The 117054-nt window shown below is 43.3% G+C and overlaps 7 protein-coding genes and 1 pseudogene across 11 annotated transcripts; 5 read left to right on the plus strand and 3 right to left on the minus strand.

Annotated features, from left to right (window-relative positions):
* Nucleotides 1-16234: 16234 nt before the first annotated feature.
* LOC139378435 (lumican) lies at nt 16235-20411 on the plus strand. 2 transcript variants are annotated; one of them, XM_071120607.1, is made up of 3 exons: nt 16235-16718; nt 17649-18529; nt 18806-20411. In XM_071120607.1, the coding sequence occupies exons 2-3, from the start codon at nt 17656-17658 to the stop codon at nt 18958-18960; spliced, it is 1029 nt and encodes a 342-aa protein (XP_070976708.1). In that variant the 5' UTR covers nt 16235-16718; nt 17649-17655; the 3' UTR covers nt 18961-20411. The 2 variants fall into 2 exon arrangements, with proteins under 2 accessions (XP_070976708.1, XP_070976709.1); XM_071120608.1 differs by having other exon boundaries at nt 16237-16718; nt 17654-18529.
* A 3489-nt stretch (nt 20412-23900) lies between these two features.
* Nucleotides 23901-31126, plus strand: LOC139378437 (keratocan). Of its 2 annotated transcripts, none has more exons than XM_071120610.1 (3): nt 23901-24104; nt 28833-29713; nt 29881-31126. In XM_071120610.1, the coding sequence occupies exons 2-3, from the start codon at nt 28846-28848 to the stop codon at nt 30048-30050; spliced, it is 1038 nt and encodes a 345-aa protein (XP_070976711.1). In that variant the 5' UTR covers nt 23901-24104; nt 28833-28845; the 3' UTR covers nt 30051-31126. The 2 variants fall into 2 exon arrangements, with proteins under 2 accessions (XP_070976711.1, XP_070976710.1); XM_071120609.1 differs by lacking the exon at nt 23901-24104 and adding an exon at nt 27064-27144 and having other exon boundaries at nt 29881-30488.
* A 2468-nt stretch (nt 31127-33594) lies between these two features.
* On the plus strand, nt 33595-55491 carry LOC139378438 (uncharacterized). The gene is made up of 10 exons (XM_071120611.1): nt 33595-33676; nt 37453-37651; nt 48376-48538; nt 48977-49525; nt 50027-50179; nt 52550-52651; nt 53394-53552; nt 53667-53869; nt 54072-54167; nt 54499-55491. Exons 2-10 carry the CDS (start codon nt 37460-37462, stop codon nt 54667-54669), a joined length of 1788 nt encoding a protein of 595 aa, XP_070976712.1. The 5' UTR covers nt 33595-33676; nt 37453-37459; the 3' UTR covers nt 54670-55491.
* LOC139378440 (myb/SANT-like DNA-binding domain-containing protein 4) lies at nt 55001-58567 on the minus strand. The gene is made up of 4 exons (XM_071120613.1): nt 58389-58567; nt 58034-58127; nt 57803-57890; nt 55001-56385 (listed from the first exon to the last, which is right to left on the minus strand). Exons 1-4 carry the CDS (start codon nt 58489-58491, stop codon nt 55771-55773), a joined length of 900 nt encoding a protein of 299 aa, XP_070976714.1. The 5' UTR covers nt 58492-58567; the 3' UTR covers nt 55001-55770.
* Nucleotides 58568-70858: 12291 nt separating this feature from the next.
* LOC139378442 (uncharacterized) lies at nt 70859-78282 on the plus strand. 2 transcript variants are annotated; one of them, XM_071120617.1, is made up of 14 exons: nt 70867-70954; nt 71163-71194; nt 71470-71536; nt 71641-71773; nt 72052-72196; nt 72335-72455; nt 73085-73172; nt 76165-76276; nt 76423-76528; nt 76608-76686; nt 76900-76969; nt 77085-77199; nt 77591-77666; nt 77862-78282. In XM_071120617.1, exons 1-13 carry the CDS (start codon nt 70909-70911, stop codon nt 77647-77649), a joined length of 1173 nt encoding a protein of 390 aa, XP_070976718.1. In that variant the 5' UTR covers nt 70867-70908; the 3' UTR covers nt 77650-77666; nt 77862-78282. The 2 variants fall into 2 exon arrangements, with proteins under 2 accessions (XP_070976717.1, XP_070976718.1); XM_071120616.1 differs by having other exon boundaries at nt 70859-70954; nt 77591-78282.
* An 84-nt stretch (nt 78283-78366) lies between these two features.
* LOC139378441 (SCY1-like protein 2) lies at nt 78367-93684 on the minus strand. Of its 2 annotated transcripts, XM_071120614.1 has the most exons (19): nt 93533-93661; nt 91218-91419; nt 90847-91004; nt 89111-89255; nt 88055-88204; nt 87722-87943; nt 87298-87414; nt 86847-86972; nt 86418-86594; nt 86201-86212; nt 85896-86018; nt 85294-85407; nt 84982-85114; nt 84358-84476; nt 84181-84281; nt 83216-83288; nt 82939-83028; nt 82114-82233; nt 78367-81845 (listed from the first exon to the last, which is right to left on the minus strand). In XM_071120614.1, exons 2-19 carry the CDS (start codon nt 91392-91394, stop codon nt 81231-81233), a joined length of 2772 nt encoding a protein of 923 aa, XP_070976715.1. In that variant the 5' UTR covers nt 91395-91419; nt 93533-93661; the 3' UTR covers nt 78367-81230. The 2 variants fall into 2 exon arrangements, with proteins under 2 accessions (XP_070976715.1, XP_070976716.1); XM_071120615.1 differs by lacking the exon at nt 86201-86212 and having other exon boundaries at nt 93533-93684.
* A 1892-nt stretch (nt 93685-95576) lies between these two features.
* On the minus strand, nt 95577-99952 carry LOC139379576 (DEP domain-containing protein 4-like; annotated as a pseudogene).
* Nucleotides 99953-110052: 10100 nt separating this feature from the next.
* Nucleotides 110053-111097, plus strand: LOC139379291 (4-galactosyl-N-acetylglucosaminide 3-alpha-L-fucosyltransferase 9-like). Its single transcript, XM_071122093.1, has 2 exons — nt 110053-110168; nt 110242-111097. The coding sequence occupies exons 1-2, from the start codon at nt 110053-110055 to the stop codon at nt 111095-111097; spliced, it is 972 nt and encodes a 323-aa protein (XP_070978194.1).
* The last annotated feature ends 5957 nt before the right edge of the window (nt 111098-117054 follow it).

Here is a 117054-nt window from a genome sequence, read left to right on the forward strand (position 1 = left end):
AAACAGCATCCAAGGTAAACAGTAAGAGTGATGTAATGTAGATACACGAGAATAATATTATATCAACAACAAGCTGAAGGAAACAGTAGTGTTAAAACTCACATTGCTTCAGTGAATATGAGCTACATTTATGGATGTTATATTAAATATCTAAATGTGACAACTAATCAAGTCAAATGTAAATTGCCTATGGTTGTAGTTGAATAGTCTTGGGTATCAAGATACATTGTAAATACTGTATATTGTTTAATAGCTGACAGATTTGATACGAGGCCAGTGACACCCAGATAACTGTGGTAAAAAAAAAGATTTCTCCCCAAAAAACATGTCTGCTCTATAGGGGATATCTTCAGTCTTTTTCATGAATCATACTCCCGCAACAGGCAGCATGCCCTGGACTTATGAACTACTGGAAGGTTGTGTTAACAACAAAGATAGACACTTTAAAACAAGTTTGTTCCCTTGACTCGTTAAAAAAATATAGTATATTATATTTATATTATATATTATATTTTTAGATATAGTATATTTACTGTAATAGTAATGATATCATTCATGGCGTAAGATATGTCTGTAAAGCCTCCATGATTCCTTGCAGATTTGGGTCACTTACACACACTGAGATACCAGACAATACACATATTGCATATTGACAGGGAGATATTTATACAGCAGTGTTTCCCAAACCTCTCTGTGAGTTCTCCCAACTGGTCAACTTATTTTCAAACCTAGATTAAAATCAGGTGCGCTCAGCCTGGCCTCAGAGCCATACGAAACATACTGTAATGAAACAGCAGCGACCTTCGAGCCCGAGGTATCGACTGTGCCGCAAAAGCATGCTCGTGTGGCAGGGTCGATTTCCACGCTTACAAACCCAGGGTCGATACAATACTATACATATAGGCGAGTTGGTTGTTTAGCAACAAAACCAACGTGTGCGCAACTATGGGGCAAAAATAGATTGTTGACAACATGTCAATTATATTTAGTCTCCAAATGTTTATTGAAAACAAGTAAATTTGCACAATGAGCACTTGTTGTCTCTTAAATACGTTGTTACAGTTGTTGGTTAGCTAGCTAGTGAATTTTAACCATATTAGCATTGACATGAAATCAGTCAAAACACCTCAAAACAAGACGTGGTATTAAGAACAAGATTAAACTAGGTGAAACGAGCCACCTATGATTCCCCACATGGCAGCTTGTCATTTTTGCTAGCTTTCTGATCATTCAGAATCATAACAAAGCACGACTTCCGACAACTTCGATGTGCGTGCATCATTTTCGTGACATTGTCAGCCAACACGTCTATTTCTGAGCACCTCTAAGACATATGATATGTACTAATGGTCTAGTTACTTCAGACAGAAAGTATGGAGGTTGGTCGGGGAGGAAGGGTGTGCTTAAACCATCTAGCAAAAGGTTGAATGTTCAAGTCACGTCGGGGACAACTGTAGCATTTTAGCAGGATTGGGTATGTTACTTTCTAAATGTAATCCGTTAGTTACTAGTTACCAGTCCAAAATTGTGAATAGTAATGTAACTTTTGGATTACCCAAACTCAGTCAAATAATCTGACTATGTTACTTTTAGATTACAGTTTCTTTTGGATTACTTTCCCCTTAAGAAGCATTAGAAGAAGACAAAGGGGATCCATCAAATGCATTTGGTGTGTCATCATAGTCTCTGACTTTCAAAGTATCTGGAATCCTATTATTGATTAGAATATTTTTGCTGGTAACGTAACTGATTACAGTTTGTTTGTAATCAAATGGCATGTAACTGACTACATAATCAGTTACTCCCAAACGTTGCATTTTAGTTGAACCCTTCCCTTAACCCTTATTCTAACCTTACCCCAATTCACCTCACCTGGAATATATCAGATAGTATTCTGGTGATATGTACCTCTTGTCACAGTGGGGCCTGTTATTTCATGTGAAATACACAGTAAAACTAAATGCTCTACAGAATGCTTTTCTCTAACAGAAGAAAAGGTTGGTGCCAAATAAGCCTATTCTACCAGAACACAAATTGCACTGTCCATCCAAAAACTGTCATTTCTAGAGAGATTTATGATTTGAATGACTTGCTGTATGATCAAACAAGGTCTTCAATTAAATAACTGTCCATAACATAAGGATTACCAGAGAGCTATTTGACAGGGCTGGAGCCCCAACCAGTAAGGTGATTGGTGGACGTTATAAGGAAGGTGAAGCATGTAGATCCATGACAGGAATGCATCAGTGTTGGAGCCTCTGGCAGTGGCACACACACATCTGTTAGTCACACTGCAGCGTCATGGGTCTCCTGCCCCTCTCTGTCGCCCCCATGTGGTGGGTATTGTCTTCTCTCCATCGCTCTCTCTGTCGACCCCCTCTGCACACACACACACACACTCTCTCAGTGTGTGTGTGTGTGTGTGTGTGTGTGTGTGTGTGTGTGTGTGTGTGTGTGTGTGTGTGTGTGTGTGTGTGTGTGTGTGTGTGTGTGTGTGTGTGTGTGTGTGTGTGTGTGAGAGAGAGTGAGTGTGTGTGCATGTGGGTGTATACATAATGCACACACGGGTTGGCAGGTACATGCATGTGTGTGTTATGGCTTGCATCATGTGCATATGTGTGTGTGTGTGTGTGTGAGAGACAGGCAGGAGAAGGTGCATGCATGACAGTAGGAATGTCTCTATCCATGTGCCCACGTGTCAGAGTGAAACCATGTCAGAGTGAGACTACAGTATGTGTGAGTGAGACTACACTAGGTGTGAGTGAGACTACAGTATGTGTGAGGGAGACTACAGTATGTGTGAGTGAGACTACAGTAGGTGTGAGTGAGACTACAGTATGTGTGAGTGAGACTACAGTAGGTGTGAGTGAGACTACAGTATGTGTGAGTGAGACTACAGTAGGTGTGAGTGAGACTACAGTAGGTGTGAGTGAGACTACAGTATGTGTGAGTGAGACTACAGTAGGTGTGAGTGAGACTACAGTATGTGTGAGTGAGACTACAGTAGGTGTGAGTGAGACTACAGTAGGTGTGAGTGAGATATGCCTTTCTGCCCTTGAGCAAAGCAGTAACCAGCAACAACAACTCCTCCCCGGCAACAACGTAGATTAAGGCACCCCCCCTGCACCTCCCTGATTCAGAGGGGTTGGGTTAAATGCAGAAGACACATATTTGGTTGAATGCGTTCAGTTGAATCCAGCACTCAATATTCATTAGCCTGTACAAACATTATAGGTTTAAATTGATTTGTGAATGTACTGTAGCTCTTATTAGAGTAGGGTTCAATCCAACCCTATCTTTGACTATATGGTATAATATATATATATATATATATATACTGTATATATAGCATGGCTGTGTAAAATATATACAGTATATTCATGCTTATTACCCACCTGTGCTGGGCCAATCAAACAAAAAAACATCACTCTGCAAATGGAGGGTGACATTATTGTCAAGCAAAAGAGCCCAGCTCTGTGCAAAAAATACCATAAAACAATCTCTGCATCATGATTATTTAAAGTAAGTCAACTGCATGTGATGCATTTGCGAGTGGCAGTTTTTGGAACACACACTGAATAATGTGCCTTCCTGTCTATTTGAAATGTTAGCCATCAAACAGGCAGTGTCAATACAGGGCTAAAATCGAATCACACTACATCTGTCAAGCTCGGACGCTTGACAGATGTGGCAGGGTTTGCAAACTATCACGGATTACAAAAGGGAAACCCAGCCGTGAGATGCCCAGCGACGCGATCCTACCAGAAGAGCTAAATGTCTTCAATGCTCGCAAGCAACACTGAACCATGCATATGAGAGCACCAGTTGTTCCGGAAGACTGTGTGATCTTGCTCTTAATAGCCAATGTAAGTAAGACCTTTAAACAGGTTAACATTCACAAAGCCACAGGGCCAGATGGAATACCAGGATGCATACTCAGAGCATGCTCTGACCAGCTTGCAAGTGTCTTCACTGACATTTTACATTTTCAAGTTTTAATGTCATGTGCACAAGTACAGTGAAATGCTTTTCTTGCAAGCTCTAAACCCAACAATCCAGTAAAAAGAACAAAAAATAAGAAATCATCTATCCTTGACCCGGTCTGTAATACCAACTTGTTTCAAGCAGACTACCACAGACCACTATAGTCCCCGTGCCCAAGACCGCCAAAGTAACCTGCCTAAATTACTATCGCCCCGTAGTTCTCACATCTATAGCTTTGAAAGGCTGGTCATGGCTCACATCAACACCATCACCCCAGACACCCTGGACCCACTCCAATTTGCATACCGCCCCAACAGATCCACAGATGACGCAATCTTTATTGCACTCCATACTGCCCTTTCCCACCTGGACAAAAGGAATATCTTTTAAGAATTATGTTCATTGTTCAGCTCAGCGTTCAACACCATAGTCCCCTCCAAGCTCATCACCAAGCTCAGGACAATGGGGCTGAACACCTCCCTCTGCAACTGGATCCTGGACTTCAAATATGCCTACCGGTAGCCAGTGATATAATGTTCCAAAAAATAGGTGGGTTAACTCTGATTGCCGGTAATGGTGAAAAAAGTAACTCTCCCCATGCTTTCAGTGTCTTTTGTTGTTTTTGGTGGGTAAACAGCGTTTACCCTCCACTGGGCTTACACCCCTGCCGGTAGATTACCCTCTCAGCCAAGGCCATTTTAAACACAGGAACGCACGCAGAATAGCTAGTCTACATTGAATATAATACATGAGTTCAATTAAATCATGTTTTACACCCTAGTTCATGAGTTGTCCATATTTAATGAGTTAAATGCTTGGAGTCTTCACAGATCGTGTGACATAAAACACAACCTTTCTTTCTTTACATTAATGCCATTTATGACAGTGTTACTTGTCATTTCTATCAGGAATCAAGGTAAGACACAAAATCAAATCAAATCAAATCAAATCGAATTTGTCACATACACATGGTTAGCAGATGTTAATGCGAGTGTAGCGAAATGCTTGTGCTTCTAGTTCCGACAATGCAGTAATAACCAACAAGTAATCTAGCTAACAATTCCAAAACTACTACCTTATAGACACAAGTGTAAGGGGATAAAGAATATGTGCATAAAGATATATGAATGAGTGATGGTACAGAACGGCATAGGCAAGATACAGTAGATGGTATTGAGTGCAGTATATACATATGAGATGAGTATGTAAACAAAGTGGCATAGTTAAAGTGGCTAGTGATACATGTATTACATAAAGATGCAGTAGATGATATGGAGTACAGTATATACATATACATATGAGATTAATAATGTAGGGTATGTAAACATTATATTAGGTAGCATTGTTTAAAGTGGCTAGTGATATATTTTACATCATTTCCCATCAATTCCCATTATTAAAGTAGCTGGAGTTGAGTCAGTGTGTTGGCAGCAGCCACTCAATGTTAGTGGTGGCTGTTTAACAGTCTGATGGCCTTGAGATAGAAGCTGTTTTTCAGTCTCTCGGTCCCAGCTTTGATGCACCTGTACTGACCTCGCCTTCTGGATGATAGCGGGGTGAACAGGCAGTGGCTCGGGTGGTTGTGCAGACTGTGTGAAGTAACAATGTTTATTGTAAGCACCGGGGCAGGCAAACGACAGGTCAAGGCAGGCAGGTGTCGACAATCCAGAGTAGAGGCAAAGGTAAAGGATGGCAGGCAGGTACCGGGTCAGAACAGGCAAGGGTCAAAAACCAGGAGGACGAGAGAAAAAGAAGCTGGGAAAAGACAGGACATGACAGGACGACCGCTGGTAAGCTTGACAAACAAGACCAACTGGCAACAGACAAACACAAAACACAGGTATAAGTACACAGGGGATAATGGGGAAGATGGGCGACACCTGGAGGGGGGTGGAGACAACCACAAAGACAGGTGAAACAGATCAGGGCGTGACAATTACTAAGCGTTTACCAATTGAATTAGAAAATGTAACTTAAACCCTGTACGAATCATGGATCTTGGAGATCTCGTAAAATGCACTGTAAGTCTAACTATGCCTACGTAGCATTTAATGATTTTTCTCTGTGGAAACAGTTCTCATGGGCACACGAATCCACAATAATGTCGGACTATGCCATTGCAAAATGTAATGCTTCTAACCCAAAGAGTCAACCATAGGCCTACTGTCATTAACATATGCTTGTTGGATGGATTGGATGATCATTGGTGTCTAGCTGTAGGATAGTTTTCTAGCGGTATTGTCGATCATCATCAGCTGATCCAGAAAAGAAAACAAATATTGATAGAAAGTAATAAAGCTGTATAAATGGTCTGGTACTTCTGTCCAAGGACGGCACAGAGAAGAACAGTACCCACGCGCATCTGAAAAACAAAACAATGAGCGCTCTAAACAACTAACTGACAATAACAAACAATGATAAATCAACAGATTAAACTAATGCACTGGAATAAAGGATATTTTTAATCAGGGACGCATGGCAAATAAATGGCGAAAATGAGGAAGTACAAAGGAAAATCTATGCATAAAGAATACTGCCACATATAAATAAATGGTTTAAACCATGACAGAGAGGTAGAGGTGTTTGAGTTGAAGATTTTCATATTTACCACTAAATTATTTAGAGAACCCCCACCAAAGTTCAAATTTTGTTGCATTTAGGGGAGCTAACATCTCATTCAGGGGAGCTGAGCCCCCCCTGGCCGCCCATAATTCACACGTTACTGGTACTCTCTGTACATAGACATGTATTTTTACTAGTTGTTGTTGTTCATTATTCACTGTATTTATTCCCTGTTACTATTTCTATTTTATCACATTTATCTTTATCTTTAACTCTGCATTTCATGATAGTCGACAACTGAAGCTTGACAAATAAAATGTGATTTTGATTTGAAATCCTAGAAACCAAATGCTCTGTGCGCGTGTGTCTGTGTTTGTGCGGATACTCAAGTGTGTGTGTTGTATAAATGGGCTTAACCAGCTTAGTCTATCTTACATTAAGTGGATCTATTGGTTGCCCTTTTAATGCTTCGGTCAGCTCTGGTCAATAGTCCTGCTGCACATGTAATACCTCATGCAGTGTGTGAGTGCCAGGATTGGCTGATCTGGCCAGGGATGAGCCAGTCTGTTATAAGACAAATTAAACACAGTGCAAACAAAAAGTGTGTGTGTGTGTGTGTGTGTGTGTGTGTGTGTGTGTGTGTGTGTGTGTGTGTGTGTGTGTGTGTGTGTGTGTGTGTGTGTGTGCGTGCGCGTGGGCCTGCATGACATCCCATTTTCTCCCTGTAGACATAAGGGGTTTGGGTACAGTTTGGGATGGCTCAAGAGGCGTGTGTGTGTGTGTTTGTGTCATCCAATGATAGCTCAGAGTATGGTTTAGCATGAGATCGTTATTAAAATCAGGACCTGGTTAACAAGCTGTCGGTTTCCCAGGAACGTACCAGTGTATTTCCTATAGTGGACGTATCATTTTGTGTGTGTGTCTGTGTGTGTCTGTGCGCGTGTGCGAGAGTGTGTGTCTGTGTGCATGTGCGAGAGTGTCAGTGTGTGCGAGAGTGTGCGTGTGTGCGAGAGTGTGCGTGTGTGCGAGAGTGTGCGTGTGTGCGAGAGTGTGCGCGTGTGCGTGTGTGCTACATTCACATATGAAAGTGTTAAATCTGGAACGTCTGGAAAATTTGAACATTCCAATAGACAGAACAGAATGGAGTTTGTTATTTCTGGATTGGCTGTATAAAGTTGTGATGCATTGTTTAACTGAGCTGACATTATGTTCTGTATACATGTTAAAATGGTTAATGAAACCATATGCTGTACCTAATGGCTAGACATCAATAAACCTACAGAAATAGAGGGATTTAGCTCATTAGCTAAATAAGATGGCATAATACCAAATGGTATAAATACCTATTTCATTGTGTTGGAGCAGAGTTTTGCAGTCCATCTAAATGTATAGATGTAATTCAGAAGTTGCTGAGAAAGCAAAAAGATACTTCCAATTTTTCCATCAATGAAACAGCCATCGTTTGACTTGTTTACATATATTGTAATAGTTCATTGGGAAGAACTGTGGGTTACTGGTTTGGGAAGAAAATGGGACTGGAAACAGAGGTTGTATTCTGTACCGAAACAGCTTTTGATGACATAACGTTCCAGTGCCATCCGTTAGAGACGTAGAACGTGGCCAGTATTAACACCAGAAAAGGAAAAACAATGTTACTGGAATATAAATGGGGAAAATAGTCCTGAGAGCCAAGACCCATCATTTTCAAACCATTGGCTCAGTTCTGAGACGTGGAGAGGATGTGAGAGCATCAGGGTTGACGTCATCAAAGCGAACAGAGGAAGCAAGGTGACTGGGAAGAATATCTGTTTTCCAAACTTTTGAGTGTTTGAATAGGGGTGGGAATCTTTCCAAAGGAAAGTGCAGCAATAACAGGACTGAAACGTCAACACATCATCTTCAAGACATAAACACTCCGTACAGGGTGATGATGAGGTGGTAAACCAACCCACAAGGACAGGACTGGACAATGGAAAGCGCTAAGAAACCTTCCACTGGGCAAAAATATCAATATCAATGTTGGTTCAACGTCATTTCATTGAAATTACCTGGAAACAACGTTGATACAACCAGTGGGATTGCATTGTTTTCTGGGGGATTCAAAACAGTATATATTTCCACCTTTTGTCAATGTTTTGCCCTTCGAGAGAGGATTGAAACAATAAATTGGCTTGTACAACGCCAGACTGTTGTCAGCTAAGGGAACGTATTTGGATAAACGTAACACATTTAACCAGTCAGCCCCAAAGTAGATCAGTATATCTAATGACTGTGTATACTGATCGTTAACAGGTAATATATTCTTGACCCCTAATTAATCATGCTAATAGCTTAGTGAGAAGAAACAGCACCACCTCTTTAGGGGGTCTGTCTCCGGTGACTAAAATTGCAGTAGCAAGATGCAGAGAGGAGGTGGTAGAGGTGACCGTCTAATTGGGAGACCAGATCGACATGCAAAAGTCATGTGTAAAGGCCACCACTAGTGCAGGGTGGAGGACATGGATTCAGATGTCTGAACTGGTATTCATGTCTACTACAGGATGTGTCAGAGTTAGAATCAAAGCTGCCAAAATGGATGCTCATTCCAAAATAAACATTCTGCATTACGTAGACCTGCAACAGGCGTGCATTCAATGAGTAATTAGCTCTCCATTGGTTTAATAATAACTGTCCAGCTAACCGTGTAACTTTCCCTTCCTTCTAAGCTCAGCACACCCCAAGTCCACTACAGTATCATCAAATCAAATCAAATTGTATTGATCACATACACATGGTTAGCAGATGTTAATGCGAGTGTAGCGAAATGATGGTGCAGTAATATCTATCAAGTAATCTAACAAATTCACAATGACTACCTTACACAAACAAATGTAAAGAGATGGAATAAGAATATGTGCATATAAATATATGGATGAGCGATGGCCGTACGGCATAGGCAGGATGCAATAGATGGTATAAAATACACTATATACATATGAGATGAGTAACGTAGGATATGTAAAGATTATTAAAGTGGCATTACTTAAAGTGACTAGTATTAAATCCATGTATTAAAGTGGTCAGTGATTTGAGTCTGTATGTTGGCAGCAGCCTCTCTATGTTAGTGATGGCTGTTTAACAGTCTGATGGCCTTGAGATAGAAGCTGTTTTCAGTCTGGAGGGCAGGTAGTTTGCCCCTGGTGATGCATTGTGCAGACCACACTACCCTCTGGAGAGCCTTGCGGTTGAGGGCGGTGCAGTTGTCGTACCAGGCGGTGATACAGCCCAACAGGATGCTCTCGATTGTGTAACTGCAAAAGTTGGTGAGGAATTTAGATGACAGGCCAAATTTCTTCAGCCTCCTGAGGTTGAAGAGGCACTGTTGCACATTCTTCACCACGCTGTCTGTGTGGGTGGACCAATTCAGTTTGTCTTTGATGTGTACGGAACTTAAAACTTTCCACCTTCTCCACTACTGTCCAGTCGATGTGGATAGAGGGGTGCTCCCTCTGCTGTTTCCTGAAGTCCACGATCATCTCCTTTGTTTTGTTGACGTTGAGTGAGAGGTTATTTTCCTGACACCACCCTCTGAGGGCCCTCACCTCACTACCACTGTATTGTCGTCTGCAAACTTGATGATTGAGTTGGAGGCGTGCATGGCCATACAGTCATGGGTGAACAGGGAGTACAGGAGAGGACTGAGAACGCACCCTTGTAGGGCCCCAGTGTTGAGGATCAGCGGAGTGGAGATGTTGTTTCAGACCTTCACCACCTGGGGGCGGCCCGTCAGAAAGTCCAGGGTCCAGTTGCACAGGGCGGGGTCAAGACCCAGGGTCTCAAGCTACATAGGTACAGTGCCTTGCGAATGTATTCGCCCCCCTTGAACTTTGCGACCTTTTGCCACATTTCAGGCTTCAAACATAAAGATATAAAACTGTATTTTTTGTGAAGAATCAACAACAAGTGGGACACAATCATGAAGTGGAACGACATTTATTAGATATTTCAAACTTTTTTAACAAATCAAAAACTGAAAAATTGGGCGTGCAAAATTATTCAGCCCCCTTAAGTTAATACTTTGTAGCGCCACCTTTTGCTGCGATTACAGCTGTAAGTCGCTTGGGGTATGTCTCTATCAGTTTTGCACATCGATAAACTGACATTTTTCCCATTCCTCCTTGCAAAACAGCTCGAGCTCAGTGAGGTTGGATGGAGAGCATTTGTGAACAGCAGTTTTCAGTTCTTTCCACAGATTCTCGATTGAATTCAGGTCTGGACTTTGACTTGGCCATTCTAACACCTGGATATGTTTATTTTTGAACCATTCCATTGTAGATTTTGCTTTATGTTTTGGATCATTGTCTTGTTGGAAGACAAATCTCCGTCCCAGTCTCAGGTCTTTTGCAGACTCCATCAGGTTTTCTTCCAGAATGGTCCTGTATTTGGCTCCATCCATCTTCCCATCAATTTTAACCATCTTCCCTGTCCCTGCTGAAGAAAAGCAGGCCGAAACCATGATGCTGCCACCACCATGTTTGACAGTGGGGATGGTGTGTTCAGGGTGATGAGCTGTGTTGCTTTTACGCCAAACATAACGTTTTGCATTGTTGCCAAAAAGTTCAATTTTGGTTTCATCTGACCAGAGCACCTTCTTCCACATGTTTGGTGTGTCTCCCAGGTGGCTTGTGGCAAACTTTAAACAACACTTTTATGGATATCTTTAAGAAATGGCTTTCTTCTTGCCACTCTTCCATAAAGGCCAGATTTGTGCAATATACGACTGATTGTTGTCCTATGGACAGTCTCCCACCTCAGCTGTAGATCTCTGCAGTTCATCCAGAGTGATCATGGGCCTCTTGGCTGCATCTCTGATCAGTCTTCTCCTTGTATGAGCTGAAAGTTTAGAGGGGCGGCCAGGTCTTGGTAGATTTGCAGTGGTCTGATACTCCTTCCATTTCAATATTATCGCTTGCACAGTGCTCCTTGGGATGTTTAAAGCTTGGGAAATCTTTTTGTATCCAAATCCGGCTTTAAACTTCTTCACAACAGTATCTCGGACCTGCCTGGTGTGTTCCTTGTTCTTCATGATGCTCTCTGCACTTTTAACGGACCTCTGAGACTATCACAGTGCAGGTGCATTTATACGGTGACTTGATTACACACAGGTGGATTGTATTTATCATCATTAGTCATTTAGGTCAACATTGGATCATTCAGAGATCCTCACTGAACTTCTGGAGAGAGTTTACTGCACTGAAAGTAAAGGGGCTGAATAATTTTGCACGCCCAATTTTTCAGTTTTTGATTTGTTAAAAAAGTTTGAAATATCCAATAAATGTCGTTCCACTTCATGATTGTGTCCCACTTGTTGTTGATTCTTCACAAAAAAATACAGTTTTATATCTTTATGTTTGAAGCCTGAAATGTGGCAAAAGGTCGCAAAGTTCAAAGGGGGCCGAATACTTTCGCAAGGCACTGTATTCCTGTTGTTCTGATGGGTTAGGGCAGTGTGCAGTGTGATGGCAATTGTATCGTCTGGGGACCTACTGGGGCGGTAAGCAAATTGGAGGGGGTCTAGGGTAACAGGTAGGGTTGGTGGTAAGATCCTTGACTAGTCTCTCAAAGTACTTCATGATGACAGAAGTGAGTGCTATGGGGCGATAGTCATTTAGTTCAGTTACCTTAGCTTTCTTGGGAACAGGAACAATGGTGGCCATCTTGAAACATGTGGGGACACCAGACTGGGATAGGGAGAGATTGAATATGTCCGTAAATACACCAGCCAGCTGGTCTGCGCATTCTCTGAGGACACGGCTAGGGATGCAGTCTGGGCCGGCAGTCTTGTGAGTGTTAACACGTTTTAATGTTTTACTCACGTCGGCCATGGAGAAGGAGAGCCCAGAGTCTATGGTAGCAGGCCGTGTCGGTGGCACTGCATTGTCCTCAAAGCGCGGAAAAATAAGTTGTTTCATTTGTTTGGGAGCAAGACGTTGATGTCCGCGACAGGGCTGGTTATCTTTTTGTGATCCATTATTGTCTGTGTTATTGTCCTGCCACATACGTCTTGTGTTTGAGCCATTGAATTGTGACTCCAATTTGTCTCTATACTGACGCTTTGCTTGTTTGATTGCCTTGCAGAGGGAATAACTACACTGTTTGTATTCGGTCATGTTTCCACTTAAAACCATGACCTAGGTCTTCAACTAGATGGGATGGTGAGATGGAGGAGAAATCGAGGGACAGTTGCGTGAGTTTGGGACGACCATGTGGGACATGAAGATGAAAATGATGTAAAGACAAGAAGGATGGAGGTGAACACAGAAGCAAGAAAGGACATGGCTTTTTAAAACGGTTGGATAGCAATACTTATGGTCAAAGCTCTCGAGGATGCTAGTCTTATCAGAAGGGTCTGGAAGCTACTGCAATTTGCCAAGTCGAGAATCTTGAGCAATTCGGTTATGTGTGAGTAGGACGAATGTTCATTGTCAAATTAATAATATGTTTTTCTAGCCATAAACTTCCCAGTCGGCCACAGTGGTTTTGTTTCCAAGAAAACCATGTTGTGAGTAATAAGAATGTTCATTGTTAAATTAATAATAGGTTTTTCTAGCCATAAACTTCCCAGTCGGCCACAGTGGTTTTGTTTCCAAGAAAACCATGTTGTGAGTAATAAGAATGTTCATTGTTAAATTAATAATAGGTTTTTCTAGCCATAAACTTCCCAGTCGGCCACAGTGGTTTTGTTTCCAAGAAAACCATGTTGTGAGTAATAAGAATGTTCATTGTTAAATTAATAATAGGTTTTTCTAGCCATAAACTTCCCAGTCGGCCACAGTGGTTTTGTTTCCAAGAAAACCATGCTGTGAGTAATAAGAATGTTCATTGTTAAATTAATAATAGGTTTTTCTAGCCATAAACTTCCCAGTCGGCCACAGTGGTTTTGTTTCCAAGAAAACCATGTTGTGAGTAATAAGAATGTTCATTGTTAAATTAATAATAGGTTTTTCTAGCCATAAACTTCCCAGTCGGCCACAGTGGTTTTGTTTCCAAGAAAACCATGTTGTGAGTAATAAGAATGTTCATTGTTAAATTAATAATAGGTTTTTCTAGCCATAAACTTCCCAGTCGGCCACAGTGGTTTTGTTTCCAAGAAAACCATGCTGTGAGTAATAAGAATGTTCATTGTTAAATTAATAATAGGTTTTTCTAGCCATAAACTTCCCAGTCGGCCACAGTGGTTTTGTTTCCAAGAAAACCATGTTGTGAGTAATAAGAATGTTCATTGTTAAATTAATAATAGGTTTTTCTAGCCATAAACTTCCCAGTCGGCCACAGTGGTTTTGTTTCCAAGAAAACCATGCTGTGAGTAATAAGAATGTTCATTGTTAAATTAATAATAGGTTTTTCTAGCCATAAACTTCCCAGTCGGCCACAGTGGTTTTGTTTCCAAGAAAACCATGTTGTGAGTAATAAGAATGTTCATTGTTAAATTAATAATAGGTTTTTCTAGCCATAAACTTCCCAGTCGGCCACAGTGGTTTTGTTTCCAAGAAAACCATGCTGTGAGTAATAAGAATGTTCATTGTTAAATTAATAATAGGTTTTTCTAGCCATAAACTTCCCAGTCGGCCACAGTGGTTTTGTTTCCAAGAAAACCATGCTGTGAGTAATAAGAATGTTCATTGTTAAATGAATCATGGGTTTTTGCAGCGATAGGCTACACAGCTGGTTCCTTTGGAAACACTCGAAAAAGAAGTACACACATACAACGAGAGCAGATACAAATTCATTGCTTTATCTAATTATGACAAATGTTAAGAATAGTTTGAGCAATGTAATAAAGTAATGACTATTCAAATAAGTTACCTTACGTTAAGTTGACAGACAATTTGTTAGCTACGCTGTCCTTACGAACCACATAGCATATCATTACAGCAGTATGTACCGGTATGTCAAACTTGCCAGTATATTAACTATAGGCTATCTAACTTCCCAGCGTTTATTGACTTGATTATTCCAGTCATTCTTAGCTTTGCTAAATGGTATAGTCGTTGTGCGTTCTCAATGGATGTTCGTGTGCTTTCGTAAATTCGGTCTGGCTATCTACTCCAATTTCAGAGCACTCTCTTGAGTGTACCAGATTGCAGAGTAATGAATTTACGAGCACTCAACACCCATTGAAAATGGCCGGTGTCAACTAAACGTAAGCAAAAAAAGAATAATTAAATTGTTGCCAGAGAGCGAACCGCTCTGAATTTACAAACGGACAATCTGACAACGCTCTGAATTTACAAGCTCACTCTGGCACTCCACATTGAATTTAAGAATACACCCGAAGTTGCAAATGTCTAACTAGTCATGTGTTATGCTAACTAGCTAGCAAGAGGTTGCATAGCAACAGCATCAACTTCCGGTAGACAGGCGAAGAGCTAGTACGCTCAAATGAAAGCATACTGTTCATTTATAGTATACTAAAATGAACTAATAGTATATAGTGTGTAGTATATACTCATGAAGTTTGTAGTATACAGTATGTTAGTATGGGTATTCGAACACAGCAATGGTTTCCACTAGTAACCACAGCCACAAAGTCAAAATTGGCTATATCGTATAAATATTTGAAAATAAAAATGACTTATTTGGTCTTAATTTAAGGTTAGGGTTAGGCATAAGGTTATCAGTGTGGTTAAGGTTAGGTTTAAAATCACATTTTAATAAGATATTTCTTAGAAATGGGTGGGGTTTATGACCTTGTGTCTGTGGTAACTAGTGGCGACTGAAAGACGTGTGTGGAGACACATGGGACTGTGACCAATTGAATCCAGACGACAGACCTGCAGTGATGCAAGAGTTGAACATAAACAAAGAAAGGTGAAATTGGGAAACCATTACAATTTCAGTCTTCTTCAGCAATTTCAACAAAATCTTCTAGAAGAGCCATTGTCTTGAAACGTGTACTGTAGATACAGTGCAGTCTGCAGACGGATAGTTGGATATGGAAGGAGATGAAGAGCACTTTGAAGTGTGTGAAGATAAATGGAGGGAGGAGGAGAAGGAGGGGGTCTGACGGCACTTGAGTGATTTACAGTGGGGACCAGAGGAGGTTGGCGGGAGGAGCTATAGGAGGACTGGCTCATCGTAATGGCTGGAATGGAATGAATTGAACAGAGTCAAACATGTGGTTTCCATATATTTGATGTGTTTGATACGGGTTCAATGAGGCCGTCCTCCCATATCTTCTCCCACCAGCCTCCTCTGCTGGGGACATTTGGAATTCATTGGACTCACATCTGCCTCACCTTACTTTCCTCTATTATGGTACCATATGTTTACCATGAAGAAGCAGATGAGGTTAGGGTTTAGGGGCTAGGCACTCTCCACGGGCTCGGAAGAAAGCGGATGTTTACGGTTTTCAGGATTACGGTATTTTCAACCTAACTTCCGTTTCCCCTGAAAAACGGATGTGGGGACTCGGGAGTCTTCTTACACCTGCTACGTTAGGTTAGGGGCTAGGGGTCCATTTGGGATTCAGCATAGGCTGTTTTATAATCCATTTCTGGTCCACTAAGACCTTGTCACTTTTTCCGAGACCCTATTTAAGGTTTCATGCTGCAGCATAACAATTGGCAGCTGGCTCTGGCTGCAGACAGAGTTTTTCCACATTCCAGGAACCTTTTGTTTTAACTTGTATCCACTTCACTTTTTTGTTAGTAGGGGAAAGGAAGAAAGGGAGGTGGTTGTTTGGTGGAAAGGGAGGAAAAATGACAGATATATATGATGCCATGTGTCCTTTGTGATGCTTCGCATCCTCATTCACGCATGAGGCGGACCTCGCATCCCAGACTGCACTGGTGCACCTGTGACTGGTTAGGCAGAGCCCATAATGCTCAGATTCCATGCCTTAAAAACTCATGTCGATGTCATCGTCTTTATATACTACAGTGTGACTCCAGTTTGGGCAGCTGCCTTCTGTCAATCCGGGAGCACAGTCATCTAAAGAACCAGAAGCTTTCCCACCCCTTTCCCTCGCTCTCTCTTTCTCTCACTCTCTTTATCTCCCCCTCCCTCTCCCTTTCTCCCTCGTTCTCCTCCCTCTCTCCAGAGACATCTGGCTTTTGAGCAACCACAGTCTTCTTACCTGCTGACCTTCTATCCCACACGCAGAGGGAGAGAGAGAGAGAGAGGAGAGAAAGGTAAGAGGAATGGACTCTTGTCATTTCCTGAAGGATTCCTGCTCGGTTGTCCCTAGGTATTTGGTCTTTCCATGCTGGGATTGATAGCTATCCCAGTCCCAGCTAAACTCTGGGGGAGGATTGTGTGTGATACAGGGTTAACTAGTTGTCACTTGACAAGAGAAAGGAGTGGAGAGATTTTTGTATTTCGAAGTTATGTGATGCTTTTCATGTTGCGTTGGACAATGTGTTGTTCTTATATTGCACCATGGCATGAATGCATTTATAAAATGAATACACTGTATTGATGCACAGTATTGTTAGTCAAAGGCATTAATGTGTTTGCATTTGCAGTACGGTATTATCATGTGATGACATATCATACTTTAAATCAACACATTGAGTTAAATCATCTTAAAAGTGTCAATATGTTGTGATGATGTTTATTTTGCCTTTATTTGTTGACATTATAAAGTGTGTGTTCACTGAAAAACCTGCATTGTTGGTTCATAGATAGTTCTGAGTATTTACAGTAGGGATCTGCCTCTTTTTTTAAAGAGATTTGCAGTTCACTGGTATTACCAGATTGCTGCTTTTAGGGTGATTCATGAATAGTTTGTCAATTGAGCTTTTTCAATAGATGTTTTTTCTCTCTCAGGGAACCCTAGTGGCCTGAGATGAATGTTTCTAACTTGGAATCTGTAACAAGTCCATTCTTTACCAGTTTATGTCGTCTATCATGCAATTGAAATGTCATGTATTTAACTGTTCAAATAGAGGTTGTTCTCTGTAGATTTTAAAATCAAAGTGCCACTCAGGATAATAGTCGATAAGACTATGTATGAAATGTTTAAGATGTGGTAGACAAACTTTTGCTGACTTTCTCCCCATTTCACTTTACGTTTTGTTCTTTGTCTCCCTTTCTCCCTCTGTCTGTTTTCTTCTCCCCAGTACAGTTATGTTTCCCCTCCGTGTCCCCATCTTTGCCGTGCTGGTCAGCCTGACCGTGGGTCAGTACGATGACTACGACTACCAGCCGGCCTCCCAGTATGGCCCGTCCAGCGGCAACTGTGCCCAGGAATGCGAGTGCCCCATCAACTTCCCCACTGCCATGTACTGTGACTCCCGCAACCTTAAGTTTGTGCCCATTGTGCCCTCAGGCATCAAGTACCTGTACCTGCAGAACAACCTGATCGAGGAGATCAAGGCTGGGGTCTTCGACAACGTCACGGCTGAACTCCGTTGGCTGGTCCTGGACCATAACCAGATCACCAATGAGAAGGTGGCCAAGGGAACCATCGACAAGCTGACCGGACTTCATAAGATCTTGTTCAGCTTCAACAAACTGACGGAAGCTGTGATCCCTCCCTCCAAGTCCTTGGACGAGCTGAAGATGATGAACAACCAGCTGTCCAAGTTCCCTGCAGGGAGTCTGGCCGGCATGCAGAACCTGACCTCGGTCCACCTCCAGAACAACGAGCTGACCTCTAAAGCTCTTAACGGGGTCTTCAAGGGCCTCAACAAGCTGGTGGCCATAGACTTGACCCACAACAAGCTGAAGAAGCTGCCCTCAGGCATGCCCAGTTCGCTGGAGACCTTCTATGGCGATCACAATGACATCAGCAGCATTGCCGCCGGGGACCTCAAAGAGCTGCCCAAGCTGGCGTACCTGAGGTTGGCCTACAATCAGATGACGGATGCAGGGATTCCGGCGGGCGTGTTCAATGTGACGAGCCTGATCGAGCTGGATCTGTCCTACAACAAGCTGCAGTCCATCCCTGAGATCAACGAACAGCTGGAGCATCTCTATCTGCAGGCCAACGAAATCAACAGTGAGGGATTTGTGTTTCCTCTTTTTTTTCATTCTCTTTTCTCTTCTCTCTTTCTCTTCTCTCCCTTTTCTCTATTTTCTTTTCTCTTTCAACATTCTCTTTCCGTTCTCTTTCTCTATTTCGACATTGCAATTACAAATAAATCTAAATCAGTCATATCCATCCTCAAGTCTTTACTTCCTCCCAGCAAGTGTCAGGCAATCGGAGTAGGATGTGTACATACAGTAGGAAATGTTGAATCATGTCAGTTCACCAAAACCCTTCCCACCCTTCCAGAGTTCAACCTGGAGAATATTTGCAAGTTCTCTGGCCCTCTGAACTACTCCAGACTGAAGCACCTGCGTCTGGATGGGAACAACATCACACATGCCGACCTACCCCATGACTCCTCCAACTGCCTGCGCCAGGCCTCTGACATCATCTTCGACTAAGGACCCTCCCCTCATCCGCAAGACTCCCTCTGTGACCCTCCCCCGGCACCACGACCCACCCTAAACTAATCCTTCAAACCCCAATAGGCACAATGTGGTTATATTCCAATATCTACAATAGCATTCTACTCAGAGTATATGGCCAATATGTTTCTTTATTCTAAGTGGAATGCTAGTGTGGATAATGAACCCGAGCGACAGTGTTTGCAACAACCCTAAATATGTATCCTCCCCCTACCGGCGAAATCGAGGTCACCTCTGTCAACTCATCGGTAGTCCTTTCTGTAAACACAGACTATGAAATAACAAACCAACAAAGTTTAGAAACCCCGGAGAGACCTTTTATTTTGCAGTGCATCATGGTATTCTCATGACAACTATAGAGTATATTGTCCGTAGCAAATGGCTGGCTCTGTACCAATAGTTTTGTCCAAATTTGCTGCAAATCAAACAATCGGCTGCAATATAATGTAATGGTGCCTCGTAAAAAGCACTTGAACTGTACTTGTCTGTACTTGTTTCAAACAATAGGTGCCTTTTCTTGTGAAAAAGAGACAATATAGGAACATAGGGATTCCTGAATGAAGTGCTTTTAATGAAAATGCAGCTCACACACTTCAAACATTCCAAAAGTAGTGGCACATGTTGTTTTCAGACAAGTACATTGAGGAACATGGGAATAAATCTCACTTGCAAACAAATACATTGCCCATTCCTCTTTTGTATGTTTGTCATGATGTTTTTTAAAGGTTTCTTGTATTTAGTCAGTACACTCCCAGAATCACATTGCTGTGCAAAAGACCTGCAGGTAAGGAATAAAAGTATCTAAGAGAGCTGTGTTGTGTACTCTGGTGTAATGTCTACTGGGGAAATATTGAACAGTGGAACACTATTGGAACCAAATTCAAACTCGTATGTCATATGCCAAAAGCTGTGGCATATTCCCCACCTTTCTGTATGAATGTTGGGGGGAAAGTTATTAACCATCCTTATCGACAAGATTAAAAGGCTTGACACTGAATAGCTCTGCTGAAGTAATTTACTGTTTTTTTAATGAGTTATCATGCAGTTAAATAAGAGTCAATCGCCCGTTCATTGCAGATCACCGTTGTTATGCCGACATTTATACAACATTTGCATTGCTTGCATGCATCTCATGGTAACTCTGTATGATAATAAAAGCTAGCATTTTACGTTTTTTTGTCCTTTCATGGTTACCTTGTTTGCCATGTTTAATGTGTGCTTTTGCCCATATAGCTTTATCAGAATAACAACAATTTGTTGTGACGCTAACTTTATCTTGCTCTGTTGTGGCAACGTTGGTGGAATGTCATGTGCTATTTGGGCAGAGTATATCCAGATTTATTTTCATTATGGCTTTTGACTCAGTAATCGCTGGTGAATTTACTGTGAGGACATAACATACATTTGAATAAACTACATTTCCAATACTCACGTGTGGTAAATGTTTGTTTTAAACCTATAATACTCAGTCGTAAATTCAGCAGAAGATTTTTTTAAATGATTACATTTACCATATACTGTTTCCAGAGGAAACAGACAGTAAATGTGTCTGCAGTATGACAACATACACAAAACACGTGACACAAGAAGAATGAAATCTCTCTAGTCTCTTACCCCCCAGGCCCTACACTGATACATGTATGTTGCTTCTTACTTTAAGCTTTCCTGAGTGGTTTGTGTTTTAGGGGTTAATGTGTTGTGTTTGGGCCTGCACCAGGATGGTTGGCAACTCTCTTCCTGCAGGAAATGGGTCTTCTCCCAGTGTCATGCTGTGTCTCTGCACATGAATATCAAGTGGAAAATTCTGATCTGTTCTATATTCTCCTTGGATGTGTGGGTGGGTGGTTGGGAGGGTTTGGTGGGTTTGGTGGATGGGTGGGAGGGATGGTGGATGTAGTGCCAGTGCAGGCATGTAGGTATGTAGATCCTATGGTCCTGGAGGGCTGCAGGGGTTGCAGGGTTTGACTGGAAACCAGAGCTGAAATGCTCAGTTGAGGTAGCTGTAACTATCCACACGGTTAGCTTTGATGTAATGATGTGTGGTAAACAGGTTTTTGGTGTTCCTTACATGGTGATTTGACAGAAGGATGCCTGTTACTTAATCAACAGTAAGTAACGCCAAACAGGTCAAGCAGCCACTTGGGTGATGTTTGGTGGCCATTTTGTGCCAGAGCACTCAATGCTTTGGGAGTCATTTGTGCAGTGTGCACCACCTCCAACACAGGATCATAACTAAAGTATGGCCCAGTGGTGATTTTCCATCAGAATGACATAAACACGTAAGCCAGTGCCTACGTGTTCCAACAGGTCTACACGTAGGCACGGGTTGTTTTTGCAGATGGTTTTGCAGATGTTGACAACCGCTCTGAAGTGTCCAGGGTGGGTGGGACTGGGGGAGTCCATTTGGGATAAGGAGAGGGGATTTCAGGGAAGAGCTGATGGATGAGCAGAACCAGTGGACTAATGCGTTTCTCACATTGTACCAAGTTGTAATCCCATACACTCCTCATCTTTTACAAAGACCAGACATGGCAAATTCCTGGCGCAGACAGTCCACAGACAAATACACCGTCCAGAGTGAGGAACGTTGGACTAATTTGGTGAAGCAATTCTTCCAGTTTAAACGCCGAGGCTGAGAAATCACGAAAGTGCCGGTGTTTGAGGGAGGGATACTTTAAAACATTTACTCCCTCACGTGGAAATATGCATCTGTTGGTTTTCTTGTGTAGTTTTATGCTGAAGACATTTCTGTTTTAATGTGTAGTAGGAGTGAACTGTTAGCATGCTGCCTATGTAAAGTCGTATTTGGGATGGGATCTGTGCTGGGATCAGTGGTGTCGGCTAACTCGTGCATGCCCAATTAGAGCAGACACTTTCTACAGGCTCCAGGTCAACTAATTAGCTAAACGTCTTTAGCGAGTATCACTGAACGGGTTGCCAGACGTTCAATTTTTCCAGCCTGTTACTCGTAATAAGATCCCGCAGTTATAGTCAATCACACCTTGCAATTGCTCCTCTTGCACAAATAATATCGTTGAGAGGGCTATATTATATTTGACACAGCGGTTTTCTTTCACTCTAAGCTGAGTGCTATTCTGCCAGTGCTTCTATATGTCTAGTCACTCTAGAATATTCCTGGATATTCTTTGACCTAAACAAGACACCTACCTCAAATGAAATTTGAACCAATTGAAGCATGAGCGGCAGGATTTATAAAACCCCTAAATTACCTAGATGACATGTATCATATTAGTCTTTACAATATTGCTCACATCTTACTGTGTTTTTGCACAACCATTCTTACTGATTCCAAATCCAATATAATTTCCTCCTCTTCCTCCTCGCCATTCCTCTGTCGGAGAATAGCTTGGAGCTCTTGCTGCCATGTCTAGACAATAAAGCCCTTCATAAAGTCATGGCCCGCACTTCCTCTTCCCTGCATTTGGAAATGTTTCATGAAAGTTTAATCAGCTGTCTGGCCAGGACGTTCGGCTCAAAGGCCCATCCTAGGCACCTTCTCCAGCTGTTCTCACTCTGCGCTTTCTTTCCTCCTCTGTTAAATGTTTTTGTCTCCCCTCTCTCCCTCCCTCCTTTCTCTATTTTCTCTGTCTGAATAGTCAATTCCTGGGATCATCAACTAGATTCAACCATGGGACGATTTTTTTCTTGAAAGGATGGTCATGATTACTAATCATTTGCAGACTGCAAGAAGTCCAAACAGATATAATATTTGACTAAAACAAAATCATTTAAAATATTGCTTACATTTGTATACAATCCGTACCATGCATGAGAATACTTGGGAAGAGATTTCCTAAATTAAAATCACTGATTTCCTGGTGTTTTTATATTCTTATATCCAACAATGAAAATCATTTTTGCTCAGAAAACTTTGGGGCAAGTTTTCTCCCTACTCTCTTTCCCATATCCTTTATTCTCTTGCCCCTCTCTATTCTCCATCTCCCCATTTCGTTCTCCCTCCAGGATCCAGATGTCCCCGCTCTGCTCCTGTCCTCCCTGGGCCTGCCCTGTTTATCACACAGAGAGAGAGAGAGAGAGAAAGAAAGAGAGAGAGAGAGAGAGAGAGAGAGAGAGAGAGAGAGAGAATGGAATACATAAACAGAGGGTCTGAAGGGATGAAGGGAGAGTAGAGAGAGAGGTAGAGTGCTGCAGTGCTAACCCTGTCAATGTTCTTTGTGTGTGTGCATGTTGCTCTGTTTGTGTCACTAAGTGCCTGTGAGTGTTAGTACTCAGTAGCCTTACATTCCTGGTTATCAAGGTGCCTGAACGATTCCCTAAGCTCCACTCAGTCCTGGACTGACACTATGATAAACATAACCTATGAAGAGGTCATGTGCATTGCTATGGCGAAAATGATTGGGTACAGGTCGACGTTCCAGCTAGGGCCGGGACAATACCAGTATCACCATAATTTTTTCCATTATAAAAATTAAAACACAAAGCAGAACAAACTCTTTGGTCCTTTAAAAACCTGCTGTGCTGGTGGAAAGTAGCCAATGAACACTTCCGAAAGGACAATCCCCACAAACCCATACCCCCACCCTTACCCTTACCCTTACCCGCACACACACACACACACACACACACACACACACACACACACACACACACACACACACACACACACACACACACACACACACACACACACACACACACACACACACACCCTCACCCCCATCCTCACCCACACACACCCCCACCCTCACCCCTACCCCCCCTCACCCACACACACCCCCCCTCACCCACACACACACCCCCCACCCTCACCCATACCCCCCACCCACCCTCACACACACTCCCCCACCCTCACCCCTACCCCCACTCTTACCCCCCACCCTCACACACACACCCTCTCTCTGCTCCACCAGTGGATGTCAAAGGTACAGCCTTGAGGAAATAATATTAAAAACAATACAGAATCTAATAGGGCTTTCTCTCTCTCTCTCTCCTCCTTGGTCGCAGGGAGCAACTGAGACTGTTAGAGCACTGTGGACCAGCACCAGAGAAGAGTACTGGAGGACCAGACAACCACTACTACCCCTGAGCCAAGCATCACCTGGCCATACACTACCAACAAACACCGTTTGGAGAAGCAGGTATTGTTTTTCCTGAAGAGGGGTGAAAGGCTAAAAGGGGTGTGGATGGGTCATCCTTTTCGGTTCTTTTCTTTTGGGGGGCATTATTTACATCTGGAGAGACTGATATGAGAAGTATTCTGGTCTTTACCTTTGATCTTGTGCCGCGTGCCAGTTTCTGTTCCAAAAACGAACAATGCGTTCAAGAGATCAAGCTGTATTTTGTGCAGTTTGCTGCAGTCTTGCAGGGGGTGTGCCATTCAATGAGAATTAGAACACGATTTTGGCACAAGTGTACTCGCAGATTGTTTCTTAGTTAAATGTCTCCCTTGAAAAGTATGTTTTGAAGTTTGTTAGTGGAAAGAAATAATGCAGTAACAGATTGATAATGACAGCAGTGGAAGAGTTTATAGAAATGTTTGTGGTCATACACACATCCTTAAAAACGTAGGTGCTGGGCTAAAGAATTAAACTTGAAAAGAACGAAGGCCTGCATAATGAATATGCTCCCAATTTAGATACCATTGTAAAATCTGCAGAGATAAAAACTGCATCATGTTTGATATTCCAATGCCAGACCTAGTTCTGCTTTCCAGAGCCTTGTAGTCTTATGTTGACACGGGGCTTGTTTAACACAGCTGTAACTGAGCTGAATGTCCTCTGATCAATGCTGGAGAGAATTCCATTTCATTTCAGCGCAGTCATCAAGTAGAGCTGAACCCAACTGAAGCCCGTTCAAACTCAGTCCTTTAACTAATTAACATAGCTGGCTTTGACTGGAAACCTCTTCCAGGAAATTGACAATATCATACTCCTCCACATGTTTCCTTTCAGGTTGTCAAACAGGGAAGTGGCCAACATTTGTTTTCAACCCTGTTTTGTTCCATTCTGCAACATAATGAGAAGCCCTGAGTCACAAGTTAATAATACAGTGAGGTTATGAAAACTTGGTTGTCGCTTTGCCATTAAATCAATAGTAATGTAGTTATACTAATGAAAATCCTAATGGATGGATTCCCTTGTGGTGCATATCTGCACTCTAATTTTTCATTTGATTAGAGACATCTGATTTCCATCAAGACGAGGTAAAAACATGACTGAAGTATTGCCAAGTTACTGTGGTTGATTTGCAGTGCAGAACACTTCATTAATTGTTATTGTTTGTCCATTTCATGCACATTTCTCATGACCAGTTTTACTATATAGTTACTGCTGATGTGTAAGTGCCTCTAAAGAGAAACAGATGATTTTTAAAATTAAATTTAACCCTTATTTTATCATGTAAGTTGACTGAGAACACGTTCTCATGTACAGCAACGACCTGGGGAATAGTTACAGGGGAGAGGAGGGGGATGAATGAGACAATTGGAAGCTGGGGATGATGTGTAGGTGTGGCAACTCTGGCAATGACCACACCTTTCTCCATCTTTATTGATATACCAGCTCTGCTAGACTGATACCACTGTAGAGTGGTGGGCGTATGCTGAGGGTGCCTTTTCAACAGCAAAGTGTTTTGTGATGGAGATGGAGATGGAGGGCAAACAAACTGTAGACCGTTATCTGAGAGCATGTCAGATGAGATGCTGTATATGCCAAACCAGAAACGCACATATTTTCATTATGAGTGGACATGACGTAAACAATATGCATCACTGATTTGCAACTTCCAGGTTTTGAAAACAGCTGAGTCTTTTTAGGAGTTTTCTATTTTTGAGTGAAAGCAACATGGTGTCTGTTCCCATTGAGGTAAAATAACCTGTGAGGAGATATGCACCGTGATTGATGCACAGTCACTGTTCATTAAGGGGTTAGAGTGTTTCTACCTCTCGCATTGTGTTGAGGAGTGACTGTATTGTGTACTAGCAGCTTGCCAGACACGAGACGATCTCTATTGGTCTCTCCGGCACATGATGGATCAAGGCTAGCTCCAACCTGGACAAGCCAATCAGATGGGATTATCCCAAGGTATTAGGTGGGCCTATGGCAGCTTCAAAGGAAATGAGAATGAGCAAAACAAAATGACCTACCCATCCCAGCTAGCCCAACCCCAATGATAACTTGAGAACACTTTGCCAACCCAGTCTACACCTTTTAAATCCCCTTATTGTCACTCTAACCCCACCCCATTAAGTCTCATGTCTGGACAGACCGATGTGTACTTAATTGTACTGTGTTTGATGTCTTTTAAGGTCAGAGTCTGATTGTGTCCGATTGTGCTGGAAGATTGTTGGGTGGGTCCGCATCAGAAAGGATTTAAACAAATCTGAATCATTAGCAAAAGCCAATTTGTTCCCACAGTGTATCATTTGTTTGCAGTTCTCTGAATTCCAATTCAGAGAACTGTCAGAAAGAACACCAAGGACTGAAAGACATTGTCAAAGCCATACGTTGTGAGTGGGATTATCCTATGTCGTGAATTGGCCCAAAAGAGGGCCATCAGCACATCCCTTATCATGCCAACACAAGGAGACACTGTGACCATATTTCTCCTGGGTTTTTATGGCCAAGTCACTATTATGAGGAACACATGGATTGCTATTGCACCATTCCGCACAGAAAAATGAGGAGACGTAGATTTGTTTCTTTCAAACAGAGTTGAGTTGTTCCATTCAGACATCGCTGCCTGATTAGCGCTAAGTACATTAGAGATCTCAGCAGAACACTTACCTGAAGGACATAAACAGAGAGATGGTGCCAAATGCCAACTATGGGAGAACGGGAGTGGACAGAAGGGTTAGGGTGGTTTCATAGTGAGTTATAGGCCCGTATTAGCCTGATTTTGAAGTGGGCCAAGTCTCACAGCCTCAGCTACCACACCGTCGCAGGCTTAACAGGGAAAAAATTATGACCTCTGATTACAGGCCTCTGATTGGCCGAGAGGAACTACAGTGTGACTGTCAATGAAGGGTTCCCACCAACTGAATGAAGACACCGATGGTACAAATACAGGGGAGGTGAGCGGTGTTTCTCTGAGTTTGGGACTGCAGTTGCTACCACATTTCTTGAGCAAGGCAGAAACAGGGTGCAAAGACAGACTTTGGAAAATCACTTGAACTCAAAGGTACGTGTGGTTCTAGGGGACGATTAAATTGGGTTTCCAGTTTGAGGAAAAGTAGGTATAGATCTGACTTTGCTTGCAAACTAATGGTCACAAAGACAATGTGAGTTCAGTTCTGGGAGGTGAAAGTTGAGGCACATTGAGTGGCTGGACCTTTATTTGGTGATTTTCTGCGTTCATTTGACCTATACTGTAGGTAATTGCACTGAAAAACCAGAGCTTGTGAATGGCTTTGAGGCTTTGAACGAGTGAGGCTCTGGAGAGATTCCAGTTATGGTCTTTACGGCAGTTTGCTTAACAGGAATTTCCCATTTGACAAATGTGATAAGTAAAAGTAACTTTTCCTGACCTTGGCCAAACTAAATACTAGCAGCTATAATTATGGTCAGGTGGAAAGTTTAACCCAACAGTTGGGTCTCTACGGTTAGAGGCATGGACACATGGTGTTCCATAGATCAGTGAGATACGAGATGCCAGGGGCCCCAAGACCAGGTGAGCGGGCCACGTCTTTGAAGTGGGCCCAGCCATGGCATAACCAGGCCTGTTGAAAATGAGTTCCAGACCAACGTGGGGAGCACACACCAAGAATTTAAACCAGCACCAGATGACAGTTGAGAGGAATCAAGCATTCTGGGACAGGATGGGTGGATGTGCTATTGCAGAGTTTAGATGCCTCTGAGTTATTGTCTGCCTCTGTCAATCTCTTTGTCACTTTGGCTTCCTGTCTCGCTATCATCCCCAGTTCCTCTTTTCTCCATGTTTTTCCTCTTCTATGTAGGTTAATTCCACTTTCTCTGTCATGATTGCGTGGAGAATGTATCTGCTTTTATATGCATCTGTGTACTGTATGTATAAATGTTTATATGGCATTCCACGGCTTGGTGTGTTGGTGGGTACTTTAATTCATTACCAATGTCAGGTGTAACAGATTATGCTTCATCCACAACAGAGTCAGGTGGATTTGGTTTGCTCTGTGTTTTACTCCTAAAGGAGCACCCAACCTCAGGCCAACCTCTACTACCTCTTGCATGTGCCGATTTGACAGATTAGCATCCAATCAGAAGTATTCGTGTAAGGCCATTAGCTGACCTGGCAGTGCGTCCTGCCCTTAAGAAAGCTTATAATCTCCCATGGACCCAGTGGACAGCTGGCCTGACCACATGATGTGCCAACTCTCATTAACTTCATGTAAACTTGATTGCTAATGACCTTGCTTCAATGCAGGAGATTTTAAGCTAGCTACGGCTAGTTTGGGCTAGCCATTGATGGAAGGCCTGGCAGTTTTTTCAATAAGGGACTAAATTAACGAGACACCTGGAATAGTTGTTGTTTACATGTGAATGAACTTAAGGCAGCTTGATGAACACTTGCACACTTAATGCACCATGTCCAAATAAGCTCATCTGTACTTGAAAGCACTTAATCTAAAATAAGGTGAGAGGAAACGAGACTCGCCTAAAAAAAAAAACAGGATACGTCACAATGACGTGCTAACACCTAGTCCTCAATCCGGTCCATGCTGAGTTATCTTGGAACATGTAGAGATCATCATCTGTGTATTTGGGTCGGTGTGTTTGTTCAACCATGTTCTTGATCTTGTCTTCAGGGTTTGTGTCTGTGCCTGTATCTGTGTCTGTGTTTTGCATAAGAGTCAGTCTCATCTCATGTGTTTTCTCTCTCCTCTACCCCAGGCTGAGTGTTAAGATGGCGCTTCTCCTGGCCTTTTCCTCCGTCCTCCTTCTGGTCGGTCCCGCTCTGGCCCAGAGCCCTGACATGTCCTACGGCGACTATATGGCCCAGTTACAGGCCTGTCCCAAAGAGTGCCGCTGCCCGCCCAGCTTCCCCAACGCTGTCTACTGCGACAACAAGGCTCTGAAGCGCATCCCCACCATCCCCCCACACACATGGTATCTGTACCTGCAGAACAACCTCATCGACGTACTGTCAACAGATGCTCTCCGCAACGCCACGCAGCTGCGCTGGATCAACCTCAACCGCAACCGCATCACCAGCGAGGGCATGGAGGAGGGTGCCCTGGCCGCCATGCTCCGCCTGGTCCACCTCTACATGGACGACAACCTGCTGAGCTCCGTCCCAGCCAACCTGCCCTCCAGCCTGGAGCAGCTGCGCCTCTCCCGCAACCGCATCTCCAAGATCCCCGCCGGGGTGTTCTCAGGTCTGGATCGGCTGACACTGCTGGAACTGCAGGGGAACAAGCTCCAGGATGACGCAGTGACCGAGGTGAGCCTCAAGGGCCTGAGCAACCTGGTCCAGATCAACCTGGCCAAGAACCAGCTTACCACCATGCCCCTGGGCCTCCCCATCACCATCACCCAGCTCTTCCTGGACAACAACGCCATTGAGAAGATCCCCGCTGACTACTTCAAGGGTCTACCCAAGGTGGCCTTCCTCAGGCTCAACCGCAACAAGCTGGGAAACGGCGGGCTGCCCAAGAACGTGTTCAACATGTCCAGCATCCTGGACCTGCAGTTGTCCCATAACCAGCTAACTCAGGTTCCTATGATCCCATCAGGCCTGGAACACCTCCACCTGGACCACAACCAGATTAAGAGTATGTTTTTGACACTGTTCTAGTTTCATTGATACCTTGACTGATTGCCTGGATGGTTAACTGATGATTGGTTTAAAATCCAGATAATTATATTATTATAATCAGTGGAAAATGTTTTTGATGAGTTGTATGACTGTTTTGCTAAGATGGTGTATTTGCAATTGCAGGTGTGAATGGATCTGATATCTGCCCTGTGTCGGCTGATGCTCTGGAGGGCTATGTCACTGAGACCGCTCCTAAACTCCGCTACCTCCGTCTCGATGGCAATGAGGTCAAGCCACCAATACCCAGAGACCTCATGATGTGCTTCCGTCTCCTCAGGTCCATCGTCATATAAGAAACACACTTCCACCAGCCAATCGCATCTAGTTATAGTCTCCCGGATCCAAGGGCAGATGATTACTAACGAATGGAAGTGACTATTCTAATCTATATGGATTTTTGATCTGTGGACTACACATTTGCATACTTATGTTGAGAACTACATATTAGACGCCAGGGTTGGGGTCAAACCAAACACTGTCAATTTAAGAATTAATGCAATGAATTGGTCAATAGAAAATAATGGGCCATTTTCAGTTGTTGAATTTAGTCTCCTTAATTGGTAGAATGGGAATGGAATTGACCTCAACCTTGTTGGGTGAAGGTCACCTGACAATCTGTAGATAGTGTGATTGGACTGCACTACTGTCTTTTGACCACTAGTTGTGCCTTATGTTCGTCCTATAGTCACAAGTGCTTAATGCAACAGTGCAGTATGTCTGAGTTGCTGAATGTGCTGTTTCAATACAGCACACATTGATCTGAAAGTGTTAGAAAACCTTGAAATGGTGTTTTTCCAAAAAAGACAATAATTTACTATGGCAATGTGATTGGGACAAGATAAGAGGAATAGTGTTTATAACCGTATGTATTTAAGGCATGTTGAATCTTCTGATGACTCATTGTCCCCATTCTCTTTATTTGTATGGAAGATGATCTTTTGTGAATACCAAAATAATACTTTTTAAACATTTTATACAGCTCCTCTCTGACAGAATAACTTGAATTGATGATATCAGACTTGAAACCAAATGAAATGCTAATTATTTTATTTTCAAGTTCTCTGTGAATATGAATATGTTGAGCTAACTTTAGACACATGCTATTCCACACAAACATGCAATTGTTTGCTCTTTCACATTTAGCTCATTTATTTAATTGTCTGTTTTTCACTGAATTCACTGAGTTCTTGATCACTGTCTCAAATGTGAAGTTCCATTTTGTACTCAATGGGTCAACCTATTTGCAGTCATCTTACGTATTTCGGAAATGCCAAAGCCATTTTGGAATGCTTACATTTTGTTAAGTTGTGAATTCCTTATACAGTCAATAATATAAATAAAACATTTTTCTGGAAAAACATTAAACAAAGGAAGAAATATGTTACATTAATCACCTTCACTTCTATAGACACACTCACAAACACACAGACAGACACACACATACAGACACACACAGACAGAGAGAGACTCAAAAGCACTAACAAACACACACACAGACAGAGAGAGACTCAATCACACTAACAAACACACACACAGACAGAGAGAGACTCAATCACACTCACACAGAGACCTAGAAACCACACATTCTTTGAGTGCACATTTGCGGTAGTCTCTATGGCTTACTGCTTAATAGTTGGAGCGCTAAGATCTCCCAGAATGCACTCCCAAGCCGCTGGCTTGGTAATGATATGATGAAGGTGTTGCCACTTTATGATCTCTCTCAGGACACATTTCCACCATTCTGCTATAGCCAATGTTTGGTGACCGATGGAATCGACAGTACAGTCAGAGTACTATTCTTGCAGGAATACAACGTGCAAGAATTGACAGGGATTGTTATTGTTGGCCAGAAGCAAGCATTCCTCATGTCAGTTGTGATCAATCACTCTCGCTTCATATCGCCTTCTTAAGAACTTTCTCTCCCTCTCTAAATCTCTCTTTCCTTTTCATGGTTGGTGTTTTAGCTGGTAACAGTCTCAGATTACAATATGAATCAATTAACCTCCATCATAAACCAATCCCTTCTCAGAATCATTCTGGGGTTAGTAAAATCAGAACTCCACCTGACCATAACTATACACTGAGTGTACAAAACATTACGAACAACTGCACTTTCCATGACATAGACTGACCAGGTAAATCCAGGTGAAAGCTATGATCCCTTATTGATGTCACCTGTTATTAAATTCACTTCAATCAGTGTAGATGAAGGGGAGGAGACAGGTTAAAGAAGGATTTTCAAGCCTTGTATTGTATTGTGTATGTGTGCCATTCAGAGGGTGAATGGGCAAGACAAAATATTTAAGTGCCTTTAAACGGGGTATGGTAGTAGGTGCGAGGCGCACCAATTTGAGTGTGTCAAGAAGTGCAATGCTGCTGGTCATTTTTACGCTCAACCGTTTCCCGTGTGCATCAAGAATGGTCCACCACCAAAAGGACATCCAGCCAACTTGACACAACTGTGGAAAGCATTGGAGTCAACATGGACCAGCATCCCTGTGGAATATGTTCAACACCCTGACAAATTGAGGCTGTTTTGAAGGCAAAAGGGGGTGAAACTCAATATTAGGAAGGTGTTCCTAATGTTTTGTACACTTAGTGTATGTCACCATTCCTGGTAACAGGTGTAGCACGATTCCCAACGATTCCCAATGATTCTAAACGATTCCAAACGATTCCCAGCATTCCAGCATAGTTCAATTTCTCTCACTCAGCAAAAACTCCCGTTACTTGGGGAGAAAGAAAGAGATAGGTTTGGGGGGTCGAGTGAAAATTGAGGCCAGAAAACCAGAAACGTAGGATTAAACTGACACATGAAAACTAGTAAGGTACTTCCAGTCTGTGTCTACTGCTCCGGCCTGGGTGGAAGTAGGAATAGCAGGTCCTAAGTCAGTTTGTATTTCCCTCCTATCGGTTTAGCATTAGGAATTAGAATTAAGTGAGTTGACCCTGGATCTGCATTTATTCCCATCCTCTGCCTGCATTGGGCCTTGACTGTGCTGTACAAAGACCTAACCACAGATACAGGATTTGATTTCCCAGTCCAAGTCTTGAACAATAGATTTGAAGATAAAATTGACCTGTGGTTAGGAGGAAACGTAGATAAGTTATACCAGTGTATGGAGAGCTGAGGCCGTTCTCCTCCAGGCAGGGACTTCCTCTCGGCAGCGTGCTAACAGAGGCTCCTCACAGAGGCCCCATTGTGTTCTGGGGCCCTGTAGATTCCTCACCACACATGAAAGCCGCACATGCCAGAGTTTCACCTTGTGAAAAGGAAGACAAACATTTCTGAGTCACACTGCAGGTCTGATTAAGCCACGCACCCCTCTAGAAAAATAAGGGCTACTCTTGTTAGGGATTAAGATATTTTGTCCATTTGGGGGCTTCTCTCTCTCTCTCTGTCCCTCTCTGTCTCTCTCTCGCTCTGTGTCTATCTGGTGTCTGTTGATATAGCAGGTTCTCTATGTGTGTGTGTGTGTGTGTGTGTGTGTGTATGTGTGTGTGTGTGTGTGTGTGTGTGTGTGTGTGTGTGTGTGTGTGTGTGTGTGTGTGTGTGTGTGTGTGTGTGTGTGTGTGTGTGTGTGTGTGTGTGTGTGTGTGTGTGTGAAAAGTGTTCATGGTACGGGGTGGGTGCACAGCCCAAGTCCGAGTGACCAAAAGCAATCCGCTCCCCTCCGATCGTTCTCAGTGCCTACCTTCTCACACGCAAGGTAGGGCACACTGCTCTGGTCTGCCAGAGCACACACACCTACACATACACACCTATACACACCTACACACACACACACATACACACTTATACACACCCACCCTCTCTCTTCCCGGCACCCTGAGCAACCTCTTACCATTGGCCAGGTCCCCTAGCCCTCAGCATCTCCATCAAGGCTGAAGGGACCATTCAAGAAAACAGGAGACAGAGGTAAGCCTTCTGGGTGCTATCTTCACTATGGGCTATGGGTTTTAGTATGCAGGATTTGCAAGGCACTAGCTAAATGAACCCCTCTAAACAGTGCTGTTCACAGGGGTTTGTGCAGTGCATGGACACGTTGTCTAATTGCTGATAGAGGTTTTGATATTCCATTGTTTTATTGCTTTGGGATTTGAACATCTATTCTTGGTTTGGATGTCTAGTGTCTGATCATATCAAGTAAATATATTTATTTATTAAGTGTTTCCTATTTCTTGCTTAGTGCACAACTGGCTTGGTAATTGTGACCGCTCAGGTATGGGCGAGCAGGTGACTTCGAGGAGTAGAGACGGCACTTTGACACGTTCTCAATTGAGACCTTAACATTTGATCCAATGTCAAATTTCATACTGAACAGAGCAGTGGCTGACGTACTTTTTAGGGATGAAGTTATGCACGTTCTTGATTGGATCCTTTAATTGGATTGTTAGCGCGTTGTACCAAGTGTTTTGATCCCTTCCAGTAACCATTGTGGTGACGGGGAAATTGGCACCCTGGATTGGAATCAGCAGGTTGAAGAGATTGGAGATATTATATTTGACAATTGGTCTATTCATATTTTGATCTAGTAACACTGGGCCAATTTTGCCTGAATTTCAATTTACATTTATTGACTGTACTTTTGGCTCTTCAGTTTTGCACAAATTAGTCTCACTGCTAATTTTGTGCATGTAAGTCTGTCAAAAATAAATCAGCTTTGCTTCCAGCTATTGGGAAGAATAAGAAAAACTGTCAAATCACTGAATATCAGGAATTCCCAACGCAGAGCCAAGCAAAACACAGAGGCAGTCTGTAGGCTGCACACACTCACACACACTGTGTGCTGTGATGGTGTGTATAAAAGCAAGCCTCTGTCTTTAGTATCGTCCCTCTTTCACCCTCTTCCACCGTTGCCATGCGTTGTCATGGTTTCATGACATTCTGAAAACTGACAGATCCCAGACCTTCCTCTATGCACCAATAAAGAGTAGAACGTGTGCTGTTATAAATAGCAGAGGTATAAAACCACATTTAGATGACTAAAATAAGGTGTTTTTATTTTTTTTTATCAGCACTCATCCCAAAAATAGACTCAATGTTCTTTCTGAAAGATAGGTGTGTTAGGTGTGTGTGTCTCTGTGAGGGTGGTGTTTGTGTGAGTCAGTGTTTAAGTGTATGTGTGTGTCTGCAAGTGTGTGTGTGCGCATTGAATGAAGGTTTTCCTTGCAATCGTAACTCACTGCCATCCTGTCCACAAACCTCGGTGGAATTTCGAGTGTGAGTGTGAGTGCTGAGACAGGCCGGGACGTGGACTCATAAAGAACCTCTGTGAAGGCCGAGGAGGCGAGTCAGCTCTCTCTCTCTCTCTCTCTCTCTCTCTCTCTCTCTGTCTCTCTCTCTCTCTCTCTCGCTCTCTCTCTCTCTCTCTCTCTCTGTCTCTCTCTCTCTCTCTCTCTTTATCTCTCTCTCTCTCTCTCTCTCTCTCTTTCTCTCTCTCTCTCTCTCTCTCTCTCTGTGATATTTTCCCTCACTCTCTCCAGCTAACCCTGAGGGCCAGTGCCTCATCCACGTCTCTCGCACTCCTCTCTCTCTCTCTCCCCTCGCTCTCCGTTTCCCTGCCGGCCTAAAGGACTCTCTCTCTTCCCTCGCTCTCCGTTTCCCTGCCGGCCTAGAGGACTCTCTCTCTCTCCTCTCCTTTTCCAGGGCCTTTTTTGACCGGCCTGTTTCAGTTCAGTCCAAAGTCAGGCCCTGTGTTACTGTAGAGGCTGCACTCACAAGTTGCTGTCTGGTCCTTCTACACATTACAGGATGTAATTGTCAATGATCTACTGAACATCATTTAGACTGGCCTTTTCTTTTTCTGGGCTCAGTATCTTCACAGCCAACAGTCCGTCTGGAATTGGCATTTTGTCTTTTATAGTGTCCGGAGATAGTCCTTTATAACCTACAGATGGTTGTGTCAGACATTGTTACTGTTTGTGTGGAGTGCGTGATGAATTAAGTATGAAGGCTAGCATCAAAGCTCTCGTCCAAGGAGGAGAGAGAGAGAGAGAGAGAGAGAGAGAGAGAGAGAGAGAGAGAGAGAGAGAGAGAGAGGTCTGACTCAGAGTTTTCTGCACAACAAGCGGAAAAGCACACATGATAAATGTTCACCAATTCAAGAGAACCAAAACTTCTTATGATAACATAGTCAAAATGTTGTGACATTTTCTAGTAGGGAATAAAAAACAATGGTGATTCAGCAGTAAGACAAAATGCCCCAAAAAGGAACAGGGGGAAACAACCCATATTTCCCAGCACCTTGTAAACCAGCAAAAAAACGTGTTCCCACGACACCACTGCATATAATTGCAGGTACAGCAGCACTTACCAGATCAACTCTGACCCTTCACCTTTGACACACCACAGGCAGCCAATGATTAAAACCAAGATGGCCACCACCTCTTACAACTGTGAGATCTGGGCTTTAAGGAAGGAAGTTTCAGGGGAATTTAGGGGACTCATATTTAATCTATTTGGGCTGTCTGTACCTTGGTAATGAATATTGAATTCTCTGACCTCAAAAATTTGTTCTACCAACCAAACGTCCAAACCGGACCCACAGCACACCCAAGCAGTTGGTAACGGAGTGATGCTGAGACTCTTTCAAATCTGTCATACAAAAACCAATGACTGCAAAGTTAAACAAACCATATGCACAAGGACTACTTTTAATGATTTCCACACAACAACAGAAAACCTTTACCAGAATAACATTGCAGATGCAAAATGTGTTAACAACGACTGTTTGTGCTGTTGGTGCCGCCAGTCTGTTACCAAAGTTCCTCAAGTAAATGTGTTTTCGTACAAAATTCTGTGGAAATTGTTACAAGTCATCCAATGAGTTGAATGGTTTGTTTAACTTTACAATTGCTGGTTTTTGTTTGACATACATTTTAGTCTCAGGATCACTCTGTTACCATGAAATTGCCCTGCAGGTACTGTAACATGGGCAAACAAATCCTTTTCCTTTGGATATGATTGGTTTCCATGGCTATTAGAGCTGTATCTAATGCAGTGACTTTCCAATGTGTGTGTTGGCGCTCTGAAATTCAAAGTCTTGCATATACAGTATATGCATTGTAGGAATACCATGACATTTAGTGAAGACATAGCAACGACATTTGTGACTTCCTTTTTTTGCTTCTGAAGATTGGGGATGGATGATACAGCCTTTGCCATACACACTACCGGTCAAAGGTTTAGAACACCTACTCATTCAAAGGTTTTTCTTTATTTTAAATATTTTCTACATTGTAGAATAATACTGAAGACACCAAAACTATGAAATAACACGTATGGAATCATGTAGTAACCAAAAAAAGTGTTAACAAATCAAAATATATTTTATTTTATCTTCAATTAGCCACCCTTTGCCTTGATGACAGCTTTGTACACTCTTGGCATTCTCTCAACCAGCTTCACCTGGATAGCTTTTCCAGCAGTCTTGAATGAGATCCCACATATGCTGAGCACTTGTTGGTTCATAAGATTATGCTAATGTTTGAATCTAAGTCTCAGTAAAAAAATATATAAAAATCCCTTTTCCTCAGTAAAATAAAATATACTGAAAGTTTAATCAATATGTCTTCTTTGTGTACTATGAACGCTTCATCAAAATGTTTCTTTATCAGTGTTCAGGTTGGGTTCAGGGTTCATGATCTCGCTCTCTGTGTTCAGTGCTTGGTTGACATGTCCTGTGTTTCCAGGTGGACTATGAGGATGTTGGAGGGGCTCATATTGGGACTCTTCGTCCTCAACGCAGTGGTGGCCAACCCCAGATTTGCCCGGCAGGTGGATTTCGACACGTACGACAGCGCCAACTATGATGTGGATCTAGAAAACTTGAATTTGGAGAATTCGAATGTCTTTGATTATGAAGATGGACTGACTATTGACGAACCTCAGGTAAGATACTGGGGGGAAATTGGAGGGATGGGTGACAGAGATATTGAGATTTGACCTCAGACCCCGTTTGAACATTTTAAGAATGTATCCCTCTATCCACATGTCCTTGAAGCATTCACTAATCAGTACAATAGATGAAAGAAACTAGCAGATTACATACTTTAGCTTACACTGACTCAGTTATGACAGGTCGGTGACAGAGGAAGGAACCTCACATCACAGACATCCTATGTTTTGAAGGTGAATGTATTATTTAGAATTTTGGACATTGTACGTATCACATTACTGTTTTGCCTTGGTTGATATTGCCTGTACTTTGCTAGCTCCATTTCCTGACTCAGACGTCAATGTCAAAGTGCCATGTAAGTTGGTGGATACAGCATTGATCTTGTGGAAGATGGCGTGTTAATTCGTTGATGGGGACTTATCATGGCTTTACACCCCACAGTATCCTGAGCCTCGATGATGGAATCTGTATTACTGAAACATTGAAAGAGTTCGAGACCCAAGGACTTGGGACTATATGTTTTTATCTGCAAAATGTATAGTTTTGAGATCATTTATATTTTCAAGTCCCAGATCTCAGAACTGTTTTGTGATGTCTTCCTCTTTCACGACTCAATAAATATACAGTCACATACAATTATTTTTGATTGACAGCCCAGCATTGTGTGATTGGATTGCATATAGAACTTTATAGCACCAAATGAACAGCTGTTTGCGCAGATAGAACCTTCAGATTTTTGTATCATATTGTAAATTTACTTGTAAAAGACCACTTAAAGAGCAACTCTATGTGAATATTATTTTTTGGGACCAAAATATCAAATATAACCTCAAAAGCTTTCCTGCTTATTAGTTTGAATGCTCATAGCTGACTGTAGTTTTCAACACTTGTCACTTTGGCCCAATTCCATGTATCCCTTTCCTCCCCCTTCTCTCCAAACTGCACTCGTTCACTCCCCCTCAAGGGTTGATTGGCACCGATGGATTGTACTGTATGCATGGACTCAAACTAGGGAGTCTTGAACGTTTTTGAGAGACATCTAATAAACTCTTCTATGAAGAGCAATGGTTGAAGGGAGAAGTTGAGTTTTGAGTTGCTTGGGATTAGAGGTTCCATGCTTCTCAACTCTGATTATTAGATTACATCTAGGGCTATTACAGCCGTGTAGCATTCGGAGTCAAATACTGCCGTTGCTGTGTCTGTAGACATGACTTGATGGGCTCAGTGAACATTTTTCCTCAGCTACAATGCCTTCAGACAGAGAATAATGCATACAGTGACATTTTATTCATCTATGTCGAAAATCTTCATCGTTAGTCAGTCAGGTATTCAATTTCCCTCTGAAAGCAGGTGTATCCCCCCCCCCCCCCCCCCCCTTGGGATTAGATTGTAGACTACAAACAATACCGTAGTCTTGCATTAGTGTGTTGGTTTATCAATGTGAATATGATATCATAACTCTTTTTTCTCTAATGAGAGTGTGTGTGTGTGTGTGTGTGTGTGTGTGTGTGTGTGTGTGTGTGTGTGTGTGTGTGTGTGTGTGTGTGTGTGTGTGTGTGTGTGTGTGTGTGCGTGTGGGCGTGTGTGCATGTGCATGTGTGCATGTGTGTTGCTCCTGATAATCACTTGTTAAATTACCACATTTTTATTTCAAGCAATTACATCTAATTAAATCTCATTTACATTGGCCCAATGAAAACTCTTCTTCTCAAAATGAACAGGACAGATGGAGTATAGACCATAGGATCCAAAAGCCTTGCATACAATGCAATTGTCAGACTCAAGTACTCAATCTGACTCTGAAAGCAGGTGTATCTTTCCCCCCTTTGGGTTTACTACTTGGTTGGTTCTGGGTTTATTATCCAGTTCATCGTGATGCCATTTTGCATGGTCAAACCCTTCATCCACAATAGGGGTCAGGCCCTATAGCCTGCCGTTACCACCTGGATATTTATGTCTATGTGTCAGTTAGATCAGTTGTTTATCAATGTTACAAAACGAGACATCTGATTTACTGTCACTGCTGGTTTAAACTGCCCATTTTTCAGAATATTTCAAATTGGCTGTGGGGAGAAGAACAACATGCATGGAAATATTGTGCTTGTGTGTTGGGGCTGGGGGGTTAGATTGAAATGTATGCATTGAGCAATACAGCTGTATCATACGTGATTGGGAGTCCCATAGGGCGGCGCACAATTGGCCCAGCGTCGTCCGTGTTTGGCCGGTGTAGGCCGTCATTGTAAATGAGAATTTGTTCTTAACTGACTTGCCAAGTTAAATAAATGTTAAATAAAAAATTAAATAAATAAATACAGCTGCAGGGTTGGAGCCTCTCAACTCACTTGCATACAATGTATTCATAAAGGGCTGGGGAAGGGATTCAATTAGGACAGGAATGTAGCTACATTAGACATGGAACTAGTATGGCAAGTATGGATCAAAGTCAATGAGTGGCGTTTCTGTGAGAGGTGTTAGTACCTTCTACAGTAGCCTGTAGATACCGATGGCCTATGTGGCAAAGGAGATTATAGCCCTTGTTGTTAAGTTCAATTCTAACCCACATTTGGCCCAGGTCTGACATCGGCATGCTAAAATGGGCCAAACTGCTCTGTGCTTGCCAGAACCCAAAGGGTTGTAAGTGGGCCAGAGGGTTCTGTCGGACATTAAACAATCTGAACAATAAAAAGCACCCAAATGAGTCCAAAATGGCGGAAAGAGGAGAGTGAGCAGAGAGAGCGCTGCCCATGCTAGAAGTAGCCTTCAACGGCCCAAGTTGGATGTGATGCAACTAGTCTGCAATGCAGGTTTGGCCAGAGAACACTAAAACAGCCCATTTCAGCCAATGTTCCCATTTATTTTCTTTTGTAACAAAGACACAATGCCAAAACTATGTCAGGCTGGCATGAGGCTCAACAGCGGGATCAGATTTTCGACTCGTTCCCCTTGAGCCAAACCATTTAAACTGAACCCGATGTGGTATGCCACCATCCAAGTCAGTCCCACAATCCAATGCACATTTGGCTATTATGACATGAGGGATCTGTGTACAAAACAATGTTGTAGTCTTTCATTAGTCTGCTGGGTTATCAATGTGCAATCTCATGTTCTAATGGCTCAGTTTGATGGAGGAAGGTGATGTTAATGCAGAGTGTGTGTGTGTGTGTGTGTGTGTGTGTGTGTGTGTGTGTGTGTGTGTGTGTGTGTGTGTGTGTGTGTGTGTGTGTGTGTGTGTGTGTGTGTGTGTGTGTGTGTGTGTGTGTGTGTGTGTGTGTTGTTTTGGATAATCGCATCTGTTAAATTACCACATTTTATTTCAAGCAATTACAGCTAATTACATCTAATTTACATTGTCCCAATTCAAACTCTTCTCCTCAGTATAAACAGGACAGATGGAGTATAGTGCATGTAATCCAAAAGCCTTGGAATGATTCAGGGGAAAGAGAAACTGATACAGGAGAAAACAAAGCCTTGACAATAGTGTAGATAGAAGACAGGAAAAACTCCAGCAGTTCCCTTCAGACCTTCTCTTCAGTGGTGTGTGTGTGCTGGGGAAAATATACTCTAGATCGCTCTCACATGATTAACATTTTCAGTGCGATTATAGAATATTTGTTAGTGTGTGGCAGCGCTTTCCCTTGATACAGTTGGCTACTGAAGGGTGAGAGGGCAAATTTAGGAATAAGGATGTAGAGTGGGAAAGGGGATCATGCAGACTGGAAGGAGTCCTCCCTCACCAAGTCAGAGGAGACTCAACTATGATCTCTGCTTTCTCTTTCCAGCTCTCTATTGCCTTTCTTTATTCTGCAGCTCGTCTGACCCCAACCCTAAGAAGCGTCACACTTTTCTCCTGTAAACTGTAATCCAAGGCCAGAGTTACTGATCTGGTGCATTTAAAGCTCTTTGCAGACACTCCTAGAACAGGAGCTGACTTGGTTTAGAGCACTGTAGAGTATGTGTCTGTTGTGGATAGGTCACAGGTCACATTGCATCAGCAACATGCAAATGGAAGCTTGTAATGCTATCTTTGGTCTATTTAAATGGTACCTCTAAGCAGCTTCAGAATAGCAGCTTTAGAGACGGTGCTAGGGGCCACTCGTGGAAAACAAGTGAAGTTATGTAATAAAAATGCGTAGCTTTATTCTGTTTATACCTGATTGTTATTAGCCTCTAGTGGTGTCCTTAAAGATGTTAATACCAGACCTGGGTCAAATACAGCCAGGTATGGAAAATACTTTCAAATACTTGAACTGCACTTCATTTAGTTTTTCCGTTACAATAGAACCAATAGAATAGTCCTAAAAGTTCAAATTTCAAGTTCAATCAAGCTCATCTAAAATGTTGTACCTCTGATTGCTCAGGTGACCTATGACTTTGTGATTGGCAGTTGCTGCACATGGACAGGGATTAGTGTTTCCATCAACTTATAGGTCACGCATGCTGAACCCGTGTCATCTGGGCACCACAAGTCCCTATTAGCCCACTTAGCTAAACCCTAAACGTGAGCCCAGGGAGCTAAGCAAGTGTTTAAGTCCTTCATCACGTGTAACTAGGTCACCAAGCTTTATAGCAGAAAGCCTTTCAATGGACAACATATTGTAAACAAGCGCTCTGCAAAATGTTTTGATCTTACCTAGATATTGTATTTCTTACCATTAGAATGCATTAACTTGATGTCTTACCAAGGTCAATTATTTTAGTCCACTGGCAGGATTGAAACAAGTCTGAATTATCTTGTATTTCCTGGGGAAGCAAAATCAACCAAAAAAAGTAAATGCATTTTCTGGGTGAGTGAGAGAAACAAGTCATTTTTACTTCCTTATCTCAAACAGAAAAATCTAGGTAAGATTGACATTTCTTGCAGTGTTGCTGCAATGTATCTTGTGTTATCATGAAGCCATCATTGAGCGAAGTTGGCCTTTGTAGAGAGCGGCAGTGGGCCCTGAGAAAGACACACAGAACATTACACAAAGGCAGATGGAACGTATGTATACAGATGTACATGTGTGTACAGTCCCATATGCCGGCCATTGAACCCATACAGTGCGTTCGGAAAGTAATCAGACCCCTTGACTTTTTCCACATTTTGTTACTTTATGGCCTTATTCTAAAATTGATTCAATTGTTTTTCCCTCGTGAATCTACACACAATACCCCATAATGACAAAGCAAAAACAGGTTTATATATTTTTTTGCTAACTTATCAAAAAAAAATATATATATATATATCACATTTACATAAGTATTCAGACCCTTTACGCAATACTTTGTTGAAGAACCTTTGTCAGTGATTACAGCCTCGGGTCTTGGGAATGATGCGACAAGCTAGGCATACCTGTATTTGGGAAGTTTCTCCCAATCTTCTCTGAAGATCCTCTCAAGCTCTGTCAGGTTGGGTGGGGAGCGTCGCTGCACAGCTATTTTCAGGTCTCTCCAGAGATGTTCGATCGGGTTCAGGTCCGGGCTTTGGCTAGGCCACTCAAGGACATTCAGAGACTTGTTCCAAAGCCACTCCTGTGTTGTCTTGGCAGTGTGCTTAGGGTTGTTGTCCTGTTGGAAGGTGAAACCTTGCGTCTGTCTGAGGTCCTGAGCGCTCTGGAGCAGGTTGTCATCAAGGATCTCTCTGTACTTTTCTCCATTCATCTTTCCCTCAATCCTGACTAGTCTCCCAGTCCCTGCCGCTGAAAAACAGCCCCACAGCATGACGCTGCCACCACCATGCTTCAATGTAGGGATGGTGCTAGGTTTCCTCCAGATGTGACCCTTGGCATTCAGGCCAAATAGTTCATTCTTGGTTTCATCAGACCAAAGAATGTTGTTTCTCATGGTCTGAGAGTCTTTAGGTGCCTTTTGACAAACTCCAAGAGGTCTGTCATGTGCCTTTTACTGAGAAGTGGCTTCCGTCTGGCCACTACCATAAAGGCCTGATTGGTGTTCTCCCATCTCCACAGAGGAACTCTGGAGTTCCGTCAGAGTGACCATCGGATTCTTGGTCACCTCCCTGACCAAGGCCCTTCTCCCCTGATTGCTCAGTTTGGCCAGCTCTAGGAAGAGCCTTGGTGGTTCCAAACTTCTCCCATTTAAGAATGATGGAGGCCACTGTATTCTTGGGGACCTTCAATGCTGCAGACATTTTTTGGTACCCTTCCGAGATCTGTGCCGCGACACAATCCTTTCTCAGAGTTCTATGGACAATTCCTTCGACATCATGGCTTGGTTTTTGCTATGACATGCACTGTCAACTGTGGGACCTTATATAGACAGGTGTGTGCCTTTCCAAATCATGTCCAATCAATTGAATTTACCACAGGTGGACTCCAATCAAATTGTAGAAACATCTCAAAGGATAATCAATGGAAACAGGATGCACCTGTGCTCAATCTCGAGTCTCATAGCAAAGGGTCTGAATACTTATGTAAATAAGGTATTTTCTGTGTTTATTTTATTATTCATTTGCAAAAAATTCCACACCAAAAAATGCTTTTTCATTATGGGGTATTGTGTATAGATTGATGAGAAAAAAATATTGAAATCATTTTAGTATAAGGCTGTAATGTAACAAAATGTGAAACAACGGAAGGGGTACAAATACTTCCCGAATGCACTGTATTTGTTTAAAATTATTGTTTATATGTAAAGAAGCACTTTCCAACATACCACTTCACCCCTATGTGCATGGAGTACCAATACACATATTCTAAAGTTATTCATTCCATTTGCCGGTTTTGGGTTCCATTGTATATCTTCTTAGACCTAAACAAGCCTGATATTGTCTGACAACTAGAAGATTCCTAGACAAACCCATTTAGCCGCTTCCTGCACATTGTTTTAACTTACTGGTTTTATCTGTTCAAATAAACTACATCCAAATGGGTGATCATGTGTGGTATACACTCTGACAATGACCTAACATATAAACCATTCTGTGAGGCTTTGTGGTAAATGGGATTCCTTGGTTGGTTTCGTGACGTGTTTAATGGTGTCACAGCTTGGTTTGGAAGAGTGGTGGTATTATGCATAGATCTCTCTAGAGTTGTGAAGTTTCTAAAGAGATGCATTGGCGAGACCAGAAAATAATGTTTGTGAGAGAGCAAGAAGGCAGTGCTGCACAGAAAGATCTGTATGCTTCAAATCAGCTCCTCTATTTCACATTATGGAACTTCAAAACTCTCTCTCTGCACATTTTGTATTCCCACGTTGTTTCCCAGAGTTTTTTTTTTTTTTTGGTAGCCAAGCTTTCGCCTCTCGTTTCCCCCGAGTTTGTATGTTTGCTTTTTGGGGGGAGGAGGAGGGGCATCAGCAGCAAGCAAACTAACTCTGTGCAAGACTACTCAAAGGCCTACCTTGTTGTCTCATAAACTCTGACACTCCCAAACTCTCAAGACGTGCATTTTCAATTTCATACCCGTTCTACGTGGCTAAGTTTACAAACGTCCCCAATTTACTTTACATGCCTTTCCATGCATCTAAATGTGTATCTACTTTTAGGAATGTCATTATACAGCAACATACACTTTGTGGTGAGGTAGGTAAGTCTCAGGCTACCTCAGGTTAGGAATCTGTGGTGAGTTGCCTTTAGGTAAGTCTCAGGCTCCCTCAGGTTAGGAATCTGCCTGACACGGAGTGAAAGTCGATGGACAGCTTCTCTCAACATTGGTTGAGAGAAGTGGAGTGAAATATGCATTTTTGCAGCTACCATGTGTCTCTTGGTTCCACAAGGACCATTCCCTCTTTTGGAAGATAGGATCAGCCCATGGGTGTAAGAGAGTCAGATATTACCTTTTGCACATTGTGGGGTTTCAGCGCCCCTGTGTGGCTAATAATAGAACTGCATGGAATTACTCGTGGTTTGCTGAATAGCAAGGACAATGAAGGCAGGTACCCCTTGAAGTATCTATCACATTCTTAACATTAGTTCAGGGTAGATATTTCTTTATTGCCTGATTTTCAGATATTTGCTTTACATGCAAGAAAATGCACTGTGGTCAGGTGGCATAGGCCAGACATAACATCTAACAAACAAAACAAGAATGACAGTTCTTACCCCTCTCTTCCACATTACATAAACTAAGGAACATGTAGCTGTGTTGGAAGTGTTGCATTGTGTTCATCTGTTTAGGAGGTGAGATGTATAGCTTAAAGCACAGTAGAAAGATGCAGTTGCAGTTGATATCATAACTGGTATTAAAACAATGAGTGTGTCGTGCTTTGCTGTGAGGCACTATCAGAACATACTATGGGGGCCTTCTTACAGCCAAAGACCACTTCTGGAAAGTGTGTCGTTAGGATTTCAAAATGTCCTCTTGACATTGAATATTTCGGCTGTCTGTTTGGTAAATTTCAGCCGAAATGCTTTGACATTCTGGCACACACACACACACACACACCTCATTGGGTTCTGAGGAGTGTGAGAACATGGAGAGGTGAAAGGTCAACAGGATAAGATGTGACTGAGTTTAGGAGATTTTCTTTAGATGTAGACCTACCTTGTAGTGTGACTGTTTATTTGCTTTCTAAACAAACCAAACACCTGCTGTGGTCATCATTCCACATGAAACAGGTTATAAACAGGTTATGAAACAGGTTATAAACAGGTTATGAAACAGGTTATAAACAGGTTATGAAACAGGTTATAAACAGGTTATGCACTCCCCAAGTTGAAGACCCACAACAGTCAGTTAAATGGGAAGTTCAGTATTTTACAAGTTGTCGAATGGTTCGTCACCTTGAAAACGTCTTTACAAATTGAATTGATTACGGTTTCCCCTGATCCATAGACTACTTTTAGGGTGAGGAAGTTTCTTACATAAAATTGTAAAATACTGAACTTCCCCTTTAATGAAAATGATGTTTCATTTTTAGAGGACGTTCCTATTGTATAGCGGCGAAAAGTTGGTTTGTGCCACACCTGTGATGTTTGAACTGACGCTCACTATCCTAGGCGGCAGGGTAGCCTAGTGGTTAGAGCGTTGGACTAGTAACCGGAAGGTTGCAAGTTCAAATCCCCTAGCTGACAAGGTACAAATCTGTCGTTCTGCCCCTGAACAGGCAGTTAACCCACTGTTCCTAGGCCGTCATTGAAAATAAGAATTTGTTCTTAACTGACTTGCCTAGGTAAATAATCCTGTTAATTTTGACCAAACATTTTACAGTTATGTTTACAAACCAACAGACCGTGGAGAATGTGGTAACAGTGAGAAATCTGTAATAAAATATCTGTAAAACAGGGTGAGAATAGTCTTGTTTCCTTGGTTGGAAGGTGGAGTTTCCCCACTAAAAACCGTTTATGTTGTGCCTTTACCCAGATTGCACTTGTATTCTTCTCTCATCTCAGTTTGTGGTCCAAAATTGCACCCAGACATTTGTATCCACATTTTCAAATTCCTGCTGGGATATTTGGGGGGGGGGGCAACCCTTGAGGGTCTTCCTCAAATCAATATTCATGTCGTCAATTTTTTTTCAACATTCACCTGTAGATATTAAGCAATACACCAAGTCCTCCACTACTTGGCCATTACCAGTGTCATGATAATTTAGGAGGTTTATTATGTCTGAGTAATCTGCATGCACAATGATGTCTCTCCGTTCCTGGTTGCTTCTTCAGTCATCTGTATATAAATGTTAGAGGTGAAACAGCATAGCCCTGAGGTGCCCCTGTTAAGCTATACCTGTGAATGACTGATACTATAACTGTCTCTGGATCTTCTATTCTCTCTGAACAGTAGAAGTCAGGATGTCTAGAAGTCCTCATGTCCCTGGTCCTTTTCCTGGGCACTCTTTAGCTACTCGTGTTGTATCCAAACATTTCATTCCTGTTTGGTCGCTGTTAAGATTTATTGCCTATTGAGCATGGTCATACATAACGTTGTCCTGTGACATAAATTGGGTACTGATGAGATGATTACTGATATTGAACTCAAAATCAGTGCTTCACACTCTGCACGGCTGGACCAAAAGACGTAGAGCTTCCGGTCTATGAGCGACAGTTGGCTTTTGAAGCCTCCGGTTACTCAGTAAGTGAGGCTACTGCTCTCTGGTGATCTCTGGTGCTCACTGGCGTTCTCTGGTGGTGTCTGGCGCTCTCTGGTGGTCTCTGGTGGTCTCTGGTGCTCTCTGGCGCTCTCTGGTGGTCTCTGGCGCTTTCTGGTGGTCTCTGGCTCTCTCTGGCGCTCTTTGGTGGTCTCTGGCTCTCTCTGGTGGTCTCTGGCGCTCTCTGGTGCTCTCGGGCGCTCTCGGGTGGTCTCTGGCGCTCTCTGGCGGTCTCTGACGCTCTCTGATGGTCTCTGGCGCTCTCTGGGGCTCTCTGGTGGTCTCTGGTTGTCTCTGGCGGTCTCTGATTGTCTCTGACGGTCTCTGGTTGTCTCTGGCGGTCTCTGGTTGTCTCTGGCGGTCTCTGGTGGTCTCTGGTGGTCTCTGGTTGTCTCTGGCGGTCTCTGCTGGTCTCTGGCGCTCTCTGGTTGTCTCTGGCGCTCTTTGGTGCTCTCTGGCGCTCTCTGGCGGTCTCTGGTTGTCTCTGGCGGTCTCTGGTTGTCTCTGGTGGTCTCTGGTGGTCTCTGGCGGTCTCTGGCGATCTCTGGTTGTCTCTGGTGGTCTCTGGCGCTCTCTGGTTGTCTCTGGTGGTCTCTGGCAGTCTCTGGTTGTCTCTGGCGGTCTCTGGCGCTCTCTGGTGGCGCACCTCCTGCATTAGCAATGACTCCCTCTGTCGCTGTCTTTCCCACAGATAGAGATTGGCACACTGGCCCCACCGGATTATAACTACCCTGGCCCTGGGGGCCCTGCATCACTGGAGGAGGAAGAGGAGGAGGAGTTGCCCCTAACACCACAGCTCATCCCCCAAGGCTCAGGGGGGTCTGGGGTACTCATGGGCCCCGACGCACAGGGAGGTCTGTATACACACATACACACACCCACAGCACATACACCGTGTCACCTCACACTATGAGCCCATACACAGGGAGGTCTGTATACACACACCCACAGCACATCCTCTCTGTCACCTCACACTATGAGTCCATACACACAGGGAGAGGAAGGTATGTGTCCAGTACTGACAGTGATACATAACACACAACCTTCCCTCTTAACGCCTACCCATGCAAATCGACCCCTTTTTACAATCATCCTTCGTCATTTCCAAATGCATGAGTTCCATTTAACTGTCTGACATTAGTTAAATGTGTGGTACTCAACCATAAATCTCATTAACTTTTTGTAATGTCACCTAATCATCATTGTAAACATGACTCACTAGCCCTAAACTGAATCATGGTCCACTGTGCTCTAACCTGTCTCTTCTAACACCTAATCTTGTCTCTAACAAGAGGAGGAGCTGCGCCTGAGTCCCATTGACATTCTTCATATCTCCGGGGACTTTGGGGGTTCCACGGGTTCTGGAGGTTCAGGTGGCTCTGGGGTTTCCAGAGGTTCTGGGGGTTCCGGAGACCTTTTGGCTTCCGGTTCTGGGGACCTTTTGGCTTCTGGAGGCACAGGGGGTTCCAGGGAAATTGGTTCAGCAGGTTCTGGGGATCTTGGTTCTGGGGGTTCCAGGGTCCTTGGTTCCGGAGACTCTGTGGGTTCCGGAGACTCTGTGGGTTCCGGGGACCTTGGATCCGGAGGCTCTGTGGGTTCCGGGTACCTTGGATCCGGAGGCTCTGTGGGTTCCGGGGACCTTGGTTCTGGACGCTCTGGGGGTTCTGGGGACCTTGGTTCTGGAGGCTCTGGGGGTTCCGGAGATCTTGGTTCCCGTGGCTCTGGAGGATCCAGCACCCTCCTAGGCTCAGGGGGTTCCGGGGTCATATTGGGTTCCAGTACTGGGGGTTCTGGAGGTCCTGGAGGTTCCGGGGACTCAGGAATAATAATTATATCTGGAGGTCAGTACCTATACGTATACAGACTACACTGTAGAAGTATACAGATAGTTGGTTGGGCCTATAGTGGCCTTGTGAACCTAGTACAGTTCCAAGCACTGATTGATACGCTAAGACTATATGGGATTTCATTGCATTTATAAATTTGCCTTTTCATTTAACTGCTTTGTGCTGGTTAAATGTGGATTGATAATGCTTTCTTGTGACTTGCTACTTGTCGTCATTGTAAACCCTGTGTAATTGCTTTGTCACTTACAGTATCATTATCATTGTAAACATCACTCATTGTCCAACCATTGTCATTGTAAACGTCACTCATTGTCCTACCATTGTCATTGCATTACATACCATAAGTTCCTAATCATTGTCAACCTAACCCACTGTCAAACCATGTTTGAGAATGATTGATTGATTGGCTGATTGAATGATTGTTGATTGACAGTCCATCCCATCCCACAAGAAGCACTAACCTGTCTCCTAACCCCTCCCCTTGGCTCTAATAAGAGGAGGAGCTGCCCCTCATTCCTGACACTACCCCCCAGGAGGCATCGGGTGCTTCTGGGGAGTCTGGGGCCTCTGGCACCTCAGGGGCCTCAGGGCCTGGGGACTCCGACTCTGGTGGGTCAGAGGTCACATTAATCTCTGACCCTGAAGAAGGTCAGTACCACCAAATAAAGAAACAATAAGAAAACAGATCTCTATGGTATTAACCCATTGTATCATATGTGTAAGGATAACAGGGGTAAAGGTCCCGAAAACTTTGAGCAGAAAGCATGCTCTGCTGCCATGTCCGTATTTGGACAAGAGGAGGTGACCAAATAATCTGGTTAAGAGATGCTTTTCAAAGGATTTGTGGTTGACAAGTAGGAATCTCCAATTCCAGCTAAGAACACTGTTCCAATATACCTAGAGTTAAAGTAGAAGGTTTACATACATACATACATTTAAACTCAGTTTTTCACAATTCCTGACATTTAATCCTAGTAAAAATTATTAGGTAAATTAAGATCACCACTTTATTTTAAGAATGTGAAATGTCAGACTAATAGTAGAAATTTATTTATTTCAGCTTTTATTTCTTTCATCACATTCCCATTGGGTCAGAAGTTTACATACACTCAATTAGTATTTGGTAGCATTGCCTTTCAATTGTTTAACTTGGGTCAAATGTTTTGCATAGCTTTCCACAAGCTTCCCACAATAAGTTGGGTGAATTTTGGCCCATTCCTCCTGACAGAGCTGGTGTAACTGAGTCAGGTTTGTAGGCCTCCTTGCTCGCACAAGCTTTTTCAGTTCTGCCCACACATTTTCTATGGGATTGAGGTCAGGGATTTGTGATGGCCACTCCAATACCTTGACTTTGTTGTCCTTAAGCCATTTGCCACAATTTTGGAACTTTGGGTCATTGTTCATTTGGAAGATCCATTTGCAACCAAGCTTTAACTTCCTGACTGATGTCTTGAGATGTTGCTTCAATATATCCACATAATTTTCCTTCTCATGATGCCATCTATTTTGTGAAGTGCACCAGTCCCTCCTGCAGCAAAGCATCCCTACAACATGATGCTGCCACCCCCGTGCTTCACTGTTGGGATGGTGTTCCTTGGCTTGCAAGCCTCCCTCTTTTTCCTCCAAACATAACGATGGTCATTATGGCCAAACAGTTCTATTTTTGTTTCATCAGACCAGAGGACATTTCTCCAAAAAGTATAATCTTTGTCCCCATGTGCAGTTGCAATCCGTAGTCTGGCTTTTTTATGGCGGTTTTGGAGCAGTGGCTTCTTCCTTACTGAGCGGCCTTTCAGGTTATGTCGACATAGGACTCGTTTTAATGTGGATATAGATACTTTTGTACCTATTTCCTCCAGCATCTTCACAAGGTCCTTTGCTGTTGTTCTGGGATTGATTTGCACTTTTCGCACCAAAGTACGTTCATCTCTAGGAGACAGAAAGCATCTCCTTCCTGAGCGGTAAGACAGCTGCGTGGTCCCATGGTGTTTATACTTGCGTACTTTTGTTTGTAGAGATGAACGTGGTACCTTCAGGCATTTGGAAATTGCTCCCAAGGATGAACCAGACGTGTGGAGGTCTACAGTTTTTTTTTCTGATGTCTTGGCTGATTTATTTAGATTTTCCCATGATGCCAAGCAAAGAGGCACTGAGTTTGAAGGTAGGCCTTTAAATACATCCACAGTACACCTCCAATTGACTCAAATGATGTCAACTAGCCTATCAGAAGCTTCTAAAGCCTTGACAAAATGTTCTGGAATTTTCTTATCTGTTTAAAGGCACAGTCAACTTAGTGCATGTGTTAAGGTTTTCTTCCGGTACAAAACACTAAACGTAATATGGTTCCCAATCAGAGACAACGATAAACACCTGCCTCTGATTGAGAACCACTCCAGGCAACCATAGACTTTTCTAGACAACTATACTACACCACAATCCCATAACCTACAAAAAAAACCTAGACAAAACACACCACATAAATAACCCATGTCACACCCTGGCCTGACCAAAATAATAAAGAAAACACAAAATACTAAGACCAGGGCGTGACAGCATGTAAACTTCTGACCCACTGGAATTGAGATACAGTGAAATAATCTGTCTGTAAACAATTGTTGAAAAAATGAATTGTGTCATGCACAAAGTAGATGTGCTTAACCAACTTGCCAAAACTATAGTTTGTTAACAAGAAATTTGTGTAGTGGTTGAAAAACAGGTTTTAATGACTCCAACCTGAGTGTATGTAAACTTCCAACTTCAACTGTATTTCAACTGTATTTATATTAAACATATATCAAACATATATCAACATAACATAACATAACATAACATAATTCCATTCCCAAGATTCCATTTAACTATTACCTAATTGAATCAGTTAAATGTGTCATAAACAACGACAACAACACAACTCCCTTGCTATTTGTGACTTCTCACCGTGGCAAACAGCACTTGTTGTCGTGTCACTGTCCATGCTGTTTCCAACCTGTCTCCTACCTCATCTCTATCTCTAACAAGAGGAGGAAGTGCTCCTGACTACTCCGAAAACCCCTCAGGAGTCTGGAGGTACAGTAGGCTCAGGGGGCTCTGGGTTGCCAGAGGTTGACTTGGACATTAAAGGTCAGTATCCAGCACAAACACTAACTGTTCAATCAAAACCTGTAACCAGGCTTCTGGGGTTATAGGGTCTATTCTACTTCACTATACAGTATATGGGGTCTATCACATTCCCATATCGAAACCTATTTTCTCATATCTTTATATGAGTTGTCTCTTCCATTTCACCCCAGAAACCCTGGTTTTGATTGAATAGGGTTATTGAATCTTATGTGCCTCCTGTTAAAACTGACCACAAACTGTGTTGAAGCCATATGTGTCTGTAATGTCCGTTACACGATGTCTTGTCCTTCCTTACCTGTCACAAACACTGTCATGTGTCTGTCTGTATCATGTGTTTACTATCAAGTTGCTCTACGATATGAGTCTGTAACGTCTGTTATCGTCATCTTCACCAAACGTCTGTGTTATAACCTGTCCCGAACACCATTAACACAATATGTCTAACATTGGGAATGCACTACACATCAACCATAGCACCGCAGCAACAACTCTCATAATGTGCACACCTTGGTCACATCAAAAGCTGCATCCAATCCAGACTTGACAACATTTATTGATGCAAGAGGTAAAACAAACAAATCATATCAACACTGAGTGCACGTCTCCACCATTCTACAAACCCATTGTTACTGCATCGAAGGCTGGTGGCCTAAACTTCATCACACAACATTTCAGACCTATCAACTGTTCTCTCAAGTGTATCACCTACCTCCTTCTTACTTCCTTGTCCTGTCTGTCCCAGGTATGCCTACCTGCCTGCTGTGCACCTGTCTGGGTGGTTCTGTCTACTGTGATGATGTGAAGCTGACGAGCGTGCCGCCTCTCCCCAAAGAGACCACTCACTTCTACGCCCGCTACAACCACATCACCAAGATCAACAAGGGCGACTTTGCTCAGATGAGTAGGTGTCACATGTTAAAGGCACAGCCTGTGAGATTTCCTGCTGTTCAATGGCTGTTTCAATTAATGAAACCACGTAGAACAGTCTGAGTACTTTACCTTCTCTCTCTTGCAGACAAGCTGAAGAGGATCGACTTGACCGCCAACGAGATTGCATCCATCGCTGATGATGCGTTCTCCGGCCTGCCCGTGCTGGAGGAGCTGGTGCTCCGTGAGAACGGCGTGTCACAGCTTCCTGCCCTTCCGCCCGTGATGACCCTCATCGACGCCAGCCACAACAACATTGGCGCCACAGGCATCCACAAAGAGGCTTTCAAGGTATGTAAGGTCTGACAAGGATCACAAACAATGTATTTGCTTTTTCCCAGCATTATCACATTTGATTCCCCTAATGGACTAATCACCAAGCCCTTGATGAGTTGAATCATGTGTGAGTGCTGGGATGAAACAAAAACAGCTATGTATTGAGACTGTCTGGCATAAATGACTCCTCTAAATGTAAACACTGTGTTTTGTTTAGGACATGACGGGTCTGCTGTACCTGTACCTAACAGACAACCACATCGACCACATCCCTGTGCCCCTACCGGACAGCCTGCGCTCTCTGCACCTACAGGTACCTGCACTCCTGCCTCATTACTGCCCTCTTGTGGGTGATGTGAGAACTATAGGATTACCTCCATACTGTACACTGGTGGTGGTTAGAGGGATTTTTGCTCAACTGACCACCATATCCCCTCTATCTGCAAGCTGTTTCAAAACATTCAGTTTCAGTTATTAGGGGAAAGTGTTGTATATTTAAACTGTACTTTTCTCCAGCACTGTGTCAGACCTGTGCAGAATCTCAAACAAGCATTAGTTGGTCTTGCATTGTTTTTTAAGGCCCCAGATTAATGAATGTGTTGTTTCAGAGTGTTTTCGTAGACTTCCAATGCCTTGTTTTCCAGCGCAACAACATTCAGATGATACACGAGGACACGTTCTGCAACCTGAAAGACTTCAACTACATCAGGAACGCACTGGAGGACATTCGCCTGGACGGCAACCCCATCAACCTCAGCAGGACCCCACAGGCCTATGTGTGTCTGCCCCGCGTCCCCATCGGAGCCCACATCTAACCACACACTGATCAATATACACGCATCTTTACACAGCTCAACTCATTGTCTACGAGACATATGTACATACCATACACACACTTACCTACTGGACAGATCCTAAAAGTTGTCCAGTCTATCAGTTCATTTGCAATCTGCACATACAGTAAACACCGGAACACACTACCTACCTTCCCTAATTTAAGTCTGATCAGTTGTTGATCGCATACATAACACACAGTGAGAGAGATGGTGCGTATCCCTCATTCCTACACACACACACACACAAATACACACCAGATATCTTTTTGTCAAAAGCCAAACTGTTCAGCAACTTGAAGCAAACAAAAATACAATGAAAATGTGACATTTTATTGATCCAACAATCGAACATTGTTTCATGTCTGTTCCTGACTGGCAACGGCAACCAGTAATATTGTTTAAATATGTTTTTGTAAAGGAAAAAAAATTATATTACAGAAATCTAACACTATTTAAAAAAACAATTATACTAGCATAAACTAATTGAAGCTTACTGGAACGCTAAATTGAATACCAATGCAATAAAAGGAGCAATTAAACAAGCATTTGTAAAGTCTGTACTGTAATATAAAAATATATTCAGAACTTTTTTTTTTACATGAACTGCAATATTTGGCATATTACATTTCAAAGTTCTTGTTATGACCACAATAGTCTATATCAATAAAGATCAAGACTATTGTATGACCAAGGGGGAGGGGGGGGGGGGGTTGTTGGGTGTGGATGGGGTTAATAAGAAGAAACAGCCTGCTATTGTGTGCTTTGTATGGAAATACCACAATTGAATAAAGTTGTTTTGATGACCTGGCTTAACATTTTAATTGAGAATTGACCGGTAAGGTGTGTAGCTGCAAAGTGACTTTGAATGAACTGATTGAGTACAACTGTTTAGGCAGTTCATGTTCAAATACTTCTAGCCCAGATAACAATAGGCATACAGGCATCTCTGAACAGCAATACAAAAAGGATTTGTCATTGAAAACTTTGTACATTCATAGAAAATAAAACCAATACAAATTATATCCAATTACTTTCCAATTGAATAGTCTAGTCTAGTGTAAACAAACATGTAATTGTTCTTCACATACGTTCAACCAACTTTTCAAACATCTTGAGGAATCTCTCGGTTCTTTCCAACGACCCAACGACCCTCTGTCCTCCTGTTTTACAGCTTTGTCCTTCCGCACCGTTCTCCTCCGCTGCTCTACCCTCCGCCAGTAGAACTCTGTCTCTGTCCACAGCCAGCCGATCCCTGGCCACCTGCGCTTTCTCCTTCTCTATCAGCCCCCTCTCCCTCTCCACCGCTGCCTTCTCCCTCTCCAGTTGGGCACGCTCCCGGTCCAGGTTGGCCATCTCTCGTTCCAGCCCTGCTTGCTCTCTCTCCAGCGCCATCCGCTCTCTCCCCATCACCTCTCGCTCGCCCTCCAATGCCGCCCGTTCGGTCTCCAGCGTCGCCCTCTCGGTGTCCATCTCGTCCAGGTCGCAGTGCATCCCCATCACCCCTATTCCGCCAATCATGGATCTCTTCCTGGGCCGGGCATCAGGGAGAAAATCACTGTCGCTAGTGCCCGGGGGGAGTGGGCCGATGATGGGGGCTGAGCCTGCCAGACGCCCCTCCATTGCGTCACTCATCAGATCGTACCAACGCCAACTGTGGGGGAACACCTGCACCCCTGGGGGAGGGTACTTCAGCTCCTGTCCCCAAATGAAGGATAAACAGTATTAGTAGCTAGTCGGATAATGAAGGATTTGATGAATAGTTGAGTAGACGTTAGGCTTGGACAAAGTAGTAGGCACAGGATGTCTCTAGGACAGGGTTATTTAGAACTTTACAAGGATGCCTATTAAAGGGTCAATTTCAGGTGTTTCCATCCTGAGGTACACCGTGTGGCCACGCCTTCAAATTAGCAGATTCTGCCATTTCAGCCACACCTGTTGCTGACGTGTATAAAATCAAGCACACAGCCATGCAATCTCCATAGACAAACATTGGTAGTAGAATGGCCTTACAGAAGAGCTCAGTGACTTTCAACGTGGCACTGTCATAGGATGCCACCTTTCCAACAAGTCAGTTCGTCAAATTTTTTGCCCTGGTCAACTGTAAGTGCTGCTACTGTGAAATGGAAACATCTAGGAGCAACAACGGCTAAGCCGCGAAGTGGCAGGCCACACAAGCTCACAGAACAGGACCGTTGAGTGCTGAAACACGTATCATGTAAAAATCGCCTATCCTCGGTTGTGACACTCACTACAGCGTTCCAAAATGCCTCTGGAAGCAATGTCAGCACAAGAACTGTTTGTAGGGAGTTTCATGAAATGGGTTTTCATGGCCAAGCAGCCACACACTAGCCTAAGATCACCATGCGCAATGTCAAGCATCAACTGAAGTTGTGTAAAGCTTGCAGTCATTGGACTCTGGAGCAGTGGAAATGCGTTCTCTGGAGAGATTAATCCCGCTTCACCATCTGGCAGGCAGACAGGTTTGGTGGATGCCAGGAGAACGCATCCTGCCCAAATACATAGTTCCAACTATAAAGTTTGGTGGAGCAGGAATAATGGTCTGGCGCTGTTTTTTATGGTTCGGGCTTAGCTGCTTAGTTCCAGTGAAGGGTAATAACACTACAGCATACAATGACATTCTAGACGATTCTGTGCTTCCAGGTTTGTGGCAACAGTTTAGGGAAGGCCCTTTCCTGTTTCAGCATGACATTGCCCCCATGCACAAAGCAAGGTCCATGCAGAAATGGTTTGTTGAGATCTGTGTGGAAGAACTTGACAGGCCTGTACAGAGTCCTGACCTCAACCGACTGGCCTGCAGAGCCCTGAGCCCCATCAAACACCTTTGGGATGAATTGGAATGCAGACTGCGAACCAGGCCTAATCAGCCAACATAAGTGCCTGCCCTCACAAATGCTCATGGCTGAATGGAAGCAAGTCCCCACAGCAATGTTCCAACATCTAGTGAAGAGCCTTCCCAGAAGAGTGGAGGCTGTTATAGCAGCAAAGGGAAGACCAACTCCATATTAATACCCATGATTTTGGAATGAGATGTTCGACAAGCAGATGTCCATTTACTTTTGGATATGTAGTGTATGTAGGATGCAATTGCTACCTTGTATCTCTTCTTCAGGTTTTCCCATTTTTTCATTGCCTGACTGGCTGTCATCTTCCCCTGCAAGCCCATGTGTTTGAGGATGGCCCTGCAACAACAACAAAAAAGGTACACAATGACCATTTCGATTTCAAAACATACACATTGACTCGTCTCCATGACAGGTAAAATGAAAAAACGTATCTAACAAAACGTGCACTGGGAGGATCTCGGGTAAGTATCTGAACTCACCTCCAGGCCAGTCGAGAGGCATTTCTCCTCCCCGTAAACATGTAGCGATTTGATACGCGCAATTTCACAAAGTCCATTGTTTCATATTCAGACACTGAAATAAATACATATGTTTTAAATCACTACATGCACAATGTAATTGAAATTAAATAATTCACATTTTGACTAATAGGACAAATGTGGATCGCACCGTCTGATGTCTACGCACGCATCTGCTCGAACAAGTATTCGAGACAAGGCGCCATGATGTCCCCTTTGTAGGTAACGTTAGCTAGCTTTCTTGCTAACTAGCTCGGAGTTCCTTACTTCATTTGCAGTCCTAAATAAACATATAAAGGATAAATTGACTACTTACATTTGTATGTGTATTCTGAATTCACTTTCTTTTTACTTTTCTTTTTTGCATTATTAGAGTATAGCGGTAGCGTGTGTTCGATGTTTTCCATTGTAGCATCCATGTTAGCTAGCACTACGAAGGGACCACAACGGAGTGCACTTCGTCTCTTCCGCCCTTCGTCTCTTCTTCTTCGTGTTGGTTTCCGGACGCAGACTAGTCGCATTTAGGCATATTGCTTCCACCCACAGTTCAGACTGTGCACACGCACCACATACTACCATTCCTCACCTCACATTCGCAAGTGCCACTGCCTACATCAGAACGTTTTATTACTAAAGCTGTAAGATATGCAGCGGGTCACAGTCTATCTAGTGGCTCAGGTACATATTCAGGACGAATTCTGTGTTCTACACATATCAAATCAAACCTTATTTGTCACATGCGCCGAAAACAACAAGTGTAGACGCGAAATGCTTGCTTACAAGCCCTTAACCAGCAGTCCAGTTCAAGATGAGTTAAGAAAATATTTACCAAATAAGCTAAAGTAAAAATAATTTTAAAAAAGTAACACAACAACATAACAATAACGAGACTATATACAGGGGGTACCGAGTCAGTGTGCAGGGGTACAGGTTAGAGGTCATTTGTACATGTAGGTAAGGGTGAAGTGACAATACATAGATAATAAACAGCTAGTATCAGCATTGTACAAAACAAATGGGGGGGGGTCAATGTAATAGTCTGGTGGCCATTTGATTAATTGTTCAGCAGTATTATGGCTTGGGAGTAGCAGCTGTTAAGGAGCCTTTTGGTGCTAGACTTGGAGCTCCGGTACCGCTTGCTGTGCAGTTACAGAGAAAACCGTCTATGACTTGGGTGACTGGAGTCTCTGACAAACAGAAAATATATCAATAAGGGATCATAGCTTCAACCTGGTCAGTCTGTCATTGAAAGAGCAGGTGTTACTAATGTTTTGTATACACACAGAGATATAGGCAAACAAATGCTCGACCTGCAGATGAGTATGAGGGGGGAGTTTCTGTAGAAAAGCCAACGATAAAGGCTTGCACTCCTTTTTTTATTTGTGTTGTGCTGTTGCTTCACTTTGTGCATGGGGGCGTTGTCATGCTGTAACAGGAAAGGGACTTCCCCGTTGCCACAAAGTTGGATGCACAGAATTGTCTAGAATGTCATGGTAAGCTGTAGTGTTAAGATTTTCCTTCACTGGAACTAAAGGGTCTAACCCAAACCATGAAAAACAGCCCGAGACCATTATTCCTCCTCCACCAAACTTTAGAGTTGGCGCTATGCATTGGGGTAGCATTCTCCTGGCATCTGCCATACCCAGTCGGACTGCCAGATGGTGAATCACTCCAGAGAACACATTTCCACTGCTCCAGAGTCCAATGGCGGTGAGCTTTACACCACTCCAGCCGATGCTTGGCATTGCACTTGGTGATCTTAGGCTTGTGTGTGGCTGCTCGGCCATGGAAACCCATTTAATGAAGCTCCCGGTGAACAGTTCTTGTGTTGATGTTGCTGAGTTCCTAGGTGAAGAGTATCATTATAAATGAACCATTACATACAGTATACCTTATCATAAGTCCTTAAACAGTGGCCTGAAACTCATAGTTTTACAGGCCTGCAAGTAGGGTTGCAAAATTCCAGACTTTCACAAACATTCTTCCAGTAATCTTCCAACCAGGACTTCTGGAAAATGTGAGAAATGTACCAGAATGTTGCAAGCCTAACTGTAAATCACAATACACTGGCTTGCAAAGTGATACGTAATACCTGTTGGAATCTAGCCAGTGTTAGGCTATCCAACAGTTGAAATTTGAATTCACCCACAACCTGTATTCATAATGACTGCCAGAGTTAAGAACATTTAAATGAAACTATCTAAGGCATTTAAACTGGAACAACCATTTCAGTAACGGGTGCAAAAATGTAATTATTTGATTAGTTTAGAAAAAACATGTTTATCTTTGTGTAACATAACATTTAATCAATTACTCAATGTACATGCAAAAACACAGATATTAAAATCAATTCCCCCCTGAAAATATTTACCTGCAGTAGAGCATGCTGGGAAAAAAGTTAATTTGTTATCGTATCTTTCAAAAAAATATAAAAAAATATAAATATATATATTTCCCACCTTTATTTAACCAGGTAAGCTAGTTGAGAACAAGTTCTCATTTACAACTGCGACCTGGCCAAGATAAAGCATAGCAGTGCGACACAAACAACACAGTTACACATGTAATAAACAAGCGTACAGTCAATAACACAATAGAAAAAAAGAAAGTCTATATACAGGGTGTGCAAGTGGCAAGAGGAGGTAGGCAATAAATGGGCCATAGTAGCGAAGTAATTACAATTTAGCAGATTAACACTGGAGTGATAAATGAGCAGTTGATGATGTGCAAGTAGAGATACTGGTGTGCAAAAGAGCAGATTTTTTTTTTTAAACAATATGGGGAGGAGGTAGGTAGATTGGGTGGGCTATTTACAGATGGACTATGTACAGGTGCAGCGATTGGTTAGCTTCTCAGATAGCTGATGTTTAAAGTTAGTGATGGAAATATAAGTCTCCAGCTTCAGCGATCTTTGCAATTTGTTCCAGTCACTGGCAGCAGAGAACTGGAAGGAAAGGCAGCCAAATGAGGTGTTGGCTTTGGGGATGACCAGTGAGATATACCTGCTGGAGCGTGTGCTACGGGTGGATGTTGTTATCGTGACCAGTGAGCTGAGATAAGGCAGAGCTTTACCTAGCATAGACTTATAGATGACCTGGAACCAGTGGGTCTGGCGACGAATATGTAGCGAGGGCCAGCCAACTAGAGCATACAGGTCACAGTGGTGGGTGGTATAAGGGGCTTTGGTAACAAAACAAATGGCACTGTGATAGACTGCATCCAGTTTTCTGAGTAGAGTATTGGAAGCTATTTTGTAGATGACATCGCCGAAGTCGAGGATCGGTAGGATAGTCAGTTTTACTAGGGTAAGTTTGGTGGCGTGAGTGAAGGAGGCTTTGTTGCGAAATAGAAAGCCGATTCTAAATTTGATTTTGGATTGGAGATGTTTAATATGAGTCTGGAAGGAGGGTTTACAGTCTAGCCAGACACCTAGATATTTGTAGTTGTCCACATATTCTAGGTCAGAACCGTCCAGGGTAGTGATGCTAGTCGGGTGGGCGGGTGCGGGCAGCGAACGGTTGAAAAGCATGCATTTGGTTTTACTAGCGTTTATGAGCAGTTGGAGGCCACGGAAGGAGTGTTGTATAGCATTGAAGCTCGTTTGGAGGTTAGTTAACACAGTGTCCAAGGAAGGGCCAGATGTATACAGCATGGTGTCATCTGCGTAGAGGTGGATCAGGGAATCACCCGCAGCAAGAGCGACATCATTGATATATACAGAGAAAAGAGTTGGCCCAAGAATTGAACCCTGTGGTACTCCCATAGAGACTGCCAGAGGTCTGGACAACAGGCCCTCTGATTTGACACACTGAACTCTGTCTGCGAAGTAGTTGGTGAACCAGGTGAGGCAGTCATTTGAGAAGCCAAGGCTATTGAGTCTGCCGATAAGAAAATGGTGATTGACAGAGTCGAAAGCCTAGGCCAGGTCGATGAAGACGGCTGCACAGTACTGTCTTTTATCGATGGCGGTGATGATATCGTTTAGTACCTTGAGCGTAGCTCAGGTGCACCCGTGACCAGCTCGGAAACCGGATTGCACAGCGGAGAAGGTACGGTGGGATTCGAAATGGTCAGTGATCTGTTTATTAACTTGGCTTTCGAAGACTTTAGAGAGGCAGGGCAGGATGGATATAGGTCTATAACAGTTTGGGTCTAGAGTGTCACCCCCTTTGAAGAGGGGGATGACCGCGGCAGCTTTCCAATCTTTAGGGATCTCGGACGATACGAAAGAGAGGTTGAACAGACTGGTAATAGGGGTTGCAACAATGGCGGCGGATAGTTTTAGAAAGAGAGAGTCCAGATTGTCTAGCCCAGCTGACTTGTACGGGCCCAGCTTTTGCAGCTCTTTCAGAACATCTGGATTTGGGTGAAGGAAAAGCTGGAGAGGCTCGGGCAAGTAGCTGCGGGGGGCGGAGCTGGGGTAGCCAGGAGGAAAATAAGGTGTAGCTAAAGGGGTGGTTGGCCATAGAATAAACATAAAATTGGGTACTGGTGTGCTTCTGCACCCATTTTAAGTTGTGTCACAAATATATGTCTCTCCAATGTCCAGTCATATTATTATTTTTTTATTAACAACAATTTTAACAATATACAAACACATCTTTAAAAACCTATTTCACCAAATAACACAGAAACTTTATGCACAGGGGAATACACATTTAAACAAAAATACACATGGCTTCACAGGCATTTAGGGTTCCGTTTGCTTTACAGTATTTCAGATTGCACGGCATTTAAAATCAAAAATCAAGTTCAATTAAAAAATTAAGAGTTTTCTTTTGCCCACTTGCATTTATGTAAATAATGTTTTACCATATATAATGAAGATATGCATTATTTATACTTTGTTTTGATTTAAATCATGAAACAAAAGTAAAACATCTTTACCATCAACATGAACCCTAGCACCGGTTGATCTAAAAAATAAATGTTGTACATCCATCCAAAAGATCAAATACATTAAAATAATAAATGACTTATAGTTTGACAAAACACACACTTTTTATCAAAATACATTTTAAATTTTGTATTTAAATATTAAGCTTGATGCCCTCAATCTCACACAAATTATCAATGAACCTACCAGGTACAACCCCAAATCCGTAAACACGGGCACCCTCATAGATGTCATCCTAACTAACTCACCCTCCAAATACACCTCTGCTGTTTTCAATCAAGATCTCAGCGATCACTGCCTCATTGCCTGCATCCGTAATGGGTCTGCGACCAAACGACCACCCCTCATCACTGTCAAACGCTCCCTGAAACACTTCTGCGAGCAGGCCTTTCTAATCGACCTGGCTGGGGTATCCTGGAATGGCATTGACCTCATCCCGTCAGTAGATGATGCCTGGCTATTCTTTAAAAGTGCCTTCCTCACCATCTTAAATAAGCATGCCCCTCTCAAAAAATGTAGAACTAGAAATATATATAGTCCTTGGTTCACTCCGGACCTGTCTGCCCTTGACCAGCACAAAAACATAATGTGGCGTTCTGCATTAGCATCGAATAGCCCCTGTGATATGCAACTTTTCAGGGAAGTTAGGAACAAATATACACAGGCAATTAGAAAAGCTAAGGCAAGCTTTTTCAAACAGAAATGTGCATCCTGTAGTACTAACTCAAAAAGGTTCTGGGACACTGTAAAGTCCATGGAGAATAAGAGCACCTCCTCCCAGCTGCCCACTGCTCTGAGGCTAGGAAACACTGTCACCACCGATAAATCCACTATAATTGAGAATTTCAATAAACATTCTCTACGGCTGGCCATGCTTTCCACGTGGCTACCCCTACCCCGGTCAACTCCCCGGCATCCTCCACAGCAACCCGCCAAAGCCCTCACCATTTCTCCTTTACGCAAATCCAGATAGCTGATGTTCTGAAAGAGCTGCAAAATCTGGACCCCTACAAATCAGCCGGGCTAGACAATCTGGACCCTCTCTTTCTAAAATGATCTGCCGAAATTGTTGCAACCCCTATTACTAGCCTGTTCAACCTCTCTTTCGTATCATCTGAGATTCCCAAAGATTGGAAAGCTGCCGCGGTCATCCCCCTCTTTAAAGGGGGTGACACTCTAGACCCAAACTGCTACAGACCTACAGTGGGGCAAAAAAGTTTATCTCAATACTTTGTTATATACCCTTTGTTGGCAATGACAGAGGTCAAACGTTTTCTGTAAGTCTTCACAAGGTTTTCACACACTGTTGCTGGTATTTTGGTCCATTCCTCCATGCAGATCTCCTCTAGAGCAGTGATGTTTTGGGGCTGTTGCTGGGCAACACGGACTTTCAACTCCCTCCAAAGATTTTCTATGGGGTTGAGATCTGGAGACTGGCTAGGCCACTCCAGGACCTTGAAATGCTTCTTACGAAGCCACTCCTTCATTGCCCGGGCGGTGTGTTTGAGATCATTGTCATGCTGAAAGACCCAGCCACGTTTCATCTTCAATGCCCTTGCTGATGGAAGGATTTTTTCACTCAAAATCTCACGATACATGGCCCCATTCATTCTTTCCTTTACACGGATCAGTCGTCCTGGTCCCTTTGCAGAAAAACAGCCCCAAAGCATGATGTTTCCACCCCCCCATGCTTCACAGTAGGTATGGTGTTCTTTGGATGCAACTCAGCATTCTTTGTCCTCCAAACACGACAAGTTGAGTTTTTACCAAGAAGTTCTATTTTGGTTTCATCTGACCATATGACATTCTCCCAATCTTCTTCTGGATCATCCAAATGCTCTCTAGCAAACTTCAGACGGGCCTGGACATGTACTGGCTTAAGCAGGGGGACACATCTGGCACTGCAGGATTTGAGTCCCTGGCGGCGTAGTGTGTTACTGATGGTAGGCTTTGTTACTTTGGTCCCAGCTCTCTGCAGGTCATTCACTAGGTCCCCCCGTGTGGTTCTGGGATTTTTGCTCACCGTTCTTGTGATCATTTTGATCCCACGTGGTGAGATCTTGCGTGGAGCCCCAGATCGATGGAGATTATCAGTGGTCTTGTATGTTTTCCATTTCCTAATAATTGCTCCCACAGTTGATTTCTTCAAACCAAGCTGCTTACCTATTGCAGATTCAGTCTTCCCAGCCTAGTGCACGTCTACAATTTTGTTTCTGGTGTCCTTTGACAGCTCTTTGGTCTTGGCCATAGTGGAGTTTGGAGTGTGACTGTTTGAGGTTGTGGACAGGTGTCTTTTATACTGATAACAAGTTCAAACAGGTGCCATTAATACAGGTAACGAGTGGAGGACAGAGGAGCCTCTTAAAGAAGAAGGTCAGAAAGAGCCAGAAATCGTGCTTGTTTGTAGGTGACCAAATACTTATTTTCCACCATAATTTGCAAATAAATTCATTAAAAATCCTACAATGTGATTTTCTGGATTTTTTTTTTCATTTTGTCTGTCATAGTTGAAGTGTACCTATGATGAAAATTACAGGCCTCTCTCATCTTTTTAAGTGGGAGAACTTGCACAATTGGTGGCTGACTAAATACTTTTTTGCCCCACTGTATGCTACCGTTCAAAAGTTTGGAGACACTTAGAAATGTCCATGTTTTTGAAAGAAAAGCACATTTTATGTCCATTAAAATAACATCAAATTGATCAGAAATACAGTGTAGACATTGATAATGTTGTAAATGACTATTGTATCTGGAAACGGCTGATTTTTTAAATTGAATATCTACATAGGAAAACAGGTCCATTATCAGCAACCATCACTACTGTGTTCCAATGACACGTTGTGTTAGCTAATCCAAGTTTATAATTTTAAAAGGCTAATTGATCATTAGAAAACTATTTTGCAATTATGTTAGCACAGCTGAAAACTGTTGTTCTGATTACTTAATATGGTTTGGTTGACTGATCAAAATTATTTCAAGGACTTTGAACAAATACTTTTGGTAACTTTTCTCTCTCTCTCTCTCTCTCTCTGTAGAGCAGTGAGTATTGATTTCAAGGCGATGAGAGTCCGCGGTAAGAAGAATCGAGGGTGAGGCGCTTGGATGGTCAGCAGACAGAGTGGATCTGGTTCTACTCAACTAGCAAAGGCTGGACCAAATATGGAGAAAAAGTACAGCAGAACACCAGGCAACAACCCCAAGTGTACCGTTATCTTTAGAAGCTGAATTTAGGAACATGCCAGGGTTAAGGTCTATTCTATTTCAATTCAGTCATCGGTTCCAATATCTTCGAGATCCGTTTCAGACGTGAGTCAGATTGAAAGAAACCTTAGACAAAGACTTATATTGACATTAAAACTTTAATGTCAGAATAATAGTTGCGAGAATGATTTATTTCAGCTTTTATTTCTTTCACCACATTCCCATTGGGTCAGAAGTTTACATGCACTCAATTAGTATTTGGTAGCATTGCCTTTCAATTGTTTAACTTTGGTTAAACGTTTCGGTTAGCCTTCCACAAGCTTCCCACAATAAGTTGGGTGAATTTTGGCCCATTCCTCCTGACAGAGCTGGTGTGACTGAGTCAGGTTTTTAGGCCTCCTTGCTCGCACAAGCTTTTTCAGTTCTGCCCACAAACTTTCTATAGGATTGAGGTCAGGGCTTTGTTATGGCCACTCCAATACCTTGACATTGTTGTCCTTAAGCCATTTCGCCACAACTTTGGAAGTATTCTTGGGGTCATTGTCCATTTGGAAGACCCATTTGCAACCAAGCTTTAACATGATGTCTTGAGATTTCAATATATCCACATAATTTCCCTGTCTCGTGATGCCATCTATTTTGTGAAGTACACCAGTCCCTCCTGCAGCAAAGCATCCCTACAACATGATGCTGCCACCCCCGTGCTTCACTGTTGGTATGGTGTTCTTTGGCTTGCAAGCTTCCCCCTTTTTCCTCCAAACATAACGATGGTCATTATGGCCAAACAGTTCTATTTTTGTTTCATCAGACCAGAGGACATTTCTCCAAAAAGTATAATCTTTGTCTCCATGTGCAGTAGCAATCCATAGTCTGGCTTTTTTTATGCCGGTTTTGGAGCAGTGGCTTCTTCCTTACTGAGCGGCCTTTCAGGTTATGTCGACATAGGACTCGTTTTAATGTGGATATAAATACTTTAGTACCTGTTTCCTCCAGCATCTTCACAAGGTCCTTTGCTGTTGTTCTGGGATTGATTTGCACTTTTCACACAAAAGTAAGTTCATCTCTAGGAGACAGAGCGCGTCTCCTTCCTGAGCGGTATGACGGCTGCGTGGTCCCATGGTGTTTATACTTGCGTACTTTTGTTTGTACAGATGAACGTGATACCTTCAGGCATTTGGAAATTGCTCCCAAGGATGAACCAGACTTGTGGAGGTCTACAATTTGTTTTCTGAGGTCTTGGCTGATTTCTTTTGATTTTCCCATGATGTCAAGCAAAGAGGCACTGAGTTTGAAGGTAGGCTTTGAAATACATTCACAGGTAAACCTCCAATTGACAGAAAATATGTTAATTAGCCTATCAGAAGCTTCTAAAGCCATGACATGATTTTCTGTAATTTTTCAAGCTGTTTAAAGGCACAGTCAACTAAATGTATGTAAACTTCTGACCCACTGGAATTGTGATACAGTGAATTTTAAGTGAAATAATCTGTCTGTAAACAATTGTTGGAAAAATTAATTGTGTCATGCACAAAGTAGAAGTTCGAACCGACTTGCCAAAACTATAGTTTGTTAACAAGAAGTTTGTGGAGTGGTTAAAAAAAGAGTTTTAATGACTCCAACCTAAGTGTAATGTAAACTTCCAACTTCAACTGTATATATAAATACACATATATACACCGCCTTTTATAGAGCTCCTGGATGTACTGGGCCGTACGTGCTAATGGATCCATGTCCTTCACTGGTCGTTGCCAAGCAGTTGCCAGTCTGTGACTCACTCATGTCTGTGACTCACTCAAAACAGAAAGACTCAACGTAACTGGGAAAGTGAAAGTATGTGAATAAACATTTTCTGCGTTGCTTATTCATTTCTCTGTTCATTATGTGTTTGTCAGAAAGGAGACAGGTGAGCGGCAAGAGGAAGAGGAAAGTTGTCCGTCGTCCAAAGTACAAACCCCCTCAAAGCGGAAATCTGTAAGTTCAAACACAGTCGAACGGATTGCCCCTTTAGGAGAAGACATCGACTGTGCCATAGATAAAACCCTCATTATTTGAATGTGCTGATTTGAATGTATTGATATTTTACTTGAGATAAACGAAACGGTCTCTCTGATTGAACAGAATTGGTCGAGTGACATCTGCTTTCCAGAGAGTGAAGATGTCTCCAGCGGGCCAGAGTGAATCTCCAGAGTGGTTAGTTTGGGGGGAAAAGTGGGCGATGGCACACCTTCAAAGACAGTGCTGACATTGAAGACCAGTACCAGCAGGACTTCAATGGATCCATGTCCTTCACTGTCAACGGACAGGCCTACAAGCTGGACTTCTCAGGTAGGAGGCCTCAAGATGATGATAGCCTTGCAGATGATGTGTAACTCATGTTAGAGGAGAGATAACTTCAGTGGGATCTCTTTTGAAGGTCATTATTCTTATAATTCGATTTTCTAGAAAAGGAATGACAATATGTATTTAGGCCTTATCTGAAGCATTCTCTAAAAGTCTCTGTCTTTTGCAGCCATGAAGCAAACCAACCAGTCTACAAGGGCGACGCGCAACATCAGGCGTGTCTAAAGAGCATGAAGAACAGCGCAACACTCCGACATCATCATTGCTGTTTATTTTAGGGGACGTAGAATTGTTGGGTTGCTATGATTTACATGCAAGAACCTGCCATTAGATCACTAACGAAATACATGCCTATTGCAGAAAAGGACTACAGATATTGGATGTACACACTGTGTATGAAACAACATGCACAATAACAAACTGTTTACCTTTTTCTGTGTGTGTTTTGTTGTTGTTGCCCCGCAAAAGCAACGTGCATTATCTGCAAATTTGGTAAGAAATATTTGATCTGTTGTAATGGCCTGGTGTAATATGTGATAATAGGGCATTTCGTTTCCTGACGAGAACAACCCAGCCAATCAGAATATAGATAATAAGGCATTTCGTTTCCTGACGAGAACAACCCAGCCAATCAGAATATAGATAATAAGGCATTTCGTTTCCTGACGAGACCTCCCAGCCAATCAGAATATAGATAATAAGGCATTTCGTTTCCTGACGAGAACAACCCAGTCAATCAGAATATAGATAATAAGGCATTTCGTTTCCTGACGAGACCTCCCAGCCAATCAGAATATAGATAATAAGGCATTTTGTTTCCTGACGAGAACAACCCAGTCAATCAGAATATAGATAATAAGGCATTTTGTTTCCTGACGAGAACAACCCAGTCAATCAGAATATAGATAATAAGGCATTTCGTTTCCTGACGAGAACAACCCAGTCAATCAGAATATAGATAATAAGGCATTTCGTTTCCTGACGAGAACAACCCAGTCAATCAGAATATAGATAATAAGGCATTTCGTTTCCTGACGAGACCTCCCAGCCAATCAGAATATAGATAATAAGGCATTTTGTTTCCTGACGAGAACAACCCAGTCAATCAGAATATAGATAATAAGGCATTTCGTTTCCTGACGAGAACAACCCAGTCAATCAGAATATAGATAATAAGGCATTTCGTTTCCTGACGAGAACAACCCAGTCAATCAGAATATAGATAATAAGGCATTTCGTTTCCTGACGAGAACAACCCAGTCAATCAGAATATAGATAATAAGGCATTTCGTTTCCTGACGAGACCTCCCAGCCAATCAGAATATATCATGAAGTACCAGAAATTTCTGTATGTCTCGACAGAAAAAGACTTTGAAGTCAGATTTGGCTGTTAAATATTTTAAGCAGATATTGCACTTTGCCTTTGTAGGGTATACATGTATGAGGAATGCTGTAGCAGACTGTAGGGTATACATGTATGAGGAATGCTGTAGCAGACTGTAGGGTATACATGTATGAGGAATGCTGTAGCAGACTGTAGGGTATACATGTATGAGGAATGCTGTAGCAGACTGTAGGGTATACATGTATGAGGAATGCTGTAGCAGACGGCCATGATCAAGTAACTGGGACATTTTGTTAGATAACATTTGTGTGCATGATGTTGAAATGTAGGTCATACCTTTTATCTCAGGTGTTGTTCGAAACCTCGTTAAATAAGCCTTAATATTTTAATTGAATCATTTATTTGAATCAAGGGTCATAGCCAATTATGTATATACACATCATTGGTCATGTAGCTGGTGTTCATTTCTAACATGGCTGTTCAGAATAAACAGCCCACTGACTGCCTTGTACTTTACACCTAGATGAGTTACATTTTTATTGCTGCATTAAATTCTCAGAAGAACTGCGAGTAAACTAATTCTGTTAAGAACAGTTTGACTTTTAGCAATGATGAATTGATTATGTTTTATGAAAATCAATGCAATACAATCTACAGTAATGTGGTAGTAACAATGTTGGAATAACACTGCGTTAAAATGTTCCTAAAAAAGGGTCTGACGCTTGTCCTAGGTACCTTAATATGATTGAAAGCTTAAACTGCCGTATTGTTACTGTACACAATGAATAAAGACAAAAAACAGTGTATGTTTCCATGAAATAAGGTTTTGATTAAAAGCTGGAATAAAATCGGAAATGTTTGAATGTTTTTATTTTGTGTTCTGGTAGTTTCCATGATTGTTCTTGGTTCTACTAACTCTGCGTTTCACCAACCCTTTGTTCATCTTTATTTATCTTTCTCCAATCTGAAAGGTTATGTTTTATGCGAAACAAAGCCGCGCCCGTCATGCCCAAGAAATGAAAGTGAAAGCAATACAAAATAAAGTCTTGACTGATGTGTAAAGACGAATGGAATTTTCACTCTATATTATCAACTAAAAGTAAGACGTTTTTTTTAATATACAACCATTTGACTATTATATTTATATTTAAATAACTTGCCTTTCAAATAACTTTTCTATACATGATTTAATACGCATTTAATATTTTGGGAGGTTTTTTGTACTAAAGCAAGCAAGTCGGCTCGTCATTGCCTAGATTATTTGTAACTTTGTTATAATGATTACGTTTTATATCTGTTATTTACAGTGTCATTACGTGGGTTTGGCAATAGTTATCTGGTAAGTTTACGAGCATTACAGGTCAACATTTCTCAGTTGCATTATTGTTTGCATAGACTATTGTCAATAACACACCAACAAAACATTTTATTGTCAAATGCCTAATGCTGATGTCACAGCTGACTACTTGAGCAATACATCTGCAATAGCAGAAAATCAAGTATTTAACAACGAATAAGAGCCCATGGACCTGCCGGTATATCATTCTGTAGATGTACATTATTTATAGGAAATAGTTTCAGACTTGTTTATTACCGATCTAATCCTTGTTGAAGGAAAATGAGGAAGAGGAGGAGGAGGAAGAGAACTATGAGCAAAGCACTTCTAGTCAGTCTGCCTCGGGTAAGTTAAAGGGAAAGAACTACATAAACTGACCTTAGATCAGTGCAAAGGGGTTAACTTCAACAGATGATGCACAATTGCTATAGCTATTTCTATTTCGACAGCCAGGGGGAGCCACTTTGAGTGGCAGCTGTATGAAGGACAGAAATGGCTTAGTATTGGCAATGACCATGTGATCGAGACCCACTACTGCCAGCCTGGGGCCAAAGGAATGAACATCTACCCATCACACATGGGGTCAGTGTACAGTAGACGTTTAGTAGCAATTTCTATTATACAAGTTGCATCCCAATAGTCTTGAATAGTGTTCATTCCCTGTCCCCTTTCCTTGATAGATAATATTGGTTCTAGGAGGTGAACAGGAGAGGAAGCATTTTTAGAGAATTAAGACTCAAACCTCGGATCTGATTATGTATTTGTTATATGTTATACAATAGTTCAGTAACCTAAGTTCTGACTGTTTTTGAACAAATAGGTGGATTGTGTGTGTAGCCTTTCTGCTCTGTGTATTCTAGGCAGGTCTATATAGATTTTGATCAGATTGAGGCTCAAAATGCTGCCATGGGTGTACGGCGACTCACGTTCCTACCTCAGGGTCAAAATGAAGACATCGGGTGGTATTTCAAAGACGATCTGATATGGCGTGAATACGGTTCTTTGGTGAGTGAATCTGAAAGTTCCCAAATGGTCCTATAATACAACGTTTTAAATTGGAATTAAATAAAAACTGAAAATCTCCCTGCATATTTCATTTCTCTCTCTCTCTTTCTGCTCCCCACCCCCCTCTCCCGACCCCAGGGTCCAGGTCAGGGCTCGTCCTCAGTCAGTAGTGGTGATGTGGAACGACAGTACATCCTCAGACCTCAGGGGACCTTCCACTTCACTGTGGGGAGGAACAGCTACACGTTAGACTTCACAGGTAGACTCCACACAGGGCCGTATTCATTAGGTCATGCTGTAGCAAAACGTTTCAAAACGTGCAGCGGAAAAACAACAAAACAAGTGTTTCTTATCGTAAATTCATATAATCCCTCCCAATTATAGACTGTTTTACCCCTCATCCCACCACATACAGTGTGATGTGACACAGAAAGTAGCCAGTAGCATAAAGAGGGAACACCGGGGTTGAGATCTGGCACTTGGGGTTTGATTCAATCCATAGGGTGGAAGATCTGTGCTTAGCACAATTGACATTTAAAGGCAATGTGACCACGTTTGCGGAGACTGCATTCACGTAGACGCTGCATATTTTGGCTCAATTGTAAATGACCTTTAAATGTCAACTGCGCTACAAGGCAGGTCTTCTGCACTATGGATTGAATTGATCAGTTGCTACATCACTTTTTGAACTTAATGATATGTACCTATTGACTCTTGAAGAATATAACTTATGCCTAAGCAAGCCTTATGAGCTTAGTTCAACTGATTGCCGCTTTAAGCTTATTTTTTGTTGTTGTAGAACAATTGACAACACTTTGCATATCCTGCTAGACAGCATTTTCCCGAACAATACAAAGCTTTCTCTTAGCATATGTATGTCTACTTCAGCTATGACACAGACCAATTCAGCCACCCGGGTACAGAGAAACGTCCGGCGGCGTCCAAAGTTCAACTCCGTCGTCTCAGGGAATGGCAGGTATGAGGTTTCATCCACAGCCTTATTCCATTTAGACCCCTGGTCTCTTCCCCTAGGAAAGGGCCTACGGTGAACAGCAGGTATGAGGTTTCATCCACAGCCTTATTCCATGTAGACCCCTGGTCTCTTCCCCTAGGAAAGGGCCTACGGTGAACAGCAGGTAATTTGGCCCCTAGCCTCTTCAAATCAAATCAAAGTTTATTTGTCACGTGCACTGAATACAACAGGTACAACAACACCTTACAGTGAACTGCTTACTTACAGGCTCTAACCAATAGTGAGGAAAAAAAGGTGTGTGTGTGTGTGTGTAGGTAAGTAAAGAAATAAAACAACAGTAAAAATACATTTGAAAATAAGAGTAGCAAGACTATATACAGACGCCGGTTAGTCAGGCATATTGAGGTAGTATGTACATGTAGGTATGGTTAAAGTGACTATGCATATATGAGAAACAGAGAGTAGCAGTAGCGTAAAAGGAGGGGTTGGTGGGAGGTGGGACACAATGCAGATAGCCCGGTTAGCCAATGTGCGAGACCACTGTTTGGTCGGGCCAATTGAGGTAGTATGTATATGGATGTATATTTAATGTGACTATGCATGTAAGATAAACAGAGAGTAGCAGCAGCGTAAAAGAGGGGTTCGGGGGGGCACACAATGCAAATAGTCTGGGTAACCATTGGTTACATGTTCAGAAGTCTTATGGCTTGGGGGTAAAAACTGTTGAGAAGCCTTTTTGTCCTAGACCTGGCACTCCGGTACCGCTTTCCATGCGGTAGTAGAGAGAACAGTCTATGACTGGGGTGGCTGGGGTCTTTGACAATTTTTGGGCCTTCCTCTGACACCACCTGGTGTAGAGGTCCTGGATGGCAGGCAGCTTAGCCCCAGTGATTTACTGGGCTGTACGCACTACCCTCTGAAGTGCCGAGCAATTGCCGTACCAGGCAGTGATGCAACCGGTTAGGATGCTCTCAATGTTGCAGCTGTAGAACCTTTTGAGGATCTCAGGACCCATGCCAAATCTTTTTAGTTTCCTGATAGGGAATAAGCTTTGTCGTGCCCTCTTCACGACTGTCTTGGTGTGTTTGGACCATTCTAGTTTGTTGTTGATGTGGACACCAAGGAATTTGAAGTTCTCAGCCTGCTCCACTACAGCCCTGTCGATGAGAATGGGGACGTGCTCGGTGCTCCTTTTGCTGTAGTCCACAATCATCTCCTTAGTCTTGGTTACATTGAGGGATAGGTTGTTATTCTGGCACCACCCGGCCAGGTCTCTGACCTCCTCCCTATAGGCTGTCTCGTCGTTGTCGGTGATCAGGCCAACCATTGTTGTGTCATCTGCAAACTTAATGATGGTCTTGGACTCGTGCCTGGCCATGCAGTCGTGGGTGAATAGGGAGTACAGGAGGGGACTGAGCACGCACCCCTGGAGAGCTCCAGTGTTGAGGATCAGTGTGGCAGATGTGTTGCTACCTACCCTCACCACCCGGGGGCGACCCGTCAGGAAGTCCAGGATCCAGTTGCAGAGGGAGGTGTTTAGTCCCAGGTTCCTTAGCTTAGTGATGAGCTTTGAGGGTACTATGATGTTGAACGCTGGGCTGTGGTCAATGAATAGCATTCTCACATATGTGTTCCTTTTGTCCAGGTGGGAAAGGGCAGTGTGAAGTGCAATAGAGATTGCATCATCTGTGGATCTGTTTGGGCGGTATGCAAATTGGAGTGGGTCTAGGATTTCTGGGATAAGGTTGTTGATGTGAGCCATTACCAGCCTTTCAAAGCATTTCAAGGCTACAGACGTGAGTGCTACGGGTCTGTAGTCATTGAGGCAGGTTGCCTTTGCGTTCTTGGGCACAGGGACTATGGTGGTCTGCTTGAAGCATGTTGGTATTACAGACTCAATCAGGGACATGTTGAAAATGTCAGTGAAGACATCTGCCAGTTGGTCAGCACATGCCCGGAGCACACGTCCTGGTATTCCGTCTGGCCCCGCAGCCTTGTGTATGTTGACCCGTTTAAAGGTCTTACTCACGTCGGCTACGGAGAGCATGATCACACAGTCGTCGGGAACAGCTGATGCTCTCATGCATGCCTCAGTGTTGCTTGCCTTCGAAGCGTGATTTAGCTCGTCTGGTAGGCTCATGTCACTGGGTAGCTCGCGGCTGTGCTTCCCTTTGTAGTCTGTAATAGTTTGCAAGCCCTGCCACATCCGACGAGCATTGGAGCCGGTGTAGTATGATTCAGTCTTAGCCCAGCATTGACGCTTTGCCTGTTTGATGGTTTGTCGCAGGGTATAGCGGGATTTCTTATAAGCTTCCGGATGTTGCCTGTAACTGCAGGTATTTTGGCCCCTAGCCTCTTCCCCTAGGACCTACAGTGAACATTAGGTATTTTGGCCCCTAGCCTCTTCCCCTAGGACCTACGGTGAAGAGTATTTATTATGCTGCCTCATCTATATACACCGTTAGGCGCCTGCCTCATTAATTTAACCTGTGTGATGGTTGTGTTGCCAAAGTTATTTGAATGGGTAAGTTCCAGGTCAACTTCACTGCATTCGTTGTATTGCATCATCGACTGAGCACTCAGGCAGCTGTATTATATGGTGTGTCTAGCTGATTATTTAAACCTATCCAGGAGTTGTGAGATCTAGCCGCCGTCTGCAATGTAGTCAGCCTGGAGCGCAGTCTTTCTGTATACAAACTGGCCTACAGGAATCTTGTAGGTGTTATTCAATAGAAATATTCATCAAATCTATACAGACAAAGTTAGAAACACCAAAACAAAACAGCCACAACATAATAATAGCATTAAATATACATTATTTATAACAAAATATTGCAGCTTCTCTCTAGTGTGATTGGTTTCCCCTTTGACCTCAACTCAGTGTCAAGATAACTTTACATACTTTCCTGACATATGCAAGTGTGATCATCTGTAGTTTCACACCTAGTTTCTTGTCACAGCAACACTGAAGTGTAAATTCACTATTTCTTTGCAGCGTATCCATTGCCCAATCAGCCCCCATCGTAATTGCCTCACCACCTCCCTCTGCTAGCTACACCTGGGAATTCATGGGCGAGGAGGGAGTGTGGATAGAATACCAGACTCCAGTGAGTGGGACATTATTTTATTCCTTGAACCCTTGCAAATAGCACACTACATGACAGATTGTATATTGTATATGCCCTCATTAAGGTGAGAAAGGGGGAGGGAGACAGTCATGGTATAGCAGCACATAATATGTGGCTATTTCCAGAGTTGCTCACTGGGGAGTGCTGGGATTGAGAGACGCTACCAGAAGAACCCTAAGGGACATATACGCTTCAAAGCTGGGAGATATTCCTACACCCTCGACTTCTCAGGTCCGACTGACTTAAATACTGGTGTACCATAACGTGACCTGTCTAGGAACAGTCCTGAAGTTTTCTGTGTCTCTTCCAGGCATGTGTCAGACCAACGTTCGCATCGGGACCAAAAGAATTGTGAGGAGAACTCAATGTGAAGCTCAACAAACAAGCAGGTATGGACAATACAGGCTGGGAACCTAGAGCAAGGAGTTTTACTGACCAAAGTCTAGGTTAGTGCCAAGAGTTTTTCCTGGTCTGCTCATGTAGTCAGGAAGATGTCCTGGCCATAAGTCAAGGCCTTTCTGACCTGATAGAGAAAACCCATGTGTAACAACTGTACAATGTGACAAATAATGAAAAACTATGTCTAATTCCTGTCCTCTCAGTGGAGGATTGGGTTTACGGTCCCGTTGGCAGTTTCAAGACGTGGACGGAAGCTGGAAAGACTTTGCCAAAGTAAGATGAACCGTTTTACTGCTCTCTCTCATCAGACTCCATAAGAGTAGTCTTCATATTACTACATTAAAAACACATGACCAAGCAGCGTGTGTGTGTTGACTTAATCCTGTAGAGGAGCGACACCTGCAGTGTATCCAGCCAGGACATTGAAGCCCAGTACCAGCAGAACCCAAATGGAACTATGAACTTCACTACCAGGAGATTCAGCTATCAACTGGACTTCTCAAGTAAATATGTCATCTTCTCAGAACAAGTGCCTATAGCAGGGGGAATTCATGGAACTTGTCAAACTTCAGTTAGGCACTTGTCAAACTCATTCCCTAGAGGGCCTAGTGTCAGCTGTTTTTTCCTTGTAATTAAGACCTAAACCACCAGGTGAGGGGAGTTCCTTTCTAATCAATGACCTTCATTTATCAGTCAAGTATAAGGGAGGATCGAAAACCCGCCGAAACTCGGCCCTCCGTGGAATGAGTTTGACAAGTGCCTAACGGGTGAAGGATAGCGGTTGGTTGAAGGTTGAGGAATTGATTTGATGAATCCAAACTCCAAGCCAAGCGTGTCCTGTGTTGGAGAACATTATTGTCATGACCTAACAGTTGTTTGATTTGTCTTTCGCAGCCCTGACCCAAAGAAACCTGTCCACTCAGACCACCCGATCTGTTCGACGCCTGAACTAATCACTGCCCACGACACTGTCCTCTGTCAAGGGCGAAGTGCAATACCCTGGCAGTGGAGGCTGGTGGGAGGAGCTATCGGAGGACAGGCTCATTATAATGGCTGGAATGGAAGAAATGGAACGGTATCAAACACATGGAAATGTTTTACTCCGTTTCTTTTATTCCATTCCAGCCCTTACAATGACCCGTCCTGCTATAGCTCCTCCCACCAGCCATTACAATGAGCACTTCCTCCTATAGCTCCTCCCACCAGCCTCCACTGTACCCTGGGTGCATCTCAATTGCCTTAAGTGGCTTCCTCATCTCCATTTCTTCATGTGCACAGTGAAGACAAAGTCACTGTCCGGTATTGAGATGGAACCCCTTCCATTCTACTTCTTCCTAAAAATGAAACTTGTTTACATATGTATTCATGTATTTCCTGTTATTTTTTCGACATTGTGCATATACTTAAAAACCAATACTGTTATTAGAAAAGTAGCTTCTGACAATCTGCACAATACTTTTTTAAATGTGATCTGTAGAAGGAACCCTCTCACTGCCAATGGTACAAAAGGAACAAGCCTTTTGAGCATGTTCTAGCATGTACATTTTCTCATTGTCTTTAGTTTGAATAAAGGTGATTTTCAAGTATCTACTGTTGAGGCCATCTTATTCCAGAACTCAAAGTTACTCTTCAAATCTCTGGCTCAGACTCAAATACACAGACATCATAGAGAATATTAGATTGTGTATTTTCATATATATGTACAGATTTTCATTGAACCACCTCCGACAACACCACACAATACATAGTTCATAGAGGACACACGACACATATGACAGCAGTAGTATACAAAGGATCAGAACTCTTGTAGAAGAATAGGTTATTTTTTGTCCTCGCGTCCAAACGCACGAGTCACGATGACAGAAAATGCAATCCAGTTCTCGCCCTCAAACAGGCTTCCTTCGTCATAGTTACAATCACATGAACATTGCGGCTACCTTTCGTGAAAGATGGACATCAGAGAGGTCTTTGCCCAATCAGGACAGACCTCCACTGTCCAATAAAAAGAGGTTCACAACCCAGAAGGACCATCTTTTTGTTATACATGAGCCCATGACATTATCATTGTGCCAGCTCACCTAGTCACGGTTTACAGTGACAGTAGGCATACATTTATTTTTTTAAATCCAACAAAGACCTGTGAATATAAGTTAGCATGTGTTCAGTTACCTAACAAAACCCACATCCCCCAGTCTGCAAACAGCATTCAGTGAGGATTCACACAAGGGGGTTGGTCTCAAAAGTCTACAATAGCGTCCTTTTCTCATCTCCTTCCTTCACCTGCACTAGTCTGCAACAGGTGGATAGGTGAGATGACACTCCTGTCCCATTTTGCCCATAGGGCAACATTTCAGATCAGTGCAGATGAAGGAGAAACGCAAAGGGGACGAGGAAAGGAGACTACTTTTGACTATTAAAATGCAGCCACCGACTTAGTTCCACCACCAAGGATTATTACTGCAAACAGCGCTCCTCTAAGGCCTCTCAATCATCATCACAACAACCCAAGGATTATTACTGCAAACAGCGCTCCTCTAAGGCCTCTCAATCATCATCACAACAACCCAAGGATTATTACTGCAAACAGCGCTCCTCTAAGGCCTCTCAATCATCATCACAACAACCCAAGGATTATTACTGCAAACAGCGCTCCTCTAAGGCCTCTCAATCATCATCACAACAACCCAAGGATTATTACTGCAAACAGCGCTCCTCTAAGGCCTCTCAATCATCATCACAACAACCCAAGGATTATTACTGCAAACAGCGCTCCTCTAAGGCCTCTCAATCATCATCACAACAACCCAAGGATTATTACTGCAAACAGCGCTCCTCTAAGGCCTCTCAATCATCATCACAACAACCCAAGGATTATTACTGCACACAGCGCTCCTCTAAGGCCTCTCAATCATCATCACAACAACCTAAGGATTATTACTGCACACAGCGCTCCTCTAAGGCCTCTCAATCATCATCACAACAACCCAAGGGCCCCTTTAAGAGCTCTCCCATTTTAAATAGATTTATTTATCTACAATTTAGGACAGGTCCCCTTTAACGAAAAAGTGCTCAACTCATAATATACGTGTATATATATAAAAACTGCATTTGATATGTCCAACGATTAACTTAAAATGCATGGACTGCTTGCTTTGTTGAAAGCAGCCTGGTTTGATGCATGGAATAAAATTATTCATTACTAAATTCCCCACATTTCAACAGGATCACAATCGTTGGTGGTGTCCCAGCTTGTTCAGGTCAGTAACATGATGGAAGGGAACCCATTGATGAAGTCAGAGGGGGGTATTACAAAACAGGAACACACAGGGCTAAAGTCACCAGACACCGGGCAAACTAACTCAATGAATTAGGATTGTGCTGACATTTCAATATGCACACATTTGTGTATACTACTTCACATTCATTCACAATTCCCAGTATATATCGACCAATCACTCCCTTACAGCAAACCATTCAGTACATATGCAGGTGAGTTACTTCAATGAGGAAGGTAGCCGTGTGTAACGGTCACCCTCACAGCACGCACAGGATTCTGTGTGGATAACAATCCCTAACCAGACTAATTGCCTAAACACAATCAACCCCTCCCTTTTCAAACTGGTCGTTGAATTGGATTTCTGCTCAGAAAATACCCTTTTTTTTTTTAGGTCAGATGTAGAAACTGCAGAATTGCCAGTAACATTTCACCGCACCCACTATAACATCTGCTAAGCTGTGTACGCAACCAATAAGCTTCGATTAGATTTTCACTTCCATCCAGTTTCATTTGGATTCATCTATACTGTAAGAATCTTGACATCACTGTTGAATCCTTATCCATCATCTCATTCTAGGCAGAGAACAGAAAGCATGGGTACTAAAAATCCCAAAATAGAGTGGGGTGTTACTGCGGAGACCGTTTCCATGGAGACTTGGCCTTTCCGCCCGTGCGGTTTAGCCGGCGATTCTACAGCTCTTCTGGATTGTCGTCCTCAAAGCAACAGGACCCCACTAAAAAGAACCACGTTGATATGATATAGCAGGCTGCTGAGGTGGCAGCATGAATAACATGTGTTAGCGCTGGGCTAAAAAGGAATGGACTGAGAAAGACTGGTCTCCATGCCACTGCTCATCCTAGCACACAGGGATTATGGAGAAGAGATGCATTCTAGAATAAACCTTTCACCCCAAAGTGTCTCAGGTAAGAAACGATATGAAACCCCCACAAACATTACTGAGAGCAGAACACAACGTAAGTGTCTTTTCCCCTCACTCTCTCTCTAGTCAAGACGGTTTGGAATCCGCGTGCAGATTGAAAAGCTGAGTCTTCAGTCCGATGGGAGCTTAGAAGAACCACACTGCAACCCAAACCACAGAAGATTAAAATACAAATAGCAACAAATATCAAGTGAATTTCATCATCATTTTCACAGTCAGTCCAAAAAGTGGATTTGTCTTTCTTCTTGTTTGCAGTTCAAAAGTCCACCTCCCTTTTTCATCAGTCTGTCGTCATTAAAAGAGGGGAAAGTTGTTTTCAGCCAAATAGGTCTTTCAGGTCGTTGTTGACGGACGAACTGTGTCTGAGCCCACCACCTGCGTTCATTATGGGAGCGGCCGTGGGCTGAGAGAAGTTCTGCGGGCTGAAGAAAGGGTTGGCCTGCATCCCGAACCCGCTGGTCACCCCTCCCATGGCTAATGGCGCGCCCTGCATCGGGGCAGTCTGACTGGGCTGGGCTGAACCAAACTGATTAAGCCAGGGGGTGGCGGTGGTCCCAGGGGTGAGCTTGGGAGGAGCCATTTGGTTGAGGCTGACTTTGGGCTTGTTGGAAGTGAATAAGGAGTCCAGGGCAGACATGTCAGGGGTGTTGGTACTCCCTTGGTTGTGGGTCAGGGCGCCAAAGTTAGGGGTGCTGGTGGTGGTGGCCATCCCTCCGTAGAGGCCGGGGCCGGGGGGCCGCATGCCCTGCCCCCCTGTCTGGAAGCCCATGGTTGGGTTGTAGCCGTTGCTGGCCATAGAGCCCATGGGTGTGGTGGAGGGGTAGGCTGAGATGGTGCTGCCCTGGATGAGGCCTGGTCTGGGGGGAGAGGTGAGGGACAGGCTGCCCAGGGATGTCATATTGTTCAGCAGGCAGCTGGTCAGGTCCTTGGCCTGCCAAACACATCAGGTCAAATCAGCTTATCATCTCAATGACAAATAGGTGGCAGGTTTGAAGTGGAAACTAAAGCAGATTACATCACTCTAAACATCAAACTAATAAATTATACAGATATATTGTAATTGTTCTATATGAGGAGTTCAAAACGTGTAAACATGGATGGCTACCAAGTAAGGAACTATACATTTTCATGCGAGTGTGTGTGTGTGTGTGTGTGTGTGTGTGTGTGTGTGTGTGTGTGTGTGTGTGTATGTCTACTACCTGGGTAGAAGGAGTAGCTGGTTTGATACTCTGGGGGGCTAGTGCTGGCTGGTTTCTTAGTTTGGCTGCCTGTTCCTGCTCCTTGGCTAACCGCTGCTTCTCCTCCAGAGTCAGAGACATCTATAGAGAGAGGGAGAGAGGGACAGAGCGGGAGAGATGGGACAGAGCGGGAGAGAGAGACAGAGCGAGAGAGAGAGACAGAGCGAGAGAGAGGGACAGAGCGAGAGAGAGGGACAGAGCGAGAGAGAGGGACAGAGCGAGAGAGAGGGACAGAGCGAGAGAGAGGGACAGAGCGAGAGAGAGGGACAGAGCGAGAGAGAGGGACAGAGCGAGAGAGAGGGACAGAGCGGGAGAGAGGGACAGAGCGGGAGAGAGGGACAGAGCGGGAGAGAGGGACAGAGCGGGAGAGAGGGACAGAGCGGGAGAGAGGGACAGAGCGGGAGAGAGGGACAGAGCGGGAGAGAGGGACAGAGCGGGAGAGAGGGACAGAGAAGAGAGAGGGACAGAGGGAGAGAAGAGACAGGGACAGAGGGAGAGAAGAGAGAGGGACAGAGGGAGAGAAGAGAGAGGGACAGAGGGAGAGAGGGGCGGGGGGGAAGGGAGAAAGAACAGAAAACCTTAATAATAACCCCTTATCCCTGAAATATACACTAGCAGCTATACAAGGTTAGGATAGATAAGATGGGTTTGGTAACGTTCAATCACAAAAAGAGAGTCCAACAGAACATGCACCACCCAAGCTAATTTAACAGGAACGTTAACAGACTTCCACTGCAATACGTTTGCTCCAGTCTGTGCCTACTGAATAAGATACAGAGTACGTACTCTGTTGAGTTGGGGAGCTGATGCCGAGTTTCCGTTCGCTTTCCCATTAACCCCTGCACTCCCAGAACTCCCTCCAAAGACATCATCAATCTGGAAAAAGACAACGGTTTCAATAAGCCCTAACACTAACCCATGCCAACATGCATCCTTATGATACATTTGGCCTTTTAAGTGGAAGAAATCACAGACATCAAGTCTTCATTAAATCAATCCTTCATGCATTTGCCTCATCTGGGCAATCGCCTCTCCCCTCGTTGTCAAGGAAATGACCTCTCACCTGGTTGCCAGGGCTGGGGCTGCGCTTCGTCTCTTCCGATTGGTTGGTCTGACTAGTATTAATATTCATACTCCTGAGGACAGACAGAATAGCTCAAACTACTTCATTCAGCTGAATTTGTCTCGCACAAACATAAAACATTACGCAACCCTCGTCTTTCTAATCAGATTGTGAACATTAACTTGCGTCACATCTTTCCTGAGTCATTGCTGACTAATAAAAGGACAAGTAGGAAGATAGTAAATACAGAAAGAACAGAAGTCTAAAACATTATATAGTGTACAAATATAATACAAATGTCTGACCATCTATATGCACACTCACAGGGCCCTACACACTAGGCACACAGACACTCCAACACACAAACCTATACATATCTACCTCCATCACTCCAGTATCCCTAATGGAACTGACCCTGTATATAGTAACCTTACCCCTATACATATCTACCTCCATCACTCCAGTATCCCTACTGGAACTGACTCTGTATATAGTAACCTTACCCTATACATATCTACCTCTATTGATCCAGTATCCCTACTGGAACTGACCCTGTATATAGTAACCTTACCCTATACATATCTACCTCCATCACTCCAGTATCCCTACTGGAACTGACCCTGTATATAGTAACCTTACCCCTATACATATCTACCTCCATCACTCCAGTATCCCTACTGGAACTGACCCTGTATATAGTAACCTTACCCTATACATATCTACCTCCATCACTCCAGTATCCCTACTGGAACTGACCCTGTATATAGTATGCATACTTACTTTATCGTGGTGTTCTTATTTTTTAAATCTCAGGCATTTTTGTTCTACCTTGTTATTTTTAGTAAAACATTGTTATTGATTACTGCATTGTTGGGGTTAGAGCTGCAAGAAAGACATCTCACTGTACTGGTGCACCTGACATTACAACGTCAGAGGAAGACAGGAGGGAGTGATTTGACTGATACCTCTGTTGTTCCTGCATGCTGTGTAGCTGCTCCAGTTTGGTCTTGTGCTCTGCCTCCATACGAGTCAGCATGTCTTTGATCACAGCCATGAAGGAGTTAAACTGAAACACACAGAGAGAGGGTGGGAATACAACCTCTGTGTCTGTCTGTGTGCGTGTGTGTGTGTGTGTGTCCTACCTGATTGAGGTTGAGGTTGTTGTCTATACTGAGCGAGACTAGATGAGGCAGACTCTTGGCGGCTAGGTGCTCTTTGGGGATGCCCAGTTTCTTATGGGAGAAGGTACACTTGTAGATCCCTATGGGAGGAAACAACCATACAACCATTCCACAACAGATCAGAACCACAACAATCAACAGAAAAAGCAGCAATACTGTTAAAGCGATAGATCATGTTTTTAAGTGTTACCCTATTTCAATTTGTCATTTTATCCTAGGTGAGTTGTTGACTCATTTTATCCTAGGTGAGTTGTTGACTCATTTTATCCTAGGTGAGTTGTTGACTCATTTTATCCTAGGTGAGTTGTTGACTCATTTTATCCTAGGTGAGTTGTTGACTCATTTTATCCTAGGTGAGTTGTTGACTCATTTTATCCTAGGTGAGTTGTTGACTCATTTTATCCTAGGTGAGTTGTTGACTCATTTTATCCTAGGTGAGTTGTTGACTCATTTTATCCTAGGAGATTCTAAAATGAGATAGTACTGTTGAAGAGTTCTAATAACTTTTCTGTTGAGATTTTCTTAGTTTGCTTTTTTTCAAACAATCCCTAGGACTATCATCTAGATTCTTAGACGTTCCGTTACCTAAAACCCCCATGAGTACGGCTGGTTCTCTGGAGGGGATCTGTTGCAGGAAGGGAAGGATCTCGTCAATGACATACCATTTGTCCAGGTACTCCAGAATCTTCCCCAGGCACACCAGGGAGTTCACCCTCACCTACACACACAGGTCAAACATACGCACACACAATCAGAATATTTCTGTCACCTGTCAATCAATGGTCAGTCAAAAACAACCATGTGCATTTGATCAACACACACACAGAGAGACAGAGACAGACAGAAATAGAGAGAGAGAAAGAGAGAGACAGAGTCAAATGAAAACGAGAGACTGACTGCAAGTGAAGAGGTCTGTAGACAGGCAGACTTGATGCGGGGGATGAGTGCGTTCTTCATGGAGGGATACTCAATCAAGTTGGCGAAGGTAGGGATTATGTTCAAACACAGCTCCTGGGGGGGGGGGGGGGGGGGGGGGGGACGACACAAATATATGGCACAGCATTGCTGATGACTTAACGGCAGGGGTTTTCATAGAATCACATAGAGCCTAGAACTCTCAAATGGACATTGGGATCATAGCAAAGCCAAAATATAGTCTGTCTTGGTCAGGGGTATTATAGAATCTCTATGGAGGTTCCCATGTGAACTTTACAGAGTTGGTTGAATGTGCTGCTAACTCATTTGGATAGGTAAATAGAGATGTCTGTCTTTTACAGTGTACAGTACCTAGACAACAAATGACGCATTAAATCAAGGCAGTGTATTTTTAACGGGCAGAAAATGTATGGCAACGGACGACAGTATGCTAATTTACACTTACCTTAAATCACACTCTAACTTTAACCTCAATCCTAAACCTTATTTCATTAGTATTGCAGTTCTCTTTCTGCCGGTGGAATAAACCCTTTGTAAACTCATGATGTGCCTGTCCGTGGTACCTGTATCTGGATGGAGGGGGCCTCCAGGGCTCTGTAGACCATGGGCAGAACGCTGTTCTTAATGTCCTCCGGTGGGGTCTTGGTCAGCAGCAGGTCCATCTTTTGCAGGAAGATCAGCAGGATCTGAGAGACACAGAGGGTTAAACGCAGTTCATCCAGGCTTAATGACGGGAGAGTGACAGATAAAAAGAGAGAGATGGGTAACTACCAGTGAAATGAAACTAGGAATAAAGTGAGCTCTTTTTTTAAGCATTAGAGTGTTACACACACAGTCTTAGCAACTACGCTTAGCAAAGACCACTCACCATATTGCTTGCCTGAAGGCGTGGAAAGGAGAAGAGAGAAACAGTATGATATATACAGCCCTGTCACCAGATAAAGCATAAAGCATCCTCTAGTCTTATCTAACCATGCCATCCCTGTAACACACATCAAGAAAACATAGAAGGTAGGCCTGAAAACTGGGTATGGGGATACACTGTTTGTGTGTGTCCTTTGCATCCTGTGTGTGTGTGTGTGTACCTGGACAGGCTCCTGCTGCTTGAACACAGGGCTGAGGTCCGGCAGGATGAGTCTGACGTACTCGTCCTTGGTACACTCCTCTGCGATTAGCAGCACGTTGGGCAGGACGAACGGCACCATGTCTGGGTTCACGAACTCCGAGGTGAGGGCTGGGAGGATACGATACACGACCACTCTCTGGGGTGGAGAGGAAGAGACAAGACACAAAGGGGTTAGGAATAGTGGCTTTAATCAGAATCATTTTTATTAAATCACCTTTGAGCACATATTTGCAAAATGGCCAATCCCAATTTGACTGGATTATTGAAGACCACGTTCCAAACTACCTGTCCACTGAGCATGAAGCATTCTACTGTAGGAATGTACAACTAGGACACTAAAATGACCTGTAAGAGCAACACACTCAACACACACACAGTGAACACTAACCTTGGGTAGCTTGGGCAAGACCTTGGGCAGGTTTTTGTAGAACTGGGACTTCTGCAGGTTGTCCCTCTGGAAGAGGGAGTCAAAGTAGGCCAGCGTCACCGCCCCCACGTCATCAAAGAAGGGGATCTGAAGCACCCAGACACAGAGAAGGGATTATTCAACTCAACTGGGTGGTAATGGCATAAAGCAGGATCAATGACTTCATCTTGCTTCAATTCTCTGAAATCACTTTTTAGGAAGACGACCTTGAAAACAGGCATTCAACCAATATTCAACCGATGACACATATTCAAGTTTAGCTTTATTGATGAATCAGAAAATCTAAAAGAAAATCTAAATCTATTTATCAGTTAGCTGACTTGGTGAGCGGGTTTTAATATGTAAAGGTATTGTGTATCCTGTTGTATTAGTGACATAAGTTCATAGTTGGTGACAAGGGGGGTGATCTGACCTTGGTCATCTGGTCAGCGTCAGGCCGGACATTAGGCGTGACACTCAGCAGCATCTTGACGTGCTCTCTCACCTCCTCAGGAATCTTATTCAACATGGTGGGGCTCAGTCTGCTAAGCTATGGACAGACGGGGGGGGACGAAAGAAATCTACTAATTCAAAAAGTATGGAATCAATGAAGCATTAGAAATATTGCAGTGCACTTGGGCATTAATATCTCCGTCCTTTTCTCTCCAGAATGCTAAATAAGACGTGATGCATTCTGACTAAGGTCTGCTGTCTGAATGAGGTCCTTGGGTGCTGTCGCTCCAGAGTACTCTAACTTTATGAAGAGGGCCAGCACTCACAACTTCAATGTATTTTTTGACTAGCAATCAGGTGGACTTCTGGCCATCAAGCCTTCATCTCACTCCCCGCCCCCTCACCTGGTCCAGCTGTCGGCTGAAGCTCTTGAAGATGTCGTGCTTGTTGACCTGGAACACGGGCTTGCCCTCGTTGAAGACGGCGTGCATCACCACGCCCAGCGAGTACATGTCTGAGGCGGCGTCGCAGCTCACCGACAGGATGTACTCGGGGGCCAGATACTCTGGGTTGGGCAGGCAGAGCGGCGGCAGGTTGGGCTCCCACTCCTTACAGGAATACTTGGGCTGGGGGAAGGAGGGAGGGAGGTGGAGACAGGTATGTAAGGATATATACAGATACACACAGAGGAAGAGATACATACAGGTGCACACAGGCAGATGCGCTGAGCGTCTCACCTCGGCATCGGAGGGGTTGGTGGAGGAGATGCTGAAGTCAAAGCCCATGATCTTCCAGGCTCCGCTCTTGTTGAGGATGACGTTCTCCAGACACAGGTTCCCATGGACCATCTTCACCCCGCTGTGTAGGAATGACAAGCCCTCCGAGATCTGAGGGAGATGTGAAGGAGGGGGAGAAAGAGGGAGGGAGGGAGAAGAGAGAGAGATGAGAGTAGTCAGAGGGAGAGGAAAAATATAAGGAAAAGAGGCATGAAGCAGATAAAGATAGGAGAGGTAAGACAATGAGCAGAAAGACAGTGAGCAGAAAGACAATCTGTGATATTAACTAAAGACTTGGGGATCAGTAAAGTACAGTCTGGTTACTTCATCTCACGTGTCCCAGGCATTTTAACACACAAATTCAAGCTGTACTTGACAGAGGTTTTTTCCCAACCCAGAACCATTATGTAGCGTTGACATTTCACAGCATTCCTCCTTAAAGGGTCAATCTGCAGCTCAAACAATAAAGCGCAACTACGTCAATGTTTTGGTAAAAAGCCGAAGGGTGGGGCTGGGAAATGTTTACCACTCCCAAATTCCTAGACAGAGCATTGGATGCAAGAACTGACCATCCATTATATCCACATTATAATTGTAACCATGTGTTAAGACTAGTGTTTGTTTACAATAACAAACGGATTAGTAAAACAAGCTTTGGGTTCTGATGAGGTACGACAGTTGAACTAAGCTCATAAGGCATTTATAAGTTATATTCTTCAAGAATCAATGGGCACATATAATTGATTTATACGTTGTTTTTTTAAATGTATGTAGCAATCACAGATTGCCCCTTTAAATAGCTGTGTGACTTGGCAGGGGAGTACAATCTAATCAATTATCCCCAAAAATATGCCTGGGACACAATTTAATAAACAGAAAGAGAGGTGTGGTTAGTTCAAATGGGTTTGAAACATACATCTGCCAAGCAATATACATAGCAACAAGACGTGTGTGTGTTCATTTCAGACTGTGTGTGTGTGTATGTGCACGATTGCATGTGTGTGTATTGGGTCTCACCTGCAACAGGCCATACTTGGTCTCCACGTCGTACAGCTTGTAGTCCTTGATGTCTGTGGGCACGGGGCTGGGCAGGTTGTCCCACTGACCCAGCACATTGGACAGACTGGCAAACACTGGCTCTGTACAGAACGCCAGGCAGTCCCTGAAGGAGGGAGGGAGAGAGGAAACAACAGTGTAAATGATTACAAACAAACTCTGATGAAGAAAGAAGGAGTGTGTTAAAAATGACAGAAAAGAGGAACAGTAAGATAAAAGAACAAAAGAAACGGGAGATGATGGTGAACTAGAGGAAGGATTGAGAGAGAGAGAAAGAAAGAAAGAGAGAGAGAGAGATACCAATTAGGATCTGGCTAAAAATACATGAATCAGTTATAGAACCCATTGCCCTTTATGGTTGTGAGATCTGGGGTCCGCTCACAAACCAAGAATTCACAAAATGGGACAAACACTAAATTTAGACTCTGCATGCAGAATTCTGAAAAAATATCCTCTGTGTACAATGTAAAACACCAAATAATGCATGCAGAGCAGAATTAGGCCGATTCCATCTACTTATCAAAATCCATAAAAGAGCCGTTCAATTCTACAACCATCTGAAAGGAAGCGATTCCTAAACCTTCCATAAAAAAAGCCATCATCTTCAGAGAGATGAACCTGGAGAAGAGTCCCCTAAGCAAGCTGGTCCTGGGGATCTGTTCACAAACACAAACAGACCCCACAGAGCCCCAGGACAGCAACACAATTAGACCCAAACAAATCATGAGAAAACAAAAAGAGAATTTCTTGAACAGAGCAAAGAAGAATGCTATTTGTCCCTAAACAGAGAGTACACAGTGGCAGAATACCACAAACGTAAGGAAAGATTTGACTATGTACAGACTCAGTGAGCATTCCAATAAAGCCCCTTGAATTGAAATAGAGTGAGAGCGAGAGCGAGACTGAGTGGGTACCTCTTGTTCCACTTCCTCTGGCAGGTGTATGTATTATTCAGTACCAAGTCTGTAGAGCTAGGCCCAAAACTTTTCATCACATCTTGCTGCATGTGTGTATGTGTCATCTGTCGTGTGTATTTATCCATTTTTTGCATGCGTGTGTATGCATGACTTCCTTGTGTGTATGCATGACGTGTGTGTGTGTGTGTGTGTTACACGTGTGTGTGTGTGTGTGTGTGTGTGTGTGTGTGTGTGTGTGTGTGTGTAAAGGCTCCTAGCAGAACTCGGCTAGGCGAATTGAACATCTGTGCTCACATACTCCCTTAAAATACCCTCACTTGAAAAACTAGAAAAAAAAATGGCAATATTACTGTTTGTCCCTCTTGAGACACTGTAGCAGCTAGTACACATCCTTAAAATAGTCTGAATTAATCTAAAGAGGTCTGTAATTATAATTTTGACATTTTTCCTGAGGAGGTCTTAGTCTCACAATTTTACATCTAACCAAGATGTTTGGTGGAGTATTTCTCAAGTGGATAGAATTTGCATGAAAATGATTAGTCTGTCGTTGAATGACTACAAACACTTCATTGAAGAATCCCTACTGTTGACCAATCACAGACGAAGGGGCGTAAACTTCCGCTACCAAACTTGGAGAAGCCTCAAGAAAGAAATGGTGTGCTCGAACAGCCACAAAAAAAATCCTGCAGAACACCAAAACAAACAAAAATGTCACAAAATGTAGTCAGAATATACACGCAAACTGTTTGGACTGGGAAGCAGCCGGTAAGTTAAACCCACCTCGACTCCTCCAGTGGGTGCTGGACAGTGAGCAGTCGAGGATGACGCAGTCTGGTGAGCTGCTGCACACCTCTCTTCAGAGACTCAATGATCTGGTCCTTGTCAAACTTCTGATACTTCTCCACCATCTTTTTATCAAACACAAACACAGCCACCTCCTGGAAGAACAAACAATAAGACAGGAATTACCATCTGCATCAGGACAACTACTGACAGTTTGTCAGTTGGAGATGGTAAAATGAGTCCCATCTATCCTTTGAACAAATTGTGGAAAACAAATGTGTAAGTTCTCAGGCTGCCCAAGGACTGGGTTGGGAGACATTGTTCTAGTTAAGTATAGAACAGTCCATGAAGCCCCCAGCCAGTCTCACCTGTTTGGTTGACTTCTTAGTTCCGTTGTAGATCCTCCAGCACATGCCGGGCCCGCCACTGGCGATGTGGCGGCCCACCTCAAATTCACGCGTCACCGGGTTGCCCATGACGGCGCTGGTCATGTCGGCCGTCACCTTGGTGACAGTGCTTTTGAGCTTGTTCAGCATGGACTCCATGGTGACTCAGCCTGACCTTTGACCCCTGGGGTGGAAGAGAGACAGAGGTCACAGAGGGTACAACTATATGGTATTCTGAAAAAAAGGCTTAACACACACACACACACACCCTTTCGTATGGAGATAAAACCTAGACTATTAGCAACACACATTAGCAGCTCGCCACCGAGAGCAAAATCACAAAATGTTGCACATTAAAGTGTCCTGTGATGGCTGAAGACAGAGCGTGTACCACACACACAGTACTACAGAGTACACACAGTGGGCAAGTGTGATTACACAAACACAAATCCCAACAAATCTCCTAAATCAGTGACTTAGAAGTGAGAGAGACAGATCCGAACAGGAGTCAATATCTCTATTATTAGTATGCATTGTCTGCATACAAATCCCGGCAAGCGCTGTCCAAACCCCGGCACGACTACAATAGAATCAGAGTGAATGAACACATTCAGACATAATATCCTATTAGCATATCAAGCAGTGGGCCTGCGTCTCAAATGGCACCCTATTCCGCATTTAGTGCACTAGGCCCTGGACAAAAGTAGTGTACTATATAGGGCATAGGGTGCCATTTGGGACGCATACCGGAGATGTGGGTTCGCACGCCAAACAGACTAGTGAGGAAGCCATTGACCCCATGTTTAATTATAAACCTTATTGAGTCACTGTCTGAAGCCTCTATCTGTCCTGTCGGTCTCCTGCAGGCAGGGTATAACATCATTGCTCTCCTCAACACCTGGTCTTGGTGCTGATGTTGTTGCCAACAGCCATAATTGAGTCAGTGGACACTGCTGGACGTGGACTGAGCCAAGGGCTTTAATCTTGAGCAGGGAGAAAACCAACCGGCCCGTAAAACCCATTACTTAATCAGCCTCTTCCCCACTGTGTGTGACTAACTTTCTGTCTCTCATTACTGCCTAATCCATCATGTCCCAAACACTGTGGATCACACACTAGAAAAAAGCAATGATTCACACATCGGTCACCATAACAATGAACAGAAAATTCTGTCCCAAACTAAATGTGTGGACTAGGGCTGCGCCACTGCTTATAACTAACTAGAAGTTAAATATAACTACAAGAAATGTAAGACGTATCAAATAAATTATATCCAGCTCAGGGCTCCAGCTATGCATTTTGTTTTCTAACTTGCTATCTAAGTGGCTAGATGTCAAGATCAAGCTGCTTGGTTACAGAAAAGACATCATGAATCAAGATTGATGTTGCCTAAAAAGTATCAAAGTCTACATCTGTCTGCTGTGAAAAGATTTACACAATATCATTCCTGAATGCAATCGTGTCATTTCAATTTCCAGAATCTCGCCTTACTGTGCTATTGAGATCTTCACATTCCCCTATTCCCCACATTCCCCTATTGAGATCTTCTCGGTCCCAGACTGAAAAACAGCTTCTATCTCAAGGCCATCAGACTGTTAAACAGCCACCACTAACACTGAGTGGCTGCTGCTGTATATCCTAAGCAGAATGCTATGCAATGTTGGAATATGATATATCCAAAGTATCTGTCTCTCTGGATATTGTATAAATTAGGCTACATTTAACACTCCACTTCAATATGGACCTTGTGATCATAAAATTTAGCTACTCGTTACAATTGGTTGCATTTATTTCCCACTGGAAATGTGAATGTGCCAACCACATCGACTTTACCCGTCACCTCATTGTCTGTGTAACTGACTAAGTAGCCAGATCACGTGAAACGTGTAGGGTGGCTGAAGCTGAACAAACACAAGCAGCTAGTTAACGTTAGCTGGCTTCTATGATAGGCTATCCATACCAGTGAGTTTGCCGATGGCCAGCTCAGCAATTGCGGAAGGAACGTGGTTGTGTGACAGGGTTAGTTAGAGCATGCAACACCACTTACACCACTACGATTATCTTCCAGCTAGCTAACGTATTGGCGAAGCCAATACCTGTCCTGTTTATTTAACCGGTTTTTGTTAATGTGGCTACCCAGTTAGCTAGCCGCATAACCTGACATGGATAGATAGCTAGTTATATATCGCATAGCAGTAGGCTAGGTAGGAAGCTAGTTAAAGAGAGACGTCACTTTTGACGTTTGTTGAAATGCCGTGTTGCGTCTCTGGGTCTGAATCTGACTCTATCATGCTTACCTGTGTCACGAAGGGAATGTCAGTGGTTTTATGATTCCAAGTACTATTTAAATTGAACAACAGCTGTCAGTGATGGCTGTGGTACACAGCCTCCATCTCTTCCAGTCCAAATTTCTGGATGACTTCTTTGCTAAGCTAGCTTGCCACTTACTGTAAACGTCACTTCCGGCTACTCAGATAAGTGCCCTTTCTGTTAATTTAGGAGCACTTTTCTCATGATTATACACTTCTATATTGTGTTTAAATATTTCATGCATATCTATATGTCCAATGGTTGCTCAAATGAGAACTGGAACTTCCAACGATGTTTAATGAAAGTCTTATTGTACTGTATTTAATACAGTTTTTCAACAAAGTGCATTTCAAAACAATTCAAGCATTAAATATAAAACCTGAAATGGGCAACGTTACAGATCATGTGTACTATTCTGTTGACTAAGATATGTAAAGCTCAAAACTAGGCAGCAACATGCAGTACAGAAAATGCTCTAGAATTTAAAACATAGTACCAATGATGCAACAACTTAATTAACAATGTAACTCACAAAAAGTAACCCAGGTGTATTCACTAGGAACCACACAGAGGAAAACAGAAACAAACAGGGACCCATTTGAATTTGTCCAACAGAAACTAATTTTCGTTGCACAACTTTTTCCTAGGGTGTGCAACTAATGAATACACCCCTGGATTGTATGATTTACACTCATTTCAATAAGTTAATTCACTCAACCTTCAAGATAAGCTAAAAACATGGCACTTATTTGAGACGAAGCATTCATTTGTAAGACCACCAACAAACTACAAAAGTAAAAACTTTTGGCTGCATTTTAAACATTCCACCTTATGATTAAACTTGCAAACCCATGCAATCAAAGCCTATTACAATCCAATAGAATAGTTAGTGTCAACGATGTGATTAACAGATATGAAACAAGTTCTTGACAGCAGTGGGAAACAGTTCCACAAATAATTAAATTAATACCATTTCAAATAATTCAGTTTGTCCCCAACAGAAAATATACAGATATAAAAGTAGTTCTACATTTACCAGCATTATTCCCTTGACCAGTTAGAAGATGCAGTCAACGAAATCCAAAACAATACGCCATTTGTTATTAAGACTGTCAACACAATAATTGTGTTACATTTCATTTAAGGTATAGAAATAAAGTGTCATGCTTACTCATCAGAAGAGATTCCTCTTCAAGCTTAATATCCAGCCTAAACTATTTACAGTCCATAAATAAAATCTACCTACCTGTGTAGATTTAAACAAAATCAAACGTTTTTCCTGACAGGCATCAGCTAAGGAAAGCAGAGAATGCTCTCATTCACCAGAAATAAACCCTTGAGGCACCTGGGTTAGTGCATCTCTCCTTGTTAGAACAAAAATATTGCTACTATCATACCACTAACATACTATGGCCTACAAACGAGTGCAAATGCATTCCTGAAGCCGAAGTCATAAGAAGGCTTGAAAAGCAAAGCCTTGTAAGAGTAACATCACTAAAAGACAACACTAACTAGGCCAACATCAAATCAGAAGAGTCCTTTCATCCCATGTAACGAACAGTTCTGATAATCACCTGGCAAAACATTACTGTATCCTGTCTTGGGACAAAACTATTGCCAGCACTGTGGAAAATGTTGGCATAACGAAGAACAAACGCGCTTGTTAAGGCGACAAGGATCCCTACTGCCCAATTCCAAAATTAACCCCTCTATGCAGTATGCCCTTGTGTAGACCAGGGGCACGTTCAGCAGGATTGAACGTTCAGATATAAATACGCTATGTAGATCAAACATGCCTCTGACATGTAGAATAAGGAATCACATCGGCTCATTTCAATCTGTAATGTTCAAGAACATTTAGCAACTGAACATAGCCCTGGAATGACCTTACCCTCTGATTGGTAAGTGGAACACTTATACCTGGAATTGCTTATAACTAATCCAAACCTTCCAAAACTACAAAGGCATGGCGGGGGTAAGGTTTGATTTTGGATTGGGTCTACCACCACTCATTACATTCCCTTTCCCCCCCTAGAAAGTGGAGGAGAAGTGTTGGAGGAAGACTATGGATGGTGCTTCTGGAACTCCTTGACCAGCCTCCTCCTCTCCTTGACAGACAGGGCCTTGCTCAGGCTGATGTCCCTGATCAGCTGCTTCAGGCTCTCCAGGGTTGCCGCCTCGCACTGATCCTCATACTGCTGCAGCGACACCTGCTGGCAGAACGTAAACACTGCAACATAATGAGGAGAAGGGCGTCAATACAGAGGTGTATTTATTAGGGAACACATCACGGAAAACGGAAATGAGCTTCTCATTGGTAGTTCCTGCCCGTTTCAGTCGGTTTTATTTCATTTCGTGCCTAGTGAACACCACACTGATGGTGGTTTATTTCATTACTGAAGAGTAGGGACGACTCACTATTTTATGTAGTACTGTTATGATAATAGCATAAGCACAAAAGGGCATATACTGTAGATCACCAAGTCCTAAAATTATGTATCAAGTGGGCCTGAATGTACACAAGTTGGATTGAACTCACTCGCAATGTTGTTTGGATCTCTTGGAGTACCTCCTCCCTGCCGTTGGAGTACCTCCTCCCTGCCGTTGGAGTAACTCCTCCCTGCCGTTGGAGTAACTCCTCCCTGCCGTTGGAGTACCTCCTCCCTGCCGTTGGAGTACCTCCTCCCTGCCGTTGGAGTACCTCCTCCCTGCCGTTGGAGTACCTCCTCCCTGCCGTTGGAGTACCTCCTCCCTGCCGTTGGAGTACCTCCTCCCTGCCGTTGGAGTACCTCCTCCCTGCCGTTGGAGTACCTCCTCCCTGCCGTTGGAGTACCTCCTCCCTGCCGTTGGAGTAACTCCTCCCTGCCGTTGGAGTAACTCCTCCCTGCCGTTGGAGTAACTCCTCCCTGCCGTTGGAGTAACTCCTCCCTGCCGTTGGAGTAACTCCTCCCTGCCGTTGGAGTAACTCCTCCCTGCCGTTGGAGTACCTCCTCCCTGCCGTTGGAGTACCTCCTCCCTGCCGTTGGAGTAACTCCTCCCTGCCGTTGGAGTAACTCCTCCCTGCCGTTGGAGTACCTCCTCCCTGCCGTTGGAGTACCTCCTCCATGCCGTTGGAGTACCTCCTCCCTGCCGTTGGAGTACCTCCTCCCTGCCGTTGGAGTACCTCCTCCCTGCCGTTGGAGTAACTCCTCCCTGCCGTTGGAGTAACTCCTCCCTGCCGTTGGAGTAACTCCTCCCTGCCGTTGGAGTAACTCCTCCCTGCCGTTGGAGTACCTCCTCCCTACCGTTGGAGTACCTCCTCCCTGCCGTTGGAGTACCTCCGCCCTGCCGTTGGAGTAACTCCTCCCTGCCGTTGGAGTAACTCCTCTCTGCCGTTGGAGTAACTCCTCTCTGCCGTTGTAGTAACTCCTCCCTGCCGTTGTAGTAACTCCTCCCTGCCGTTGGAGTACCTCCTCCCTGCCGTTGGAGTACCTCCTCCCTGCCGTTGGAGTACCTCCTCCCTGCCGTTGGAGTACCTCCTCCCTGCCGTTGGAGTACCTCCTCGCTGCCGTTGGAGTAACTCCTCCCTGCCGTTGGAGTACAGATTACACTCTTGAGAATAGGGTGCAGTATTAAGTCTTCTGATGCCTGACTTTAAAAAGGCAAGGTGTCCAAATCCTGACTTTAAAGCCTCCCTCTGTAGCTACTATTTCCATTCAACAATGCAGCCCTAAACTTGTTTATTTTGGTATCGGAGAACTGCGGGCGAAGGTCTGTCAGAAGAGGGCCAGGGAAGAGGATCAGGGATTTCAGGTGCCTACCTTAAAGAGCTGAGTGTGGTTGTCCATCAGAAACATCAGCAGCCTCTCGCTCTGGGTACGAGATAGCTCTTTATTCTGCACGATGACCTTCAGAAATGTCCTGCAGTCGGCGGCTGCCACCAGCCATGCGTCCAGCCTACAGTGTCACAGGGAGAGGAAGCCAACTTCAGGGCCTTCTTTTAATGTCAAAAGAGCTTAAATATAATTTAATGGGAGGTTGTTAATGTTTTGACCAGGGGTTGGAACCAAAATTTTAAAAATGTGTTCCGTTCCAGGTTTCCGACCAGAAAAAGTTCTGAACCGGTTCATATAGTTCCTTTTCATTCAGTGAAATCAACAGTTTTTACAAAATAGCTAATTCATTTACTCAACAAATTAGCATTGATGGAGAAGCTTTCTATGGAAGCGTAAGCTAGTTCTTTACATGTTGATTGGTCAGATATTTTAGTCGCATCTCGCGCCTGCACTATTACCGGTAGGGGGAGAAAGAGAGACAAGCTTGGCTTGAAGCACTGAACATCATGACATGAACTGGAATGTGTTTAGGCCATTACTTGCATTATAACTTTATACCAAATTATATACTAGATATTAAGAATATTTTTGGAACAAAAATAACATTATTAACCCATTCTAAAAGATTTGAAAATAATGTTTCTGTTTCCCGGAACACGAGATCACTTTCATTCCCAGTTCAGTTTCCGTTCCTCAAATGACTTTTTCAGTGTTCTGTTCCATAAACCGGGTCCAATCCCTGGTTTTGACCAACAAAATAATGCTTACAATTCCTAGTATCTTTTCCATTAAATCATACGGCGGCTGGTTAGGTACTAACTCGGGAAGGTTGAGGGTCTGGGGCAGCTCACGGTCCAGGCAGGTGTTGGAGATGACCAGGTCCTGGTGGTGGCTCTGCAGCAGCTGCAGGGCGGCAGCCTGGGGACGGGGCTGGGCCCCCCGGGTCGGAGTCGCCAGGATGCAGTCCAGCACGGGTAGCTCCACCGTCTGCAGCAACGTCTGCTGCTTCCACACCTCCTCCACCACCACTGAGGACAGGGGAGAAGGGAGAGAGGGGGCTAGAATGACAAGCAAGAGTGGGAAAGAAAAAAATAAGGGAGAAAAAGGGAGGACAAGACAAAGGGAGGGGGAAAAGAGGGATGGAGGGATACAAAGAATGGAAAATAGGAAAAAAGAAAAGTACATTATCTTTTCTAATATAGTAATTTCCAACATGGCCAGGTGGAGACAGCCAGGCTTTGTCATCTCACCTGTCTTTGAAAGGAAGATGGTGGTGGGGGCTTTGGTAATGGCCTTAGGGAGGGAGGGCTGCAGGTTGATGATCTTCAGCAGCCTCTCCACCCTCCGGTCTGAGGGGCCCAGCGCCAGGGGGTTGGAGATGGTCCTCAGCTCACTCAGTCTGCAGAGAGAGAGCAGTGATGATGTAGTATAGTAAAACCGTGTGTGAGAAAGAAAAATAAAGAATGAGAATGGGTGTGCATGTTTGTGACTCAGACAAACCTAGAGCCTTTCTTCCTCTTCCCCACTAAGTCCTCAGGGGCCATATTCTCTGTGTCCCCATCCTTCCCAGCCTTAATGGCTGAGCCGGGCAGCGAGCTGCAGTCCTGGAAACGGTAGAGGCTGCAGCCCGTGTCCTCGAAAGTGGCCTCCTAGTCCTGGAGGAACAGCTTGGTCCCCACCGCCTCAAACACCTTGGCCTCCATGAGCGCCTGGCAGAGCCTTGAGACGTGACACCTCGCTGGCACAGAAGAAGACGTTATGCATCAGGTAGCTGAACACAGCGTCTACAGCATCCGAGCCCATGAAACAGTCAGGGTGCACACACAGATGGCGCCGCCACGTCGCACCTCCACCTGTATCTGCAGTGCCTGGAGGATGTTGAGCCACAGCTGTGTAGCGTGGAAGGGCCCAGAGAATCCTATGTGATGACATATTCAGGTAGTAGACGCAGACATATTTCATCAACAGTATGGCGACTGCATGCAAAATAAATAAATAAAACAACAACAATACGATAGAGTTCAAATCTGCCAAGACAGCTGTTGGATCCTGTCAGTTCAGATTTTTGAGGGGGGTTGTTGATTTTTGTGGGATGTCGCCACGCCGTGTGTGATGACGTCACCTTCCTGAATCTAGTTAGTTAGCTAACGTTACCCTTCACTCCAATATTAATTACAAGCCTCTAGTATGTTCGTTTAACTTCAGTATACTCAGTTGTGTAAAATATAAGGGTTGTGGCCATAAGCCATAAAACATGACATGTAGCTAGCTAAGTTAGAATGTAATGTGTTTATAATGGCTTAGCTAGCAGTTTAACCAACGAGGTTAACTAGCTAACGTTAGGCTAGTCAGATGAGTGAACACAGCTTTGCACGCTGGCTGTGTTTTTGGATATGAAAACAAAAAGTTGAAAGCTTGTTACGGTTTATAACCTAAGTATTTTCATGTTAATTTCTCACCTGGTTGAACATTTTCACAAAGCCTCCGTGTTTGACTGTTCAATCGTCTAAACCTCGGAGTTAAATCACCCGCCATCGTGAAAAAGGATGTGACGTAGCTTCTTCTTCGATGAGGTGTAACGGCGGTTGGCATCCAATAAATGTTGCATTTCCTCCACCAACTAGACAAGGTGTTATGGGATTTTTATGAATAATGACTAAATGATGTATACATTTAACGTAGAATTATAACTAATATAATTATACCCTGTCTGATGAAGAATGTTTGTACATAGGCAAAGAGGAAGTGTTAACAGACAACTTGTGACAGACAACTTGTGACCACAGTGAAACTAACAACAGGAAATATGTCTCGTCCCCAACCAGGGAGGGGAGAAACCATTGGGCTTGCAGTAGATTGTGTAACATGTGGTAGCATATGATAAGCAATATGTATGTGTTGGAATGGAATTGAAAAGCAGCTTTGTCATTGTCAGGGAGGAGGAGGGACATTTATGACGAAATGAGAGGTATATAACCAATGTACATGAAATGATGGGCAGAGCTAACAAGAATAAACACTATTGGCTAATTTAGTGGCTGGTCTCTGTCCATTTTATGCAAATAAGAACCTTACAAATTCTTAGAAACAGACAGAGTGTTTTAATTGAATTGGTTAATGAACACATAGTTACCAAATTCATCTAACACAAGGGTATAAATCCCTTATACTTTGAGTGGAAAAAGGGGAAAAATACAAACCCTGCCATCTAACCCTACACATTAAAAACCCACCACCCTATTCAAACCTATCTGGTCCTACCTCAGGCCAATGGCCTGGGAGGATGGGACACCACCACTCAAAACACCCTGTAACTGGTCAAATCTCGTACACCTAAATACTCCGCTGCAGCTGCCACCACAACCTCTTTTTTCTGTGACTTAAGCTCCATCTCTGCAGTCCATCGGTCCATTGATGAGCGCTAAAAAGCCAGTCTTACTGAAGCATACAGTATATCACTCAATGACCTATCCCTCTGTGATGGCACAGATCTACTACTCACACAAATCCTCTCAGGATCCCTTCCCCTTGACCCATCTTCCTCAACACTACTCTAACCCTGGTAACCTCAACCTGTCTCTCATCAGACACTTCTGATCCCCAGGCCCATAGGCACCCATACATTCCTTTGTTTCATGAACTTCTGCATACTTCTCACACCTAGGAACCTCACACCTACACACTGCTGCCACATGCCCATAAGCTTGACATCTGTAACAACGTAATGGATTCGGCACCAATGTTTGTACGGGATAACTGACCTTTCCTAACATCAGTTTGTCAGGCAAATACTGAACATCAAAACTCAAAAGAACAGACAATGACTCTTCTGTTTTACCATTCACACCACCATGTTTGCGTCACACCACCATGTTTGCGTCACACCACCAGTTTGCGTCACACCAAACGACAAGCATCACAAACACCGGGAATCTTTCCCTTCAGCTGGTCCACTTTCACATTTACTGCTACCCAGTAATCACTCATTTCAATGGTGCCCTTTTCTTGAGAGCAAAACAAGTCACAGCTCTCGTCCCAATTAGTGTGGCGTGAAGCGCCCGCTCCCTCTGACCGGCAGAAACACAAACAATTATCACAAGACCACTTCGGGTTACCTTCACCGATTCCACTGCACCCAACTTTGTTTTCACCCACCCTTAAACCACATATGGATCAGCAAAAAGGCAGGGGTCCACTTTGTCAAAAAATGTCACGCCTACCGTCAGACTAAACTTTATCCTGACCATCGGTGCAAGCTCCGAGAACTTTACTGCACATGCCACCTCCGATAATTTTCCCTCATTCACTTCCATTTCACACCCGTATTGATCAGGCCACACCTCGCCACAACCACCAAATGGTACCAAACGTACATCGAAGGTTGTTAAAGAACGGTGCGCACCATTTTGGGAAAACGTGTCATACAGTACAAACCATCACGCAACGTAGCAACCGTTGAGGCGAACTGAACACACCCCAGGTGACTAGACAACATAAAATGCAGCCATGTCTTTTCACCTGACCCGGTCCCCTCTCTGAAAGGTACGTATTAGGGATAAGGCATTTCACTCAGTCACTCACTGATCTCTACACCTGGATGGTATATGGGGACAGTGTGATACTTTACTTCATCTTCTCCTGGCATTGTGGATACCAAGGTGAGTTTGATAACTTGGGCATGTAATGGTGCAGCCTTAGCCTGGTCTATTATATTTTAATATTATAATCTAAAATGCTATACAGTGTGATTTGGAAAAAGTGCACTAGTTCATTGCCATGCATAGTTATGTACCATTTTACTTCTTCATTGTGGTTTATTGGCAGTTGGCATCCAACATTATGGTGCATTACCGACCCCTACTGTACTGGAGTATGGGCCAGAGACCGGGAGAAACTAAATCCTACCTGCCAGTCATGTTGCTCTTAAAAAAAATCTAAAATATTTGAGTTTATATATAATGACATTCTACTCAATATACTCTTTAAACTCATTTCCTTTGTCCCCTACTCCCTCATACTAGAGCTCAGCCTCTCTTTCCCTTTGACACTGCCCACTGTGTAGCAATATATGCTCCATGGTCTCTGTTTCCTGGCAATAATCGCACTTTCCTGTTGGATGCTTTCCCATCACATTTAAGGTATTTTTCAACTGGCTATGTCCCACCCTTAATCTTGTAAAAATAGCCTCCTCTCTTAGATCCCTTCCTGCCGGCCTCCCCGACTCCTTTGTACTTTAAATAATTCCCTGCCCTTAGTATCTCTCTTCCACTGCTCCTGCCATCTCTGCACCATCACGGTCCATATCAGGCTTTTTGCCTCTGCCTTGCTCATTGGAACTACAACCCCAACATCCCCACTACTAAGTGCTTGTTTAGCCAACTGCCTCGTTGCCCTCCACGCCCACATGGGCTGGGACCCAAGTAAATATTATCTGTATACTAATTTGTCTAATCTTGCAATAGGTTTGTAGCACCTCATAAAGCAGGTCTTGTCTGCTATGTGAGCTAAAGGACTAAAGACTCATCAACACTGCACATGAATCAGAGCAAATAACTACTCTGTCTGGCTTGACTTCCTCCACCCACTGCAAGCCCAACAGTATGGCCATCAGCTCCGCCATATATACAGCCAGATGATCTGTAATACATTTCCTGACTGCCACCCCACATTCCTGCACTACAAATGCTGACCCAGTACGTCCTGTCCTTGGATCTTTTGAACCATATGTGTAAATGGCTACAAAATCCTGATACACAGTATCCAGACGTCTCTAAAACATCATGTCTTTCTGTAGTCTCTCCAACACTTCTAGATCAACTACTGGGGGTGGGAGTAACCATGGTGGATTCACAGGAATAGCTACCATTGGACTAAACTCCCTTCCATACAGTCCCATCTCCTTCACCTGGGTATTGCCCACCCACCCAAAGCTCATGTTCTGACTTCGCTCATGTTCCCAGCATGCCTGTAAAATCCCTTTCGCAGGATGAGACACCCCATGTCCCTGTAGGTTGATCCAATAATTAATTGCCAGCTGCTGTCTCCTAATCTGCAATGGCATATCCCCCCCAGCTCCACCTGTAGTTCAGACACAGGTGGTCCGAAACACACCACTACATATTCTGAGTCCTTGCCCCTGTACGATATAGCCTTTGCAATGAGGTCCGGCCTGCTGAACCATACGCTACACTGCCATAGTCTATTACAGATCGGATCAATGCAACATGCATGGTCCTCAATGAGGAACGCCCAGCCCCCCACTCCTTCCCCGTGAGACCGGATCAATGCAACATACATGGTCCTCAATGAGGAATGCCCAGCCCCCCCACTCCTTCCCCGTGAGACCGGATCAATGCAACATACATGGTCCTCAATGAGGAACGCCCAGCCCCCCACTCCTTCCCCGTGAGACCGGATCAATGCAACATACATGGTCCTCAATGAGGAATGCCCAGCTCCCCCACTCCTTCCCCGTCAGACAGCGCATCACATTTAGCACCTTCTTACACTTTCCCACAACTCTCTCAACGTGTTCTGCCCAGGTCAGTCAACGTATACTCGAAGGATCCTGAAGGCCCCCACTCTCTCCAAGTTTCTCCCATATAACCTCAAGCATACCTCATCTCCCACCATTCACCTGGTAAAGAACACAGAGTTCTCTACAGAGAACCTGAATCCCCACATTAATGCTATCGCTCTACCTCATAATTTGCTTCCTGTACCTTCCTGACTATGTATGGCACATTTCTTCCATAAGGTCCCATCATCTGCAAAAGTCAACCTCCCAATATCTATCCTTACCTGAGAGTAAACATAATTGCTCATGATTGAGAACAACAGAGGACTAATCACGCTCCCCTGTGGTGTACCGTTATCCACCAGGTAGCTGCCGGATCGACTTCCCCACCCTCACCAGGAACAGGAAATCTTCTATCCAGTTGTACATTCTTCCTCCTACCCCCATAATACCAAGCTTGATTAACAACCCCTCCTTCCAAATCATATCATATGCCTTCTCCACATCAAACAAAGACAGCTACAACTGCCTCCTTGTTGACCTGAGCCTTCCTGACCTCTGCTTCTAAGAAGAGCACTGGGTCCATGGTTCCGCTCCCCTTCCTGAACCCACTCTGATGTCCACTCTGATGTGGCGATACTAGCCCCCTGCACTCTGGGAAGAAAGTTAGCCTCTCCGTAATCTTACATACATGTGATGATAAAGCTATTGGCCGATAGCTTGTTGACCTCATTGGGTCCTTCCCTGGCTTGTTTACACTACTGCCTCCTTCCAGCTGCCTGGTAGTTCCCCTCCTCCCACACTCTGTTGTACAACACCGACACCTTATCCTGTGCCTCATCACAAAGATGGGCCAACATAGCATGGCACACCTCATCTTTCCCAGGTGAAGTTAACCCAGCCTTATCTACTGCCCTTTTCACCTCTGTCATGGTAAATGGTGCATTCAACGCATCATTTACATCCTCCCTCCTATCCAGCACTCCAGGATGCTCCTCTCTCGTTCTCTCTCCCCCTCCTCTGACATATTTGTGGAGCTAAGCACTTGGACAAATAGTTTGGCCATCATCTATTACTGCCACATCCTTCCCACTCGTCAATACTGGATAATCCCACTCACTCATCCTCTTAATCATCTCCCACACTTCTCCCACGGGTGTCGCCCCTTCCAATGGTGTCACAGAACCGACGCCAACATGACCTCTTTACCTGAAGGGTAGTTCTCCTCACCAGGGCCTGCTTATACTGAATCAGATGTTGGAAGTTATGAGTCCTTTTCAGTACCCTAAATGCCCTGTTCCAACTCCTCACCATTGCCCCACACTCCTCCATCCACCATGGGACTGCTTTCCTCCTCCTCCCTGAACTCTTAGGTACAGCCTTAGTAGCTGCCCCCACTAACACTTCTCACCCAGTTATTCATACTATCCACTTCTTCTCATATCCACCTGAGCCATCACCTGCTCACTCAGCTCCTGAAACTGAGCCCACCTTGCCCTTCCAAACACCCACCTGCCTACTCCAGCCACTGACACCTCCTCCTCCCTACTGGGAACACTATGGGGTAATGATCACTCCCTACTGTCAACTCCTCCAATACCTCCCACTCACAGATTCCCACCATCACACTAGATACCAGAGTGAGGTCCAAGGCAGACTCTCTTCCTATGGCTAAATCAATTCTGGCCCCTCGGCCATCACCCGCCACTCCTGGTATCACCCATTTAATCCACTGTTTCCCTGCTTGATGAGTCCAGCTGCTTGACACCACCTTATACTTTTCCCCTCTGTGCCATGTCCTTACAGAACACCAACAAGCTACCGTCTCTGAACACTTTAGCATGGACAACTTCCCCAATCAACTCTTTTATCACAGCCGTCAACTCATTGCCCCAACTTCCCCTTCCTCCCTAAAGTTCAGAATCACGATATGCGCCTCCTCACCTCCATGCTCCCCTCAAATTATCTTGCCCTTCCTGGGCACGCTCTACCTCTGAACTGCTGCTAGCGTTGGAAGCTATGTTGCTCTCCTCAAACATCCTTTTCTGCCTCCATAGACCTTTCGCTCCCCTTCGCTCCCCTTCAAACCATTACTCCCTTTCTCTCTCGCTTCATTTCTCTTTCTTACTCCTACATTTATTTGTACCACTATACTCCATACTTGCTTCACTTTCATCTCCATCACCATCTCGTACCATCTTTGACCCAGTGCCGAACCACCGCCACACCGAGAACAGTTTGATTGTTTGTTGATCAACGATTGATCGCTAGCCACAGCTTCAAGTCTCTCCCTCACTTCTGTCATCTAGGTCCTCTGACCCCTTGACCCTTTTTACTTGCCGTAGTGAAGTTATAGCGCAGATAGAGGGGCCTCTACCATTTTAGATGAGCCTGACCTTAATGGTTTGCTACCAAGTTGATTGCTCAGGTTGCAGCCAGGTGTGGTGAGTTAGATAATTGGCCTGCTGCTCACGCATGCATTCAGTCTCCCTAATTACTATAAGTAGAAACTCTAATCATGTTCTATTTGATGCTGCTCTGTCTTTTAAACTAACGTGTACTTGACTTTTTTCTACTGTGTTATTGACTTGTTAATTGTTTACTCCATGTGTAACTCTGTGTTGTCTGTTCACACTGCTATGCCTTATCTTGGCCAGGTCGCAGTTGCAAATGAGAACTTGTTCTCAACTAGCCTACCTGGTTAAATAAAGGTGAAATAAAAAATAAAAAAAATAAAAAATAAAAAACTAAATATGGTAATTTAAACTAATAAATGTAAGTAACTTAAATAATGTTTTCCATAGTATTACCTGGTCTAATTAACAAAGTAAAGTTCAGCTAATTAAATGTACATTCTCATTGGTTAATCAATAGGGGTGGCATTTAGAAGCTAAGGTAGAAGTTGTTATAGACCCCCCTTGGCCCCCAGCTGTGTCCTGGACACCATATGTGAATTGATCGCCCCCCATCTATCTTCAGAGTTCGTATTGTTAGGTGACCTACATCCTACAATCTAAGCTAGATGCCCTCAATCTCACACAAATCATCAAGGAACCTACCAGGCACAACCATAAATCCGTAACGATGGGCACCCTCTTAGATATCATCCTGACCAATCTGCCCTCTAAATACACCTCAACAAGGATCTCAGCGATCACTGCCTGCGTGCGCACTGGGTCCGTGGTCAAATGACCACCCCTCATCACTGTCAAACGCTCCCTAAAACACTTCAGCGAGCAGGCCTTTCTAATCAACTTGGCCCTGGTATCCTGGAAGGATACTGACCTCATCCCGTCAGTAGAGGAAGCCTGGTTGCTCTTCAAAAGTGCTTTCCTCTCCACCTTAAATTAGCATGCCCCAAAATGTAGAACTAAAAACAGATATAGCCCTTGGTTCACCCCATACTTGACTGCCATTGACCAGCACAAAAACATCCTGTGGCGTTTTGCATTAGCATTGAATAGTCCCCTTGATATGCAACTTTACCGGGAAGCCAGAAACCAATATACCCAGTCAGTTAGGAAAGCTAAGGCTAGCTTTTTCAAACAGAAATGTGCTTCTTGTAGCACTAATTCCAAAATGTTTTGGGACAATGTAAAGTCCTTGGAGAATAAGAGCACCTCCTCCCAGCTGCCCACTGCCCTGAGGATAGGAAACACTCACCACCGATAAATCTACGATAATCGATCATTTCAATAAGCATTTTTCCATGGCTGGTCACGCTTTCCACCTGGCTACCCCTACCCTGGCCAACATCTCAGCACCCCCTGCAGCAACTTGCCCAAGCCTCCTCCATTTCTCCTTCACCCAAATCCAGATAGCTGATGTTCTGTAAGAGCTGCAAAATAGGGACCCATACAAATCATCTGGGCTAGACAATTTGGACCCTCTCTTTCTAAAATTATCCGCCGGAATCATTGCAACCCCTATTACTAGCCTATTCAACCTCTCTTTCATATCGTCTGAGATCCCCAAAGATTGGAAAGCTGCCGCGGTCATCCCCCTCTTCAAAGGGGGAGACACTGTAGACTCAAACTGTTATAGACCTATATCCATCCTGCCCTGTCTCTCTAAAGTCTTCGAAAACCAAGTTAATAAACAGATCACCAACCATTTTGAATCCCACCGTACATTCTCCACTATGCAATCTGGTTTCCGAGCTGGTCATGGGTGCACCTCAGCCACGCTCAAGGTCCTAAACGATATCATAACCACCATCGATAAGAGACATTACTGTGCAGCTGTATTCATCGACCTGGCCAAGGCTTCAGACTCTGTCAATCATAGTATTCTTATCGGCAGACTCAATAGCCTTGGCTTCTCAAATGACTTTCTCGCCTGGTTCACCAACTACTTCTCAGATAGAGTTCAGTGTGTCAAATTGGAACGCCTGTTGTCCGGACCTCTGGCAGTCTCTATGGGGGTGCCACAGAGTTAAATTCTCAGGCTGACTCTTTTCTCTGTATATTTAAATTATGTCGCTCTTGCTGCTGGTGATTCTCTGATCCGCCTCTACGCAGACGACACCATTGTGTGTACATCTGGCCCTTCTTTAGACACTGTTTTAACAAACCTCACTGTGTTAACAAACCTCCAAACAAGCTTCATGGCCATACAACACTCCTTCCGTGGCCTCCAACTGCCCTTAAACGCTAGTAAAACTAATTGCATGCTCTTCAACCGATTGCTTACCGTACCCTCCTGTCCGACTAGCATCACTACTCTGGACGGTTCTGACCTAGAGTATGTGGAAAACTACAAATACCTAGGTGTCTGGTTAGACTGTAAACTCTCCTTCCAGACTCACATTAAGCACCTCCAATCCAAAATTAAATCTAGAATCGGCTTCCTTTTTCGCAACAAAGCCTCCTTCATTCATGCCGCCAAACATACCCTCGTAAAACTGACCATCCTACCGATCCTTGACTTCGGCGATGTCATTTACAAAATAGCCCCCAACACTCTACTCAGACTACATCCAGTTTGCTATCACAGTGCCATCCGTTTTATCACCAAAGCCCCATTTAATACCCACTACTGCGACCTGTATGCTTTCATTGGTTGGCCCTCACTACATATTCAGCACCAAACCCACTGGCTCCAGGTCATCTATAAGTCTCTGCTAGGTAAAGCCCCGCCTTATCTCAGCTCACTGCTCACCATAGCAACACCCACCCGTAGCACGCGCTCCAGCAGGGATATTGCACTGGTTATCCCCAAAGCCAACACTTCATTTGGCCGCTTTTCCTTCCAGTTCTCTGCTGCCAATGACTGGAACGAATTGTAAAAATCTCTGAAGCTGGAGTTTTATATCTCCCTCTCTAACTTTGAGCATCAGCTGTCTGAGCAGCTTACCGATCACTGTACCTGTACACAGTCAATCTGTAAATAGCACACCTGACTACCTCCTCCCAATATTATTACTTAACCTCTTGCTCCTTTGCACCTCAGTATCTCTACTTGCACATCATCATCTGCACATCTGCCACTCCAGTATTAATGCTACATTGTAATTATTTTTACCTCTAGGGACGATTTATTGCCTACCTCCCTACTCTTCTACATTTGCACACACTGTACATAGATTTTTCAATTTTTATTTTCTTTTGTGTTATTGACTGTACGTTTATGTGTAACTGTGTTGTTTTTGTCACACTGCTTTGCTTTATCTTGGCCAGGTCACAGTTGTAAATGAGAACTTTTTCTCAACTGCCCTACCTGGTTAAATAAAGGTAAAATCCTCACATCGGGTTAGATTTTTTTCTCTCACCACCCTGTACAGTAGGTGGAGACAATGCACCTTTTGAGTGTAGTCTGCCAACAAACCTTGAAGAAACAGCAGCAGCAGCAGGTTGGGGTTGATTAAAACCTAGACAACCAGGTGAGGGGAATTCTTTACTAATTAGTGACCTTAATAAATCGATGAAGTACAAGGGAGGAGCAAAAACCTACAGACACTCGATCTTCTGTGGAATGAGTTTGACACATGGTCAACATGAATGCTGAATTAATCAACAGCACTGAATGTTGGTATGTTTCACTAGTGATGCATTTGGCATTCCTTGTGTATTTTCTTCCCTGGATTCCATGGTGTATTGTCATTTTATAAGATGGCTTTTGTTGATATTCTAGAGTGGATTTGATTGGTCTCTTTTCTCTTTCAAAGGGTCAAGGTATGTCCACTCCGGCTTCCCAGAGTGGTCTACGGCCTGTTCTGATGATGACATTCTTACTGGGCTTATCCTTCATGTACTACAAACCCCAGATCAAGTTCCTCTCATGCCCTATCAACCAGGCATCCCACTTGGGAAAGGCTCGCTGTCCTCCTTGCCCTCAAGTATGTAGGGCAAGGAACCAGATGGTGAACCAAACACACCATGCCCAGACAACCATTCAGGATGACTATCATTTTGATCTGGCCACTTGATCACACCTTTGACATAGACTCTTGTGCCTACTTTAACATCAAAGGCTGTCACCTAACAGTGGATAAAAACCTTTACAGCAAGGCGCACGGTGTCATATTCCACCATAGAGACATCCATGGAGACCTGAAGAACATGCCCCAAGAGCAACGTCCATGGTTCCAGAAATGGGTGTGGTGGAATGCAGAATCACCGGCTAACACAAACAGGATCCCTGGTGTTGACCACTTGTTCAATTTGACTGCCAGTTATCGACTGGATTCTGATATCAAGGTTCCATATGGGTCGCTTGTCGAGGTAAGAAGTGAGGATAACATCTTTGAGCTGCCCAAGAAGGACAAATTAGTCTGCTGGATAGTGAGCAACTGGAACCCAAACTACAAGAGGGTACAGGTGTTCAACGAGCTCAATAGGCATGTCAAAATAGAGGCCTATGGGAGACATTTTAGTAGATACCTAGAAAACGAAGACTACTCAAAGACGCTGTCCAGCTGTAAATTCTACCTGGCATTTGAAAACTCCATCTACAAAGACTATGCTACAGAGAAGCTGTTCAACGCTATGAAGTTGGGAGCAGTGCCCGTTGTTCTAGGTCCATCCAGGGACAACTACGAGCAATTTATGCCAAGGGACTCTTTCATCCATGTGGATGATTTCTCCTCTACAGAGGAGCTGGCAAAGAAGCTTCTCTTTCTCGACCAGAACAAGGAAGAATACATGTGGTACTTCACCTGGCGAAAGAACTTTGAAGTTCAACAAGGGTATTTTGGACTTGAGCACACCTGTCGCTCGTGATTACATTCAAAGAAATAAAGGATACAAAACTTTTCATAGCCCCAAATCCATTTATTTAGATTAAGTGACACATTTGTAGTGGTCGACAATGTGGTTGTGTGAAGAGTATTGTATGCCGGACGAAAAGGGGTGGAATGGTTTAGGGTCATTCCACCAATTTGGTACTTTCTTGAAGTGTAACTTGGTAAAAAAAAAAAATTATACTCAGTTTTTCACCACAAACCACTAGAACATTTCCAAGAAGAGTAGAATCAGCTCACCTGCTTTTACACTGATTTGACTGTTAATGTTCAAAGCTTCTTTTTTTTTAAAGAAAAAGATTTGATAAGGAATGGTTTTTCACCATATTAAAATGAGAGTTCAGTTCACGTAATAAGGTAGAGGTTTAAAATTAGAGAACTGAATCACAAATGTAACTTCAGAAATTAGCAGGTCGTTGCGTCAACTTTAATATCGAGGAATATTTCACGTTCTCTGGTCATGGTGCGACTCGACTTTCGCCATCAGGCGGACGACGGTGTCCCCTCTCTGATCAGTCTCACCTTTTTGTACTTTAACTATTTGCACATCTTTACAACACTGTATATAGACATAATATGAGATTTGAAATGTCTTTATTCTTTTGGAACTTTGTGAGTATAATGTTTACTGTGCATTTAGTTTATTTCACTTGTTTATCTACTTCACTTGCAATGTTAACATATGTTTATCATGCCAATAAAGCCCTTGAATTTAATTGAATTTAACATTGAGAGCAAAGAACCTTGAGAGGCTGACCCTCTGCTGCTCTCTCCCTTCACTGAGACAATGCCTTGTTCAAAACACCTGGAAACTCCCGACTTCAGTGAGTTCAAGACAACTGGGAACTCGACCCCACTAGGGAAAATCATTTTGAATGGTCATCTAACTCGGAATCCTCGGGTATCTTTCTAGAGCTCCGACTTTCCGACCTGAAGATCACTGACGTCATGATTTGACCTCGTTTTTTTTTCCCAGTTCCCAGTTGTCTTGAAAGCACCATGACCATCAGATGCCAGTCCAGTAAAATAAAAAGCTAATTATTTCAATGCAAGGTCCTCAGTGCCTCACAGTGCTACACCAACTGATCTATATTGTTTTCAAATTCAAACAACCACCCACCGACAAGCCAACTGCCAACAAAAAGAAGAATAAAAAGACAAAAACAAAGAACAACAAGACAACAATGCAGAACAAAACACATCCAGGACAATATTCAACACCACAAGGCCAACTGTGTGTGTTTGTGTGCATGTGTGTCCCTATTTACATATGTAACAACCTGTCTGTCTGTGTGTGTGTTTGTGTTGCGATCAAGTGCTTGCGTGGCATCAGCCTCAGCCAGATGTAATAATGTTTTGTTTTTTTACCTTTGACTTTCATATTCGACTGATCTATTGGTCTGAGAAATACAATATTGGCAGGCCAGACATATAGCCAATATGCTGTGATAATGCTTTAGGCCTACTGCCCAACATCATTCCTACAGAACTGTTTCTATTAGGTTAATGTTACATTGTTTAAGTCATGTTAAAAAACATCTGAGTGGTAGATCTGCTTGCTTTTTGACTGCGAAAGTGATCTTGACTCAGAAATGGTTGGTGACCACTGATTTGGGGTTTCTATAGCTAGGTTTCCAACCAATTGACCGTTTTCCATGCCAATATTCTAAAATCTGCATAAATCCAATATAGGCATTTTCCCATCAGAGTTGTTTCCACCAAATTGACATGTTGCAGATAAAAGTCTGCGTGTAAATACTTAGCGCACATACAAATAACTTTAGCTGTTAAATTCCCATATACCGAAAAAATACAAGTTAAAGGGGTTTTGTTAATTTTTTATCAATAATGACTAATTATGTATACATTTCAATCAGGACTGACTAATCAGAATACTATTATGTTACTGTATAGATGTATGAATTTTCTTTTAATCCTAGTACTGAATATAATGTGTGTAAATATAATCAAGAATTAGAACAATGACTGTCTGTTCCTTGGTAGAAATTAATGAGCTTATCGTCAGACTGGCTAGAATACTTACAGTGCCTTGCGAAAGTATTCGGCCCCCTTGAACTTTGCGACCTTTTGCCACATTTCAGGCTTCAAACATAAAGATATACAACTGTATTTTTTTGTGAAGAATCAACAACAAGTGGGACACAATCATGAAGTGGAACGACATTTATTGGATATTTCAAACTTTTTTAACAAATCAAAAACTGAAAAATTGGGCGTTCAAAATTATTCAGCCCCCTTAAGTTAATACTTTGTAGCGCCACCTTTTGCTGCGATTACAGCTGTAAGTCGCTTGGAGTATGTCTCTATCAGTTTTACACATCGAGAGACTGAATTTTTTTCCCATTCCTCCTTGCAAAACAGCTCGAGCTCAGTGAGGTTGGATGGAGAGCATTTGTGAAAAACAGCAGTTTTCAGTTCTTTCCACAGATTCTCGATTGGATTCAGGTCTGGACTTTGACTTGGCCATTCTAACACCTGGATATGTTTATTTTTGAACCATTCCATTGTAGATGTTGCTTTATGTTTTGGATCATTGTCTTGTTGGAAGACACATCTCCGTCCCAGTCTCAGGTCTTTTGCAGACTCCATCAGGTTTTCTTCCAGAATGGTCCTGTATTTGGCTCCATCCATCTTCCCATCAATTTTAACCATCTTCCCTGTCCCTGCTGAAGAAAAGCAGGCCCAAACCATGATGCTGCCACCACCATGTTTGACAGTGGGGATGGTGTGTTCAGCTGTGTTGCTTTTACGCCAAACATAACGTTTTGCATTGTTGCCAAAAAGTTCAATTTTGGTTTCATCTGACCAGAGCACCTTCTTCCACATGTTTGGTGTGTCTCCCAGGTGGCTTGTGGCAAACTTTAAACAACACTTTTTATGGATATCTTTAAGAAATGGCTTTCTTCTTGCCACTCTTCCATAAAGGCCAGATTTGTGCAATATACGACTGATTGTTGTCCTATGGACAGAGTCTCCCACCTCAGCTGTAGATCTCTGCAGTTCATCCAGAGTGATCATGGGCCTCTTGGCTGCATCTCTGATCAGTCTTCTCCTTGTATGAGCTGAAAGGTTAGAGGGACGGCCAGGTCTTGGTAGATTTGCAGTGGTCTGATACTCCTTCCATTTCAATATTATCGCTTGCACAGTGCTCCTTGGGATGTTTAAAGCTTGGGAAATCTTTTTGTATCCAAATCCGGCTTTAAACTTCTTCACAACAGTATCTCGGACCTGCCTGGTGTGTTCCTTGTTCTTCATGATGCTCTCTGCGCTTTTAACGGACCTCTGAGACTATCACAGTGCAGGTGCATTTATACGGAGACTTGATTACACACAGGTGGATTGTATTTATCATCATTAGTCATTTAGGTCAACATTGGATCATTCAGAGATCCTCACTGAACTTCTAGAGAGAGTTTGCTGCACTGAAAGTAAAGGGGCTGAATAATTTTGCACGCCCAATTTTTCAGTTTTTGATTTGTTAAAAAAGTTTGAAATATCCAATAAATGTCGTTCCACTTCATGATTGTGTCCCACATGTTGTTGATTCTTCACAAAAAAATACAGTTTTATATCTTTATGTTTGAAGCCTGAAATGTGGCAAAAGATCGCAAAGTTCAAGGGGGCCGAATACTTTCGCAAGGCACTGTATCTACACAGGAAAACCTTGGCTCGGTCATAAATTATCTAAAGTGGTGGGAGAACTATACTGCCATTGTACCGGGTGGAGAAGGGACGGGGCAGGTCGAAAACTAATGACGTCATTTTCAGTTTATAACCTGTTGTAAATTGTTTCATGTTCAGTACTCTCGAGAATAAACGCTACAGATTGGTTTTGAGACTGGTCTCTGTCCATTTTATGCAAATAAGAGTCTCATAAATTCTTAGGAGTGAACAAAGTGTTTAATTAAATTGGGTATTAAAACATGTAGGAATTTAATTCACGTAACATGTTTCCATTTCTATTTTAAACTCTAGGCCAACTGATGGTTTTGTCACAAAAATGGTCCGTAGGTTTAACAATAGTGTCCACTCTGATATTGGCAGGTGCACTCTAGTCAACCGTTTGTAGACAGTCTACTACATGATGAGATTATTATGGACCAACATTTGAGAATGATTTTATTTGTCAAATGGCAGCCAAGCTTCGATCATCATGTCACCAAAATAAGACCCTCAATATTTATTGAAAGGAGCATCTGGGGCGGCAGGTAGCCTAGTGGTTAGAGCGTTGTGCTTGTAATCCAAAAAGTTGCCAGATTGAATCCCCGAGCTGACAAGGCAAAAATCTGTTGTTCTGCCCCTGAACAAGGCAGTTAACCCACTTTTCCTAGGCCATCATTGAAAATAAGAATTTGTTCTTAACTGTCTTGCCGAGTTAAATAAAGGTAAATTAAAATAATAAATACATGACAGAGAAAAGAGGGGGGAACGTGTAATATGACTCGTTACCAAAACATATTAAATGTTACCCACATTAACATCATGTAATGTAAAATGTTACCCACATTAACGTCATGTAATGTAAAATGTGACCCACATTAACGTCATGTAATGTAAAATGTTACCCACATTAACGTCATGTAATGTAAAGTATGACCCATATTAACATCACGTAATGTACAAGTGCTGTTCCTGAACATCATACTGTTTTTGTATTTTTTGAGAGAATTGAAATTGATGTGAGAATGCAATGAATTTTAAATATTGTTTAAAGATTTGTGGATATTTGTATTAATGTTGACCACCTCACAGCAGCCACACCATTTCCACCTGCTTGAACAGTTCAGAATATGCACTCCACTGCCCATATCGGAGAATGAAATGCAATTGAATACAGGTCCACGAATCATTTTGCTTTCAGTGATGAGACATGAGTCTCTTGACCACATCTACATAGTTCCTGTTGCAGCATTGCTACACTGGTCAAGCCCACAAATTGACATGGTTCCTACTAGACTAAACCAGAAGCAGAATGTTACCAAAACGTGGGGGAGACATTTGTTGACCTAATGCTTATCGACCTACTGTCCAACACGCATTCCCTCAACACTCACTCATTGTCATGTCATTTGAAGAACTCAAGTTTTTTTTTTAAGGAAGAGAAAATTACTAATTTCATTGTGGTGATAAATCAATATTGAATATAATTTGTCTATCAAACGTAGTAAATTACAATAGAGGTGGTGGTGTTATGTTCAGTTTCAGTGTTGGTTTTATAACAGAGAATAAGAGACTAACCCACTGAGCACAGACGTCAATTCAACATCTATTCCACGTTGAACCAACATCATTGAAATGACGTAGAAACAATGTTGATTTAACCAGTGTGCTCAGTGGGAATGCTCTTTTGTTACACATAATCTAAATATATATATATTTTTAAATCCAAAGTTATTTAAAATACTTCATTCTTATCATGTATTGTTTTGTATTTTTGATCTTCTAAAATCAGGTTCTCTTAGTTGGCATAACCATGGATGAGTCAGACAATTTGAAACAGGTAAGGTCACTTGGGAATAAAAAGAATAAAATACTTTTCTTCTTCTTGTTACATCAGGTTAAGATCTCATCAAACCAGTTTTAAGCATAGGGGTATGACCGTGGTGTTGATGGTGTGTCTAGCTTTTGTCAGGTTCACAATCCAATGTCAAATTAGCATAGGTTGTTCTTCAAATGGAAAGTGAACTAGAAAGTTACTTCGATATGTCCATACAACTGGCATAGAAATGATATACAACTCAAAACAATGAACTTGGAGTACAACAGAATAATAATTTACAGTACAACAAATAGTAGAATTCACACACTACATGAAAGATACTGTACAAGACCAAAGAAGTTAAAGTTGTATGGATGCTGGCACAATACTGTTGAGGGCTCTATTTCTCAGGTAAAATCACCTGTTGATGGTGTTGA

The sequence above is a fragment of the Oncorhynchus clarkii genome, chromosome 21 (assembly GCF_045791955.1).
Source record: "Oncorhynchus clarkii lewisi isolate Uvic-CL-2024 chromosome 21, UVic_Ocla_1.0, whole genome shotgun sequence".
Lineage (NCBI taxonomy): Eukaryota > Metazoa > Chordata > Actinopteri > Salmoniformes > Salmonidae > Oncorhynchus > Oncorhynchus clarkii.

Excerpts from the sequence above, each read along its gene's own strand:
- LOC139378435 (XM_071120607.1), top strand. The coding sequence starts at position 17,656 with ATGTTTCCCCTCCGTGTCCCCATCTTTGCCGTGCTGGTCAGCCTGACC. Across the intron at positions 18,530-18,805 it reads GCAGGCCAACGAAATCAACA|AGTTCAACCTGGAGAATATT; the intron begins GTGAGGGATTTG and ends CCACCCTTCCAG.
- LOC139378437 (XM_071120610.1), top strand. The coding sequence starts at position 28,846 with ATGGCGCTTCTCCTGGCCTTTTCCTCCGTCCTCCTTCTGGTCGGTCCC. Across the intron at positions 29,714-29,880 it reads GGACCACAACCAGATTAAGA|GTGTGAATGGATCTGATATC; the intron begins GTATGTTTTTGA and ends TTGCAATTGCAG.
- LOC139378438 (XM_071120611.1), top strand. The coding sequence starts at position 37,460 with ATGAGGATGTTGGAGGGGCTCATATTGGGACTCTTCGTCCTCAACGCA. Across the intron at positions 37,652-48,375 it reads TGACTATTGACGAACCTCAG|ATAGAGATTGGCACACTGGC; the intron begins GTAAGATACTGG and ends TCTTTCCCACAG. Across the intron at positions 53,553-53,666 it reads GGGCGACTTTGCTCAGATGA|ACAAGCTGAAGAGGATCGAC; the intron begins GTAGGTGTCACA and ends TCTCTCTTGCAG.
- LOC139378440 (XM_071120613.1), bottom strand. The coding sequence starts at position 58,491 with ATGGATGCTACAATGGAAAACATCGAACACACGCTACCGCTATACTCT. Across the intron at positions 58,128-58,388 it reads TTCAGAATACACATACAAAT|TGTCTGAATATGAAACAATG; the intron begins GTAAGTAGTCAA and ends TATTTATTTCAG. Across the intron at positions 56,386-57,802 it reads ACCTGAAGAAGAGATACAAG|GAGCTGAAGTACCCTCCCCC; the intron begins GTAGCAATTGCA and ends ATTTGGGGACAG.
- LOC139378442 (XM_071120616.1), top strand. The coding sequence starts at position 70,909 with ATGTGTAAAGACGAATGGAATTTTCACTCTATATTATCAACTAAAA. Across the intron at positions 72,456-73,084 it reads CTACACGTTAGACTTCACAG|CTATGACACAGACCAATTCA; the intron begins GTAGACTCCACA and ends TGTCTACTTCAG. Across the intron at positions 77,200-77,590 it reads CTATCAACTGGACTTCTCAA|CCCTGACCCAAAGAAACCTG; the intron begins GTAAATATGTCA and ends TGTCTTTCGCAG.
- LOC139378441 (XM_071120614.1), bottom strand. The coding sequence starts at position 91,394 with ATGGAGTCCATGCTGAACAAGCTCAAAAGCACTGTCACCAAGGTGACG. Across the intron at positions 85,408-85,895 it reads CCCCCTCCATCCAGATACAG|GAGCTGTGTTTGAACATAAT; the intron begins GTACCACGGACA and ends CCCCCCCCCCAG. Across the intron at positions 84,282-84,357 it reads ACAACCTCAACCTCAATCAG|TTTAACTCCTTCATGGCTGT; the intron begins GTAGGACACACA and ends TGTGTGTTTCAG.
- LOC139379291 (XM_071122093.1), top strand. The coding sequence starts at position 110,053 with ATGTCCACTCCGGCTTCCCAGAGTGGTCTACGGCCTGTTCTGATGATG. Across the intron at positions 110,169-110,241 it reads TTCCTCTCATGCCCTATCAA|AACCAAACACACCATGCCCA; the intron begins CCAGGCATCCCA and ends AACCAGATGGTG.